The following is a 144,179-nucleotide window of genomic DNA, read 5'->3' on the forward strand; positions in this document are numbered from 1 at the left end:
CCATTGCAGCAGCACCTATACCTATCACGGTGGCCCTGAATAAAGCCTTTCTTACATGCTTTAACAAATATCATTGGATAATTTTTTGTTCAACACACACAACTCTCATAATAAATATACATTAGCCTAGACTCACCCAAGTTGGAAAAGTAGTGAGTATATTCAATGTTTTTTGTTTATAGTTAAGTTTTTTCTAGCCTAATAAATAAACTACTATTTATAACACATTTTATGGAGAGAATAACACATATGAAAAGAACTTACCTGCCCAGAGTTTTCTTTTATTTTTCTTCTCTTTATTTTAGACAGCACTGCATGTATTATGGAGATTGTCAATATTTAAGTAGCCAACGGGTCTCAATCACTGATCTTTTGTATGAAAGTCTCCACATCACCATGTGGGCTATAAATATGTTTCAAGATGAAATTGGCACAGTGGTGGCCTTTGATGTACTCTCTAAACAAGTGTGCATTTGGCACAACGAATCAGGCACTCTTCTAGACATTATGCCTAATGAATTTCATGGATAGGATCCTTTCCTTTAAATCTCCATCTAATTGTAGAATTGGGAGTACAAAAGCAAATATGATAAACACTTCAGTATATAAGGCAAAAGACACATTTCTGACCATGCTAGAATGTGTGTAAATATAAGTGTTTCCAAAGAGGAAAGCTTTTAAAATCTTCCTGACAAAAAAGGAATATGTCTAATCTGATTTCTGCTTCTTTTCAACCCTGTGGTCTTAATTTAGTGTTTTAGCTTTGTTTTCTCCCCAGTAAAATGGAGATAAGGATGCCTGTGCTTTCTGCCTGCCACACGGAATTGTTGTAAATATCAAGTATTTTTGTTGTAAATATCACGTATTATTGTTGTTGCTATTAGTAGTGGTAGTTGTAGTAGTGGATGTATCACTAATGTAACTTGGGGCAAGATATATTTTAAATAACTCCAAGCCTTTTAACAAGTTAATCCACTTCTTAATCAACAGATAGATCAGTGAAGAAGAAATGGACCAAAGGATAAGAGAGAGAGAAGTGTGAGGAAAATAAAAGATATATCAAAGATTGAACAGGCAAGTTCTGAATGCAATGCCAGATCAGAAGCCTGGAAAGGTTACAACATTTTTCTGTGCTATTCCATTTTCACTACAACTAACTTTTTTTCCAGTTCATCTCATTAAGATATTATCAGCAAAAATAATTTTCACTGGGTTTTTATAATGCTTGCAGTGTGTATGGGAGGGAATACGAGAGTTTTTTTTTTAAGTAGATAGGTAGAAAAGCCAGATATCACAAAGTACAGCATTTATAAACCACTCATCATATGGGGAGGGCATACACCTGGAAGCCAGAAACAATTGCATTTGACCCTGATAACTGAATAGGTTCTGTGCACCCAAACCTTACTCCTTCAAACAAAGTAACAAAAACGTGCTTCAGAGAAGATAAATTAGTCTCCAGAGAGGGGCAAAAGACACACTCCTCTGTAAGCTTTAAAATGTTAGTTATAAGAGGGAGAGATTCTTATCCCTGGAATTCCCCCAGGAGGAAAGGCACAGGAAGTAGAAAAGACTGGCACGACATGAGTGCAAGGAACATTTTCATTTCGGTGAGCATCTGCTGACAGATAGTAAATCCAGTGGTAACTCCCATACACTGTGGGTGTCTCTTTCTAGTAATCGAGAGAGCACCTTTTACTTCTTGGCATCATTGCCCTTCTTCGGTTTGAGCATGATGAGAGCTTTAAAAAGTACAAGAAAAACAAAAAGAAAAAAAAATGGGCTGTACAGAAAAAGAAAAGCTCTTTTTATCAAAACTATATTATTTTTATGCATATCTCACCCTTATGATTTTATATTTTCACAATGTTACATAGCATGTTTTATAAATACTCTGAAATTTCTTAGTCTGGATTTAGATGGAGATGCTATATGTGTACTGTTATTTTCAAAAGGGAGAATGGAAGAGCTTAAGCAGCAGTAGAGACGATAATGATGTGGCTTTGGCTGCCAAGGACTTGATGGACAAGTATTGCTTAGAGACAAATGTAATTGCTTGTTTCAACCTGCATGTATAAAAGGAGGTCATAGATGTTTTAGATTTACAGTTAGATTGAGGCTATTTCTGAAGAGCAAAACGACTACTTCTCTGTCAAATACATTTATCGTGTTTGTTTCTTAAACAGAATTTTGAATTCCACAAAACATGCATTTAATATAATGGGTTATATTGAAGCAATAAATTATGTTAAATATAGTGCACTAATATTAAAATGTTGATAAGAATGATTTAATTGCAAATACAAATATTTACTGTCAGGAGAGTTACAAAGTAATCTAACTATACAATAAGAGCAATGAGACTTGATACTGGATTATGTAATTTCCTATAACCAGAAATTGCCCCAAGTATATTTACCAGGAGTCCTCTTGGATCTCATCAAAAGGCATCCTTCCAATATGTACAATATTATTACATGGTTATGACCTGTCGAGGACTGTTCTAACTGCAATTTGATCCTGAGACACCTCTGAGGAAATCTCTCCATCTCAATTCCAGCATAACATAATTTTCCCATTCTGGTAAAGGTAGTTCAAGTTTATTGATTCTAGCAATTGAAATATGTGGCTTCAGAAAATTTGGGATAACAAAGGGTCATCAAGGTCACAACGTGTTTTATCAGTGGAAATTGCAGGTATACTGCAGAGATTTGCTGTCAGGGTTAATTTTTCTCACCGAATAGCCACATAGAATTATTTAAATATTTTACTTTGTCATCACCACGCTGCACAGAATCATTCAGAACTCACAACTGGCTCTATTTTTGGACATTTTCCAAAGCTCGAATACCATCACTGATAAATAACACTTTTTAACTAATCACACACTGTCAGGTCATGTGTCTGAACAATTTGCAGTGTAATTTTCTCACATTAGTCAAATTAAAATGTGGAAATGCATATACTTTTCTAGTCAGTTAACTTCATGAGAGGTGATATGTTAAAATTAATTATCTGCCATGTCATATTATTTTAAATTTGGATGAGTTTCTCATTTGACCCAAAGATTTGCAAACTTGTATAAATATAGGTGACGGACTAATGTATTCCATGCATTTTCATATATATTAAATGGAAAGTAATGTCTTCCACACCTTATACAAATTTGGTTGCGTATTAGTTGTGGGGATTTGAGGTGGGTCAGGTATAAAGATAACTAGGTCCAAGTAATACAGACACAACCCAGGGATTACTGGGGACATGGACTAGAAGAGTAGTGGAGGAATGGACGCAGTCTCCCAAACTCTGATGGCTCTACAGCCTAGGCTGGATATAGATGTTCTGTGTGCACCACAGAGATGCTTGCCTCAGCCAGCAACCTGGACATGTGCGGAAAAAGCTACTCCACATGTAATCCCTGCCTCCCCACCAGGTTTCCATGTCTTTAGGTTAGCCTAAGAGGGATGAGAACACTTAGTTTCTGTAAGCGACAAGAAATACATCAAGAAAACAGTCTTGCATGCCAGGAATGCTCACATCAAATAACTTTCTGTCCCTCTGCAGACTAGTCAGTCATGATGAGCCAGCTTTGAGCAAGTCAATAGGAAGTGCAAAGGAAGTGAACCTCCAGGCCACTCAGATCGGATTCCCATCAGCCCACCCCTTGGTGCTGGGGGTATCATTAAAAATTAGCTTCACAATTAGTTTTGTTTGCTGATACATCTTAACGGGTTCCACAGTACCTGTCTTGAGATTAGTGTAGTTTCCTAAGTGTAGTCTGTATGCTTGATAACCAGGAACACCATTTGAACAACATTAAGGAAGCTCCAAAAAACTGAATTAGTTGCGAAAGGATTTATTCTGCTTTCTGAAGAATTTGCCTTATTTTTCATCACAAAGATTGCTTTTTATAAAATATTTGGAGAAAAGAGATAATTATTTACTCTCAACCCACTCCCCTTTCATTTCCCAGGGTTGGGCTTGTATATGCCCTCAGGAATTTAAGTCTATCATGACCACCTGAGACCGAGGCAGTTGATTGGTCAGTTTTCTGAAGTAATAATTGCTTTTTGTGTTGTGGTTGTCATCCTAAGTGACCTCTGGGGGCAGATGAGGGTGGTCTGAAAACCAACGAAATTCAAGTATATGTTTGCTTCAGTTACCCTTATTATGAGCATGTGATCTATCAATCTCCTTAGAGCAAAACACCTACTGGACAAAACTTTTATCCATTTTCAGACATTGCAGATGACATATACACACATACAAAACAGAACTAATTTATTCTGAAAAGAAGTGAACTATGCAATCCCTTCTCAAATAAGGAAGAGAAAGACTCTGGAAAAGGAGTGGAGTATGGCAGGTGCTCAGCTAAGTTGGAGGAAGCCACACTGCCAGGTGTTAGAGTAGCTGATGAAGACAGCTAGCCAAAATGAGTAACAGTCAAGCATCCCAGCACTTACTTCCATAATACAAACAAGAAGTTAACCTGGAGAAATCACCATTTCTCCTGTTCTTTTTTGTTCCCCAGGAATAGCACCAGAGGTGGGTCAGGAGGAAAAGTTCAAGTGTGGGAATTATATCACTTTAAGTGTGAACTGTTGAACTCTTGACACATAATGACTTCACGATTCTATTCAAACCTCTGCACTAAAAGATGGCCAAACTCTAGAATGGCTTCTATAATGGCAGCATAAGGCTGTGTTCCTAAGATGACCACAGCCCTCCCCCTACTCTACATCCTTCTCTTACCCCTTATGATGTCTGCCTGAGAAATCTCAATTTTGCCAAATGAATTTACTATTTGTTCCATCAAAAACCTGCTGATAAGCAGATAGGCTGTGGAAAACCCTTCTGGAGCAGCTGCTTCAAAGGATTGTGCTCCTTTCAGGCTGCTATAACAAATACCATCCACCGTGTGGCTTTTAAGCAACAGAAATTTATTTCTCACCATGCTGGAGGCTGGAAGTCAGTGATCAGAGTGCCTGCGTAATCATGTTCTGTTGAGAGCCCTCTTCCAGGTTGCAGGCTGCTGTCTTTTCATTGTACTCTCAAATGGTGAAAGGAATAAGGAGGTTTTCAGGTGGTTATTTTATGCAGGTTGTAATTCCATTTATGAGGACTCTCTACCCTCATAACCTCATAACCTTCAAAGGCCCCACTTCCTAACACCATCTTAGTGGGAATGAGGTCTCAACAAATAAATTTTAGAAGTAGACAAATATTCACTCCATAGGCAACTCGTAATTATTCGTCATTTGTTTATCTTTTGCAATGGAGGTGAAGCTACCACTCTAAACTGTTTCCTCAAGGACACCAGAGCCACCTCCAAAATGCAAACATTCAGGGAGATAACTTGCTCTTTCTCCCAGTTTCTGTGGGAGGACAAGGACTAGCTCCTGTGGGCCCTTGCTTGGTGGTCACCCGTCATTATCCCTAGGTGACGAGATATCTCAGTAGAATTATCCCCCCAAAAAACAAAATTAAAACCCAAACATGGGACCAGGGTGAGTAAAACACAGATTACCTTGTGTTTCAAGTAACTTCAGAGGGAGTAACTGAAACACACTACTAGTGCCTCATGGTACTAGAAAAACTTTACTGGGGAAAGCTTACAAGCAGGATTGTAGCACAGTGTTTGCTTTGTCTTATTACTCTGCAGTCTTGTGTTGGGCATAGTTGTTCTTTATGTAGTTTCACTAAGATCACAACTGACAGAGTTTAGCTCTGTGTCCCTCTGCAGACTAATCAGTCTCTAATTGTAATCTCATCTCTAATTGTAATCATTGTGTGTGGAGGAAGGCAGGTGATTGAATCATGGCGTTGGTTTCCTCTATGATGTTCTTGTGATAGTGCATGAGTTATAATGAGATCTGATGATTTTGTAAGTGTGTGGAAGTTCCTCCTTCAATCCCTTCTCTTGCCTGCTGCCGTGTAAGACATTCCTGCTGCCATGATTGTAAGTTTCCTGAGTCCTCCTCAGCCATGAGGAGCTGTGACTCAATTAAACCTCTTTTCTTTAGAAATTACTCAGTCTTATGTATGTCTTTATAGCAGTGTGGAAATGGACTAATTCACCAGCTGAAATGAGTATGCTTGGATCAGCAGGAGTGAGAATACCTCAATAAAGAAAGCAGGCTCTGTTTCCACTCTATGTTGCTGTCTATAGCATAAGCCAAGAAGTCCTAGGTAACACCTAATTTTTTCCAAGAAATCAGAAAATATATAGAGGAATTCCTAGGCTCAGGAACATATTTAAGAATACATATAGTGAGTATCATGTCTATTCTCAGAGGGCCTGGAGAGCAGCTTTGCATGGAAGGAACACACAGATCAGTCAGAGGTGTTACCTCTGCAGAACAGTTAGTCTAGTGGAGCCATGTTTCTGCTCAGCTTCCATCCTGGCAAGAAAATCACGTTCCAGGCCATTACAATTGTATATGACTGTATTTTTTCCACATTTTTTACAGTATCTGGGAAAAAAGCTCGAGGTTTAAAAAATGATATATGTTGTTTGAGTTTTGATTTTAATAGGTTAGAAATAAGTTTCCTACTGTACTTGACCTCAGTTTGTGTGTTTATGTAAAAAAAAAAAAAAAAGAAAAAGAAAAAAAAAAAACAGGGCTCTTTCCATATTTCTTTTATTTATTTATTTATTTATACACTTTTTATTTACCAGTTCAAGGTCTTCTGCTATGTGTGAGTTTCCTTTGATGTTGGGGATAAATATGAATAAAACAAACATGTAGACACTGAGAATTTTAGAATAATGTGGGACTCAGTCCACAAGGAGGTAAGAACCACAAACTATATAGGGAAAAATAGACATAAATCAGACAAATAATTTCAACATTTTATTTCAGTAGAAATGCCTAGAGAATGAAGTTGAAAACCATGAAAGAGAGGGATGGACCTGCTTGAGGGAGGAGGAGGTGTCAACAAAGTCTTAAAAGAAAATGTGACCCTTAGAAAAAAATAATAAAGTAAACAAGCACCTCACTAATGGATGTGATTGAAGGTGAAATTTTAGGCTGAGGAGCAGAATGAATAAAGACTTGGAATTAAGAGAAAGCATATTGATGAGTTTAACGTACTTCATAGAATGCCTGGAGCACAGAGTGTGCAGAGAAGAGAGAGTTAGAGATGAGTTTAATGAAAACGCATGGCCTCCATCCTGCCTCGATAAAATATTTATCTTTGAATTTTATGTCATGGTCAGTTACTGGTAGATTTGACGCAAAGAGAGACCAAAATAGGATTGTATGTAGAAAGAACACATGGGCAAAATATGGAGGATATTTAAAGGAAAGTGAAATTAGCATTGGAGAGACCAAAAAGGAGATGACTCTACGAAACCAAATAGGTGACTCTTCCTTTGAATACCTTTCCGTTTTTATCACTTATTAACAATTTTTTACCTGTTTGTAATTTTACATTTAGTCACAGGCAAATTCGATTGTAATAAACAGAACTGAAGAGCCAGAGTTTGGCAGCAAGGTTAAGAAATACAAAAAAACTGACACAAACAAGCAAACATATAGATATACAAATAAATGGAAAGGTCAGAGTTAAAAAGAAAATATGCAAAGTGGCTTGGAGTTTTAAAAATTCAAAGGGAAATTCAGTCAATGAAAAGAAATTAGAGCCAAAAGGATTATGAGCAAATACTCTGAAGCTAAAGAACTCACCCTACATGAAACACTACACACTCACCATATTTATAACCTTCTCATCCTTTTATTACAGCAAACATTCAAATGAAACCATTAAAATCACTGCCACAGTTTGATTGCAAGACCTTATCAAATAATGGATTTGGCACTATTTATCTTCAAAGACTCAACATTCCTTCTAAAGCCCCGAGGCCTTGAATCTCCTCTGAAGCTATAGATCATCTTCACAGATATGACTTTGATCTGATGACCATCTTTGTGAGGAAACTTTCCTTTAACTAGTGTGTGTCCTAATTAAGACAGAGGTATCTGCTGCTATAGAAAAAAAAATCAAGCCATTTCTCGTAAGTAAGATTTCATCTGAAATATCTTCATGGTCAGTGGAACCTCAGACATCCAGGTGCATTACACCTGCACACTAATGTTTTGGCTCCCCCTGCAGGATATTAGGATGTCACAGAATTTACTTAGTGGCAGAGTCAAAGCTAGTTTCTTACAAGCAATATAAAGTTGAAAAGATGAAAGGAAACAACAAGAAAAATTAGGGGCTTCTGATTATATGATAGAATACCTGCCAGTGAACTTGACATCCCACAGTAAACAACTTTAAAGCTGGACAAGACATTTGAGTCTAATGTTATTAATCCAAAGGAAGGAGGCAACAGAACATTGATCACTGAGGAAAGGGAAAATTGGAAGGCAAGCTTCAAAATCTCCCTGGCTCCTTGTCTGATGAAAATATCCTTAAAAGTGGCAGAGAAATATGCAGTCTTAGCAGGACGTGGTGGTGCTACTGGACCCAAGAAATAAAAAGCAGAGTAGACCAGCAATCTTGGATCCATAGGGCAGGACACTGGAAAGGATGGAGTGTCAAACAGATGGTGAGGAGGAGGCAGAAATCTTTATAAGGGCTTCCTGTGATAAGCAGCTTGACTAAGAATGTGCAGAGCAAAAGGGCATGAGGCCTACAGTGAAGCAGTTTCAGCCAAATTGAGAACAAATAAATAGAAATAAGAGAAGTCAAACAGTGCTGGGGGACATTGGAGGTCTAGCTCAGGTAAAAGGGAGAGAGAGTTTGAAGCATCCCTTAATCTCAGGGCATTAAGTCAGAGAGGATGGAAATGCTTTGTGTTTAGAGTACAAACAATGCCGAAATAATATGTATTAAAATTAGAGACACCATTAGGTTAGAAGTAAAAGGATGTACTACACAAATAATAAGCATAACAAGCCCAGTGACTGTCTTATTATTATAAAAAATAGACTTACAAAAAGAATGAGTAAAGAAATAAAGACATATCAGAATAATAATAGAGGAACAATTATTATTATCTCATAATAAAAATAAAGGAACAATTAGAAAGACACAATTTTCTAAATATGTTTTCCTGTAAACATAGAACTTGAAAAATACATGAAATGAAACTAACAGATTTAAGAAATAGATAAATTCTTAAATTTGAAAACTTAACATTCTACCTTTGGTAATTAATAGAATATGTAGACAAAATATAGCATGCATATAAGAGATTGTAACAATGCTATCAACCTACTTGACCTCAGGAAGGTTTACAGAAAGATATGTCAAATACTTACAACTGTACAGGCTTTACAAACATACATAGAAAATTAAACATACTTTGGTTCATAAAACAAGGTTCTATACTTTCAAAATATAAAAAAAGGACTCTGTGTTTAGCCTGATTCAAACTGTATTAAATTGAAAATCAATAAAACAAGAAACAGACAATTCCCAAATATTTAAAATTATATGACACATTTTTTTTTCCCCCAGACTGGAGTGCAATGGCACAATCTTGGCTCACCGCAACCTCCGCCTCCTGGGTTCAAGCAATTCTCCTGCCTCAGCCTCCTGAGTAGCTGGGACTACAGGTGCGCACCACCATGCCCAGCTATTTTTTGTATTTTTAGTAGAGACGGGGTTTCACCTTGTTGACCAGGATGGTCTCGATGGCCTTTACCTTGTGATCCACCCACCTCGGCCTCCCAAAGTGCTGGGATTATAGGCGTGAGACACCGCGCCAGGCCTATGTTACACATTTCTAAGCAACCCAAAGGTCAAAGCAAACATCACCAAACTATTTTTAAAATATTGTAAAGTATAAGAAAAACTCAAAATATTTGAATATATAACATACTACCTAAGTTATTCATAGAAGCAAGATTATAGATTTAAATGCCTATAGTTTAATAAGAATAAATTTTGAAAACAATTACAGGAGCTCCTACCACAATGACCTGGAACCAATCCAAATGCCCATCTATTGTAGACTGGATAAGAAAAATGTGGCACATATACACCATGGAATACTATGCAGCCATAAAAAATGATGAGTTTGTGTCCTTCGTAGAGACATGGATGAATCTGGAATCCATCATTCTCAGCAAACTGACATAAGAACAGAAAATCAAACACCGTATGTTCTCACTCATAGGCAGGTGTTGAATAATGAGAACACATGGACAAAGTAAAGGGAGCATCACACACTGGGGTCTGTTGGGGGGGCAAGGGAGGGACAGCAGGGGGATGGGGAGGTCAGGGAAGGGTAACATGGGGATGAATGCCAGATGTAGGTGAGGAGGTATGAAGGCAGCAAACCACATTGCCATGTGTGTACCTATGCAACAATTCTGCATGATCTGCACCTGTACCACAGAGCCTAAAGTACAATAAAATAAATAAATAAATAAAATTTTTTGGAAAAACAAATTAAGTTTAAAATAGTGGGCAGAATGTAATCCCAGCACTTTGGGAGGCCGAGGTGGGTGGATCACGAGGTCAAGATATTGAGACCATCCTGGTCAACATGGTGAAACCCCGTCTCTACTAAAGATACACAAAATTAGCTGGGCATGGTGGCGCGTGCCTGTAATCCCAGCTACTCAGGAGGCCGAGGCAGGAGAATTGCCTGAGGCAGGAGAATTGCCTGAACCCAGGATGCGGAGGTTGCGGTGAGCCGAGATCGCGCCATTGCACTCCAGCCTGGGTAACAGAGTGAAACTCCGTCTCAAAAAAAAAAAAAAAAAAAAAAAAAAAAAAAAAAAAAAAAAAAAAAAAGTGGGCAGAAAATGATAAAAATAAAAACAGAAGTCAATAAAATAGAAAACAAGAATAGCAAAAACAAAAAATAAAGCAAAGTAAGGTAAGTCTGTCAAAGATTTAATAAAGATGATATACAGCAATATTCATAAAGAAATTTCTTTAAAGAGAAAATTATCAAAATAAGAAATAAAAATAAGGATATCACTATTAATCATTCAGATGTTAAAAGGATAAAGGAAAACTTTGTAATAACTTTGATTACTTGGATGAAATGGACATATTTCTTGAAAAACTCAACTCTACAAAGTTAAAGAAGAAATATAGAATCTAAGTTGACATATGTCTATTAAGAATACTGAATTAATGATCAAAACCATCTCAAATACATACATATATATTCCAAGCTGAGAGGTTTCAAGATGGACTTGTTTATAACATTTAACACTTGGAGTGCAGTGTAGAAAACTTACTTCTCTTTAGTTCCCTGTACTTTTACTACTTTTAAATAACATTATCTTTAGTATAGCATAGTGTTATGTTTTCTGTTTTAATAACAGAATAACAAGTTATACAACTCATGAGGAGAATAATACACTAAGTTCAACAGTGTCTCTCAGAAACTAAAAACCACAGAATGTGATCATATTTGGAAATTTAGTCTTTGCTGATAAAATTAATTTTAAGTAATGATGAGGTTATGTTGGTTTAGAGTGGGCTCTAATGTGATAATTGATCATTTTCAAAAGAGGAAAAAGCAGAAACACAGAGGCACAGACACAGAGAGAGTGCCATGAGGCTACAGAGGTGGAGACTGGAGTGACACCTACATGCCAAGGAATCCCAGGGTTTGCCAGCAACCACTAGGAAAGGCAAGAAAGGGTAAGTGAGAACATAGCACCGCTGACATTAATTCAGGGCTTCTAATTTCTTTCTGTGAGATAATACGTTTATGTTGTTTTAAGCCATCCATTCTATGGTACTTTATTACAGCAACCCTAACAAATAAATACAAAGTTTTGCACAGATAAGTATGATGCGGCTGTTAGAAATACCTAAAAATGCAGAAGTGGCTTTGGAATTGAAAAATACATAGAGGATACCAAAGTTTTGAGTTGCCTGACAGAAAACGCCTAGGAACTTCTGGCAGAAACATAGATGTTAAAAGTGATCTAGTAGAGACTCCGAAAGAAACGGGTATGGCTGTGGAGAATGTTCTTGCATCATAGAGAATGCAGATATTGTCATGAACAGATTGTTGGTAGAAATTTGAATGTCAAAGGTGCTTCTGGCGATACCTTAGAAAGCAATGAGGACTGTGTTATTGGTTATGGCAGAATCTACACTAAAAAGCGGCAGGAAATGTGGCCTAATTATGTACTGTTGTTGAGTAGAAAGTAGAACTTGTAAGTGATGAACTTAGATATTTAGGTGAGATTTCCTAGCAAAGTGTGGAAGGTTCAACATGGCTTCTCCTTGCTGTTTATAGTAAAATGTGAGAAGAAACAGATATGTTGAAGAAGGAACAGCCAAGCAAAAGGGAGCAAGCATTTGGTGACTTGAAAAATTCCCTACTTTTGCAGATGGCATGCTCCAGAGCCAGGACCCAAGGACAACCATTTGTTAAAAAGGCTAATCATGGGACTTGTGTTGCCAAGCACTATATTAACCTCAGTTGAACTGGCATCAGTTCAGAAATATTGAATCTTAAATTATTTTCCCACAAGTCTAAGTCCTTGATGTGCTCTTCATTTTCCTTCCAATGTTTTTCCTCTCCATTTTTCAGATAGTGTAAATTCTAATGATCTGTCCTCTAGTTTAATTATTCTATTCCCTGTTACCTCCACTGTTTTACTGAGCCCTTCCATCAAATCTTATTTCACTGTTATTATATATTTTTTATTTCTGTAGCTTCCGTTTGCTCTTTTTATATTGCCTACTTTTTTGCTATTTTTTTAAATTGGTTTCAAGAGACTGTCTAATTGTTAAAGTTTTTTTTTTTTTTAATTACTGCTGCTTTAAAATACTAGACTGATCATTCTAATACTGAATTAATTTCAACATTGGTGTCACGTGAATACTGTTCCCCCTTCAAGTTGTTATTTTCATGACTCTTGAGATGATGGGTGATTTTTTTTATGTCTTGAACATTTTGATTACGTTAGGAAATCAGGGTTCTAGTTAGTATTTTAATGTAATAGGTATTCACTCTGTTCAGGTTTACCACACAGGTTCTGGTCTAAATTGTTCAGCTGTGCATCCGGTGACCATGTAATTTTTGGTGGTCACTATTCATGGTGCTTGAGAGAACAGAAGGTGTTTACCAGGCTGAGCCATGGTGGGACAGTGAGTATCTTGCCTGGGAGAATGAAAAACACTTCCTAAGCAGGACCACTTATATGAGCAGATTCCCTTTGTGGGTGGCTACTGGATATTCATGCCATCTTTTCTAAACCATAGTTTTATATTAATATTTTTACAACAGCTTAAAAGGAAACAATACTAACATTTCACATTTTTTTCCCAAAAATAGAAGAGAAAGAAATGCTTCTTAACTTATTTTTATAAAGGCAGCATGATCCTAATAAAAAACACAACAAAGACATCTAAAAAATAAAAATCAATCCTTTAAACACAGTGGAGAAATCCTCAACAAAATACTAGCAAAGCAAACTGAAAAACATATGAAAAATTTAATACATTCTCACTAAGAAAGTTTTATTTCAGGAATTCAATTTTCAGCATTCTAATCAACCACTGCATTTAATACATTAGCAGAATTGAAAAAGAAAATATAGCATTGTTTCAGTGAATACAGAAAAAGAAAACATCACAAAGACACATACAGAATTGAAGATGAAAAGGATATAATGGGAATTATTTTAACAGTTGTCTTACATGCAACTGGTTATTGTTATTAAAAATATAATTATTGACTTTTTTAGAGATGTTTAAATATTTATATATTAGAATTAATAAAACAGATGCTGTTATCTAGTAGATTTGTAGTACTGACGTCATACTCTTTTAATTTCGCTTTTATTTGTAAAATCTGTATATCAAATGTTTCACTCATTGAAAGATTTTTAAATAATTAATACAAAGTCTGTGCAATGTTCTTAGTACAGAAAAAGCACTTGCTCAATAGTTAATGCTGTTATTTATTTCTATTCTTAATGTCAAATTTATGACAGGTGATTAGTTATATTTATAAAATAAATACAGGCATAAATAATTAACTGAACAAGTAATATAATTTAATTTTAACACCATTATTCTTTTTAAATCATTCAGTATAGTTTTAAAAACTTTAGAAAGTTTTTAACTCAGTTAAAATTTTGCAGAGATAATAACTATGTATTGAATCCAGGCATTGTACTATGTGCTGGGAATAAAGAAGCATTTCCTTCCTTTTCTTAAAGAAAACTTAATTGTCTAGTAGTGAAAAGTAATAGTAAAACAGAAAATATTAATAGCAAGTGGTAAATGATGTCCTAGAGTAAGGACATCTAAACTAGTCTGAGGTTCTTAAAATGACTTCTTGAAAGTGCTCTGAAAGGTGAAATCTGAAGTCAGGCAAGAAGGCTTCTCCAGCATTGACATTCTCCTGGGTCTCTGCATGTGAAAATGCTTTGAAGCAAAAGAAGGAATAAAAAATGCAAAGAATTAAATAGTACTTGGTTATTGATCGTGCATCTAAGGCAACAAAGCAGCAGCAAGGTATTTCCAAACAGGTCAAGGACAAGGAAGTAAATTGCTAAAGTTGCCAATGATCTAATCACTCCAAAGCATTAGCAACATTAGAGAAATATGGGCCAAAACGTGAACAGGGAATTCATGAATTATAAAATCTGTTCATTATTGAAGAAATGAGTAGCAAACTACTGATCTGGAAGTTCCAAGAATCTGAATATTCAGTTGGCTCTTGAACAACACAGGTTTGAATTACATAGGTCCTCTTATATGTGTATTTTTTCCACCTCTGACACCCCGATAGTGCAAAGATCAACATCTCCTCTTTATCTGCCCCCTCAGCGTACTCAATGTGAAGATGATGAGGACAAAGACCTTTATGATAATCACTTTCACTTAATAAATAGAAAATATTGTCTATTTCTTATGATTTTCTTAATAAAAATTTCTTTTTAGCTTACTTTATCATAAGAACACAGTATGTAATATATACAACATACAAAAAATGTTTTAATTGATACTTTATGTTATTGGTAAGGTTCCAGTCAGCAGTAGGCTATTAGTAGTTAAGTTTTCAAGGAATCAAAGTTACACATGAATTTTCAACTGTGTGGGGGTTTGGGTTCAGTGCTCCTAACCTCTACATTATTCAAGGATCAGCTTTATATATAATATATGATATTTCAAATTAAAAAGACATGCTATTTGATAATACTAAGTGTTAGCAAGGATACAGTGAAACAGTCACTTTTTCACAGTATGAAAATGGTGCAAATTAGTACAAACCTTATCTTGTACAACTTGATTATATCCATAAAAACGAAAAATACAACTAGACGTTAATTCAGGTTTTACTGAATATTCTATATTATGCAGTCTTATATTATTATTACAATAGGAATATTATATTTATGATATAGAAATATAGAGCTATATGCATGTAAGGATCACATATAAATAAGTCACTAGGAGATAATTAGGTAAATAATTACTATTACAATGTTTTGAAGATGGAATATTATATTATCATTCAGAATAAGTAATATAAAACTGTGTATCCCCATGTGGAAAGATTGTGAAGATACATGGTTTACCTGGAAAATGCCATATATATACATGTATATGTTATATGCTTGTTTTCATGTGGTTACACACACACACTGATGAGTATATTTCTCTGTATATATAATCAAATAAAAATACAAAATGAAGTTTTAAGACTGGCCACTTCTTAAGGAGCAAATCTGGTATCTTTGTGGTAAACATAAAACTTATTTTTAGTTTAAAGTATACTTTTTCAGTATGTTTATGCTTTACTCTTTTTAAGATAAATGATTTTAACAATGAAAAAGATGCTGCAGACATTAGGAAATGCAAGTATACTTCTGAATAGATCTGTTAACTGATTTTGACTTTCTATCCGAAATTGTATTTGACCTGATTAGAGTTGTGTCTTGAAAGAATATTTAAGAATTTGCTTACATTCAGACTATTTCCTGAAATTAATATTCAGCAAAAGATTTCATAGTATTTTGAGTCAAACATTATATAAAAAAATAAATATAATCATGTCTCTGAAAATTTATTTGGCCTCAAGATTATTTACTTACTTCCTAGAAATCTTGGAAAATAATGTTACTTGGATGGTTTTCATATTGCTTGTATTTAAAATAAGAACAATAATCCGACGTACTCTAAAATGTTACAAGTTTATCGTATAAACTACTGAGTTTTAAAACCACTTTCCAAAATGGACTACGTAGTTCAACTGAGCAGAGAAAGTCAAGCTGATATCTGGACCTCTTTATAATAGTTTTTTGAGCTATTACACACTTGGCACAATTGATAATATGGATACTAATATTATCTACAGGATATAGGAATCCATGCATTTTTTGTTCTAAGTTTATTCCATAGTTAGAATTTAAAAAAACCTTTGAATAATTTCAATTCTATGCAGAGTTGTACTAATTTTTGTAAAGAAGTCAAAGGATGTGCTATACAATTAGTTTATGTAATGCTAATTAAATAAATCATATTAGTTGTGAAAATTACACCACTAATGTTTGCGTTCAACTATAGAAAAAAATTATTTAATGTGCAAGGGAACCATGCCTCCCACGAATGACCCTGCCTTCTTTCCTCCACACTTCACTTTGGAACTCTGCTTCAGAGCACTCCTGAAGCCATGGATCTTTACTGCAGAACTGATTCTGAATGTCCCTTGGCCACAAGCTTATCCAGGCACAGGTGACAAATTACTGCTGCATGGGCACATGTAAACATTAAGGAGAAATAAACCAACAATTTTGGTTGGGAGGTCAACAGAAAAGCACAAAGGTATGGCTGATTTGTCATTCTTTAAGAGAGATATCAAAGGAATGTTATATAAATATTGCATTATTTGTCTAAAAGGATTTAAGAAAAAATAATGCCTTATTGTTAAATTCACAAACAGTGCTAACTAGACAAGAGAATGTCAGACAACATTCCAGGCACCTTCCCTATGTTTTTTTCTTAGTTTGTTTTATAGAAAGACCATAAGCATAAATAAAAATAGAGGATAATATAATCTCTTAGTGAGAATATTATAAGACATTTGCAGTTGTTTTGAAATGCCTGCCTTTGCAATGTAATTCTACAAAAGTCTACAAGCTTCAACAAGGTTGTTATGACTTTGTTTTGAGCCCTGGACTTGCTGACCTGAAACAGAACAAAGATGTAGAAATGACATTCACACCTCTTAATTGGTATCATTAAGAGAATTTTTTTTCATGCCAGAGGACAAGTGATAGACCTCCTTGAGATTACTATGCTCTTGGGAAACCTGAAACTGTCTTCTAATGAGAACGCAATGCTCATAGCTCTTAAAAAGGTACCAGTTAGCGTTTGCTATACAGAATTCTTTAAAATAGATATTTTTCTCTGAAAGGATTCTAAGTAATTCTGGTGACCCAGAAGGGGAAAAGAAAGAACTGTGTAAAATATTAAAATGGTTGATGCCATTTGAAGAGAGAATAGAATTTTGAAGAAGAAATTAAGATTGTGTGTGTGTGTCTGTGTGTGTGTGTGTGATATGTGCATGGGAATTGGAGAGAAGTTTAATGGAAATCTTGTTATTTATTGTAATGCATGTCACAGTGGAAACTGACATCCACTGCAAACTTGTCATGAAATTAGTAAGACGGTAAACATCAGGAATCCAAAGTTTATATTTTTATAAGAGTAATTCTTCAGTAATACATTTATGTAAAAACGGATTTATTATATCTGTAAGTATCTTAACAAGGTATTTAAAGGGATTTATTAAACCTGTTTAGTAGCTATTTGCTTGTGTCTGTGTGTGTGTGCATGTGCACACATGTATGTATTTAACACATAGAGTGAATCTCCTTACCCTTCACCAAGCAGTTACATTGTTTCAGAGGTATGTGTAGCAGCATTATACAAAGGGTTTGTCACCACTGTACTCTATATATAACTGAGGTTCCTCAGCTGGATTTTGTTCTTGCACTATACCACCACAGTGCCAATTCAGCATAACAAAAAATATGTCCCATTTTAAGGATCAGTGGAACTCTGCAGAATTAAAACCCCCTGATTCATATTGATTTTCCTCTTCTAAAGTCTCAATAACAAAGGGCACACTAAGGGCTTTCTCTGGATTTAATTTTCTTCATCTGCAAAATGAAACCACTTTAGATGCATGTTTGCTGAAGTCTGCTTTACCCTAGCCATCTATAATTACCACTAGTCTAGAGTTTAGAATAGAGTACATAAAGTAAAATAAAATATTTACTTAATCTGTACTTTATTATCTCCTCTGCATCTGTGAAGGTACATAAATAAAATTTTCCCTAAGTTTTCAATTCAAAAAATTAGATTTTTATGAAGACAGAAAAGATATAGTCCTACTAAAGTCAAAGCATTAACCAAGTTAAACTCTTAGCAGGAACTGAACTAGAACCACTCTTAAATGGCAAGATGATGCTCTTTTTTGCCTTCCCAGAAGCGTGTGTTATTCATACATTGCCCTAAATTTGAACACTTTCAAGCCCTGAGCTAGCCCTTTTATGTCTACTGCTAAATAGAGACTTGGAGAAAACTTGTATTCAGGGGAGCTATTGTCATCATCATCATGACATTTCAAATGTACAGAGTCCTCCTAAAATGTTTTATTTGACATTGGCTTTGTCATTGTATCAGAGAATTAAATAAAAACCTATAATCAGCCCAATCAACTCTGGTTTAGAATAAATGCATATTGTCTAAGAAATTATGAACCTGTTAAAATTAAACCCCAAATTCAGAATCAAAATATGGTTTTATTCTTCCAGTTCTCATTTGTTTTAAGGAAACAGAGTCAGACTCTGTCACCCAGGATAGAGGAAAGTGGCATGATCAAAGCTCACTGCAGCCTCAAACTCCTGGGCCCAAGTGATCCTCCTGCCTCGGCCTCCCAAGTAGCTAGACTACAGGTGCTCACGACAATGCCGGATTTTTTTTTTTTTTTGGCCAAGGCAGGGTCTCAATATATTGTTCAGGCTGGTCTTGAACTCCTGCGTTCAAGTGATTTGCCCACCCCAGCCTCCGAAAGCATAAATTGTTTGTAATACAGTGAACCTACTATTAGATGCATTGTGTACTAGAATAAGATCTTGCATAGATGCATAGGACATTCATCTCGGCCTCAACTGTTTTCCAGACCCTTGCAAGAGAATGACACATAAATCAATCATTAGAATACAAAAGTGCTACTCTTGAAACTTGCCTAGATGTTTATGGAGCAAAAAGACAGCACATAGTCCTGCCTAGAAAGAAAACTGAAGAAAGTGTCACTGTATGAGAATATTTTGATCTCAGTTTTAAAGGAAGGAAAAGCATGTATTGGGTGAGCAAATAGTGGAAGATGATTCCAGGAATAATCTTGTCAGGAATTCTATGTAGAATGGCTTCCCAGAGTGATATGATAAATTGATGGGAAATTAGTGTGGAAGGCCTTACAGAGGTCCTTAAATATCACTTAAAGGGGTTTGGACCTTCAAGGAGTAAAGGAGAATTTCAAGGAGTAAAGTGACATAGTTACATTTAGGTTTTATAAGTAGCCCGTAAACTATATGAATAAAGGCAAGACTGTTAGCAAGGATGCACTTTCAATAGTCTAATGCATGGTGAGAACTAAGCCAAAATAATGGCAGTGGGAATAAAGAAAATGTGACAAAATTGAGAAAAAATCTATTTTGGAGGTTTAATCAAATGGGTAACTGAATAATGAATTTCATGAATTTGAAGATGAAAACATTCTAAAAAAACTTCAGGTTTTTAATTTAGGTAAGTCATTATATCTGGATTTATACTAACTACATGTGTTTCCTATTGAGAGCCTATGATAATAAATCATTCTCTTTTTCATTTTACAAGTTAAAAATCCACTGTGATAATGACCCAGGAATCAGAAAGTTGGAAGTCAAATCTTATTTTTATTACCTGAGTAGTCTCACCATATCTGTAGGAAGACATTTCAAGACCATGAGTGGTTGTCTGAAACTGCAGATAGTACCAAATCCTGTATGTACTGTTTTCCCCTATATATATTTACCTACGATAATATTAAATTTATAAATTAAGCACTGTAAGGAATTAACGACATAATTAATAATTAAAATGTAACAATTATAACAATATGCTGTAATAAAAGTTATGTGCATGTGGTCTCACAATATTTTCTCATACTGTGTTTGTGTATTTTTGGGCTATGGTTGATCACAAGTAACTGAAACCATAGAAAGCAAAACTGAATATAAGGAAGGACAATTATAATTCAAATTCTAATTTAAATATGGGGCAATGAATTTGCTGACTAGTATCTCCTTGACTTAAACTGATCACCCACAAATCTTGTCACAGGTGCAGCCGGGCAACAAAGAGCTTCCTCTGCCTTCTCTCAAGCAAGTGCCTTACTGCACAGCACAATAACAGAGCAGAACACTCCTTCTCTATGGGCAAGCATGATTCTAAAATGAAGAAGTTTAATATTTGTTAAAATGTGCAATTACTTAGAGATATATTCCTTAATCTAAGTTTTATTTATTTCCTGCTGTAATAGACACTTTGCTCTAAGGTTGTTTTCGAGCCCAAAAAGGAATACACAAGAGAATACAAGGACAGGAGCGACAGAATTTTTACTAGTTATCCTGAACTTGGAGGAAGGTAGACAGCAGAGGTCTCCTAACATACCAGAATGAAAGCGACCAGGGAAACTTCTGGATCTTGGGATGGTTCATGCAAAGATTTTACCCCTACAAGTAAGGAGTGACCTGAAGTGTTTGCTCAATGAGGTCTGACCATTAGCTCCAATACAGGATGGAAATCCAATGTCTTCATCTGATTTTGAGTAATTCTAAAATTATTGTCTCTATATCCCAATAAATGAATATTCAAGTATCTAATTTTTACATTTAATTGAACATACTTATAAATCTTATTAACATAATGCTCCACAATGTATTCATTTTAATATCATAGTTGACCATATTTGACATTAAATTTAATCTTAAATTTCTCCATCCTCTAGAAATTATCGTGGCACTAGGAAAAAAATTTAGAAGAAAATATATTCTTATAACTTTGGATATATCACCATATTCAAATTCTCTGTAGATGGATCATGTTTAATTCTGAGGAAGATTATTTTGATGAGAAGAAAATGTCCAAATGAACTTTTCCGCAATTATTTTAAATCAAGAAAATAGATATTCTATTTACTGAAGAAAAGTTTTAATAAAAAACTATAGCTGTTATGGCATACATTAAAGTAGATAAGATTGAAATATATTTCTTCCCTTAATAGCCAAAACCAATAGTTCTGCTTCTCGTGTTAGTGATCCTTCATTTAATGTGGAAGAAATATGAAGATATTTTAAAATTTAAAATGTTTTCTGAATTATAATTTTGGAGATGTGACAAAAAAGGTGCTTCCAGCAATGCAAACAATAAATGTTCTAAAAATGTTTTTAAAAATGTAACCTTTACACTCTTTGGCAGATAACAGGTCCTGAGATTGCTTGAATATCCTATTCTCCACCTTCTACATCACAGCCCCATTATGTTGTGTTTTCTTTTTTGTTTTGCTGTGTTTATGAATAAGAGAATGAATATTCAAGATGAAGTTTATAACTTGAGCAATTATGTTTTCTAGACTCTATTTCTGATTTTTACAGTGTATGTTAAATTTTTCAACTACTGAGTCAAATATCCTAAGCTTTCTCAAAGAGGTTGTTAAAATATGACAACAAAACTAAACAACAAAACAGCTATCTCGGATGTCAAAGGCAAATGGCATTTTTTTTTATCAAAGTGGAAGAAAATTGTGCCTTTAAATTATTATAATACTAAATATTGCTATTGGTAAAATTTTGAGCTTTTGCAAGTAGGAGAAAACATTTTTATATACACTAGGTTTAGGATATGCTACCCCAAAATATGATACATGGGTATGTTGGATATTTTAAGCTGAATAAATTTGAGAAATGGCAGGTGCAGGAAGAATTTTCCTGCATTGCACAGAAGGTCATAAGAGCCTCATGTGAGAAACGTCCTCTTTACACCAGGAAAGAGGAGATCTTACCTATGAAGTTGGAAGGATACCAAGAAGAATCTGAACAAATAGGTGTAGCTAAGTTTGCACTAGTTCACTATACTTAGCTCATACCCTGTTGTCTTACTATTTTTTTTTTTTTTTTTTTTTTTTTTTTTTTTTTTGAGACGGAGTTTCGCTCTTGTTACCCAAGCTGGAGTGCAATGGCGCAATCTTGGCTCACTGTAATCTCCGCCTCCTGGGTTCAGTCAATTCTCCTGCCTCAGCCTCCTGAGCAGCTGGGATTACAGGCATGAACTACCATGCCCAGCTAATTTTTTGTATCTTAGTAGAGACGGGGTTTCACCATGTTGACCAGGATGGTCTCGATCTCTTGACCTCGTGATCCACCCGCCTGTGAATCCACTTTTTATCAAACTTATTATAACAGCACTCAGGTTTGACAGTTCCTTCTGATCTTCATTTCCTTATAAAGACCCCTATATCATGTAAAATTTGTATTAAATACATTTTCATGATTATCTATTGTTAATATGTGTGTGTTTTGTTACTGGGGATTCAGCTGCGAACCTAGAAGGATAGAAACAAAATAATTTTCCTCCTCTACAATATTTTCCAAGTTTTGCTCTAATCATGTTTTCTCTACTGAAGATTGTAAATTGGTGACAAAAAAAATAGCCTTGGGAGTATATACAGCCATGCATCGCTTAGTGATGGAATGGGTTCTGAGAAATAAGTGGTTTTGGTGATTTTGTCATTGTACAAGCATCACAGAATGTACTTAGTCACCTAGATAGTGTAGTTTACTACATACCCAGGTTATAAGGAATACCCTATTGCTCCTGGGCTACAAACCTCAACTACATGTTATTGTACTTAATATTGTAGGCAGTTGTAACACAATAGTAAGTATTTGTGCCTCTAAGTATAGAAAAGTTACAATAAAAATACCATCTTATACTGTCATATGCCATCCATTGTTGAACTGAAACATCATCTTTACATGGTACATGATTGCATGTATTTCCCAAAATAGTTATACTATATGTCATAATAAATTCTGATTATCAGTACTTGTAAAATGTAAATTTGATAGAAATATTTCCTGAGAATATATAATGTGATAGGCATGGCTCTAGGTATTTGAGACTTACCACTGAAAAGAAAACAAAGGTCTTTGAGGAATTCTTGAAGCTGAGAGTCCATAAGCATACATATAAGTATGTGGCACACAGAGGGATGAAAAGAGTGATAGGGAAAGGGGTAGGGAGGCAAAGAAAGAAGTTCTTTGGCCCTTGAAAGAATGGTTGGCATGTAGTGTGTGGTGGTGGTGGTGGTGGTGATGGGGTGTGTGGGGTGTGTGTGTGTGTGTGTGTGTGTTAGGGAGAAGTGATTGAGCTCATTGAGTGTGTAAGATTTGAATCAAGATCGGAATAAAATTAGAAATTAAATTTTTGGAGGCAGAACAGCTGGAACAAAGCTCTTATGTAGAGAAGGTGACTATAATATTTGAGGAATAGCAGGAAGGTCACTGTGACCAAAGTCAAGTGTGCAAGGGCAGGATTATAACAGATAAAGTCAAGCAGGTAACAGGGTGGGTTCCTGTAGAGAACTGACAATCACAATGAGGAGAGGACTATAGCTATTTACTGTGAGTAAAATAAAGAGCATTTACAAACTTTTGAACTGGTTTACATTAAAAAAAGTTCACTCTAACTGCTATAATGGAGCATAGATTTTAGGAGGACATGGGTAAATAATGGAAGATAAGTGAGGAAACTGCTGCAGACATCAGGTTGAAGAGTACAGTGGCTTGGGGTACGGGTCACCAAAGACAGAAATGGCCAGATACTAAGAACTGGGCCTGCATGATTTTCTAATGCAGGAATTTCTTACCTTCATATAGAAGCAGCTTTAAAGCATGAAACAGGATGCCAAAATAGTTAAAGTAATACACTCAAATATTTGTTAAATAACAAATTGCTATTATTTAACGTGTCCCTATATTATATTTTTATTTAAAATGCTAAGTAAAAATTCCTTTTAAGTAAATATAAAAACTATATGTGTAAATCAAAAAAAATTTAAATTATATTGATTATTTCAACATTGAAACATAATATAAGCAAAATAATTATTCATTATCCATTTCCATATATTGTAATCAGTTTTTAGCTGTATTTTTCTATAACACTATGTCTCCTGTATTTTGTAAAGCATACTTTTTAAAAAATTGTGTATTTTTACTTTTATTTTTCTATAATTATCTGTAATCTGGTTTAAATTATTATTCTTATATTTTAATAATTTTATCTTTAGTCCTAACATTCTGCATTTTTATAGTCAGTACATTTAATTGCATCTAATTGATTCTACTCTCTATGAGATAAAAAATTTCATTGAGAAATAATTCTGTAGAGACTTTGAGACACTTGATAAACTTAGAGAAAATTCTTCCAGAGGTTATTGCCTGTTCTAATTTTTTCATATTACAATATTAATATTTCAGTCAAAATATTGTTTTATGTGCTATCTTGCCTTTACTAATAGTATTATTTTTCAACAAAGTTTTTCAAGTTAAAGCTTATCAAATAATCTCTATTATTTGAAAACATTACAAAAAGGTATTAAAAATTATTGTCGATTTTATTTTATCCCAAACAGTACATGAATTAATCCAAATTAAGAAATCGAAATTGAAGACAAAGAGATTCTGGTCACAGACCAATATATTCTCTATTAGTTTGTTTTCATAGTTTCAGGTTTCTTGCTGCAATCTCTTTTTTTAGTGGCTGAATTATTTGAAAGTGGAAATTTTGTGGCATTGCACTTAGTGAACAGTTTGTTTAAAAATGTACAACTAATTTAGAAAAATAAAATGAAATTTAAATTAAATAACTCATTTGCAATAATGCTCAAAACCATTAATTGGACATTTGGGTTGATTTTAAAGTAATTCTTCAGATTTTCTAATGTCTGCTTTTAAATGAACATCAGAGAAAGAAAGCTATTTGCAATACTGAAGACTATTTTGCATTTAACATCAGCATTATAAAAAATTATAGCTCAGTACTATGTATGTCAATGTTTTTAGACTACATATACTTTGACAAGCACAGCTTTCATTTTGATTGGCAAAATATTGATGCTTGCTTGGGCAAAATATAAATTAGATGTTCATCATCCTCAATTTTAAGTTCATTTTTCTTGCACTGATTTCCCTTCCTTCCCCTCCCTCCCTCCCTCCCTCCCTCCCTCCCTCCCTCCCTCCCTTCCTTCCTTCCTTCCTTCCTTCCTCCTTTTTTTTTCCTGAAGTTTCACTCTTGTTACACAGGCTGGGGTGCAGAGGCATGATCTTGGCTCACTGCAACCTTCGCCTTCCAGGTTTGAGCGATTCTCCTGCCTCAGCCTCCCAAGTAGCTGGGATTACAGGCATGTGCTACCACCCTGGCTAATTTTCGTATTTTTAGTAGAGACAGGATTTCACCATGTTAGTCAGACTGGCCTCAGACTCCTGACCTCAGGTGATCCACCTGCCTCAGCTTCCCAAAGTGTTGAGATTACAGGTGTGAGTCACTGCACTAGGCCTCTTGCATTGATTTCTTAATCTAGTATATGTATTATTAATTCAAGAACTAATAATTTTATCTTCAATCCTAAAATTATAAAATTGTTTACAATTTACAATAACGTTCAATATGTCAGATGTTCATCTTTAATAGAATAAATTCTAAAGTTGTACTTCTACTCAATTGAATTTAAAAATGCCAATCTATTATTCAGTTTACTTAATTGATTTTCTATTTAAAGCACCTTATAATGCTGAAGAAGTCTTCATTTTACAGTTTGTGGGTTCTCCTGCTAAGGAAACTACCATATTAAGAGGTATTGCTTTATTTCTTTATATGCAAGAGGATACTAGAATTTAAAAATGATAAAATTAATTTAGATCTGTAATTTGATCTAAATGAAAATTCTTGCTTCACAGGATGATATGCAAAAGTATTTCCAGGGCTAGAATATCTGTTTAATTGTCCCTTTTGGGCACAAGTTTTTAAAAACACTGTCTTTAAAGTAGAAACTGGGGATAGACATATGATTTTTTTTCTGCTTTTATGTGGTTGATAGTGTCTCTGTAGCACCAAAGTTGGATGATAAACATGAATGAAGACACTATGCAGGCTAATTGTTTAGTACTGACTTTGCTAAGAAACAAATATAAGTTTCCACCCTGCTTGTACCTTAACTTTTTTTTTTTTTTTTTTTTTTTTTGAGATGGTGTCTTGCTCTGTCACCAGGCTGGAGTGTAGTGGCCCTATCTTGTCTCACTCCAACTCTGCCTCCCAAGTTCAAGTGGGAGGCAAGTTTTCTTGCCTCACCCTCCAAAGTAGCTGGGATTACAGGTGCACCCCACCACACTCAGCTAACTTTTGTATTTTTAGTAGAGACACAGTTTCACCACGTTGGGCAGGATGGTCTCGATCTACTGACCTGGTGATCAGCCCTCCTTGGCCTCCCAAAGTGCTAGGATTACAGGCTTGAGCCACCATGTCCAGCCTACTTTAACCTTCTGGAGGGCTAATTGCTGCCTAAGAATTTTCTTTTAAAACAAATTTTAGAAGCATTCCAAACAATAAAATAGTGAACTTTTAGAATATATAACTGAAAAAACAATAGTGTTTAAACTATTCTCTTTGCATTCCACAGGAATGCAAACGTTTTATGTACATATATTCTGCTTACTTAATATACATTTTTTTTTCTCCCCGGCCTTCATCAGGTAACAAGGGGAAGGTTTGCATAGCAGTAGCTAAACCATGGCAGATTGGCTTGGACAAGTGGCTAGGAAGGGTATCCTAGTAGCGTGATTTGACCCCCTACAACCAGAGCTTGGACGTCTTTTGCCATTTGTGAGTGAGAGCTGCTTGTCTTTCCACTGAGCATCTTGCATAGTGTGCTTGAAAGAGAAGTTTGCATTACTTTAAATTTGGAAAACTTTGAAAAAAGAGAGATAGATCATCACTACACAAATTTTAGATGTGATACACATTCAATTGATAAATCTGTTCATTGCACATACATCTCAATCACTAATGAAGATCTGGAAGAACTTGTAGTTCAACAAAACTCAGCATAACTAATTTTAACACAGCTATTAGGAGGCTTACTTCACGAAAAATGAAAAATGTTGTTCAGTAGCTCAATTGGAAAAGACGTTAGACAAACCTAGCATGCTCCAGTCAAAGCAGTTTGCATGGTCACACGAGGAATGAAAGGAAAAGAAGTCAAATTATTACTCTACTTAAAATAAAATTTATAAAAACACTGAAGTCAATGGGCTCTAAGAATAAAGCTAGACCATAATTCTGTCAAAAAGCCTTTCTTGATTAACTCGCTTGAGAAATAAACAATACTGAAACCAAGTAGCTTAACATCTGTGAGGCGAAGATAGAGATGAAGATGCTGGATGTCCTCTGGCCCAGCACATTGAACACTTTGTGAAGTTATAAAATAGATTTTCATGATTTCTTACACAATGGGAGGAAAAAACAAAAACAAAAGACCCAGAACAAAGAATCTGATAGGAAGCAGATGTCCTGAGAAACGTCCGCAAGGCAGATGGCAGCAATGTGTGAATAACAAACGGACCTATGGGATAGAAACAGCAAGACAAACATCATGTGGAAAAATTTACTGAACTATTTCACATTTTCTTAAAGAGAAGTCATGACTTGTGATTACCTACATAGCATACAGATATAATAACCTAAGGGAGGAAGAGAGAGAGAGAAAGAGAGACCTCTTGAAGGAACATAGAAACAAAATTCTATATTAGATGCTGTACAGATCAGTACGCATGACCAACTTTAGGATTTGATCTATGATCTATCTAAAGATGAGGTGGAATTTCTATATGTGTAATTCAATGTTATAAAAACTTATGTTGACAAGTATATTTTATATCCCCTTTCATTTGTTAACAAAACACATTGAGCATAAATATTCGCTATGGCCTGTGCCTCTACAGTATCACCTCCTTTCCCCACCCTGCCCACTAAGGTACAGTATCTCAGTATCTTCTGAATTTCATTTTTAAAATTTTCTATCTTGAAAAGTGAGATTTCGAATGAGGAATCTATTTTTTTTACTTAAAAGTTGAGAAAGACATCCACTAAAATAGCTTTAAGAAAAAAATCCACCTGCTTGAAAGAATAAGCCAAATCTATGTAAATATTGAAAACTGATTAGATCATAAATAGCTGGGCAATAAAACTTGGTGAGTAGACAAGGGAGAATGTTTAGAATAGCGGATTCACCATTTATCCTTACACATAGTATTCATGGAACATTTTATTTGTCTTGACACAAATATATTTGCCTTTGAAATTGTTTTACCAGTGTTTATGTAGACAAATCAGAAATTTTATAATTATTTAATAATCATAAGTCCCCTTTTAAATTTTAAAATCTTTTATATATTTTCATTATAACACCATTGCAATTATTTAATGTTTCAACTTTATCCAAAATGCCAGTAACTTCACTGTATAAAACTATAAAAGAGCATGATATCTGCATCATAAATGGAACGTTGGCATTTTGTATTAAAATGTCACCACACAGTTGTATAAATACTAAATTGCTCAGGACGAAGATTAAATCTTCATTGTATTGTGGCAGGTGGCAATGAAGTGATCATTCATCTGTACTTGCTTTCTTCAAATATTAGGATTGATGATCACAGAAAATATGATGTGCTAATTTTCAAGCTAATCGCCTAAAACTTACAATTCATTGAACAGAAAATATGTGACTTTTTTGCAATTCTTTTTTAGCTATCTTCATTATCTTTATTTTAAAGAAAGCATATTAAAAGGTCAGGATGACTACATGGTTCTAGACATTGTATAACTTGCTAGAAACCCTAATTTGCTGACACAGAATTAATTTTGTGCTCTATTTACAGGCAAAAACTACTAGCATAAATTTATATTTTCAACAGCTTTTAAAATTTGGCTATTTGCTTGAATAGTTTACAGGACTGGTCTACATTTTATTATATAATAATAAAATATTTAACAGTATGTCTCAATAAGTCATATGATATTCTAATAAGATATTCTGAGAAGTAGTGTCCCTATTATTTTGAAAATATTTTTATATGAGAATACTTCAGCTAAATATAAATTTTATTTACTTAATTATTAATATTAAAGAATAAACGGGTCTCATAACAGAAATTTCTGTAGAACAGGATTTATTTTCCTTTCAAAGGCTCAAGAATTATTTAGAAGCTTAGACAAAATTTAACTTCATTCTTATAAATTTGGCTAGGTACCTTCTTTACAGTTTTAAAAAATCAAGAGTTTTAAATATATTGCAAACAAGGACTAACAGTTCCATGAGCATAAGGACAGCGCTGGACGTCAGTTATTCCTTTTCATTTTATTGTATTAGTATAAACTTCATTTGGCTTTGACTAATGGCGACTTAGTAGTGACTTAAATAAAATTAAAGATTTTATTTAAGCAGAGTCAAAGTATGGCATTACCTCATGTATGTCAGCGTCTCTGGTTCCTGTTTTCTTTCTGATGTCCCATCCACTGAATGCAGCTTCCACCTCATGATGCAATACGTTTGTTCTTACTAATGCTGTAATTTCAGCATTCCAGCTAACAGAGAGAGGACAAACTTATGCCTTCTCTCTTCTTCAGATACTTCACAGAATTTATATTAAGTAATTTATATTAAGTGGTAATAATTACACTATTACCATTGATGTCTCCCAGATCACAAATAAGTCCACAGTCACACAACTAGATATGAGGAAGGCTGGGAAACATAAGCTTTATTTTGGTACCGAAGTGTGAAACAAAAATAAAAAGTTTTACTATATTGGAAATATTGAAAACATAAGTCATTAAAATGAAGTCATTTCTAGACAAATTCAAATGCCTAAAATAATGATATTAATAGAAATGTGTATACAGATATTAAACTCACACATTGAATAGGCCAGATTTGGTTTAATTTATATTCTTAATATCTTCTGTAATCTTTTTCTTATATGATTTGAATTGAATAAGGAAAACAATTTTCACATGAATTTAATGTTTAAGTGAAGTCTTAGTCTATTTTCCCTCAATTTATTTTTGTCTTGAAGTTTTTTTAATAAAATTAAATCATTAATACTTCAGAATAGGGTCATCTTTACTCATAAAGGGTTTAAACTACTACAGTGTGGTGATTCCAGTAATAAGCTAGGTGCTGTGTCTCATGCCTGTAATCCCAGCACTTTGGGAGGCCGAAATGGGAGGAATGCTTCAGGCCAGCATTTCACAGCCAGGCTTGGTAATATAGCAAAATCCTTTCCCTACAAATTTGTTTTATAAAAATTATCTAGGAGTGGTGGGCAAGCACCTGTGCTGCCATCTACTCAGAAGGCTGAGTGAAGGGGATCACTTGAGCACAGAAGTTTGAGGCTGATTGAGGAGGATCACTTGAGCACAGAAGTTTGAGGGGTCTATTATCGTGCTACTGCACTCCAAACATGAGCTACAGAAGAGAGACCCTGTTTCTAAACAAGTAGATAAACTAAAACTCTGGTTAATGTAATTGAATTTCTTAGAATAGTACTGTGGCAGACAAACCTTAAGGAAGCCCTATTATCCATACTTCTAATACTGAGTTCTTATGTAATCTCCTTTCCTCGAGTGTTTGTGGAACCTGCGAGTGGATTCCAACCAATAGAAGACACTAAAGTTAAAAGTAGGCATATAGTTATGTGTAGGTTATTATCTGATTACCCTAGTTACTTTATAGACAATTGCAATCTTCTTTTTACACCAAGACTGTCTTTCCCTTTTTGACTTTGAGGAAGTAAAAGGGAATGTTGGGACAGCCTACAGGGCAAGGAGATGAGGATGGCTTTTTGCTGCCAGCTAGCAACAAACTGAAACCCTCAGTCTAATTTTTATAAATTATCCATTCTAAGATATTTGGTTATAGCAGTGGAAACAGACTATAACAACCCAAGAATCAAGGGGCCTGCTGAAGCAATTAATATTGGAGTCTGAATGACTGTTGAACCAGGGTCTGCTATACCCAAATGCAGGAGAGGATGCATGTCTCAGCTCCAGATGGACAGCACATTTTCATTTCTTCCACCTTTTTGTTCTGCCTGGGACCTCAGTGGATTGGGTGATACCTCCCTACATTGGTGATAGTGGTCTTCTTTATTTAGTCTGCTAATTCAAATGTTAATCTCTTCTGAAAACATCCTCATGGACATACCCAGTAATCATGTTTTATCAACTCTCTGAGTATCCTTCAACCCAGTGAGATGGATACATAAAAACTATCGCATGCAGTAATAAATAATCCAGTAGAGAGGAAATAACTTTCAGAGAATTTGTGGGCAAATTGCTATATTGTCCTTGAATAGGTGAAAGTAGATGGGTTCTAAATGTATGAGTGAAGAGACGGCTCAGAGTAGAAATAAACTTACAAGTCATAAAGAAGGGTCAGATTATATAAGCAGACTATGCTAGCTGCATGGAGAGCACGTTGTAGCTTGGAAACTTCTGATGATCTTGAAGTAAAATTAGAATCATAACTGAAGATTGAGAGAGGGAAGGAGAGATTATAAGAGAGAGGAGGGGGTATGAAATCATCATTTGGAGAGCAAATTGGCTAAGTGATATGATAGCCAAGCAGGATTAAGGACACACTTCAGATTATCAATCATGAATTGAAAATGCCGGAAGTCAGTATATCTGTGTTTTTACTCTAACCGTTTACAGCTCTGCAGATGTAGTGGGTATTAGCGAGGGGGGATTATGTTTAATCTTATTAGAAATCGTTCTAGGTAAGTACAATAATAGGAAATTGAAACAAAGAAGTTCTTAATTTATATAATAATAATTGACCATAGAATTTAAGCTAGAAAAGAAGTTGTTGAATATATGACAAGGATAAAAAACTGTGAAAAGGTGGTGACATCAGTGGAAGATAGGTCCAAACGATTGTTAGAGTGTGAGCATTAGTAAGTAGGAGCTGGAAAAATAAGAAGTATTGGTCTGTGAGAGGGTTGTACAAAATTGAAGTAATGGAGATGTTTCAACTGTTGGTGATAGCATGTTTTTTGTAGGGTGATTTAAATGAAAGTTTGGGGTAGAGTGGGAAAAACACTTACTAAAAGAATGCAGCTTCAAGGCCAGAGGGTTGCAAAGGCCCCCTAAGTGGCTATTTACATTGCTGAGAATTGTGTCAAAGTATTTTTAGGAAAGAGTGAGAGTGAGGCAAGAACTAAAACCCTAAGGAAATGATGAAAGACATGAAGGTCCGTAAGTGTTTGTAACACTGAGTAATTGTGCTTGCATTAAAAAATGTTTTCTCAAAGTGTGACTTTCAATGGATTTTGCTAGAAATGCAAATGATTATGCTCAGCAATCTCTTTTAAAATGCCTTCCAGATGATTTTGACATATTCTATAATTAAACACAACTGACTATAATAATATAATATAATGGCATGAGATCTAAAACTGGTTAAGACTATAATGGCATGAGATCTATATGCCATTTACATAGCATTTATATATAATAAATGACATGAGTTCTAAAACTGAAGATTATAATATAATGGCATGAGATCTAAAACTGGGGATTTTAGGTACAATGAGGAAGAATGGTCTGGAAGTTACAAGTAAAAGCAAAGTTGAATCTATCCTTCTTCTGGGTCTGGTGGATGAAGCGATGGGACATAGCTCGTTTACCATGTTTTGGTTATTAGCTTACTAACCACTCATTATATACTAGAAAATATAATAGCTTTACAAGTATGATATAATTTAATCAAATAACTACTCTCTTTGATAGTACTATTGAAATCTCCATTTTACAAAGTAGGAAACTGACATAAAATTATGTTAAATCGGCCGGGCGCGGTGGCTCATGCCTATAATCCCAGCACTTTGGGAGGCCGAGGCGGGTGGATCACGAGGTCAAGAGATCGAGACCATTCTGGTCAACATGGTGAAACCCCGTCTCTAATAAAAATACAAAACATTAGCTGGGCACAGTGACGCGTGCCTGTAATCCCAGTTACTCAGGAGGCTGAGGCAGGAGAATTGCCTGAACCCAGGAGGCGGAGGTTGTGGTGAGCCGAGATCACGCCATTGCACTCCAGCCTGGGTCACAATAGCGAAACTCCGTCTCAAAAAAAAAAAAAAAAATTATGTTAAATGACATGCTCAAGATTACATAGCTAATACATTTTATTTCTTCCTCACATTTATATATTTTATAATCTAATCAAATATTTATTTTACCAGTCCTCCGCCTCAGGTTGTAGTAACTCATATATTTTACTACCATTTGAGACCTACACTGACTGGTTTGTATGTTCCTCATGAAGTCAAGTGGTCAATGTTAGAGCTGCCCTCATTCATCCTGTCTGATACTCTGGAAGACTCACTAGAACAGGAGAATTGAAAGGGCTCTTCTAACTTGCCTGGTCTAACTTTTCTCATTTATCTAAGGCTAGGAAAGTTAGTACTTGACAGACTAAATGTCAGCAGCAGAGTTTTATGAAAATCTCTGACCCCTATTAAAATTATTTTTTATTGTACACCCCACTTCTTCAGCTGAAGGATATTTAGACTAGACATTCATGCTATGATTTATTTCTTCTTGCTCAGGTTTGCTCTTAATCAATGGCTAAAAATGTAATTTCCCAGAAATGTGCCACCCCCAAATTCCATCCTACACACAGGTGCCAGAGTCATCCATCCAAAGTGTGCAACTGATCATATTACTTCTATAATTAAAAGTCCTTTAGAATCTCCTATTGCTTGCAGATGTGTGGAGTTTTTTTCTTTTAGTTTTAACACAGACGAAAGTAACAGAGTGCTATGTAATCTTGGAAACCAAGTTGTCTCTCTTTCTCCCTTTTTTCCTCTCCTTTTCCCTCTCCTTCCTCACTTCCTTTCCTTCCGTTTCCTTTCTTCCTTTCCTTTCCCTCCCCTTCCTTCCCCTCCCTTCCCCTCCCCCCCCTTCCCTTCCCATTGAGTCCAAGGAGCACTAACCCAAAAGCTATATAGGTTTGAATGTTGTAATAACCCTCATATATTTTACTACCTCATATATTTTCTTTTTCCCCCTCCCTCCCTCCCTCCCTCCCTTCCTTCCTTCCCTCCTTCCTTCCTTCCTTCCTTCCTTCCTTCCTTCCTTCCTTCCTTCCTTCCTTCCTTCCTTCTTTCCTTCTCTCTCTCCCTTCTTTCTTTCTCTCCCTCCCTCCCTCCCTCTCTTTCCTTCCTTCCTTCCTTCCTTCCTTCCTTCCTTCCTTCCTTCCTTCTTTCCCTCCCTTCCTTTCTCATTCCCTCCCTCCCTTCCTTACTCCCTCCTTTCCTTCTTGCCTTCCTCCCTTTCTTCATCTTTCTCTCTCTTTCTCTCCTTTTCTTCCCTTTTCTTTCCTCTCAGCCAGATTTCACTTTCCAGCTTCTCTTGCAGTTAGAAATGGCTGACTGCAACTTAACCATGAAAAGCCAAATAAATCAAGGTGTTCCTTCCAGTCCATGCTTGTTAAGGAAGAAGATTTGTCATTTTTATCCACTCTCTCTACTTTCTTTAGCTTGAAATCCTCACCTAGATGACCCTGGAAACGGTTTTGAAGGCTGTACTTCCTGAGTAACTTGGTAGAGCAGAGCACTTTTCCATCCCTTACTCTTGCGGGCACTGATCAGAAAAACCATTTTTGTAACTTATGTGAGTGAAAAATAAATATAATATTTGAACATATGGATATCTCAATGTTTACATTTTATGGCCACTTGTGCTACTTTAACTTACATTGTGCCCTAATTTATGGCTCCATGATGTTCTATGCACATTACACATTTTGTATTTAAATTACCTCTTTATGAATCTGTTTCAGCCATTAGACTGTGAAATCTTGATTAAAGGAATATGTCTAGATTTGTTTGTAAGTATCCACTGAGCAATACAGCGTAATTGTGGCACAAGATCTAAGGTTGAACCTACATGTTAAAGTGTTTTGCCTGCTTATATCAAATGGATCAGTGAAAACAGACTGTATATTTTAAAAAATTTTTGACTTTGAAATGGAAATTTCTTATACATTTGTGAAGAAAATAACTTCTAAAAACTTATGTAAAGCTTTTGGAAGTATTACTAGACTATAAATGCCTATTTGGGAAACACCATTGCTTTAAAAAACTATTAGAAATTATATGTTTTATTTTGTCATCTTAAAGGAAGCCTAGGATGATATGGATGTTTATACTTATATTTTTAAGTTGCAATTATGTTATCCACTTCTCTTGGTTTCGATTGGTGGTTAAAAGTATATTGACGGAGATGAATTAACCAACCTAGCAATTAGTGTACTGTAAGATGTCATTTGCTAAATGGGTGAGCAATCACATGGACAAACATTTTACACTGGAAAAATGATTTACTTACAGAAATCAATGGCTATGTCTTTTTCGGATCCAAGTGGTTTATGGAATATAAGCTCAACAAATTGGAAAAACATATTCACTACAGGGCATTGTGTCTTTCTTTAACAAAAGCAATACACAGCTTTTGTTAAAACAGGTTTTAACAAAAGAAACAGGTTTTGTTGAATTATATTTATATAAATTTTAAGTATAATAAAATTGAGAATTGCTAAGAGGAAATAGAAATGAATCTTTTTATAATTTGTTAATATCCTGCATTTTATTACTTTGACATTATCAAAATTCATAACTTTAACAATAGTAACTATCTTTCATGTAATAGATTGAGACACTTATTGCTATCTAATAGAATGCAGGAACCAGACTCCAGGTAGTTTGATTTCCATCATATTGACCCTAATACTAGTAGTTTTCAGTGGATATAATACTGCCAATAGGGAATAGCTTGCACATGTGTGATGTTTTTCTTGTTGTCACAGGATTGGAGAATACTACTGTCCTCTGTTTTGCTGGGGATAGGAAAGATAGAAGGCTGCTAGAACAGGCCTGCCTTTCATTCTACTCATGTTTAGATGGTGACTAGACATTCAGATAAATGAAATGCATATGTCTATTTATCTCTTTGAATATATTTAAAACAAACGTCAACATAAACTATTTTTTGAAGTTTCAAGTTATAAAGAATTTTCCTCAAATTAAAATTTACTTTAAATCAAGGGATGACTCCACATTTCATTAATAGTGTTTTACTATCCTGGAAACTCTTATCCTAAAGAGTAATATGCCACCTTTTTTATATAATTTATTCTTTATATTACAGCATTTTGCTGATTTTTCAAATGTATGTTTAGATAAGTTTAATATATATAGTTTTAATTTAGGATAGTAAACATATTTTATATTTAAATAAGAGTTTTCTATCTGTGTGGTAAAATCTATACACTGAAAATACTATACGATGATATGCTACTAAGCATCTCTTCCCAACTGCACATTTAGTGACATTCCATAGTAGCTTGAAATTGGATATGGTGGTTTTATTTACACTATAGTATTTGCAGATATATAAATCATTGCTCAACCTAGCCTATTTTTGAGCAATCACCAGCACACCATTCTCAGAAACCTAGTCTTGTCCATAAATAGACAACCAGGTTCAATAATTCCTCTATATTGTGCTAGTCATTAACTAGCAGTAAATACCATTACCTGTAAGTTAAAGTAGGTAATGACTATAATATCATACAAAATATTCTTGTTGTTAACTATAGAAAACTGATTTCTTGTTTATGTATTTTCAACATTTAGACATTATGCAGAAGTCCAAATATTTCACTTACTTATTGGGTGTATTTTACAACAAACTTTTCCAGGATTATTTAAGACACAACATTGCATAAAATTAAACTTCAATAGAAGAATTATAGATTTTTTCTGCTCATATGCTATGGTGAGAAAGTGATAATGACATGCACTTTGAAAATTATCATGCTAAAATGATCCTGTCCAGGCTATATAGTTCATAATTTTAGGTATCTATGTAATCAGTCCTTCACATGCTAGACTAGTTCCACATTTCTTTATGAGAAAAAAATAAAAGGCTTGCTCTGTCTGAAGGCACTTCTTCATTCAAACCCATACAGCTTTTGCATTAGCTCTCTTTGGACTCAATTCTGAGTGAGATGTTTCCCATCACTCATACATTATGGTCTCACTCTATGGCTAAGAGTACCTTCCCTCCAGGTTCTTATTAGAGAATACTATTAAAAATTGTCTTCTATCTAGCTTATTAAAAGCATTAATAAAAATTTAGATATGTTGTTAACAGATAAATTTTTGAAGTAGTGTATCCTTTTTACTAAAGGGAATTGTATTTTTTTTCACACCAAAAAGCAATTTCCTAAAACAACATGATCCAAAACAGCCTTATAGTTGATATGGTTGGCTGTGTCCCCACCCAAGTCTCATATTGAATTGCAGCTTCCATAATTCCCATGTACAAGGGGAGGGACATGATGGGAGGTAATTAAATCATGGGAGCAGGTTTTTTTCCATGTTGTTCTTGAAATAGTGAATGAGTCTCATGAGAGCTGGTGGTCTCTGCACAAGTTCTCTTGCCTGCCACCATGCAAGACATGACTTTGCTCTGCATTTGCCTTCTGCCATGATTGCAAAGCCTCCCCAGCCATGTGGAACTGTTAGTCAATTAAACCTCTTTCCTTTATAAATCACCCAGTCTCAGGTATGTCTTCATTAGCACTGTGAGCACAGACTAATAAAATAGTATATTTTTATGTCATCAAAAATCATATTAAAAAATAATGTAAAATGTATTCTTGAACTTGCACACCAACAGTTTTAATGACATTACTCAATATACTCCTCATTGTAAACATATGAAATTCAATGTGGTAATATTATTTGAGATATTTGTAATATATTCATTACTTGCTTTCCTTAAAGTATCTGTACTTCTTTCTTTTTACTGAATATAAAATGATTGTTTTCATTTCTCTTTGGCTTTTAGAAAGCTAAGATACAACTGGCTAGCTATGTGCAGAAAACAGAAACTGAACTTTTTCCTGACACCTGACACTAAAATTAACTCAAGATGGATTAAAGACTTAAACATAAGACCCAACACTGTAAAAACCCTAGAAGTAAACTTCGGCAAAAACCATTCAGGACATAGGCATAGGCAAGAACTTCATGACTAAAACATGCAAAGCATTGGCAACAAAAGCCAAAATAGACAAATGGGATCTAATTAAACTAAAGAGCTTCTGTACAGCAGAAGAAACAATTATAAGAGTGAACTGGCAACCAACAGAAAGGGAAAAAAATTTTGCAACCTACCCATTTGACACAGGGCTAATATCCAGAATCAATAAAGAACTAAAACAGATTTACAAGAAAAAAACAAACCATTCAAAAGAGGGTGAAGGACATGAACAATTTTCCAAAGAAGACCTGTATGAGGCCAAGAAACACATGAAAAAATGCTCATCATCACTGGAAATTAGAGAAATGCAAATCAAAACCACATTGAGATACCATCTCATGCCAGTTAGAATGGCGATCTTTAAAAAATCTGGAAACAACAGATGCTGGAGAGGATGTGGAGAAATAGGAACAATTTTCACTGTTGGTGGGAGTGGAAATTAGTTCAAAAAGGGAAGGGACAGTGCAGGGTAGGGAGGTTGGGGAGGGACCCAACATGGGGAGAAATGCCAGATATAGTTGATGGGGAAATGGAGGTAGCAAACCACATTGCCATGTATGTTCCTATGCAACAATCCTGCATGATCTGCACATGTACTCCAGAACGTAAAGTGCAATAAAAATATATATTAAAAAAGAAAGAAAGCTAAGATTCAAACTGAACATTAACTGAATCAACTATGTAATCTTTATTCTCATAGTTGTCTTTCCCTAATCTTTAACTTTATATATATATAAATATATATAACATATACACATATAATATATATTATATATTTACATATAATATATTATATATTTTATATTTATATATAATATATATTGTATATATGATATATTTTATATATCATATATAATATATATAGCATATGTAAAAATTATAATACAATTTTATAAATTAATAAAAATACAAATTTATATAACATATTATATATAATGTATATAATATGTATTTCTTTGCACTGATGTTTTATTTCTAGTCATAACCCTTTTTCCTCCTCTTTTGCAGTTACTTCTATTGATTTTAGTGTACAAAAGTCATGTGCAATGAGACAGTCTAAAAATAGGTAAAGTATACTTACAATTATATAAAGCTTTATTTTCATACTCCTACATTTTATACCAAAATGAAGTAAAAAAATTAAGAAAAAGGCAAATTTAATGACCATTTTAGTCTAATTTTGGCTCTCCATTGTTAGATCTCACTATATCTTGCTGGATCAGAATATCATAGAGATGGATAAAAAGTGGTAGTATAATTAACAATTTTCACCTTGCAAATGACATTAAAACAAAAAAAAAATGAATACATGTACACAAAATAGCTACTATGTAAAAAAATATATATGTATAAATACAATTTCATGATTAGAAATAGAGCTCTCTGAAGTACATTTCACAGATTAAGAAGGCATATAAAATACTTTTCATTCTTGACTAAACAATAAACTTACATGAGAATAATATATTGTCCATGACAATTGTGCAAGTGCATTCTGAATTCGTGCTACAAACTTTAAGAAGTGACTGGTCTTTTCTATCTTTTTTTCTATCATCTGAGATATCCTTTGGGACTATTCACTTAGGTGTTTTCCAGCTGCACAGTTAGTGTCGTTGCTGTTATTCTTTGGTTTAGCAGAAGCAAGACTTTATTTATGGCCCTAACTATTGCTACTCTAGAGTAGGGTAGTTTTACTGTGATATATTAGGGCAGTTTTTCATTTCTATATAAAAATATTCCTTCTATATGATAACACCTTGATCAAAAACTGGGCTTCAGCCACAGAAGGAAAATGAGAAGCAGCAATTAAAGTTGCTGAGGTGAAGAAAGAATTCAGTGTATGCTATATTAATAGTAAATCAGTGTAACACAAGGTAGTGTAACAAATGCATCTGATAATGTAATTTCTTTTCAAAAGACAGTTTAAAAAGATTAATGATTCACAGACATTCATCTTACAGTCCTGACTGAAGAATTTGATTTGCTTTGCCTATTCTCTTTATTTTGATAGTTTGCTGTATTTCTCTTTATAAAAAATGACACATTAATACTATTTCTACCTTGGATAGCTCATCATCTCAAATCTATTATTTTTATATGACTAGGGTTACAGAACAGCTGCTACTTGGCTGAGTGTTGTCAGGCTCATAAAGTGATATTTTCTTTTGGAGGAACTCTATTTGTAAATGCACTCAACACGCCTGAAAATCTTTATTTGGTGTTAGTAGATTGCTGCCCTGATGGTGCCATGTTTACAAAGGAAGTTTCTAATTGATGTGACATTTTCTTCAACAAAGATTTAATAACTTTTGCTGTATTGGTGAATTACTAGATTTATTTTACAACTTACATAGTAAAAGCTTTGATTTAGAAAATGCTTGTTTGTTATATTGTGGTACAGAGGACAGGAAACTTATTGAGCCTCTCTAGATCTATAAAATACACAATGTTTAATGTTAAAGAAGTTTCCATTATTTTCATGTAACCACAATTACACTTTGGCAGTTTGATGAGGCCACTGGAAGTCGTAACTTATTTATTTCAAAGAACGACAACTGCTTTAGCCAGAAAATACAATTTTTCCAGTAACAGATTTAAAATACATTTATTAAATTAATAAATATTAAATTGTATTGGCATATCATCCTGAACAAAAACAAAATAAATATAAGAAATGTTGTTAAAAAATAAAATGCTCTTAATTTTATTCAATCATTACACATACATTAAGCACCTTCTACAAATCAGATACTATTGTGAGCATTGAGAAAACACTTGATATTCAAAATAATATTAATATTTTTATAGCTAGATTATGTTTGTTGTGTGAGACAAATAAAATAAAAAGGGAATTGTGGATGATGTTTCAGGTAGTGAAAAGTGCTCCAAATTAAATGAGATAAGGACCTAAACAGTGACAATTTTGATGGGTCAGAAAAAAGTTCTAGTTCAAAGAAGATAGTAAGAGAATATCCCTCTGAAACTGAAATTTAAGCAGAAAATTGAAAGAGGTTGAGAAATAAAACAAATACCAGACAGCAAATTATTCTCTCTAAAGAGAATAGCATATTCAAAAACAAAGGAAGAGTGAATTTAGAGGGGTGTCACGACGGCTGAGGCATAGTGGAAAAGTGAGGGGGCGTTAAGACTCAGGTTCAAATACAAGTGTGCTGTGAAGTTGTTAAAGGTACGCTTCTAAACTTTTCTTAAAAATGTCACTAATGTGTAAAATATTTCAGATGAAATATGTTTTAGGGTGTAAGTTATATGTCTCAGCTCATTAAATTGTTAATATGACATTTAAAAAGTCGTCAAAACACATTTAATGCCCTTGACAAATGGTACTTAGAAGCTTTTTTAATGTGACATCTGAGTTGAGCATAAAAGTCATAACACTCTAAAATGCATAAAAACGATGGGCAGTGTTTTAAAACATCGTATGTTCTCCCTCATATGTGGGAGCTAAGCTACGAGGATGCAAAGGCATAAGAATGATACATTGGAATTTGGAGACTCAGGGAAAAGGCTGTAGGGTCACAAGGAATAAAAGGCTACACATTGGATACAATATACACTGCTTGGGTGCTGGTTAAACCAAAATTTCCAAAATGACCAATGAAGAACTTATTCATGCAACCATATACCACCTGTTCCCAAAATCCTATTGAAATAAAAAAAGAATTCAAAAATAAAAATAAAAATTTCAACTTTTATTTTAGATACAGGGGAGTACATGTTTGTTACCCCCACTTTTCAGCTGATATATCAGAGTTGTACATATTAATGGGGTGCAAGTGATATTTTCATACATGTATAGAATGTTTAAGGATAAAATTAGGGTAAATGGTATATCTATCACCTTAAAAATTTATCTTTTCTTTATTTTGGGACCATTACAATTTGTCTTCCTGCGTTTTTGATATATACTGTATATTTTTAGCAAATAAAATTTTCTTAATGTACTGTCACCTATTTGAACTTATTGCTCATATTTAACTGTATTGTTGTAACCATTAGCCAACTTCACTAATTCTCAACCTATCGCCTTCCGTTTCAAGTCTCTGGTTATCACCATTCTACTCTCTGCCTCTATGAGATGCATTTTATTAGCTCCCAGATAGGAGTAAAAATATGCAATATTTGTTGTCTGTGCTTATTTAACTTAACATAATCACCTTCAGTTTCACCATGCTTCTGCAAATGACAGGAATTTTTTCTTTTTACAGCTGAAGAGTTTTCTATTTTGTGTATATATTACATTTTCTTTACACATTCATTTGCTATTGGACACCTCGGTTGATATCAAACTTCAGTTATTGTGGATAGAGCTGCATCTGTCTTTTTCAAAACCCGTTTTCCTTTATTTTGGATACACACCCAAAAGTGAGATTGTTTAATAATTGGCAGTTGTATTTTTAGTATTTTCAGAATACTCCATATTTCTTTCCAATGTGGCTATACAAATGTACATTCCCACCAACACAGTATAAGGGTACCTCTTTCTCCACGTCCTTTCTAGCATTTTTTTTGTCTTTTTTGATAATAGTTACCCTAAATGGATGAGTTAATATCTCACTGTCGATTGGATTTGCATTTCCCTGGTGATTGGTGATGCTGACCTTTTTTTTTTTTTCATATGATGTTGATTATTTGCATGTCTTCTTTTAGGAAGAGTCTATTCAGTTCCTTTACTCATTTTAAAAATTTGATTACTTCAGGCTTTTCTTTTTTTGGCCATTGAATTGTTTGAGTTCCTTGTATATTCTGGTTACTAATTCCTTGTCAGGTGCATAGTATGCAAATACTTACTATCATTCTGTAAATTATCCTTGCACCGTGTTCTTTTCTTTGCTGTGTAGAAGCTTTTTAGCGTGATGTAACATTATATGTCTAATTTTGCTTTTGTTGACTGTGCTTTTGGGTTCTTGCTCAAGCATCTTTGCTCAGATCGATGTCTTGCAGCATTTCTCCATTGTTTTCATCTATAGTTTTACAGTTTTGGGTCTTACATTTAAGTCTTTAATCCATTCTGAGGTGATTTCTGCATATGGTGAAAGATGGGGATCTAGTTTCTTCCTTCTCTATATGAATAACCAGTTTTCCCACCCTTATTATTTCTATTGTGAATAGTGATGCAATGAGTACTGCAGGCATGTGTCTTTATGGTGGAACAATATGTATTCGCTTGATTCCTGGCTCAAAATTATAATTCTGTTTTATTTGAGGAATTGCCACGCTGCTTTACACAATAGCTGAACCAATTTACATTCCCTCCAGCACTGTGGAAGCATTTTCTTTTCTCCACAATGCCACCAGCATCTGTTATTTTTTGACTTTTTAGTAATAGCCATTCTGACCAGTGTGAGATGGTTTCTCATTGTGGTTTTAATTTCTATTTCTCTAATGATTAGTGATGTTGAAAATCTTTTTCGTATGCTTGTTGGCCATGTATATGTCTTCTTTTGAAAAGGGTCTTGTCATGTCCTTTGCCCACTTTTTTAATGGCATTATTTTTCGCTTATAAATTTACTTAAGTTCCTTATAATTTCTGGATATTAGACATTTATCATGAGCATAGTTTGAAAATATTTTCTCCTATTTTATAAGTTGCCTGCTTACCATGTTGATAGTTTCTTGTTGCTGTACAAAAGCCATTTAGTTTAATTAGGTCCCATTGTCAATTTTTGTTTTGGTTGCCATCACTTTTTGTGTCTTTGTCATGAAATCTTTTCCTGCACCTATGCCCTGAATGATATTGCCTCAGTTGTCTTCCAATGTTTTTAGAGTTTGGGGTTTCACACTTAAGATTTTAATCTAACCTGAGGTAGTTTTTCTATATGGCACAAGGAAGGGGTCCAGTTTCAATCTTCTGTATATAGCTAGCCAGTTATTCCAGCACCGTTTATTGAATAGAAAGTTATTTCCCCATTGCTTATTTTTATCAATGTTGTCTAAGATCAAATAGTTGTAGGTGTGTGGCATTATTTCTGGGTTCTCTATTTGTTTCATTTGTCTGTGTGTCAATTTTTATACCAGTTCTAGTCTATGCTGTTTTGGTTACTGTAGCCTTGTGGTATAGTGTGAAGTTGGGTAACATGATTCCTCTAGCTTTGATCTTTTGCTTACTATTGTGTTGGATATTCGGCTCTTTTTTGGTTTCATATGAATTTTAGAATAGTTTTTTTTCTAATTATATGAAGAATGTCAATGGTAGTTTGATAAGAATAGCACTGAATCTGTAGATTCCTTTGGACAATATGGCGATTTTAACAATATTGAGTCTTTCCATTAATGAACATGGAATGTTTTTCCATTCGTTTGTGTCATCCCTATTTTCTTTTAGCAGTGTTTTGTACTTCTCAATGAACAGGTCTTTCACCTCCTTGGTTAGCTATATTTCTGCATATTTTATTCCTTTGGGGGTCTATTGTGAATGGGATTGTGTTCCTGATTTGATACTCATGTTGTATGTTTTTTGGCATATAGGAATACTACTGATCTTCAGACATTGATTTTGCATTTGGAAACTTTGCTGATGTTTACCATATCAAGGAGCTCCTGGGAAGAGATTTTGGAGTTTTCTAGGTGTAGAATTATAACGTTTGTAGACAAGGATAGTTTGACTTCTTCTCATCCTATTTGAATGCCTTTATTTTTTTCTCTTGCCTGATTGTTCTTGCTAGGACTTGCAGTACTATGTGGTAAAAGCGGGCACCCTTGTGTTGTTCCAGTCTTCAAGGGGAATGCTTCCAGCTTTTACCTGTTTAGTATGATGACTGTGGGGTTTTCATAGATTGCTATTGTTCTTTTTTTATTTTTATTTTTGCAACAGAGACTCACACTGTCACCCAGGCTGGAGTGCAGTGGCATGATCTCGGCTCACTGCAACCTCCACCTCCCAGGTTCAAGCAATTCTCCTGCCTCAGCCTCCTGAGTAGCTGTTACTACAGGTACCTGCCAACATGCCCGGCTATGTTTTGTATTTTTAGTAAAGATGGGATTTCACTATGTTGGCCAGGCTGATCTTGAACTCCTGATCTTGTGATCTCCTACCCTGGCCTTTCAAAGTGCTGGCATTACAGACACAAGCCACCAGGCCCAGCTGCTCCTGTTATTTTCAATAATATTTTGAAGTATATTCTTTCAAAACCTAGTTTGTTGAGGATTTTTAACATGAAGGGATGTTGAATTTTATCAAAAGCCTTTTCTGCATCTATTTTTGTTTTTGGTTCTGTTTATGTGGTGAATTACATTTATTAATTTACATATGTTGAACCAACCTTGCATCCCAGGGATAAAGACTACAAGTAACATTTTCTAGAAGACAAGAGAGGAACATTTATTGTACAAGAGTTTCTTGAAATAATAATCCTTTGCAAGTGATAAATACTAGTTTCAAAAATGGATTCAAATCTGGAAATTAAATGAGTGATCATGATTTTCTCTTGAGGGAGCAGTAACAGATTCTGAGTGTCTTTGCTTGTATATGTTAAACGGTAATGTGTCATGTCAACGTCTATCATCCCCCAGAGCACCATAGTGTAGGAGTAATAGTGATGGAACATTTTGGAGCATGGCACCTTGCTTGTTACCCTGGCGTTGTTTCTCTTTGGAATATTATTCTAGCTATTCTCTGATAGCTAAGTGTAGACACCTTGCTTCTGCCACTGTGGAATCCTATCATCCTCACTGAAATGTGGAACCAAGGCCACAGCAAGTTTTTTTGTTTTGTTTTGTCTTTGACTTTTTGTTTTATTTTGCTTTTTTGAGACTGAGTCTCCCTCTGTTGCCCAGGCTGGACTGCAGTGGTGTGATCTCAGCTCACTGCAACCTCCACTTTCAAGGTTCAAGAGATTCTCCTGCCTTAGCCTCCTGAATAGCTGGGACTACAGGTGTGTGCCACCACGCCCAGCTAATTTTTTATTTTTATTTTTTAGTAGATATGGGGTTTCGCCATGTTAGTCAGGGTGGTCTCTATCTTCTGACCTTGTGATCTACCTACCTCAGCCTCCCAAAGTGCTGGGATCACAGGCATGAGCCATCGCACTTGGCCGACCACAGCAAGTGTTTCTACAGTCACTGCTAACGATAATGATGTCAGTGCTCTCTCCACTAGTGCAATATTTACTGCTTTTGTGTAAGCATGTATTCAGGGCCATACTGAAGAACATAGTCAGATGATGAGCTTTACAGTTTTGGTAAAAATTCTATTCTTTGAAGTTTTTTTCTTGAGTTTTCTTACACCTCCACTCAAACTCCCACAAGTCTGAAATTTATATAATTTCATATATAAAAGACCAATTATTGTTTCTAGGCATCATTTTACTGTCCTAAAGTATATTAGGATTAGTTCCAGGTGTAACTGTTTGCTGTTAAAACTTGACTCACAAGAAAATATTAAACATCCATAAACTAAATTTTACTCAGGCACAGACTTCACTTCCTTCCAGTCCAACAATTTCTTTTCCTTTTTTGTCTTTTTTTGAGATAGAGTCTCACTCTGTCACCAGGCTGGAGTGCAGTGGCACAATCTCAGCTCACTGCAACCTCTGCTTCCTGGGTTCAATCTATTCTGCCTCAGTGTCCTTAGTAGCTGGGACTACAGGCATGCACCACCATATCTGGCTAATTATTTTTGTATTTTCTTATCAGAGACAGGTTACTCCACTTTGGCCAGGATGGTCTTGATCTCCTGACCTTGTGATCCACTTGCCTTGACCTCCCAAAGTGCTGTGATTACAGACGTGAGCCACCACACCCGGCCCCAGTCCAACAATTTTAAGACTGACCCTCAAAAATATTTATCTTGTTTCTGCTGGTACATACTTGTCAGATCCTGTAACATTTTCCTGTGAATAAGCTACTTGCAGCAGAGAACATATTTTTCTTTGTGCTTGCTGAGATCTAACCCAGCTACTTGTCAGAGGACAATGGTTAGTACAGGGGTGAATCCAGAATATGGCAGGTATACTTTGTTTAAGATATGCAACAGGGAAGTGTGTCTAAGGCCCTCCAGGCAAGATGAGGCTTCTGTCTTTCAGCAGTGAGTTCTGTGTTGCTTGTGCCAGCCCAGAGAGTTTAAAGAAATCTGTAGATTCAAATGACTCATAGATACAGTTATCCAAATCTCTCCCTCCTTCCCTACCAGACCCTTGTTTCATTTTAGAAGATCTTTCAAATCTCTATTTTTTTTAAAAAATATATGTTTCTTTATCATTATGTTTAAATCTACAGCTTGATTTGTAGAACTCTGTTCTATGGCTGCCAAAGTTGAATATCTCATTAAACTCTGCCAGAGGCCTTTTGGCTTCCACGATATGCCTCGACTTGCCATTTGTCTCACAGAAGCCTTTTTATTTAAAACTTCCAAGGCTCACAGAAGCCAGTCAACCACTAAATCTTCATAATTACTATTTCCTACATTCTATTCAAGTGCTAAAAGTAGAGTATAACACAGTTGTTCCCTTTCTACTTGTGCCTCATCCCAGCCCTTCAAAATTATCATATCAGGCTCATTATACAATGGCATGCCCTGGGTTAATACCACGCTACTTTCCCTCAGCAATAAGATTTGTTACCAGCTAACAGGTGAATATCGCATACTGAGGGCTCCTGAGGCCACTCTGCTATAATTGACATTGTTTAGTAACTTCCGGAAAACAGAAAGTATCAATTACTTCTGTAGAATCTTTGTTCCAACAAGTGACTTTTTGAAATAGAAGTCTAAAGGTTATTTGGTGAGAGAAGTGTGTGCGATAGCCTTGAGAACTCAATGTTTTGTTGTCTTTCAAACACATCTCTTCTTCTTTCCTTTTTCTCTCAACTGTTATTAACCTGTTTACTGTCCCTAATTGTGTAATTGTACAGTCATCTTATTTGCATTATTTTTTCTTTCATGTATGATTCATAACTCATTCGTACAAATTATACATATTTTTCAGAATAAATGCCATATTCTGGAGAAGAGGCTTTATGAACTAATTTCTCACTAATATATAGTAAGATTATAGATCATGATTCATGTAACAAAACATAATTACAGTAACAATTATGTATATACTTACTCTTTATCCATGAAATTCCTGATTCCATACAATATATATCCATGAAATGTATTGTATGTAAGCTCAACATACTTAAATACTTACATAACATACTCGTATACTTATATTTCATGTTGTAATGAATGAAAGTATATCTCTTTTTAAATATTTGTATGTTGCTTACTTTTTAATAAAATATAAAGATCCACAATGGTTTTCTACGTTTTGTTTTGAGACTGAGTCTCATTTTGTTACCCAGGATGGAGTGCAATGGCATAATCTCAACTCACTGCCACCTCCAGCTCCCAAGTTCAAGTAATTCTCCAGCCTCAGCCTCCCCAGTAGCTGGGACTACAGGTGTGTGGTAATGCTCCCAGCTAATTTTTGTATTTTTAGTAGAGATGGGATTTCACTGTGCTGGCCAGGCTGACTACTTAAGTGATCCACCCGACTCAGCCTGCCAAAGTGCTGGGATTACAGGTATGAATCATCACCCTGACCTAGCTTCCTACATTTTATAACTTTAAAACAAAATAGCTGTATTCCATTATCTATGAATATTTTAAATAATTAAGGATATATTTCTGTTTTATTTAAACTCACTTTTACTCTACAACAAAAAAAACTACCACATCAATAAATTTTTATTTATCAATAGCAAACACCATGAATACTTATGAGAAACATTGAATGAAATAATATATAACTTGCCAAAATTCATCACTCACATGCTTTTGAATATCACATAAATACGAATCCATTAAGGTTACTACCATGTTGGTATTCTACCATTCATAATCTATAAGAAGGCAAATTTTTACAATTAAATACATATATTATGTTTTGACATATGTATTTATAAATATCTAAACTGAAAATAATGTGTAATAGATTTTCCTAAAATTGCTCTGATATCTAATGCATCTAGATGCATACCAAATTAAATTAACAAATAAATCTAACTTAAGCATGGGCTATTACATCAGTTTGTGAAAATTCAAATCTTTTAGAAAGGAAATTAGGCAGTGTTATAGAAGCCTCTTTTCTCAGCTTTATGTTTCCAGTTCAAGTTTAATTTAGCACATACTAATTAGAGGTGAAATTATGGGTGTTCCATTCTCTTGGAATAACATCAGAGTCAATCCAGTCCCTAGGATCTGAGTCCTTACAAATACAATGTCTGCAGTCACGCTGATCAGAAGAGACCATTCAGCTTGCCCTTGTCTGATCTGGCATTTTTGTAGAGGACACTTTCTTTCATAGACTCTGCTCTATTTGTTAAAAGTATAGTGAGGGAGTGTATGATGTCCCAAAGGTCATCAGATATCATTAGAGGTTCCAACAAGTTATAATTAACTTTGTGTTTAAAAAAGAGAATAAGAGGGTCACCAATAAAGCATTCTGGGAAGGCAGCCACGGCACTACCATGGGAGTCATGATGCCTAAAGGTAAATTGAGTAGGCAGGACTTGCAATGTATACTGATCAGAAGTGAGACAGCGATTAACATGGCAAGGGAGAAAGGAATTTCTAATAAGGTGAGCAGATGTCTTGGAAAGACTGGAACATTAGTCTTCAGTTTAATGGTTACAGCATGTATGCTTTCATAGACAAGATCGTCTTCTAGAATCAGTCCCTTATATATGCCAGGAACTAGTTTAAGCACAAGGGTCAATAAGGCAGCTGTGTTCCCTCTGCTCCACATGAAATTGAAAGGATAGTGAGAGTTAAAAACCATTAAAAATAGAAGTCTTATTGTTTAGTCTAGTCTTTTTTCAAGTTTTAAAAAAGACTAAATCTTTAAACAATCTCCCCCAAGGAGAGGATGTTTTATTTCATTTAAACCTTATATAGAAACAAATTACATTTTAGAAGATAATGACTTTTATTTTTGCAAAACTCTACTCAGATAATTTGAGTTCTCTTTACTCATTTTTTCTTTCCACAGGACTACTCTGGGCAGTAGCTCAACAAGAATTATTTTCATCTTTTCCAAGGAGGCAAAACAGAGCCAGTTGTCACTACTTGAAAAACACAGAGAAGTTAATGTTTGTACAGCCTTACATTTTTTTCTTCTTATTTATTTATTTATTTATTTATTTTTTGCTGTTTGAATAGTTGTTTTCTTTCTCTCTATTTCTCTACCATACCTTTTATCTGATCTCTGTGCTTGGGTTTTCAGCTATCACTTTATTCTCTCCTGATCTCTCAGTGTCTAAGCTGGTATATTATTGTCATGTAGGATAGGATAGGCTCTTTGTAATGCATGCATTCCTTTTTTTTTCATTTTAACAAGATGACCACACTGAATAGCAATATTTAAAGGCAAAAAAAAAAAAAGAAAACCTCTGGATTTGAGAATAATTATCATGAATATTTTGTGCATTGTCATTGAAAAAATCTATTTACTCAGAAGGTCAAAAATTCAAGGATAGTTTTACACAGTTCTGCACTAGAGGTAAGATCTCTTCTCTAATCTGAAGTTTTTATGCTACTCACAAATTGTAGCAAACTCCTCTGGAATATTCCCGTTTCATCTTTAAAACATTTTTTAAATAGAAAGTCTCAAATATATGCAAAAGTAGAAAAAATTTCCATGAACCCCAGTGTACATACCAGGCAAGCATTGATAATTCTCAGGACAAGGTTAATCTTGTTTCCTCTCAACCACATCCCCTCCTCCTTCATGGCACTATTTTGAAATTCCTGATATTAAATCAGACGTTCCATAAACATTTGACATTTTCAGTATCGACAACAAATGCTATTTAACCACAGATTGCCATTCTAGTTCTTACTATTTTATAATATAATTAATTTTAGTTACCTACAAATACAAAAGAAAGACCTTCTCCTAAATTAATAACAAATATGTCATGTAAAATAGCCATGTTATGCACTTGTTGAATGACAAACTTGTCCATAAGAGTCAGTCACTATCGTTTAATGATGAGTTCTCTCTGTGCCTGAACTTTTACATACCTTCTGATGCTTACAGCAGGACACACTATGTAATTCATATCAACATTTGGGGCATCATTCAAATAAGACAGGAATTTTAACATTATATAGCAAACTATCTCCTATTTTGACTGAATACAGAATCTGTAATTCAAATGGCAGGAAAATGAATAGAGTTTACAGCCAAGTTTACATAAAATAATTGTAGAAAACTCAAACCCACCCTATCAAAAAGTCAATGCTATTGTGAACTTTTCCCGCCTCTGGAGAACTATAATACCATTGTGTTGATTCTACTTATGACAAGTTGCTCACATGAATTTTCATTAGAGGGTTAAAATTTGTTTTACTTTCTGGAACATTAGCTTGAAATCAGGATTAAAAAGATACAAAGATTTTTATATGCAAATATAAAACAATTATGAAGAAACAAAATAAACAATATCTTGAGAAAATGCTAATAGAAACATAATAAAGAAAAAGCCCATAATGGATATGGTAGTGTGACTGAGGCGTGCCCTACATTCTCGTTTTGTCATATAATAGTCAGAGATTATCAGAAAACAAAAATAGATTCCCATTTTATTTTTTTTGTGAAGTAGTACAGTTCTTTCTGGAATAGTACATAATACTAATGACACAAAGACAAACATAAATATAAGATTACATTTTACATTCATTGTTTTAATATTGATCATGTTGTACATATAATTTCTAGATTATTTTCAAAATATATTAAAATCTTTAAAGAAAAATAAACCTCATAAAATTTCTGCTTATTCAGTTCTGTAGTATTTATACTGTAGTTTCCGGGGTTTCTAACCTTCCCTGAAGTTACTGCACCCTGAAGAGTTCACAAAACGCAGAAAAAACTGAACCATGGCAGAGGATCCTGGCATTAGGAATGCAAAGCACACTCAGGGAGTTAACTCAGCAGCTCTCTCACTGGAAGAAGAAGTCAATTAGCAACAAATTTCATATGTTTTTCCTCATGTACCTTTAAACCTTAGTGAGGTTAAAGAGTACTTTTAAATAGTGATATTTTCTACTAAGGAGTGAATAATTGTTTGGGTTTTTATACAAGTCTTTCTTAAAGAAAATAACTTAGCTTTCAGAAGGCACTATAATTTTCTTTTTTCTTTGTTTTGTTTTATTTTCATTAAATGTGTTGGAGCACAGAATGCAAAAGGCTAATAAAAAAATAAGAGAAAGGCTCAATATTATAGAGATGTGTAATTTTGACAGTTAATTGCAAGGTGGTATCATAAATTGAATCTACCTGCTCAAAAAAAAAAAAAAAACTAGAGAGAGAAAAGAAAACAACAAAACAAACAACAACGAAGCTATAAAATGACAATCCTGAGTAACTGAAGACGTTTGGATATAGGCCTTAAATTAGATAAGAATTCTGAAATAGCTCTAACTTTATGTGATGATTTTGTTGTGGTTATGTAGGAGAATTTATTTTCTTCCTTTTGAGAAACACTATAAAGTACTTGGGTTTAAAGTGTAATAATGTCTACAACTTACACTGATATACTAAGTCATACAGTAAAGAATGTATATGCAAAGGAGAGACATATATACATAGCAGACAGATGCAACTATCCTTGCAAATTTTCTATAAATTTGTAGTTCTTAAAATATAGAAAAAATTAAAATAGGTTTTGTTTGGCAACAACAAATGAATATTAATTAAGATAAATGAAATTGTTTAATGCCATACATTCATTCCATTTAATACCACACAGGAAAAAGTATGAGAAACATATTGCAGCCTAAAAAGACACACACATACATACATACACACAAAGAAATAAGCCTCACACAACAATAAAGCTGATCCAGAAAAGCTATGCACTATTTAGCACTGACTATATGGTTTCAATTGCATACATCTCTAAAATATACACAACAGTTGTGTTAGGACATGTCAATGTACTAGTAACTTTAAGATATAAAGATTGGTAGAAGCGAACAAAATGCCTATCTATTTATGAAAACTGAAGAATATTACTTTAACCTCTAAACTAATTATATTGTGAGTAAAGGCCAGTAATAGGGATTTTAATTAAGAAAGTCAGCAGGGACTTTGCAGAAATGACTAAAATAAGGAATATATAAAACAAACTTAAACCATGAACTTAGTATTCGTGAGCATATGAGCTAAATATTAGATAATTCTCAAATAAATTTTAGGAAGGCAGGGGCTTAAATTTGGAGATAATGCTGTGTCAGCCCATTCTCAATTGCTACAAAGAACTACCTGAGGCTGGGTAATTTATAAAGAAAAAGAGTTTAATTCACTCTTGCTCCTCAGGCTGTACAGGTAGCATGGCTGGGAGGCCTCAGGAATCTTACAATCATGATGGAAGGTGAAGGATAGGCAAGCAAAGCTTCACCTGTGGCAGAAGAGAGAGGGAGCAATGCAGGAAGAGCTACAAACTTTTAAACAACCAGATCTAGTGAGAACTCACTATCATGAGGACACCCAGGGGAAAATCTGCCGCCATGATCCAGTCACCTCCCAACGGGCTCTTCTTCCAACACTGAAGATCATAACTCAACATGAGACTTGGGTGGGGACACAGAGCCAAATGATATCAGATGCCTAGAAGAATAGAAGAAATAGAATCCATAGAGCTACACCACTAACATTTGCATCACAGTTACACATCTTCGTCCCCAGTATTGTTTTCCAACATACCTCAGCCTTCAACTCTTTAAATGTCATAAAATGTTTGCTAGGAAGTCTGTTTTTCGACACAGGTGTATTAGTTCATTTTCACACTGCTGATGAAGACATACTGGAGCCTGGGAGAAAAAGAGGTTTAATTGGACTTGCAGCTCCACATGGCTGGGGAGGCCTCAGAATCCTGGCAGGAGGCAAAAGGCACTTCCTGTATGGTGGCGGCAAGAAAAAATGAGAAAGAAGCAAAAGTGGAAACCACTGATAAACCCCTCAGATTTCATGAGACTTACTATTACGAGAATAGCAAGGGAAAGACCGGCCCTCAGGATTCAATTACCTCCTCCTGGGACACTCCTACAACACCTGGGAATTCTGAAATTGAAAAAACAATTCAAATTGAAATTTGGGTGAGGACATAGCTAAACCATATCAACATGGTAATTACTTCATTGCTCTTTAAATGTCTGTCAATGCTCTTTTAAGGAGTAGTTAAAGGGATTAGGTGGGGAAAGAGAAGAGAATGTTTATAAATGCTTTAGCATGATTTATCAATATGAAATGCTAAGAAATTATGCGATTGTCTAGACTATTATGGCATTTTAGTTCAATATAATGCAAGTTAGAAAAAAGTTATATTACCATTACAAAAATGGTGACCAGTCATATTCTGAGAAAACTCACCAAGGGTAAATGCCAAGATAGAATTGCAATGTCTATCTACTCCATATACATAGTTCTATGAGAATTAGGAGTGTGTAGCATTATCAGTATACAAGAGTGCTTATGTTTAATATTACTTGAAAATTTTCATTGATTAAACACTTCCGTACACATTTGATGAAGAACATAGGGAATTTCTATTACTTAGGTGTCTTTCATTTGTCCTGTTCTATAAGCTTATTCCTACTAGGGAGATTAGTTTTGCATGGTTTGGTTCACTTTCATAGTGGGAGCCATAAATCCATCAAAACTATAAAAGAGACTGATGGGCTCCTAATTAAAGCATGAATTTATGATAGAGACACATTTCTCAGGGCAATTCTTTACGGGGCAACAGAGTAAGCAATGCTTTTATGTTAAAATATATTAAGAAGTTGTAATATTTGTTTTAAAGCCATAAAATTAAGATATAAGGAATACATATGTAGTTACTATATTAACTATAGCAAACTGGTAGTAAAGACATGACATTTAGCATAAATAGTGGGACATTTAAACAAGTATTAAGAATGGCTTGTGTGTATCTATGCAACAATACTGCATGATCTGCACATGTACCCCAGAACCTAAAGTACAATTAAAAAAAAAAAAAAAAGAAAAAGAAAAAGAACAATAAAGAATAGAGAGAAAAAAAAAAAGAATGGTTTTGAGTTAAAAAGTTGGTGCAAAAATGATCCAAAATGATAAATCGGGGAGTATTCCTACTGACAGAAAACTGATGTTGACTTAGAGGTGGAGTGTCTTGATCAGTGAAGCTCTATGTTGAAAACAAAATACTTACTTGTTTTAAAAAGAGATGAGGTAGGCAATCCATGACAATATTTTAACTTCTTACTCTACCATTATTTTCACCATATATATTCTCAAAAAGCCTCTGTCCTAAATTCTAATATAATAATGAACAAAATAATAATAAATGGAAAGTAAAAAACTCAGTCTTGTGAAACTGTAAGTTAATTGTAACATCATTTAACCAAAATTAAATACCATGTCATAGATGTGTGGTTATTGAAAACTGCAGTACGTGAGGTGTTAATACAGATCCAGAAGAAAAGGAAAAATATCCACAGATACAGGTTTCGTTAAAAAATCTGATTTATGCTCCTTCAGTTTATTGGTAATACCTATAATCAAACCTCTCTGTACCCCCTACCAAAAATAAAAATTTAAAAAAGAGAGAAAAAAGTATAGTTAAAATGAGCATCAAAGACAATTATTCAACTTACCATTATTAAATACTTAGAAAAGAATATTCCGGAACCCAAACCATTTCCCAGCTCTGAAGCCACAGTGACATTTTTTGGTATTTGTTGCTTCAGCAAACCTAGATCTGAGTACCAATTTTTGTATTAATCCACTCAGCCTGCTAAAACAAAATGCTATAAACTAGGTGGCTTATAAACAACTGAAATTAATTTTTCTCAGTTCTGGAGCCTGGAAAATCCAAAATTATGGTGCAGGCAGATTTGCTATCTGGTTAGACCTGTTTCCCAGTTCAAAGAAAACCATCTCCTCATCCTGTCCTCAGAAGGTAGAAAGGACACAAGGCTCCCAAAGGAGATCCCTAGGGCCTCTTATATAAGGGCACTAATCTCATTCATGCCAGCCCCGCCATCATGACTTAATCAACTCCACACATCACCACTTCCAAATACCATCAACTTGGGGATTAGATTTCAACAACCAGTTTTGGGAGGGGGACATAAATATTCTTGCTATAGGAAGCATCAAAATGTAATTTTCCTAAATATGCATTTCTCAAAATTATTAGGATGCACAAGAATATTAGGATACAACTGAAATAATTGAAAGAAAAATTTTCAGATATTCTGGTATGTTATTATTTTATTTACCATGTTCTTTTTATTATACTGTATTCCTATTTGTTAATGAAGTACTATGTAATTTGAAAAATGTATTCAAACATGCATGTACATTTTAGTGTTCTATATTGGTAATGTTCTCTATTATTTTTACTTTTTTGTTTATTTATTGAGAAAGGGTCTCACTCTGTCACACAGGCTGGAAGTGCAGTGATGTGACGTCTGCTCACCACAACCTCTTCCTCTCAGTCTCAATTAACCCTCCCACCTTGGTCTCCTGACTAGCTGGGATCATAGGTTCATACCACCATACTTGGCTATTTTTTGTAGAGATGAGGTTTTACCATGTTGCCCAGGCTGATCTTGAACTTCTGGACTCAAGCAATCTGGCTGCCTTAGCCTCTCAAAGTGCTGGGATTCCAAGCATGAGCCACTATACCTAGTCTGTTTTCTATTTATTTTGAAGAAAAATGCATTGAGTGGCTTTTTAAATGATACCGTTTGAATGTTATTGACTAAGTCTGTAGAAGTTGTTTATATAGTAAGGACTTTAAAGTAAGTGTCAAGTTATTTGGGGAAAGAGTATAGTAGCATGATTAAAGAAAAGTGGAAAACAATGTGTTCTTATGCAAATTCAAAAATAGTAGAAATGAATTTATACAGAAACACAACACACATTTTCTTATTTTCTGTTTTTTATTCTTTTTTGCCATCATGTAAAAATAAACCAGGTTGATTATTTTCAGTTTTCATTAATTAAAACATAAGGTAATTGAGTCATCTCAAAAAATCCATTAGGGTCAGTGTTGAATGAATGTAAGTAATGTGAAATTCAATTGAAAGTAGTCTGAATTTCAGATACCAATTTAAATTAATTATCTGCTTATTTATTTTTCTGATGTGTAATAATTTGTTAGGTCTTCTGTTAATTAAAGGGCATAATAGGATATATGAAAATTTTATCTACACTTTACTGTGATCTAACCTATAAAGGCAAGACATATTACTGAAGCTAGTTGTATACTGAATGTCTAAGAAAGATCATCTACTAATTATTTGAGAGAAATGCATATGTTCAAAATGCCTTAAAAACGAAGGTGCATTGATTAAGTTTGACTCATAGTTTTTTGAAGACTGGAAATTGTATATATAAAAAAGACCAATTGAATTCATTAGTGGCAAAATCACTTATTTTATTTCTGTAAGTCTGACAAATAGAGCTTGTTGCAAAGTGAAATGTTACAGTTACATTATGTAGACAGATAAGTGAATCCTTTGCATATATTTTTATTTCTAAAATTGAACCTGAAAGAAATTTCTATTTTTATACTCTCAATGTATGGCATGGCCCAGAAATATTTTACCATTCAGAAAGATGATTTATTTGTCAGATATAATATTTAAATATTCTGTGCTAGGTCATACTAACAGTTCTTGTGGTAAATCACAAGTTAGTGCAATTGGTTCATGTCTGTTTTGAATGTGCAGTTAGTATTACTTAGCATTGAGTGCGTGTGCATGCATGTGGTCTGTATGTGTATGTATGTGGGGAGGAATGGACCCCTCTCCATAGAAGGAAATTATCATAATTCTTGATTGAATATACCTTCTCCTCAGTCTATGCATAATTTGCTTTTTTTTTTTTCTTATTTTAGTAACATAATAAGAACCTATTTTTCCCCCACCACAAACACACAAAGACTCACAAACTAAGGCATCAGGGCCTGGGAATGGAGTGGAGAGGATGTATATTCCCATTTTATCCATTTCATTTACTGTTTCCTCACATAAGACTATTATCTACAATTAGTATCTACAATACTAATAGGTGGCCGGGCGCGGGGGCTCATGCCTGTAATCCCAGCACTTTGGGAGGCCGAAGCGGGTGGATCACGAAGTCAAGAGATCGAGACCATCCTGGTCAACAAGGTGAAACCCGTCTCTACTAAAAATACAAAAAATCAGCTGAGCATGGTGGCTTGTGCCTGTAATCCCAGCTACTCAGGAGGCTGAGGCAGGAGAATTGCCTGAACTCAGGAGGCGGAGGTTGCGGTGAGCTGAGATTGCGCCATTGCACTCCAGCCTGGGTAACAAGAGCAAAACTCCGTCTCAAAAAAAAAAAAAAAAAAAAAAGACAATACTAATAATTATCTTTACTTTGCTTTTTTGAAAATATAATTTATAGCATTAACATTAAGTACATTTTTCTTCTTTAAATTATTTAAGCTTTCCAAAAGATGATTTTATACACACATAATGAAATTCAAACATTATTTTGCTATAATTTATTTATCTTAAATGACATATAGTATGGCCATACTTTAAACATACTGTAGTTTAGACATCTACAGTCCTCTTATAAGTATTTGTGTTTTTTTTTCACAGTTTACCAGTTCTGAACACCTCTCTTAGGCATTTTTATAACTGTTTCTTGATGAGAACTGATTTCTTTTGGAGATATATTTAATATTTCTTTAGAGATATGCTGAACCATGTTTTATGTGATTTTCTTATTTTATAAATTATTGCTGATTTGTTTCTATAATCAATATGTTAAATAGATGGACACATGATAAAAAGATAGACAGATATATAATAGATTGATAGACAGATAAAATAGAGTGATTATATTATTTTTTGCCTAAATTAATATAGCTCTGTGAGTGAAGGCTCTGTTTTCAAATGGTTTAGCCAAACAAATACAAACCTAGAATATTTTAAAATCAAAGAAACAATCATAAAACCTACCCACAACAAAACAAGCAAACAACAAAACTGGATCTATAGCTAAGTTAATTTAGAATTGTCTTTACCACATTTAGATAATGTACTTGAATATAAGCTTTCATAAGATGTAAACGTTTTCTAAAATTAGAATGATGATCATTCAAATTTCATTGGAGGAAATTGAGATTAAGTTATATAAAAGACAACCAGATCATTTATTCATTGATAGAAATTAAGTAGTAGTTTGACTTTTTTTTTCTTTTTTTTCTTTTGAGACAGCATCTTCCATTGTCATCCAGGCTGCAGTGCAGTGGCATGACCTCAGCTCATTGCAACCTCTGCCTTCCGGGTTGAAGCAATTCTGCCTCAGCCTCCAGAGTAGCTGGGATTACAGGCACCCACCACCACACCCAGCTAATTTTTATATTTTTAGTAGAGACAGGGTTTCATCATGTTGGCCAGGCTAGTCTCAAACTCCTGATCTCAGGTGATTCACCTGCCCTGGACTCCCAAAGTGCAGGGATTACAGGTGCAAGCCACTGCACCCAGCCTACTCTGACCATTTTTCAAGTCATTCATTCTTGCGATTTTTTTCTTTAAAAGAAGATTCCAAAACAGCATTTTTAATATAGAAAAACTATGTGAAAATATAAATAAAAAATTTTATTCTTACTCATGACTGTTGGTAGATTTCAATATAATCAAAAAAACAAAATCTTTGATTCTCTTTAATCATTTCTAAATTTTATGGTGTTAAATTCTTATCTGAATTGAAACATTAATGTCATTTTTAATAACATGAGTGTACATGCAGTTATCTTTTGTACTTTCTTCTAGAGATCATTAAGAATTCTCAGCTTTTAATTCTTAGTGTTGGATTTTCAGAAGAATGTCCTTGGGGGAAAGACATTTGTATTAATCTACAGCCTCTGTCACAAGTAATTTAATGGTGATGTCAGTGTACTTACAGTTATTCTTGACCAAATAACTACAACAGAATTTCACTATGATTGAACTATACAGAAAAGGCAATACAATTATTAGTTAGGGCTACAAAGGAAAAAATACAGTACTTCATAATTTTTACAAATGTGAAAATACGTTTTCACATAAAGTATTAAAAGTCTATGGAAAGAATAGGCAGACAGCTTCTTGCAAGGTTAATGTGAATTCCATCATAATGCTCTACTTTCTTCAAATGCCCTTGTTCTATCAACCTGATTTAGTCCCTGTCTATCTCTGTGTATCATGGAGACTTAGCTATATAGCTTTTATAATTATGAAAATAAGAGGCAGTATGTGAACTATATAAATCTAAAAAAGCAAATTGGTCAATCTCTGAATCCAATTCTTACCTTCGCCACTTTCATACAATGTGAGTTGAGCTAGTCACATGAACTCTCTATGACTCACTTTCTATGTATTACTATAATTTCAAAGGTGATTATACTAATTCTTACCCCACATGGTTTGGGAGTATAGTACAAATTATTTTGTGTAAATACATGAGTGTAATAGTAAATTTGGCTATACATGGATAACTGGCAAATAGCATTCACAGTGTGTCACATTTTAAGAATATTCAATGATTTATTTAATATTCACAATTGCACAGGCATTTGAGAGGAATAAAGAAGGTATGTAAGGTTTATAAGATGATGCAACTAGGTAGACCTAAGTTTCAAACAGTGAATCGGCCTTCAAAGTCAGTACTTTTAAACATTGCTCTACCAAGAACTGTAATAAAGTAAGTTCTGATGTTAATTTACACATTTTTCTCATTAAACTAATAACAGTAATATTAAATAATTAACTACGTACTCTTTAGCCAAGTTGGTTTATATTATAGCCAAGTTGATTTATATTAAGAATGTAAATGTGTTTGGTAAGGCAGAAATAGTTCTTGAAATCTAGCTGCCATTTTTAGTGTTAGGCAAATTTGTTTACTTTTTATTTTTATTTATTTTTATTATTTATTTATTGATACATAATAATTATACTTATTCATGGGGTATCTTTTGTTTATGTATTTATTTATTTTTATGAATACATAATAATTGTACATATCCATGGGGTACATGTGATGTTTTAATACATGCAATGTGTGATAATAAAATCAGGATATTTTGGATATCCATCATATCAAACATTTATTTTTTTATGTTGGGAACATTTGAAATCTTCTAGCTATTTTGAAATATACAACACATTTTTGTTAACTATAGTCATACTAATGTGCTGTTAAACACTAGAACATCTTCCTTCCAATTAAATATGTGTTTGTACCCCTTAACCAAACTGCTCTGTCACCAGACTGGAGTGCAGTGGAGCAATCTCCAGTCACTGCAACCTCTGCCTCCCAGGTTCAAGCAATTCCTCTGCCTCAGCCTCCCAAGTTGCTGGGACTACAGGCATGTGCCACTACCCCCGGCTATTTTTTTTCTATTTTAGTAAAGACGGGTTTTTCACCATGTTGGCCAGGATGATCTCAGTCTCCTGACCTTGTGATCCATCTGCCTGGGTCTCCCAAAGAGCTGGGATTTCAGGTGTGACTACTTTCATTTTTTAAAACATTTTTTACACACTAAAAAATTATTGATACATAACAATTGTATATATTCATGGGGTACATGTGATGTTTTAATACATGCAGTGTGTGATGGTCAAATCAGGGTATTTTGGATATCCCTCACATCAAAAAATTACTTTTTTTAAGTTGGAAACATTTGAACTCTAGGTATGTTGAGATACACAATACATTTTTGTTAACTAGTCACCCTACTGTGCTATTAAACACTAGAACATATTCTTTCTAGCTAACTATATGTTTGTACCCATTAACCAAACTGTTTTCATCCCTTGCCAACCAACCTTCCCAGCCTCTAGTAACTATCATTCTACTCTAAACCTCCATGAGATCAACTTTTTATCTTCCACATATGAGTGAGAACATGAGATGATATTTGTCTTTCTGACTTACTTCACCTAACAGTAACCTCTAGTTTTATCCATGTTTCTACAAATGACAGGATTTTATTTTTACCTATGGCCAGATAGTATTCCATCATGTGTATATACCATATTTTCTTTCTTTCTTTCTTTTTTTTTTTTTTTTTTTTTTCATAGATGAAGAGTTACAGCATTGACTCCTGAAAGGAAGGGAGAGGATGAAGTCTGGATTAGAGTTCAAATAGATTTGTGGAAATGAGAGAGAACATAATAACTGTTCTGGGCTTACTTTATTTTATTTTTTATTTCATTTATTTATTTTTTAATGAATTGGAGGTTTCAGTGGGATGGGAGAATCACAAGGAGTCAGATGTTCAGAGGAATGTATTGAGTAGAGGTGAGGAACTAGGATGTTGAAAAGTAAAAAAAGGAGATAAGGAGAGGAAGAAAGAGGAAGAAAGAGGGAGAGAGAACAGGAATATGGCTTCATTTTAAAATGGGTATTAATAATGGCCGATCAATATTTTGTGTATTTAAAACGGAGAACTCTATAAATACTTATTGGGTTTACTTGTTCCAGATCTGAGTTGAAGTCCTGGATATCCTTATTAATTTTCTGTCTCCTTGAGTCTAAATCTCGTTATGGGTCTTATGTATCTGGGTATTAAGATCTCTTATTGTTGCATTGATCCTTTTACCACTGTATCTTTGTTGCTTTGAAATCTATTTTATCAAATGTGAGAATTGCAACTCCTGCTTTTTGTTGATTTATTTATTTTTGCTCTCCATTTGGTTGGTAAATTTTTCTCCAAACCTTTGTTTTGAGTCTTTGTATATCTTTGAAAATACCATATTTTCTTTACCCATTTGTCCACTGAGGGACACTTATATTCATGCCATATATTTGCTGCTGTGAATAGTGCTGCAATAAATATGGGGGTGATACCCTGATACCCCTTTCTTTGAAAAAAAACACTCCATAGAGGACTGCTCAATCATATAGTAATAGCTCTATTTTCAGTTTTTTGAGAAACCTCTGTACTATTTTTATAATGACTATACTAAGATACATTCCCACTAATAATTTATAAGTATTCACTTTTAACTACATTCTCACTAGTATTTGTCATTTTTGGAATTTTTGATAATAGCTATTCTAACGAGAATGAGATAAAATATTATTGTGGTTTTCTTTTCATTTTTCTGATCAGTGACCATTTTAATTATTTTTCACTCGCTTTTTTTGGCCAGTTGTATTTTTTTTTTTTTTTTTTTTTGAGACGGAGTTTCACTCTTGTTGCCCAGGCTGGAGTGCAGTGGCGCGATCTCGGCTCACCACAACCTCCACTGCCTGGGTTCAGGCAATTCTCCTGCCTCAACCTCCCGAGTAGCTGGAATTACAGGCACGCACCACCATGCCCAGCTAATTTTTTTTTTTTTTTTTTTTTTTTTTTTGTATTTTTAGTAGAGACAGGGTTTCACCATGTTGACCAGGATGGTCTGGATCTTTTACCTCGTGATCCACCCGCCTCGGCCTCCCAAAGTGCTGGGATTACAGGCTTGAGCCACCGTGCCCGGCCCAGTTGTATTTCTTCTTTTGAGAAATGACAGTTCATGTCCTTTGCACACATTTTAATGGGGATATTTATTTTTGACGTTGAATTGTTTGACTTTCTTATGTATTTGAATATTAATTTCTTTGCAAATATTTGCTTCCATTCTGTATTTGAGTTTGTTCCTTTACTCTGCAGGTTGTTTTCTTTGTTGTATCAATATTTAGTATAATATAATCCCTGTTGTCTATTTTTTGTTTTGTTGACTGCGTTTTTGAAGTCTTAGCCATAAAATCTTTCTTCAGACCAATGTCCTGAAGCATTTTCTTCATGTGTACTTTGAATACCTTTATAGTTTTGCATATTATTTTCAAGTCTTTAATCCATTTGGAGTTAATTTTTTATATGTAGTAGGACATAGGGACCTAGATTTATTCTGCATATGGATATCCAGTTTTCCCAGAAACATTTATTGAAGATGGTGCACTGTCCCTGGTGTATTTTCTTGGTGCCTTTGTCAAAAATCAGTTGAATGTAAGTACGTAGATTTATTTCTTGGGTCTGTATTCTGTGTCAATGGTAGATATGTCTATTTTTATGCCTACACCATGCTGCTTTGGCTACTATAGCATTGTAATATACTTTAGAGTTAGATTGTGTGATGCCTTAATCTTTGTTCACTTTGCTCAATATTGCTTTGATTCTTTGAGGTCTTCATGGTTTTAATTTTAAATTCTGAGATTGTTTTTTCTATTTGTATGAAGAATGTTATTGGTATTTTGATACGGATTACATTGACTTTGTTGATCTGTTTGGGAAGTATGGTCATTTTAGCAATATTAATGTTTACCGTTCATAAATATGGGATGCCTTTTCCTTTATTTGTGTCTTTTAATTTCTTTTATCAATGTTTTTTAGTTTTCATTGAGGAGATATTTCACTTGGTTAAATTTATACCTAAATATTTTATTTTATTTTGTGGTAGCATTTGTAAGTGGAATTGTTTTTTTATTTCTTTTTCAGCTAGTTCATTATTGGTGTATAAAAACACTATTTATTTTTGAAAGTTGATTTGCTATCCTACAAGTTTGTTTAAATTGTTCATTACTACTAAGAGTTTTTAGTGGTAGCTTTAGAGTGCTTCTATATATAGATCATGCCAGCTGCAAAGAGGGAAAATTTTGTTTCCTCTTGTCCAGTTTGGATGCCTTTTAGTTTTTTCTCAGGTCTAATTGCTCTGCATAGTCCTTCAGTACTATGCTGAACAGGAGCGGTAAAAGTGGACTTCTTTGTTTTGTTCTTGTTCTGAGAAAAGGCTTTCAATTTTTCCTTATTCAATATGATATTAGCAGTGGGTTTGTCATATATGGCCTTCATTGAGTTGAAGTAAGTTTCTTCTGTACCTAGAGTTTTCAACATGAATGGGTGTTGAATTTTATCTAGTAATTTTTCTACATCCATTGATAAGATCATTAGGTTTTTGTCCTTCATTACATTTATGTGATTTAACACATTTATTAATTTGCCTGTGTTGAACTATGTTTATATCTTTGAGATAAATCTCACCTCATCATGTTTTATTATCTTTTTGATTTGTTGTTGGATTTGGTTTGTTCATATTTAGTCAAGGATTTTTTAAAATCTACTTTCACTGGGGATATTTGCCTGTAGTTTTCTTTCTTTGTGAATCTTTTCTTGTCTGGTTTGGGCATCAGGGTAATGTTGGCCTCACAGAATGACTTAAAAAGAATAACCTCCCTGAAAGGAGAACCGTTTCTGGGGGAGTGTAAAGTAGAATAACTCCTATGGAGAACAGTATGAAAGTTCCACAAAAAACTAAAAACAGCATTACCATATGATCCAGCAGTCCCACTGCTGGGTATATCCCCAAAAGAAAGGAAGTCAGTTTATCAAAGAGATATCTGTGCTCCCATGTTTATTGCAGTACTATTCAAAACAACAGCCAAGATTTGGAATCAACCTAAGAATTTATCAACAGATGAATGAAGAAAGAAATGTCATACATATGCACAATGGACTACTATTCAGCAATAAAAAAGACTGATATGCTGTCATTTGCAAGAAAATAGATGGAACTGTAGGACGTAATGTTAAGTGAAATAGGCCAGGCACAGAAAGACAAACTTTGCATGTTCTCACATAGTTGTGGGAGCTAAAAATAAAATAGTTGAACTCATGAAAATAGAGAGCAGAATGATGGTTACTCAGGAAAGATACTTTACAAAGACAAAGAGGGAAATTATATAATGGTAAAAGGCCTTAACAGGAAAATATCACAATTACAGGAAAATATCTATCTATCTATATATATATAATTTCCTGTAATATCACAATTACAGGAAAATATCACAATTACAGGAAAATATCTATATATATATCTATATCTATATATCTATATAATTTCCTGTAATATCACAATTTTATATATATAGTGATATTTTCCTGTAATTGTGATATTACAGGAAAATTTGGCAGCTCCAGTTTTTATATATATATATAAAACAATTATATTTTATATATTATAATTTGTATATATAATATATATAAAACAATTATAAATTATAAAAAAGATTATAAAACAATTACTACTAGGCATAAGAAATGAGATAAATGGCAGCACAATATTAGTGGGGGACTTCAATACTCCACTGACAGCACTAGACAGGTAATCAAGACAGATAGTTAACAAAGAAACAATGGACTTAAATTATACCCTAGAACAAATGGATTCACTACCCCCTCACTCCCTCTACTTCGCTACCCACTCCTACTAATCTTTCTATTCTCTAGTAACTTATACATAGGAATATCCCTTACAAAGGAGGTGAGAAACCTCTGCAAGAGAAACTACAAATCACTGCTGAAAGATGTCATAGATGACAAAGACAAATGCATACACATCCCATGCTCATTGACAGGTGGAACTGATATTGTAAAAATGACCATACTGCCAAATGCAATCTACAAATTCAATGAAATTCCCTTCAAAATACCACCATCATTTTCCCAGAACTAGAACTTTCTATCCTAATGTTCATATGGAATAAAAAAAAAAGCCCACAGAGCCAAAGCAAGATTAAGCAAAAAGAACAAATTTAAAGGCACCACATTACTTGACTTCAAACTATACTATAAGGCCATAGTCACCAAAACAGCATGGTACTGGCATAAAAATAGGCCCATAGAGCAATGGAACAGAATAGAGAACCCAGAAAGGAACCAAGTACTTACAGCCAACTGATCTTTGGCAAAGCAAAGAAAACATATGGTCTGGAGAAAGGACACCCTATTCAACCAATGGTGCTGAGATAATTGGCAGGCCACATATAGGAGAATGAAACTGGATCATTTATCACCTTACACTAAAATAAATTGAAGATGGATGAGAGACTTAAATCTAAGAACTGAAACTCTAAAAATGCTAGAAGATAACATCAGAAAAACCCTTTAAGACATTGGCTTAGGCAAAAACTTCATGACCAAAAACCTAACAGCAAATGCAAAAAAAAAGATAAACTGGTGGGCCTTAAACCAAAGTTCTTCTGCACAGCAAAAGGAACAGTCAGCAGAGTAAACAGGCAACCCACAAAGTGGGAGAAAATCTTCACAGTCTATACATCTGACCAAGAACTAACATCCAGAATCTATAAGAAACTCAAACCAACTAGCAAGAAAAAAAAAAAAAAAAAAATGATCTCATCAAAAAGTTGATTATGGGCCAGGCGCTGTGGCTCACGCCTATAATACCAGCACTTTGGGAGGCCGAGGCAGGTGGATCACGAGGTCAAGAGATTGAGACCGTCCTGGTCAGCAAGGTGAAACCCCGTCTCTACTAAAAATACAAAAATTAGCTGGGCATAGTGGTGCATGCCTGTAGTCCCAGCTACTCGGGAGGCTGAGGCAGGAGAATTGCTTGAACCTATGAGGCAGAGGTTGCAGTGAGCCAAGATCCTGCCATTGCACTACAGTCTGGGTAACAACAGCAAAGGTCCGTCTCAAAAAAAAAAAAAGTTGATTATGTACATGAGTAGACAGTTCTCAAAAGAAGATATACAAATGGCCAACAAACATGAAACGATTCTCAACATCACTAATTATTAGGGAAATGTAAAATAACTTTTAATTTTCTATAAAATGTTTTACTTTGTTTTATTCGGATTCTCTTTTCTTCCTTTGAAAATCTCTTATTTTTGTTGGTATTTCAATTTTATATAAACAATTACATATTTTTACAAAGAAATAACTAATATGAATTTTTTGCTTTCTAGTTAATGCTATATATTTAAATATGTTGAGATTTTATATTTCAAATATTATATTATTATTGATAACAGATGTCCAGACTGATAAAATGTAACAATTGTGAAAATATTTTATTATGTTTAATCTCCTCTGTGTAATTTGTGCAACATTAGAATTATTTGTAAAGGCAAAATTGAAAAGTGAAGAATCTCAAAATCCTGTTTTTGCAAGTTCTAATATAATTTTTAAAGCATTATTTTTTATTATTTGGACTTATACTAAGTTGGGAACTAAAATAACCTTAGGATGTATGTAGCACTGGCAATATTCCTTTTTTAGTAGCATTGAACGATGTTTTTGTCTTTGCAACTGGTTCATTAGTTATTCTTTTCACAACTCTGACAATTGCACTTACAGAACTTCAAAGGATCTTCTGTGATCACCTAATCAAACACTCAGAAAAAGTTCCTTGTAACTCTTCTGTGATGCGAGACTCTTTCTTAAGGGAGAAAAATGTATTAGCTAATTCTGTTTTTAAAGGCATTTACTGCTAGAGTACTTTTCTTCCATAGTCAATTTTCCGCTACTATTCTCTAATAATACACTTTCCACATTTCAGTTCACTATTAGAACTAGAAAATAGCTGAGAAAGATGATGCTACCACTTAGTAATTCCATATGTATGAGGAAGAAGCTATAACGATATCCAAATCTTTCTCTTTCGAGTACTAACTAGTACTAATATTTTTCCTAGTAGAACCCTTTTAAACTTTATTGCTCACTAGTGGCATGTTCCAAAGTATATTTGGAAACTGTAGTAATAAAATATACTGGACCTTTGAGAAATTTTTTGAAAAAATTTTGTTGTTGTTGTTTTAATTATATATGTTATATATAAATGCCAAAAGATGCATATATATATATGTATGCATTTTAAGTGAAATGATAAATTGAATTAATGAAATATATGCATGCATTTTTTTGGCAGTTCACTTAAAGAAAAAAAAAAAAAAAAAAAAAAAAAAAAAAAAAAACTAGGCCTTAGCACAATGGAAGCAATGAAAGCTACAAACCACACTCCTTAAGTCTGTAATATCTCCCAGAATGAAATTAAAGGTTAGAAATAAGGTTTGATATTAGCAACACCTCTGCTGGTCTTAATTAGAGGAAAACATTTCCTTCAGGCCTTGAGAATATATTGCGATTAAATTTAAAATGTATTTTTCCATATTGGCCCTAAAAACAGTGCTCAGGTTAGGGTGGCCTGCTTAGTATGTTGCTATATCTCACTGTAACTGACCCTGCATACCTCATGCTGTGTGGCTGCCTGATTCTTTTTCCCAAAACTCCTCAGCGATCTCAGCTAGAACCAATCTCTGCCCTAGCTAGACTCAGAATGTTTACCTGATACTTTCCTTCTATTATGCTACTTGAGATCTTGATCTTAACTGACCAAAAATCTGGCAGAAGACAGTAATAAGATGTGGAAAGATACAAAATAACTGCATGTAAAAAATAAATATGTTCAAAATGAATCAGAAATACCAAAAGATAAGCAAACTGGCAACTAAATGCCAGGGCTCAGGAGACCTGCCATGTAATCCATCTTTATTATCAACAACAATTTCACCAGAATTAGAAAGCCATCTCATTGACATTTTATTCCCCCTTAAGGTTATTGCTTCATATATAAGGATTTATTGGTACCTTGGAATACACAGGTACTTGTCTTACCAAGCTTATTACCCTGACTAATCTCAGTAGCACTGATCTGCTGCCACTCATACATCAGTCTGAATTCATGTATTGAAGGGTCAAGGGTCACACAAATACCAGATATAAAGGTAAAGCAAGAGTGTCAATGATTACATAAATGAGTTAGATAAAAAGTTACATGTCAGTAAAAAGGGAACTTGAAATTGTGAAACCCATTTCTTACAAAACAGACTACTATGCATTCTCCTAAGTTGTCATTAAAATCAGTCAGTAAAAATTAGTAAGTTTAAATAGAGTCTGCAACAGATAACTTACCCTAAAAAGCAATGTATGGGATCTAAGGACAATAATTCATGTTAAACTTTCATCTCTGATAATATACTTTATTTTCTATCCTAGATTTTCCAGAATTATATGAAATAATTCTTGGATCTAGATTTTAACCAAAAATAAAATATTGTCTATGGTTTTAAGGCTAGTTTATCCATAAACATCTATGTGTGTGTGTAGGATATGGTTGCTTATATAGGATAGATTAATATAGAAATATAAAGGTAGATTTCTAGACAATTAAAAACTGGTGGATAGATGACAATGCATGTTAGATCCCTAATACTAAACGCAAATATGTGATTATTAACAACATGGTCTCATAACAAAGAAATAGACAATCTTTTCTAATTTCATCCTATTTGCATAGGAGAATCAAGAAATCCAATAAAAAAATTTTGAAGGAGGACTTAAAATGTCTATTTATGGTTAGGTTATAGGAGATTATAGAAAACCATTCACAGAAACATTAAAAAAATCATAGAATTTTTAGAAATTATTTTTGTTTAAAATTATTATAAGAAGCTGTGGACACAAAGAAATCCATCATGGGAAAAGCCCTTCATAAGTGAACAAGAGACAGGAGACACTTTCATACCTAGGACTAATTGCTACAGTTGAAAAAAATAGCATATGGGAAAATAGCCATTTTTAAATCAACTCTGAGTTGGCATGTTAGATTTAAATCTGAAAGAACATCAAACACAAAGTTATTTCTCTTGTACAAGTAAATCTCTTTCATGGGAACTTTCTGCATACATAGAGGTTGAGGTTAGGAATAAAAAATGGAAAGGGATCTTGTTTTCTTATAGTTTAGCATAATCAGAGATTCAAAATCTTGATAACTCATGGGATCATAGTCTCTCGATCTTATTGTTTTGTAGCCAATTGTTTTATCATATGTCCTACAGTCTATGGATTTGGGCCATATTGAAAAAAAAATTAGAGAAGTGAAAAGTAACTGAGATAGAAATTACAATGCATTTCTGTAAAGTTACACTGCGTGTGCCTGCTTCTTCTGCCTTTGCTTTCACCTTCACCTCTTCCACCTTCGTCACCCTTGACACAACAGGACCAGCCCCTCCTTTTCTTCCTCCTTCTCAGCTTACTTAACTGGAAGATGACAAAAGTGAAGACCTTTACAATCATTCATTTCCATTTATATATTTTATATTTCTTGTAATTTTCTTAATAACATTTTCTTTTCTGTAGCTCACTGTATTATAAAATTACAGTGTATAATATATAGAGCTTATAAAATGTGTTAATTGACTTGTATCTGTAAGGCTTTTGGTCAACAGTAGGCTATTTGTGGTTAAGTTTTTAGGGAGGCAAAAGTTATACACGGATTTTCAATAGTGCAGAGCATCAATGCCCATAACCTCCACATTGTTCCAGGGCCAATTGTGCTTGCAAAGTCTCTATACATTTTTCATTGTTTCAAAGAATACTAAGAAAAGCAATAGGAAGACACAATTGAATAGAACAGGAAAGTGAAAACGTGAGAAATTTGTTGGGTGAAGAATGCAGAAGGGCCACTTCAGCCAAAGGTAAACAAGTGTGGAAAAGTACAATAATAAAATAAATTATGTAAAAGCAGATGGTGAGTAGTTTACCAGGACCATATTGTGGTAGTGCTGAGGTGTTGGGTAAAGCACAAAAGGAAAACTGAGAACTTGCTTGCGATCAAATCATGATAAAACTTTTATGCCATGGTAAGCTATTTGCAATTCAATCTAAGAACAATAGTAAATTAAAGAAGATATGTAATTATTATTGTGGCATATTTGGGGTTTATTTACAGGATGACTCCAGTAGGGCTGTGTGGAGCAGGTGTGCTAGATAATAAGATCTGTGAGTAGGGGTGAATGAAATGTAATACTGATTGTTAACAGGATTGCATAAAATTCTAATCTGGGATGGTGAAAAGTGCACTTAGTACAGTAGAGTTAGAGAAGAAAGTGCACATTTAGAAGAAAATCGACAGCAATTCAAGACTGCACAAAGAAATAATGAAAATAAATAAAATCAATGATGTCTACAAAGCCTTCAGTTTGAAGGTAATGGATTATACCATATATGTGTCACTGAATTTAAGATAAGAGCAAGATCCATGCAGGAGACATGAAGATTTTAGTTCAGGCCATATTTGATTTGTGTTACACGGGACATGCTAATGTAATGATGTCTGATGTTTTAATATATCTACTTGGATATTAGAAGGCCTAAAAATTTAGGTATAATCAGCAGAGTTGTATGGCTATATTGGGAAACATAATGACTAAGATCAGAGAAAAACTGACATTTTCCAGCAAAAAGAGGAGAGAATGTTAGAAAATGTTTTCAAATAATTCAATCACAGTATAACTTAAAGCAAATCGGTCATGATAATATATCTTAATAAATCAAGGGGCAAAAGGGTAGAGAAGCCAAGAATTGCAAACAACACTCATCCTCACTATGCTTTCATTTAGATTAGCATTTCCAAATGTTTTCAGTCATGAATATACTTAAGGGCAATATCTAAGCACAGGTAATCAAGAGATAATTATTTTTCTATTCAATATATCCATAAATAAAATATTCATGCATATTTTAGATAAAAATTACTTGAAAAGCCTTGGGAATATTTTCTGCTCTCTCTTTTGTAATTAAATATGCAAAACGTGTTTCTCTTGGTCTCTAGGATTCTTTACTCTTTGCCATTTTGTGACATTTTGAAAATAGTATACCAAATAGAAAAGGCATGATCTGCCCTTTAGAAAACAATGGCACAAAATGCTTATATTTTCAGGGCTGAACAAATGACTTGAAATGGATACAATCTGTTCTAACAGAAACCGATATATCATAAGTCACAAAACACTAACCTATTTGGTTTTGAAATGGTTCATTTTTTTACTGTTTAAAATAAATGCTATTTTCCACTAGACATGGTAACTTTTAGATGCAAAATTCTTATGTTAGCTGCCCATTACCTAGAGCTAACCTCTCTCTGTTTCAAAGAGTCAAAGCACATGACAAACCTCTCCAATAGAAAATAAACATTAACTAACATTTTCCTTTATTATTTAAAGGAAATTAATAAGCCAATGCTCATCCAGAAAACACAGAAATTCACAAAGGGCTTATTTGAATTTAGAGTAACAACTGGCTTTATTTTAACATTATTTCTCCTCTATGTAATGTAGCTCTGATGTAAGTCCTCCATTGGCTTACAAACTGCAATGTAACTGATTGTCTTATTAGGGTAAGATGTGACAATGTATGTAAAACACTCAGCTATACAAGTTATTTTTATTATTGTCTCACCTTCCACATTTTGGAAAGCAGTCAGCTTTCCAAATTACAGTGATATTTGATGTAGTCCCTCACCTTCTCAACTATAATGCTGAGACCATAATCCAATATATTTTGTGATGTTGTTATAACAATAAATTGTAGTTTTAGATACAAAACTACTTAGAATTTAAATTTATTCCATTCTTAACACACACACTATATATATATATATATTTTTTTTTTCATTTCCAAGTCCCTTGAAGTTATTTTGCATGTATCTAGGTTCTAGAGACAATGAAACTTAGTATTTGTGAAACACCTAATTATTTAATTTAAAATTGTACTTTGGTTTATCTAAACCATATTTTACTGTTCTAATTAAGGGCAGGTTTATGTAGAATTCCTATACTGGTTTCTCACTTCTTGAGGAAAAACTTATAATTCATACGTTATCAGCTCTTTGTCTCTCTTTGAGAGTATCTTGACTACACAAACAACTGTGACCTCTTCCTGTAGTGTAAATACCTGGCATGTAATTCCTGTATAATTGTTTTCTCTATGTTACATTTGTAACATGCTTAAATATGATTTTTCCTTCAGTTACATAATTTGAATTATATATAAATCTCTTTCCTAAACATATACCAGAATTGAAGACTGAGTTATATCTCCAAGATTTTCACAATTATGAAGTTTTATATTGTTTAATTGGACTTTAAGTGAAATGCTATCAATCCATACTTCGTAAATTTCTTCATTATTTGTATGTTAGCCATTCCTGAATAAATATGCTAATATTTTGATTGAATTCACTAAACTGGCATTAGTAATTAACATTGTGCAGGATTTTTTCCATTTACCCAATGTTTTCAGGTGAAGGAGTAAAAACTCAAAAACAGTTACTAAATATACTATATTCCACATAGAATGATAGACTAATTTGACTATCAATTTTATTGTACAAGTCAGTTGGTAAAGCATTATTGTCCTACCTAATTGATGGATATTGGGATAATAAATGGTTGGAATATTTGGATAATAGTTTATAAATAAGTGAAAAATTCAAGATATATTGTCATAACTCAATTTTCAAAAAGTAATACTGCAAGAAGTAATATTCTAATTATAGAATATTGCATCCTACTGATTTTTAAAAGCATACATTTTGTGAAATAAATGTTCACTTCTAAATGGAAATCTACTAATTTAAAATGCTATGTGAGCACTACCATTGAATGTTTTTCACAGTACAAACCAAGTAGCTTATTATGATTAACATTCTTAATTTATGTTTAATCAAGAAGACATGACCTGTGATTGCAATTGTTCACTTGAATCCAGAAAAGGGTTGAGATATATGATTTGGTAAAAGCTTACTCAAAACAAATTATAAAAAGTAACACTTATCTTATCAGAGAATATATACGTATTTATTATCAGAAAGAAAACACATCTCCCTCAGCCCATAACCACCCTCAGGATTGTTACATAAGCTTGGCTATTTCTTAATATTTAAGATGAACACATATCTCTTCACATTGGTTTTGAGATAAGAATGCAACTGACTTAAATCTTCATTGCTTTGCTCCTACCCCATCCCCAAGTTTGACATATATAATATGTACTTGTTTGTGAATTTTCAATAATGACCTGTTCTAGGAAGGGTAAATATACTAGTAATCATTCTAATGCAATCATATTCCCTCCACTCTGTAAATTATGTTTTTATATTTATTAATAGTTATGTTTTGCTCTATATCAATAGCTGTTTTCTGGGTATTGGTTATTATTTATGTAAATTTATTTAATTAAAGTTAATTTGCATTATCATGACTATATATATGTATATATATAAAATTCACTACATAGCAAAATTTAAATGTATACTACTCAACCTGTTGGATAAGCAACATGCTGTGTATTGTCTCAAAAATATTAAAAATCAGTTATTCTGGCATACTTACATAAGAACATATGTTTATATGCTTTTCTTGACATTTTCCCAAGTGCAGTTCTGAAATGAGAAATTTTTTTTGAGATGGAGTTTCACTCTTGTTACCCAGGCTGGACTGCAATGGCACGATCTCGGCTCACTGTAACCTCTGCCTCCTGGGTTCAGGCAAGAGAAATATTTTTAATTACTTGAAATATATTGTGTCAATAAAATGAAGAATGTGGTCATCTGTGTAATTTACTAAATTTTTGCTCATCCTATTTGTTAGGGAAGCATTTCTATTGAAATAACAAGCACCAAAGTCAAAGCAGTAGAGAATTTGTCAGCAATAACCCTTACATTGGATATATCTCTTGGTGCCTTGAAATATTTGACCATTCTCAACTTTTTCCCTTTCTACATATATTCCAATTCGGATTATAGTTACAAAAACTAACAGGGGTTAATTCTATTAGAATGTAGCCACCATAGATGCTCTACTTCATCTCTTTTGTGTTGTGTTCTCATGTAGATGTTGCTTAGGTACAAGAATGAGGTAAATAAAAAGGGGTTTGGTACATAAAAGGGAGCCAACCATATCTAAGCACATTAGTTTCTATCGTAGCATTTCCATAATTGATTAAAACCATTTGCACAGCACAGAGTTTTGCAAATGGTTTTAAAATTTTGAGAAGCAAACTGGACAATATCAGTTTGAATTTGACCATAGTTAAAATGCAGAAAAAATTTGTAACTAATTGAGTGATGAGTTTCCCATTTTTCTGGAAAACATAAATTGCCAAATATAAACTACTTGTTTCATAGTGCTGCCACTGTTTTTCAATGAATGTATATATTAATACAAGTTTTCAAAAACTTTGCCCAATATTTTAAACTAAATAAACTCTAGAATTAAAGAGGTTAAAATGTGCCTCCAATTCCATATAAAAATGCTGTCATTGGTCATAGGAAAGCAATGCCTACATGCTGTATGTCATATCTTTGAACAACTTTTACACAAACGTGTCCTTTGTCATCAAGTTGATCATGAAAATGGGAATTCTGAAGGAAGTTAAATAAGGATTTGACAGTTTAAAAAATGTCTCTTCCCAGATGGCTAGGTTATATAAAACACAATAAAAAACCCACCAAACAATACAAAACAGCAAGAAAACAAATGAAGCAAGAAAAATCAACTGTTCTGTTAATTACAGTATTCTGATAACTAGCTTCTCTAGTCTTCATGTGCAATTCCTGACTCATTATCTACCTGATGCTATTTGTGGGCTAAGTCAATTCTCAGTCTGCTTTCAATCCATGACAATATATGTACAGATATTTTTAATAAATAGTTGGAAGTGTGGGGTTTTTTGTCAATATAATGGAGTGATTTTATGGCTATAGAATCCAATAATTTTAAAAACTGGAGTCTGGGTTCTTATATTTATAGATTTTTCTTTTTTTTTTTAGTTTCTCATTTTTATAACATTGTACTCAAGTAATAGCCTATGTGGAATTGAAAATTAAGAATATTTGCTCTTCTTGATAATTTGAAAAGCGATGGTTTAGTCAGTGTTTTCAATAACTGTTAACTGAAAGACTAGATCACGACCTCAAACTTAACAGGACGCCAACCTATCAGAAAATAGGAGAAGTGTCTAGAAAACATTACAAGACTGCTGGTTTAATTCATTGATTCATCCTTTCAGTTTCTTCATTTTGTTTTCAGATAAGTTTTCTATTTAGCACACCTTAAATGAGATCTCCTCACCACCTATTAGGCAGATATGTATGAGGATATTCTTTAAAGAAATTTATATTTGATCATAATTTATGATCCTTTCTATTTCTCTTAATTTAGAGAGGGAGAGATCCAAGATGGCTGATCACTAACAGCTCGGGATTGTAGCTCCCAGTGAAAGTGCAGAGAACGAGAGGATGCCACACTTTCAGATGAATTTTTGTCACTCATGGACCAGAAGATTTCCAATGGAGGAGCCCCACGGGTCGCCAGCATGACTCTTGTGGCCGACGCAGCAGTTTTGCCAGTGCCTTGGCACGGCAGCTCTTCATGCAGAGTAAAGGGGACTGGTTCCCTTGCTGACCGGTGTTTGGAGCTCCGGGAAGGCAGAGCCACTTGTTGTGGACTCAAGAAGGAAGCCAGACCAGAGATTTCCGGGCAGAAGAGCACCATCAGTCTTATCGCTGCTATTTTGGCAGGTGCAGTGGGTTGCTTGAATCCCAGCAATGGGAATCAATAAATTGGACATCGACTCAGAAACCTAATTAGAAAGGCAGTAATTGTAAAGATGACAGATGGATAAATTTATAATAAAGGGAAAAAACCAGCCTAAGAAGGCCGAGCATACCCAAAATCAGAACCCCTCTCCCTCTACAGGAGATTGCAGTTCCTCATCAGCAACGGAACAAGCCCTGATGGAAAAGGACTGTGTTCCATTATCTGAAGTAGGCTTCAGAAGGTGGATGATAAGAAACTTCTGGGAGTTAAAAGAACTTGTTCTAACCCAATGTAAAGAAACTAAGAACTTTGAAAAAAAGGTTTGACAAAATGCTAAAAGGAATAGACAATATGGAGAGGAATATAAATAACTAATGCAGTTGAAAAATACAACATGAGAACTTACTGAAATATGCACAAGTTTGAATAGCTGAATTGATCAAGCAGAAGAAAGGATATCAGAGGTTGAAGACCAACTTAATGAAATAAAATGAGAAGACAAGAATAGAGAAAAAAGGATAAAAAGAAATGAGCAAAGTCTCCAAGAAATATGGGACTATGTGAAAAGACCTACTCTACGTTTGACTGGTGTACCTGAAGTCTCCAAGAAATATGGGACTGTGTGAAAAGACCTACTCTATGTTTTATTGGTGTACCTGAATGTGATGGAGAGAATGAATCCAAGCTAGAATATACTTTTCAGAATATTATCCAGGAAAATTTTCCTAATCTAGCAGAGCAGGACAATATTCAACCTCAGGTAATACAGAGAACACCACAAAGATATTCCTCAAGAAGAGCAACCCCAAGGCACATAATCGTTAGATTCACCAGGGTTGAAACGAAGAAGAAAATACTAAGGGCAGCCAGAGAGAAAGGTCAGGTTACCCACAAAGGGAAGCCTATTAGACTTACAGCAGATCTCTCAGTGGAAACCCCACAAGCCAGAAGAGACTGGGGGCCAATATTCAACATCCTTAAAGAACAAAACTTTCAGCCCAGAATTTCATATCCAGCCAAACTAAGGGTTACAATTGAAGGAAAAATTAAATCTTTTATGAACAAGCAAGTACTCTGAGATTTTATTACCACCAGGCCTGCTTTACAAGAACTTCTGAAAGAAGCATTACACAAAGAAAGGAACAACCAGTATTAGCCTTTCTAAAAACATACCAAAAAGTAAAGAGCATCAACATAAAGAAGAATTTACATCAACGAATGGATAAAATAGCCAGTTAACATCAAATGGCAGTAACCCTAAATTTAAATTGACTAAATCCCCCAATCAAAAGATACAGCCAAAACCTAACAGTATACTACATCCAGACCCATTTTATATCCAAAGATACACAAAGACTCAAAACAAAGGGTTGGAGAAAGATTTACTAACCAAATGGAGAGCAAATATAAATAAATAAACAAAAAGCAGGAGTTGCAATTCTCACATTTGATAAAATGGATTTCAAAGCAACAAAGATACAGTGGTAAAAGCATCAATGCAACAATAAGAGCTAATGATCCTAACACCCAGATACATAAGACCCATAAAGAGATTTAGACTCAATGAGACAGATAATTAATAAGGATATACAGGACTTGAACTCAGATCCGGAACAAGTAAACTTAATAAATATTTATAGAGCTCTCCACTTTAAATACACAAAATATACATTCTCCACTTTAAATACACAAAATATTGATTGGCCATTATTAATAACCATTTTTAGAATAAAGCAATATTCCTGTTCTCTTTCCCTCTTTTTCTTCCTCTTTCTTCCTCTCCTTCTCTCCTTTTTTCTTTCAAAAAAAAAAAAAAGAAATTTATATTTATAGGTTTCAAATATGTTTTTTCTTGGTCCTTGTAGTAGTCTATTGAAATGCTGCTGATAAAGACATACCTGAGACTGGGAAGAAAAAGAGGTTTTTCTTACAATTATCAATTATGCAGAACTTTCAATTCTGCATAGCTGGGAAGACCTCAGAATCATGGCAAGAGGAAAAAGACACTTCTTACATGGCAGCAGCAAGAGAACATGAGGAGAAGCAGAAGTGGAAACCCCTGATAAACTTATCAGATCCCATGAGACATATGTACTGTTGTGAAAATAGAATAGAAAATACCAGCATCCACGATTCAATTACCTACTCCTGGGTCCCTCTCACAACAGGTAGGAATTCTGGGATTTACAATTCAAGTTAAGATATCAGTGAGGACACAGCCAAAGTGTATCACTCTGCCCTTGGCTGCTCCAAATCTCATGTCTTCACATTTCAAAACCAATTATACCTTTCCAACAGTCTCCCAAAGTCTTAATTCATTTTAGCATTAACCCAAAAGTCCAAAATCCAAAATTTCATCTGAGACAAGGCAAGTCCCTTCTGCCTATGAGCCAGTAAAATCAAAAGCAAGTTTCTTTCTAGATACAACAGAGGTACAGATACTGAGTAAATACAGCCATTCCAAATGGGAAAGTTGGCCAAAACAAAGGTGTTACAGAACCCATGCAAGTCTGAAATCCAACGGGCAGTCAAATTTTAAAGCTCCAAAATGATCTTTGACTCCAGATCTCACATCCAAGTCATGCTGATGTAAGAGGTGGGTTCCCTTGGTCTTGGGCAGCTCCACCCCTGGGCTTTGCAGGGTATGGCCACCACCCTGGCTGCTTTCACAGGCTGGTGTTGTCTGTGGTTTTCCAGGCACACAATACAAGCTGTTGGTGGATCTACCATTCTGGGATCTGGAGGATGGTGGCCCTCTTCTCATAGCTCTACTAGACAGTACCCCAGTAAGGACTCCATGTGGGGGGCTCTGACCACACATTTTGCGTCCACACTGCCCTAGTGGAGGTTCTCCATGAGAGCTCTGCCCCTGTAGCAAACTTATGCCTGGGCATCCAGGCATTTCCATACATCTGAAATATAGAGGAGGTTCCCAAACCTCAAGTATTGACTTTTGTTTACCTGTGGGCTCAACACCACATGCAAGGTGCCAAGGCTTGAGGCTTCCACCGTCTGAAGCCACAGCCCAAACTCTGTGTTGACCCCTTTCAGTTATGGCTGGAGCAGTAGGGACACAGAGCACAAAGTCCCAAGGCTGCATATGGCATGGGGATTCTGGGTCCAGCCCATGAAACTACTTTTTTCTTCTAGTACCTCTGGGCTTGTGATGGGAGGGGCTGCCATGAAGGTCTCTGACATGGCCTGATGACATTTTCTCCACGGACTTGGAGATTAACATTAGGCTCCTTGCTACTTATGCAAATGTTTGTAGTCAGCTTTTCTTCCCCCAAAATGGGTTTTTCTTTTCTATAACACAGTGAGGCTGCAAATTTTTCAAATTGTTATGCTCTTCTTCCCTTATAAAACTGAATGCCTTTAACAGCACACAAATCATCTCTTGAATGCTTTGCTACTCAGAAAGTTTTTCTGCCAGATACACTAAATCATCTATCTCAAGTTCAAAGTTTCACAAATGTCTAGGGAGGGAGCAAAATGCCACCAGTCTCTTTGCTCAAATATAACAAGAGTCACCTTTGCTTTAGTTTCCAACAAATTCTTCATCTCCATCTGAGGCTAGCTCAACCTGGATTTTATTGTCCATATCACTATCAGCATTTTGGGCAAAGCCATTCAACAAGTCTCTAGGTGGTTCCAAACTTTCCTGCATTTTCCTGTCTTCTTCTGAGCCCTTTAAACTATTCTTATCTCTTCCTCTTACCCAGTTCCAAAGTTACTTCCACATTTTCAGGTATCTTTTCAGCAACACCCCACTCTACTGATATCAATTTATTGAATTAGTCCGTTTTCATGCTGCTGACAATGACATACCTGAGACTGCAAAGAAAAAGAGGTGTAATTGGATTTACTGTTCCTCATGACTGGGGAGGCCTCAGAATCATGGTGGGAAGTGAAAGACACTTCTTACATGGTAGTGGCAAGAGAAAAATAAGTAAGAAGCAAAAGCAGAAACCCCTGATAAACTCACTAGAAATCCTGGGACTTATTCACTCACAAAAGAATAACACAGGAAAGACTGGCCCTCATGATTCTATGTGCCTTCCTGAGTCCCTCCCACAACCTAATAATTCAGGGAGATAAAATCAAAGTTGAGATTTGGGTGGGGACACAGCCAAATCATATCTGTCTTCCACCTATTTCATGAGAATAGTTGATACACAAGTGACATTATACAGTCTATGTGTTATAATATTGCAGATAACACCACTGATATTGATCCTATTCTTATCATAATTCCACCATTAGTTTCAGTTTCTTTGCTCATATACTAATTAGAACAATGTGTACTTTCTTCAGTACCTATCAATGGATTACAGAATGCTTCCAACACATGTCATTACTGGGATCTTCTTGGTGAAATACAAACTCAGAAATTACTTTTAAAAAAAATGTGGATAATAAAAATGTACTCTAACATTTAAGTATTTCATTGTATTATATTCTAATGCTGAACCACTTAAAAAAATAAATTAATTAATTAATAAAGTGTGCTGGGATTACAGGCATGAGCCACCACATCTGGCCACTATTTATTTTTTATGTGACTTTTATGTAATATAAGTTGCTTTTGTGCTTGACCCCATAAAGCAAATCTTAAGTAAAATAATATGTTCTTTTCAGAGACCAAGGCTGGTGGATCACCTGAGCTCAGGAGTTCAAGAGCAACCTGGGCAACATGGTGAGACCGCAACTCTACAAAAAATAGAAAAATTAGTCATGGTGGCACACCACTGCAGTCCCAGCTCCTTGGTGGGCTGAGGTATAAAAATTGCTTGAACCTGGGAAGTAGAAGTTGCAGTGAGCTAAGATTGTACCACTGCATGCCAGCCTGGGAGAGGGAGTGAGACTCTATCTCAAAATTAAAAAAATAAATAAATAAAATAATAATGATTACAACTTTAACAGTGTACCTATTTTGTTCCTATTTTATTTTAAATCACACATTCAACACTTGAAAAGAAAAACAATTTTTTTTACACTTGCCTATATCTTTTTTGATGTAAGTATCCTTAAAAATCAGAGATTTTTTTTCTAATTAACAGACTTGATTTTTCGTATGTTATCAACAATAGACAATTTTACATGCTTTTAAAATTGAAAATAAGGAATATTCTAAATTTGTTGATCTATTGTCATTATTTACTGAGTTATATGATAGCAATGAAAAAACAGTTAAAAAATACAGGAATAATATAGTAGCTGCAGAATTCCAGCAAATTGACAAAATTTTTGAAAGTACAATTTTGGGAAAATATAAATTAGTAAAGTAAATTCCTTTATATGTTATGTATTGGGAATCCAGCCATAATCACATTTTCTATTTTTCTTATTCTGGGAAGAACTTCCTGCTCCATGAAAGCAGTAGAGGCAGAATTGTTGGAAGTTAAAGGGGACGAGAGGAAATCCCCCCTTTTTTCCCCTAAAACTGTGACACTTCTCTGAAGTTTTGACTTACGCATTTTTCTATATTTTAAGCATCATGGTTATATTATAAAGTTTATATTTTTTATCGAACACTAAGTCACAATAGAAAACTTGCATTAAACAACGTTTAGACTAACTGCTTTTTTAACCCTGTATTTACTTGCCCAGAGAACACTCGCTGGAAGCACTTTCGGCTTCAGCGTTTAGGTCCAGATAACTTTGTCACAATATCTCGGTTTTATTATTATTTTGAGATCGCTCTAGTTTATCGACTTTGGAAACAAAAGACATCATTCTATTTATAACATTCTGTTCTTAGTAGTGGTATTTCCATTTACAAAATATAGAAATTCTCCATTGCTGAAAATGTCAAATCCTAGAAAACGTAACTCCTTCGCGTGATGTTAACATCTTTCTAGAACAGCTGTTTGAGGAAGATTCATTTGATGAATCTGATTTTTCCAAAATAGATGATTCTCATGATTCAGATGATTTTGATGTTACTTCTGATTACAAATAACTACAAGAACAGTTTCTATATTCTACGTTCACATTGAAAATCAGTTAGAGTTGCTTCAGCCTCAAAGAGCATGTTTATGTAAAATTAAATAAGTGATGGCAGTGAGCTGCACTGTTTTTTTCCTAAACAGGAAAAGGGTTAAATCTTATATAATTTAAGTTTATTGGTGGTATCAACAGTACTGATAGTAGTAATTGTAATCATAAGATGGTGACACTAATTATTAAAAAGTTTTGGTAATAACAGCTAAGGATTATTAAGTGCTTACTCTGCGATTAGAATCGGGCTAAGCTCTTTGAATTTATAATCACTTATTAGCCAATCGCAATAGCTGAGAGGCATTATTATTTAAGTGAGACCCATAATATATTTTATGAGATATATTTAGAATTAACATGAATGAAGCTGGCAACACAAAAGAAGAGGCTCTGCACTGAGTAGATACTAACGGTTTGGTTAAGGCTGGGTGCTAAGAATACTTTGAGAAACAGAAACGTCAGGAAGATAATGAGTGGTAAAGCTAATTCGAATACAGATCTCATGATCACAGGTCAATGAGCTTAACTGTTCGGCACCTTTTCATTGGTTCTAATAAATGGTAGTATGGGCAGTGGCTAAGATTCTCAATTCTGGGGTCAGACTTTCTTGCTTTAAATTTTGTTTCTATCACAACTTTGTATTCACTAGGCTGATGTTGGATAATCTACTTAACTGATCTATACTTTTGTTTTTTCATATGTAAATTGGAGAGAATAACAGGAACTCCTTACTAAGATAGGTGTAAAGATGACATGTATTTATAGATATTATATATTTGAAAGTTTTCAAAGAGTGCCTTGCACGTAGTAAGCATTGAGTGTTTGCTATCATTTCTTAAGGCCAAATTCCGTATGGGGAAGGTTGAAAACTTTATAGTTTATATGATTCTTTGACACGTTTTTAAGCAGTTAGTTTTATTAGTTACATAATGATAATTATTTAGATATAGCTAACTAATATTATAAGACATTATATTTTCATTTTATCCTTGCAGAAATAATAATGATACCATCATTTCTTTTAATGCCATCATCAAATTAAGGTGGAATGCAAGTATAAATTTTTAAACGCTTTATCTAGATATTTATAACATGTTTTTATAACCAGATATTGATGTGAGATTTTAAAAGCATATATACTACTTGGTATAAGTGACTCTAAAAAGAGCAGTCATCAGTAGTTTTCAAATTATCAATTGTCATTGTGCAAAGTAAGGTATCCAGAAGAAAGAAGAGGAGATGGCATAGACATTCTCCACAAGCAACAGAACTGGCAGGATTACTATAAGTTTTACAACCCAAAGTGAGTATATTTCTAAAATCTTACATATGACTTACACATGAGTAAGAGAAAATGTGATGTTATAAGGTGGTAGCAGCTTTGCATTACTGTCCAAAGTAAACATTTTAAAATATATTGGGTAGATGTGCTCCATGGGGAATGGAATTCATAATTTTCTTTAGCAATCAACCAGTAAACCTGAGATTCTATGATTAGAACAGAGAGAATCTGCTGCAAATTTTTAGATACTTTCAGTAAAATATATTTATTTTATGAGGCATTTATAGAAATGATTTAGCCATTGATATGAGCTGAAAAATTTATATGTTGAAGTTCTGACACCTTCGGAACATGACCATGTTTTGAATTAGGTTCTGTACACAGGTAATAAAGTTAAAATAAGGCCTTTATAGTGGGCCCTAATCCAATATCACTGATGTTCTTGTGAAAAGAGGAAATTTGGACAGATGTATAGAGGGAAGACAGTGTGAAGACACAGAAAGAAGACAGCTACCTATAAGCCAAGGAATGAGGTGCGGTGGGACAAAACTTTTCCTCATGGTTCTCAGAAGAAACCAACCCGAAAATACCTTGGTGTGTCATTCCATGTGTGCTCCTATCAGAAAATATCTGAGACTGGGTAATTTATAAACAACATAAACTCATGTATCACAGCTGTGGAGGCTGAAAGTGTAAGATCATGGAATTGGCAGTGTCAGTGCCTGGTGAGGGCCTGATCTTTGCTCCAAGATGGCACCTTGCTATTGCAGCCTTCGGAGGAGAGAAACTCTGTGTCCTCATATGGCAGAAGGAACAAAAGTGGTGAACTCACTTTCTCAAGCCTTTTTAAGGGCATTACTCCTACCCATTAGGGGTCCGCTCTCATGGCTTAGTCACCTTCTAAATGCCCCACTTCGGAAATTTCAACATATAAGTGCTGAGGGAAATATTCAGATTACAGAATTTCACTTCTAGACCCTCAAATTTACGTCCTACTCACATGCAAAAACATATTTTATCCCAGTAGCCCACAAAATCTTAACTTGTTACAGCATCAACTCAAAAGTCTTACATCCAGCATCTCTAAATCAGATATAGATGAGACACAAGGTAAAAAATCATTTGCACACCTGCAATCCCAGCACTTTGCGAGGCCAAGGGGGGCAGATCACCTGAGGTCAGGAGTTCGAGATCATCCTGGCTAACATGATGAAACCCCGTCTCTACTAAAAACACAAAAAAATTAGCTGGGCATAGTGGTGAGTGCCTTTAATCCCAGCTACTCAAGATGCTGAGGCAGGAGAATTGCTTGAACCTGGGAGGCAGAGGTTGTAGTGAGCTGAGATCAGGCCACTGCACTCCAGCCTGGGATAGAGTTAGACTCCATCTCAAAAAAAAAAAAAAAAAAATCATTCTGAAGCAAAGTGAAACAGGCACAGGACAGATAGTTCCATTTTAAAGGGAAAAACAGGAAAGAAGGAGAGGTAATTGGTCAGAATTAAGTAGGCAACAACAAGGTAAACAGTATTAAACTTTGATACTTGAGAATGATTTTCTTTGACTCCAGGTCCCACCTTCCAGACACACTGGGGTGGGGTTGGGTCCACAAGGTTCCAGAAGACCCACCCTACGGCTTTGCCTGGTGGCACACATGATGCATCTTTCATGGGCTGCTGTTCAGTACATGTAACTCTCTTGGGCTAGAAGTGCATGTTGGTGACCCTACAGTTCTGGGATCTTGGGGATGGCACTGCTCCTGGAGCTCCACTACACATAGCTCTTGTGGGGCTTCTCTGCAGTGTCTCTGACTTGAAGGCTCTGCTGGGCATTGTCCTTGCAGGGACTCTACAGTGGCCATGAAACCAAGACTCCAATGGGTATCAAATTAGAGGAGGCTTCTGTGACAGCCCTATCCTGTGGCAGTTTTCCCCCTGGGTCCAGAGACTCTTCAAGGCACTCTTTGAAGTCTAGATGGAGATAGCCACATCTGCATAGTTTGTGTACTCTGTATGGCTACAAAGGTAGCACCACTTGGAAGCTGCCAAGATTTGCCACTTTTCCTTTTCATAGTAATAGCCTGAGCTACATTTTGGACTGCTTACACTACACCAGGGGTGGCCAAAGAACATTGCGCAGGAATGCATGAAGCGAACACTTGACATGGCCCTATGTAATGAACTCTGAGGGACCATAAGCTCCCTAGGGCTCTGTCTTGAAACTGTTCTGCCCTCAAGGCCCTGCCACTCGTCCTATGATGGAAGTGGCAGCATTAAGACATCTAAAATGCCTTCAGTGTCATTCTTTCGCTGTCTTGATAAATATAACCTGGCTTCCTTCTATACATACTAATCTTATTATCAAGACTAATTTGGCCACACTGTTGGTATTCTCTTATGAACATGCCCTTTTTCTTTTTACAAACTAGTCAAGCTGAGGATTTTATAACTCTTTATAGTCTACCTCCCTTTAGATTATACATTTCATCTTTAATTGGTTTCTCTCCTTTACTATTTTACTATAAGAAATAAAGAGAAGCCAAAGACCCTGATCACTGTGTTCAGATATTTCTTCTACCAACTATCCTAATTAATTGCTTGCAAGTTCTGCCTTCCACAACGTTTTAGGGTGTGGACACAATTCAGTCAAGTTATTTGCCACCTTATAGTAAAGAACAGCCTTTATTCAGTTTCTAATACCTTGTTTCTCATTTATTTCTAAGACTTCAGCAGAATTTCCTTTGCCGTCCACATTTCTACCAATATTCTGATCATAACCACTTAGGTAATCTTGAGGATGATTGAAACTCTGTCTAGAATTCTGTCCTTCTAAGCACACAATAAAACAGCACTTAACACTTCATTTATGGCAATATAGGCTTTTTCTAACACTCACCTTCAAATTCTTCAAACCTCTACCTATTAGCCAGTTCCAAAATTGCTTTCATATTCATAATGTCAACATCCCACATCTGGTTCCAATTTATGTCTTAGTACATTTGTGTGAGTATAACGAACACCCTAGATTGGGTGACCAATAAAAAATACTGAAATTGGAACGACTATTGTGGGCTCAAAGATGGAAATGTGGGATATGGCTTTGTGCCTAATTTCTTTTTTTTTTTTTTTAATTTATGATATCTAAGGGTACCATTGAAGATGCCAACAGTACCTGTTTTCCTGCAAATATTATTATCTTGGACAGTTCCAAGCTGAGTTTTCCCAGGACATTTTATTCTTACAGGAATGGCCCAGATGCAAGATATTGTGATTAAACAAGTGTAAAGTGAATTTTATTCCCTTAAATAATTCATCAAATTGAGATAACTAATAATCAAATAAATTATACTACATCATTATAAATGCAAACATATTTAGACTGTGTTCTAGTATCACAAAGATAGGTAGAGGGTGAGAAATTCAAGCACAGAAGTGACAAGTCATTGGCTACTTTCGGTTGTGACGCAGATGGGCCATTTGCTATAATTAAAGTAGAGGTGTGTAAGAACTGCTTTTTCTTTATTGTCTGGCTTCCTGTGGAGAACTTTTGCCATTGTTCCAATTTAATTTGAACTCTTCAGAGAAGTCGTTATTTCCAAAGTCACCAACTGGGTGGTGCTAAAAGAAACATTACGTTATTCTTTTATGCATGATGCAAATCTCTATTGTACAGTATGAGTTTTTATAGCCTTGGATATAAATGACTGATTAATTAGATATCACAAATTACATACTTTAAGCTGCTGTTGGTTTGAATGGCTAACAAAAGGAAACTACACCATGCACATCAGGAAGATCAGAATAATTCAAATCTCCATCATTAACCCTGTCATTCTTCTTTATTCCTTTGGCCATTGTAAGTTGACCTGCAGCAAAAATAAAGTAAGGTTAGGGCTAGAGGTGATAGAGGTTGGTTTGCACATTGAAAAGAAATAAAGAAAGTGATGTTTTTATTTTTTTCCATTTTGACCTTGGTAATTTGAATTTTCTTATAATCATGAAATGCTTATTACTGAAGTTATTTAATAAAATTTGCTAGTGCATGTCTGACCCCTGAGTTTCTCATTGAAACAAAAGTTTTAAGATCTTTCTAGATTACATAAAATTTCTCAAGAATGCAAGTATGAAATTATCAAGGGAAATGCATTTCTATTCCTGAATGCAACTGAAAACTCAGGTAGATATAGGTCTGAAACTTACATGGTAGCTAACATACAATTATTTTTGTAAATTACTGACTCATGAATAATATGAAAATTGTAATTACAAAATAAAAATGTCAGATACAATATTTCATATATATATTTATATTAGCTAGTATCAGTCACTAAGATATCTTACCTTTGGAAACATTGGCTTTAGTAAGGAAATATTTGTGTGTGCAGTTGTAAACAAATATGTATATTTATATCATTTTGATATATTTATATGCATTTTGATATTAAATATTATTATTTTTTGTTCAGGGAAAAGAAAAGGTCTTTGTCATTTATTTATTTTAAAAATGGAGGTTTTTGCATAATGTTACATTAGTACATTGAATATGTAGGTGTACATTTTTGCAATATATTCACTATATTTTACAATAATGTCTACAGAGTTCATAAAACACAGCTACGGTAAAGTAGATCAATTTTTATTTTATTTTTTTGCCAATTAGTTTCAGCTTATGAGGTTGCTCAGGTTAGCCTTGAACTGATGACCTTGCCTTCGCAAGCGCCATGACCTCCGGCGGGAGACACTTTGGACCCCAGATCAAAATTATTTCATAAAAAAATCTATCGTGTACTTGAGTATAACATTTATAAAGAAAATTGGAACTCTTTCTTATAATCCAGGTCAATGCTGAGCTTACTTTGGAACTATGAAGTGAAACGTTAATTTACTTAAATTATTTGTGTGAAAGCATAAAATATTTTAAGTATTGGTTTGGTAAACTATTCAAAGAATTGATGCCAAAAGGTAATACTGATTGCACTTATAAGATAATTGATCATTTTTTTTCATCACTTGGTCCACTAAATTTAAGACCAACCAACCAGCTTCATTATGCTCCTTGGTTCTCTACATATGGTCAAAGGTATTATGTATAGAGTCACTAACCTTCTCACCTCTTACCAATGGTGAATTGGGAGTATCAAATTTATTTTGCATAACCCTCTAAACAGTTCATACCAAGGACTATCAGTGTTGTCTATACTATTAGAAGTAGAGTTCTTAGCATTTTGGGGTCTAATCATATTAATCAGCCAACTCCAGAAACCCCAAAACCAATGAAAGAACACCATCCTGAATATCTTAATATTCTGTTCCTCTAGAACCACTCCTGGTACCCAAATCTGTATTAATCAAGGTTCTCTAGAGAGATAGAACTAATTGTGTGTGTGTGTGTGTATAACTGTACATATACTAATACTGTATATATATATATGTTTATTAAATATTAACTTACACAATCACAAAATCACACAATAGACTGTCTGTAAGCTGAGGAGTATGCAGAGTTAGACTGAGTCTGTCAGCTGAGGAGTATGCAGAGTTAGACTGAGTCCCAAAACTGAAGAACTTGGAGTCCAATGTTCGAGGGAAGGAAGTATCCAGCACAGGAGAAAAATGTAGGTTAGGAGGTTATGCCAGTCTCTCCTTCTCACATTTTTCTGCCTGCTTTATGTTCACTGGCAGCTGATTAGGTCGTGCCAACCAGATGAAGGGTGGCTTTTCCCTCCCCACACCAACTCAAATGTTAATTTCTTTTGGCAATACCCTCACAGACACAACCAGAATTAACACTTTCTATCCTTCAATCCAGTCAAGTTGACACTCAGTATTAACCACATCACATATATATTTTGGAAGCTAATAATTTTCCCAAAGGTATCACTTTCTTTTATTTAAATTTCTATTTTTTTTAATAAAATAACAACATTAACAACGATAAAGATAACACAAAACTATAATACACTAAGATACTCTGGAACAAATACAAAGTAGACAGATATTAAGCACAAAATTATTTTGTGACAGGCTAGGTTTTTATTAAGACTTTATGCCTACTTTGTATCTATTCTATAAAGATCTTTTTATGTCTTTATTTGTATTTTCATATTTATAGCTTAGTCAATTGTTTCATGATCTGGCCTGTGTGTGTGTGTGTGTGTGTGTGTGTGTGTGTGTGTGTGTAACTTTAGAAGTCTGTTATGTCATTGTATAAATTAACTGCCTAACAAATAATCATTACAATCTATACTCATTGTAGTGAGTATAACTTTGGATTTTTTAGAATAAGTTTTTGTAATATATATCTCACTAAATGATAAAATGTCAGAGAAAAATTAGAAACAAAAGTACATGAAAATTCCTGAGAGTAGGCACTATTCTAGGGAACGTAAGAAGTATTGTTTCCCTGAATTCAAAATAAAATGATGTCTCTAATGTAGGATAATATGATAGAAAGAGTAGTGGGCTGAATGCAAATGATAACATTTAGTATTCTCTGTGGTAGAAAAAGGGATTAGGGAATATTTCGTTCATCTTACAATTATTTAATCTCATTATCTGTACAATAAAAGATTTGAACAAGATCTTCTCTAGGGTCTATTCTAATCACATACTTTTGTAATTTTAATGAACAACAATTTTAAAATAAATCAAAGTTTGTTTCTAATGAATGTTATTTCGAGTTTCATTGAATAGTTTAAATGAACAATATTGCATTGGAAGGATCCCAGAAGACTTCAATAACAAAAAAAGGTTGAGGAAAACACCATTGTAAGAGAGTAGAACATTTTTTTCTTCTCATTTATTACTAAAAATCTTTCATTCCTATTTCCCATTTGATCTGATTTTATACAGGTCATTATAAATGTCTGTTTGCTTCATTGTTTTAATTTTCCCAGTATTATATAAAAGTAACAAAAAAGTCAATAAATTGGGCAGTTCTATAATATGTATTTTGGTAATTCGGAATCTAACTGCATGCATAATTGTTTCTGAAAATAATATTGGTTGAAATGATAAGAATTCCGACAATCTAGAAAGTATTTGATCTGATTTAATTTAGAGATATAGCTTTTTTGCAAGTTGTTACATTGGAGGGGGCAGTTTCTGGGTAAAAGATTATTAAAAGGAAAACAGGCAAAATCTGTAGTGTTAAATAATTTTGTGGATGAAAATATAAAACTCCCAGAAAATGTGAGTAAAACTCAACCGTGAATCATATACGTTTTATATGCGTGTGTGTGCACGTATATATAGCCATGCTCTAAATCTCTGTTGTAAATTAAGAACACATGTGTCTTTTGAATGCATACATTGTTTCATTGTGCTTAAATAGTGAAACACAGAGGGCAGCTGTTTTAATTTATCCTTTATCATCAACACCAGATAGATTAGGACTTTTCTTTGCTTATAAGAAAACACTACATCATTCTCATTATTTCTATGAATTCCATGAGGTTTATGTTTTCATGCACACTTTAGAGTTTAACATTTTAATTTCCAAAATCCAAGATAGTTATTGATATTATCATATGGCTATGACGCAGACATTGTACTTCTTGGGTTTTTTAAATACAGAAGTGTAGCTGAGATCATTTCTCTGATTTCCCCTGAAAACAAGAACACAATAATCAAGAATGAGGAAAGAACAAAAGAAAGGACGAGAAATAAACCAAAGAAAGAGGCCAATTAAATTCTATGAGAAATGTGGGGTTTTATACTTCATAATAGAAGTGAAAAGATCTTAAAAGAGAACAAAATTTCAAGAAATGTGAAATAACTGCGATATTAACTCACTTGCAAGCAATTTAGCTTGCCACACTCTTAATTGCATGCTGCTAGAAGACAACATTTTTTTGGTTCAGTGAAACAAAATTTATTACTCATGGCACAGAACACAGCATGATATTCATGTTTGTTTAGATTCTACTTGCCCCACAAGTCTCTCTGGGCGATGTAGAGGAGCAGGGTATTCCAGCTGGATGGTACACGTGGTGGCTTTAAGCCCCAGTTGAGAAAGCCCAAGATTAAGAAAGACCAACTGCTAGGAAATCAGCTCAATCTTTGCAACAGATGAAAACTGTATCTTTCTTAACCTAGACAACAGTCAGATCAGCCCTCTGCTCTGGAATTAGGCATTTCGTTACACAAGTAATCTCAAAAAGATAGTCCAGAACAAAAGTTGTCAATGAGTGTACTCAAAAAAAAAAGAAAGAAAGAAAAGAAAAGAAATGAGAGAGAACTATGAGCGATAGTTTCCTGATTGTCTCATTTAATTTTAGTTTTATAAAATGGTCTTGGGTTCATGCTTTCTGTTCCTTATTCCTTTCTTTTTCTTTCATAGTCTGCTTTATTCTATTCTCCAAGTGGCTTTTATTTCTAATGCTAAGAAGTTCAACGAATCTTTCTTTTAGTGGCTTGTATTAAATAATATTCTGAAAAACTTACATTCTGCTCCATGGAATAAATTAATATTTTTAATTAAAATGATTGTACAGTCTTAGGGCAAAATTAAATTCCTAGGTAACAGGAAACTATTTTTCCATATAACTTCAATAATTATTTGCCAAAGGTAGATATCACGCATTTTGTATTTATTTGTTTCATTTCAAGGAATGACAAATACATCTATAGATATAATTATGTTAAGGTTATGCAGCACAAATAATTTCATATGTAAATTAATGTCATAGGCCTTCAGATACAGAAAAAGAAATAACTGTTGCTAGTTTATAAACCCAAGATTCAAGTGAGTTCTTAGTTTTCGAAAATTATTTACCTGTATTGGTAGGTTAAATAAATTTTAAACAAAATGGAGGGGTTTGTACATTAGCCTGGGTATTTCAAACATAGAGAGAACAGGTCAAAATTGACTAAATAACAGAGAAGAAGAACTTCCTGAGCAATTAGAGTAACTGGCATGAGGAAGTAGACATGTATAAAAGAATATTAAAAAGAGAAAAAAAACTTAAAAATATATAAGTAAAATATAAATGGAACTTAATAAGTCAAATCAAATGTAAGCTTGAAAATCTTCATTGAAACAGTATGACACAATGTGACAAAGCAAATTTTTAATCAAAGTGGTATAATCCATAAACACAAATACATGTATATTTGTGTTTATATACAAATACATCATATGTGTTTATAAATACAAATAATTTGTATTTATATATTTATATTATATAACATATATATATATATATACATATACAGAAAGAGGGAGAGAGAGAAATTTTGGTTTCTGAATTGGGTAGCTGCCTTACAAGGAAATAATTATATATATGAAGAGAAAAATAAGAAAGAGAAGAAATAAACACATTATTTTGCTCTCTGTAATTTAAAATATTTAGTAATTATTTTGAGATAATCGGCATATCAGAACCATGTTAGTAATAATATAAATATTTTAGTTCTCTTTTGATACAATGTCTGGCACATCCCTACATTTCAAATATTTAAATCATTTAAGGATATAAATATATTTTAAATCTAATTATATAATAAATATCTGAATCACCTTTAAGTAATTTACTATTTCTTTCATTCATGTAAAGGATTCAGTAACATGCTTGCTGGAAAAACCTTTTAATACAAATTATAGGGAGTAGTCATGGGTATAATGGCTACATTCCAATGCTTCTGAATGGCACTTTGTTTAAGATAAATATTGTCTGTAAACTACTAAAAACCATATGAGAATTTACTGGTAAATCACAATTTCTGTACCCATAACTTGGTCATGTTAGTGACAAGCTCTATGATCCTGGGCAAGATTGTTCCTCGTTTTCTTTTTAGACCTTTATAGTGAGTCTATTGGTGAACACGATGCCTATGTTATATTTGGGTTTCTAAATTCTATGATAATAACAGAATTCTGCTCTCTCCAGCAAACCTTGCTTAACAATCCATTTTAATCCTGTCTTCACGTGGAGTGTTCACTTCTGCAACATCAAGAGAAAGTCTCCCATTCCTAACTTTTGATTGAATGGATGAGTCAAATTTAACCAATAAAACAAAGCAGGCAGGGTTGCTATGTTTTACATGAAAAACGTCTGAACATGTTAGGGTTATAGTCAACAGTTCATTTTCATAATTTTTTAAAAGAAAAATATAAGCAAAGAAATGACAGAGAATTGGATGATTTATAAAGATGAATTAACCATGAAATCACAGAAAAGAGATAAACTAAAATAGCTAAATATACAATTATTCCGGGTTTCCTGGGAACTTTAACAATTTTGTTTTCAGATCTACTTTATTTTATTTTTTTCTTCATCTGTTTTTAGTCACGTTTTACATTTTGTAGATATTTTCTGAGGTATCTAAAAGATTCTCAAGATTGGGAAATATAAATCTATCTCTGCAAGATGTGAAGTCTTGCCAAATTAAAAAAAATATTCAACCAAATATACATTTGAAGATATAATACTACATAATGCAAATCTGAGGCGACACTATTTATGAACAATGTAATACAAACAAACAAAAGAGACATTTTAACTCATAATGGCAATAAGAGAGTTTTAAGACATAAGGGATATTAATAAATGACCCACTAATATCAAGTAGTATTTTCCTTAGATTTAAGAGATTTATCAAATATTCAGCTAATATACACAATTCTAAAGCTATTGCTGAAGAAACTAAGATAAGGGAGAATTGAATGTTATTACTGAAAGATTCAATATCTGCAATTTTATTCAGCTTCACTTCCTCTAATAGACTTGAATGTCTAAAATCTACACCCCTACTTTGAATTAAAGAGCTCAAGAAATTTTAAATACAAGAAAACTGTCCATCAAAACTGCAGTTTTTGAATGAAAAAGTTTTACAAGAAAATCAATGTTGAAAATTTTACTTAAGGCTTTGAAAAGTAAGTGAATTTGCAATCACATAGCAATACTAACAAGATAATTTAAAAAAATGCCAATTGAGTTTTAAGAATCACCAAAAATTAAGATTTAAAGAAACTTTTAGAGACAGTTTTATTTCATACTATGTATTTTGTAAGGAAAATAATTTTGACTTATAACTTTTTTTTTCCATTCTTAGAAGCTAGAACTTTAAAGAATATAATTAGTAACTAATGATGACATTTTCTTGAAAAGTACAATAAAAGTAGTATTAGCTCTTTTCCAAAAAAGGAGCACCTTTGGTCAAATTGGGATATAGAACTTTTTATTTCTTGAAAAATATATATTGAAGCATTCTAACTGAGAAAATATATTAATTATATTTTACTTTCTAAAACATTTTTCTCAAATAATTTTCTATTATTAAGCTCTCACTTATAAATTAGAACATGTGATATTCAGTTTTCTGTTCCTGTGTTCATTTGCTAACTATAATGACCTCTAGCTCCATGCATGTTCCTGCAAAGAACATTAGCTCACCTCTTTTTTTATGGCTGCATAATATTGTGTAATGCATATCTACCACATTTTCTTTATCTAGTTTATCATTGATAGGCATGTAGTTGATTCCATATCTTTACTATTGTGAACAGTGGTGCAGTGAACATTTATTTGCATGTGTCATTATAATAGAATAATTTATATTCCTTCAGGTATGTACCCAATAATGGGATTGCTGGGTCAAGGTGTATTTATGTCTTTTCTACATGGACACATAGAAGGAAATGACATTGAGGCCTTTTAGCGGGTGAAGGGTGGGAGGAATAAGAGGATCAGAAAAAATAACTAATGGGTACTAGACTTTATACCTGGGTGATGAAATAATCTGTACAACAAATTCCCATGACACAAATTTACCTATGTAACAAACCTGCACTTGTACCTCTGAACTTAAAAGTTAAAAAATAAAATAACTAAGAAAAATAAAAATAGTAAATTTCTCTTATTTTCTTCATGTAGTTTAAAATAAGGTCTTTCACTCAAAGATGGTAAAGTTAACATATGTTCTCCTTAATACTTTCTGAATTCCCAACAACAAAAAATACATTAAAAAGATCTAAAACGGAGGAAAGCATACCATTGACAAGAACGAGGGGAACAGTAGAAAAATGACAGATTATTTTTTCTTGAAAGTTGAAAAGCAAATACATTACTGATAACTGAGAAAGCAGAGATAAATACAAATGGGAAGATCAGATGTCATCTCTGCACCTTGAAAAATCTAGGATAAGCTCAGGTTCTTACGACATCAACTGCCCTCAAAGTTGCTGCAAGGTTTGATAAGGGAGAATGCTTTGAAAGACACAAATAGGCTGCTAGACAATTACCCACCATAGGTACTTAAGGAAATCGGGCACAGCTGAGATGGGACTACCAAAGGGAAAGTAGAAAGATTAAAAGAGAATGTGTTACTTCAATGATGCAGCCATTGTTCCACCCTATTCTCCTACTTTAAATCTAGGGTGCAAACGTTCAAACTTTTGCCATCTAGAAAGATGAATGACAGTTGTTTAAATGAAGAAAATAATAAGACCAAAGAAAGGCATCTTAATGGCATTTGTTTGTGATCAAGGGAAAACTCAATAATGCTACACCCTAAATTGAAGACCCTTTGATTAGCTTTCCTACACAAAGGCATAGTAGTCTCTTTCCCTGTCTTACTCATCAGCATGACATGCCCGCTGAGACAGCTTAAAATTAGAGAAAATTATATATTACAAAATAAAAATAAAATCAAACTAAATGAAAAATGAATTGCAGTAGGTAGTCCAAACAAGAAGCAGGAAATATTTTTTTAAACTAAATATTTACATAGGGATAAAAGAAGATAAAACACCTACATATCTAAAATAGTATGCCATTAAAAACAAACAAACAAATAAAAACAAAACCAAAATAGTCGATTTAGGTGAAAAGGTAAATATGCTATATATAGTATTTCAGAAGTAGACATCTGGAATGGTATTTTTTTTCTTTCTAAAATAGACATTACTGCCTTCCTCCATAACTCAATACAATCTAACAGTTATATGTAGAAGAAGCAGAACATACCGAAAGCTTAATACATTCTAGGGAAGAAATTCACCCACTGTTCTCTTTTAAATTATGCACACATATCAGACGTTTAGTTTGCTTAGGACTGATTTCTTTAAGAAATAGCATAATATGCTTGCTTAGGTGTATAATTCCAATAAAAAATTCAAATATTCAAAGAACCTAAATTAAAAGAAGAAATATTAATTTCCTTTTAAAATATTTAAGTGCTTAAAATATTACAATACTTTAGGTTTATAATCTGAAAAAAATATAATAATATGTTAATAGAACTATATATGCATATTTAATCACATAATTCTAAAGCAGATAGTCTAAACTCAGAATAGTAATTATATTTTAGAACAGGTCTAAATTTTAGTATAATATGTATACTTTTGAAATTTGTTTCTAAACATTTTTAGCATAATATGTAATTCTTCAAAATTAAATTTTGGAACCATTAGTTCTGGTTTTATTAAGAATAAGCTAGAATGCCATGAACTCAAAAATGGAAAACAACAAATTAAATAACAATCACAATAATACCATGGGATTTAAAAATTTACAAAAGATCAAACTAAGCAAATGAATTAGATATTTAAGTAGTTTTATTTGGTTGAAGTTATGAAAAATTACATAAAAAACAAGTACAAATAGTGTGATTTATTTTGCTAAAGAAAATAATGGGAACTCCGAGTTGTTTATTTAAATTTTGCACTCAAACATAATGAAAGTATATAGCATAAACTAACTGAAAAGTATCTTGACTTTAACACACTAACGTTGATATATTTAAAATTAGTAAGGGCTTTTAGCCATATTAACAAACAACATAGCCAGTTGACATTTATGCAAGCAGCTCTTTTCTCTTTCTAGTAACAACTTAAAGCTGTCTTTTTGGAAAACACCATACAATTTAATTATTATTGAACAGTCAGAGGATTAGTTAGTAGAGAATATAAATCGGCAGTTTTATTAGAGCATGAAATTAAATACCTCATATAGAAGATGAAATCCTCAAGAGTTTAAAGACGGTGCTATTGACATATCAGTTCATTCTAATATAAGTGATTAGTAGTTGCATTTATATAAATGGTTGGAAGGGTCTGGTAGTATTAAGTGCACACACCAAAAAATTATATTACAATTTTTAAATGTCCTAAGCTTATATTCATTTAACAGCTCAATTACATATTATCTTTCACATAAAACACCCAGGATGAATTTCCATAACTGAGGGAAATGAGGAATTGAGATGATTATCCCAATAATTTAGACTCAAAAATCACACTTGGGGTTCCAAAGAACTGGAAAGCAGGAACAATTTATACTTTGAATCAAAGAAGAAACATTTCTTTGAATCAAAGAAGTAATATTCTATGATAGTTTCTTAACTAATATAACAAAGTCTTTTGGCTCTTATGGTTTATTTATTTATTTATTTATTTAGAAACCTGAGGAGGGGAAAAGAGAAAAATAATCTTAGGGGCAGACAGGACCAGGGGATGGGCAACTAATAAGTGTCCTATGTATTCCTATGCTGAACTGAAAACTCTGTTATCCTTTCTATTCTAAAATAGTCTAATAATATGTGGCTCAGCAAGACATCAGGGTTTCTACAAAAGACCTACAACATAATTTCTAGTAAATTAAGAAACAAACTCTAAGATCTCGATGTTGGAATTCATATGGGGTGGCTGGCAAAATATTGGGGAAACATTAGGGAACGTTATGATTAGCCTCAAACCTTTTGGAAAGCTGAAAGGTTTTATTGGGACAGGCTAAAAGATAGAGACGATAAGAAACTTTCCCAGTTAGGTCTGTTTACCCCACATACCTTTGTCTCTACTCTGTTTACTCATGCAAACTTTTTGCTGGATGTCCCTCTCATGGGGAAATCAAAGGGGTAGTGTTTACTCTGGGCCCAGGAACCTAAAGCTTTTATCATTCGTAAAACCACTCCTTTATCATTCGTAAAACCACTGTTTTAACCATGTTAATTTTCCACAGCATGCTGACTTAGAACCTCTGTTGTGAAATCTTTACTGAGTAAATGTGAGGATTGGACAGGGGTTCTTGGTGCATTGGCAGCAGTTTTCCTTGGAAAGCAGCCAATGACCATCTCTAGCCCACTTGAATCACTGAACCAGGTGTGAGAGTGCATTCATTCATCCATCACTGAGTCTGGGTCTGCAGGACAGACCTCTGCAGGTGGTGATCAATGTCTCATCTCTACATTGGAAGAGAATAAATCTGGCCTATACATTACATTAGAGTTTCGGTATCTCAACTCAGTTCTTATAAGATGATAACACATTTCAGGTTGCATACTTGAAAGTAACTTTTTTTTTCCAGTCTCCTTTAATATTATAGTCTTGGCATTCATAAGCAGGACACTTTGCTACTTCCAAATTGTGGAATTGGGGAACAGAAGAAGAGAGAGATGGAAAAAAAGAAGAAGAAATTTAAAACTGAAGATTTTACATATTTAGATAATTTGCTGCTAAGACAATCTAAAACTTTTGTATTATTTGAATAGCTTTTCAATAATTGATATATAAAGATGAGCTCACAGATCCTCAACTTGACTGACATATTTGAGTATATTGTTTCAAAACATCTAATGAAATTATTCTTTTTCAGTAGTGGATAATAAGTTTTATAAGACTTCTTTTTTTGACGTTTGTCTAAATATTTCAGATATGATTCTCAAATACCAAGAATCACTAAAACTTTAGAGGTAACAATTAAAGAAGCCAATTAAAACTAGCCTCCATAGACATGTTAAGGGCATCAAGTACCAATCTATGTCTTCATAGGACACAAAAGAGACAAACAAAAGTGACTTTGATGTAGGCTTTGATTGCCAAATCTCAAGTTTTAGAGAAAGAACCTGGTTACTTGTTATGAACTGAATGTTTGTAACCTGCCTCCACAAACATTCCCTTACAAAGTTCATATGTTGAAATTGAAGTCCATGAAGAACAATGTTTGAAGGTGAGGCCTTTGAGGGGTAGTTAGGCCACAAGGGTGAAGCCCTTATGAATGGGATTAGTGCCTTAATAAGAAGCCATAGAGCTATCTCTAGCTCTTTCTGCTGATTGAAAATGCAATACAAACTAATAGTCAGCAAAGCATGGTAGCTAACACGTGTAATCCCAGCACTTTGGGATGCCAAGGCAGGCGAATCATATGAGATCAGGAGATTGAGACCAGCCGGGCCAATATGGAGAAACCCCAATCTCTACTAAAAATATTTAAAAATTAGTCAGGTGCAGTGGTGGGTGCCTGTAATCCCAGCTTCTGTATTGGGGAGGCTAAGGTAGGAGACTCGCTTGAACCTTGGAGGCGGAGGTTGCAGTGAACGGAGATCACACCACTGCACTCCAGCCTGGGTGAAAGAGTGAGACCCGGTCTCAAAAAATAAGAAAAGAAAAAAAAAATAGTAGCCTGAAAACCTGAGAAAGCTCCTCACAGAATCTGTTTAGGATTGTACTCATCTCCAACCTCCAAGACTGCAAGAAATAAGTTTTTATTGTTGATAAGCCACCTGGCCTATAGTATATTTTTATCATTGTAGCGTTTTAACAAAATCACATACCTCATTTCCATTATTTTAAATACTTTTCTCAAATATTTAAAACAATTATTTGCCTAACTTTGCATTAGACTGGGTGGACAATCTGTTCTATTCACGTATTATATGAGCAATGTATAGCCTTTCATCTTTATATAAAATTTAACACAAATTCAAGCTTATTTTATTTATTTTCCTTATTTATGGCTAATAGTTTCAGACATTAAGAAATATCATTGGTCAATACCGAACGTCGGAAATGTTGAAATGAGTAAGATTGACAAATCCTAGTTGAAAGCAATCTAGAAAACTAAACATGTTTTGTACAACACTGTTTCTCCATTTTAATTGTCTCAACTTTCTGGATGAGTCTGCTATTGCCAAGCAATTCAAATGTTCATAATATAACATGAATAATGTTAAATGACTCACTGCACACTCATTTAAATGCAGCAGGATATTTTTCATGATTTTGTTTATTCCTTTATTATGAAGACTAGTAAAACAAAATAAAAATCCAACTATTATAGAGGTTTCATATAAGCCAAAGTTCATCATCATAAAATGATAGAATAAACATTTTAGTCACCAAAAATTCACTTAAGAAATATCTTCTATGGTTTTTATGGTTTTAGGTCTTCTGTTTAAATCTCTAATCCATCTTGAGTTAATTTTTGTATAAGGTAATAAATTACCTTATACATAAGGTAAAGAAGGGATCCAGTTTCAGTTTTCTGCATACGGCTAGGCTTTTTTCCCCAAAATTATTTATTGACTATGGACTCCTTTTCCTATTGCTTGTTTTTGTCATGTTTATCAAAGATCAAATGGTTATAGATGTGTGATGTTATTTCTGAGTCCTCTGTTCGCTTACACATAGGCATAGGCAAAGACTTCACAACTAAAACATAAAAAGCAATTAACAAAAGCAAAAATTGACAACTGGAATCTGACTAAACTGAAGAGCTTCTGTACCACAAAATAACTATCATCAGAATGAACAGGCAACCTACAGAATGGGAGAAAATTTGTGTAATCTATCCATCTCACAATGGGCTAATATCCAGAATCTACAAGGAACTTAAATAAATTTACAAAATAAAAGCAATATCATCAAAAAGTGAGCAAAGGATATAAACAGACACTTCTCAAAAGAAGACATTTACATGGCCAAAAAACATGTAAAAAAGGTCATCAACACTGGTCATTACAGAAATGTGAACTGAAAGCACAATGAGATACCATCTCACGCCAGTTAGAATGGTGATCATTAAAAAATCAGGAAACAACAGATGCTGGAGAGGATGTGGAGAAACACCAATACTTTTACATTGTTGGTGGGAGTGTAAATTATACAAAATTTAGCCCAAACTGTGGAAGACAGTGTGGAGATTCCTGAAGGATACAGAACCAGAAATAGCATTACTGTGACCCAGCAATCCCATTACTGGCTATATACCCAGAGGATAATAAATCATTCTACTACATAGATGCATGAACACATATGTTTACTGCAGCACTATTCACAATAGCAAAGACTTGGAACCAAGAAAAATGCCCATCAATGATAGACTGGATAAAGAAAATGTGGCACATACACACCATGGAATGCTATGCAGCCATAAAAATCAATGAATTCATGTCCTTTGCAAGGACATCGATGAAGCTGGAAACCATCATTCTCAGCAAACCAACACAAGAACAGAAAACCAAACCCTGCAGGTTCTCACTCATAAGTGGGAGGTGAACAATGGGAACATATGGGCACAGGGAGGTGAATATCATACACCAGGGTCTGTTGGGGGGTGGGGAGAAAGGGGAGGCATAGCATTAGGAGAAATACTTCATGTAGTTTGTGTTTGAGGATGCAACAAACCACCTAAGCACACATATACCTAAGTAACAAACTTGCACATTCTGCATATGTATCCCAGAACTTAAAGTACCATAAGGTTTTAAAAAGTAATGATAATCTAATTTGTGGCATTTCTGAAAAATTAAATTCTAAATTGTAAGAACAATTTGGTTTACAGTGTCCTCGATTACAGTATGTTCTACCAATGTAAAAGTATTTACTGAAAACTTTGAATAACACATACGTCTGAAAATGGTAGATCTTTTCATGCAGTGTACAAATTGAGTCATTGTCAACTTAGTGTTTACTTTTCCCAAGCAAAGTAAAAATTTATTGCTGGAAGAAATGAAAAACATGGATCCACAATCCTTTCTGTGTCTCACATTGGATACTCAATGTATTTTCACACAGAAGGGCAAACATCATGATCGAATTAAGTGATCGCCTAAGACATTTCTCCCAAATATTTACAGATACTTTTAAATGTAATTTTTAAATAATGGTAAAAGGTTAAAGTGAAGACATCATTCAAAGATGAGAACAACAGTGTAGAAGATCAGTTAGGGAAGGGCAGGTTTATGTAAAGCAAGTGAAGGTTGGGGATGAATCGGGGGAAAGCACGCCAAACAGGAAGACAAGTTCTCAAGCAAGTCTGAGGATTTCACTTGTAGCTTGGCTTTCAGGCCTTCAGTTGTCTTTGGCTTAGACATGGGGTTGCACCAGAGACCCTCCCCTATCTACCTGGGCAATTGGCTGCCTCTTGCCACTCTCACTCACATTGATGAAATGCATTAGGAAAACATCAAAAGAAACAATAACAAGTGTATAACTACCTATATATAAAAAAGAAAATGTAATAATAAAGAATGTTAAGGTCAATTTTACACATATTCTGCATTAACTGGTATAAAATAGGATGGTGGTCTAGTGCCATTTTTACTGCTTTCCCAGTTAGGGAAGATTAAACACACTTGGGAACATAAATATTTAAAATAGGTATAACATACATAGTCAAAGACCAAACTTTTGTTTCACAATAATATTGGCAAGAAAATTAAACGAAAACAAACAAACGAAAAAAGAAAATTGAAAACCACAGCAAAAAAATGGGGGGTGAATTATCACTTTAAGACTATTTAAAACCACTTTATTGCAGTAACAGTTTTTCCTATGTACCTACTGAAAAATATAATAAATTATACTGGAATCACCTAAGATATCAAATTGGTTAAATATAACATTTAAATTGTATTTCTATAACCCAGCAATTTTATATTTTATGTGAATAGGTGATAATGGAGGGGGAGCATTTTCAATAATAATGTATTTACACTTTTCCAGGTAAGTGTCAATGCTGATTTTTGGTGCTAAACACATCACACACAGATTCACAGTAATGAACGTAGCAAGCATGTTAATATTTCCTTCTCAAGCGATATATTTTTGTGAGCTGTGTTCGAAGTGAATGTTATGTTTTGTTAAATAAGGAAAATTACATTTGTAGCTTATTTATTTCTAGAATGTGTTCTTGGCTTATCTTTAGAAACTCAAAATAGCTAAGACTTGAATACTACCTGAGTGATGGGATCATTCATATACCAAATCTGAACAACACAAAATTCGCCCATGTATTGAACCAGAACATGTACACTCTAAACCTAAGAAGAAAGTTGAAAAAAAATAAACAAAATAAAATTAAAATTAAATAACAAAACAAACAAAAATATCTAGTACTTGCTTGGAATTATCTCGGTATGGGAACTCTAGAACATGAGTGAAGAAGACTGCCTTATTGCAACAAGTTGCTTATTCAAAATCTGATTCCTTTTTGTTCTTTAGGGTGGATGCTTTATGATGAGTACTCTGGAAACAGAAAATAATACAGAATGTGGGTCTTAAAGTATTTATCAGGATCCACACCTGTGGAAAGAATGGGAAGAAACAGAACAGGCAAATAGAGAATGTAAGCTATGACAGATGTGCAGCCAATTTAGCAAAGAGCATGGCTTGAGAACTGTCCTCCGTAAAACAAAACTGGCTGGACCTTTTTCTTCTCTACCTAGATCATCCCCTGAGAAGGTTAAGAGCTTGAACAAGCGAGCTGTCTGCAACTCTAGAAGATCCTGAAGTGTCTGATGACCGGGACAACTCCCCACATTTTCCCTTGCAAGAGAAAAAGCACCCGACCACCATGTGTACCACAGCATAACCCTTAGACAGATCATCTCTAATCCCACACAGACATTCAACAGGTGAATCTACTGCGAAAATGATGGAGCACTCTTCCTGAGAGACACTTAGAATAAGGAAATTGGTGAAACTTTGCTTATCTGGTATAGTGGCCTTCACCCTGATTTGTATGGTGCTTGAGCCTCCCGGGTCACTATGTACCCAAAGGAAGGTAAGAAAAGCAAAACTCATCTGTGCACACACGTGCCAGCAAAGTGATGTGGGTATTTGCTGTGGACTCACTCGAAGCTGTTGTGTGGGGAGGGAGTGGGCAGGCTGGTGTGTGGCCATGGCAGCTGTGCTTCTGGAGCTGTTCCCCACTATCATGCAAAGTCTGCCAGCACAGAAGCTCTGATGCAGGCCCCCGGATATCTGAGGCTTCCTGCAAGCAGGCACTGCCAGGCTCTCGCCCTGGGAGAGGACAGCAAACCAAGGGGTGTGCATTTTGGGCCAACCTTGTCTAACGGGCAAGACCACCCTGCGGAGTTCAGGTCCAACTGTTTCCAGAGAATTAAAGTCTCCTATGTGGGAGCATGTCAAGCCAAGGGGGATGATGGTCCCTGGCCATACTTCACTACAATTGTTCTTGCACCAAACTTTCTGGGTTCTCCATCAGCTGGCTTGCTGACCCCACCGCTTCTCTAAACAGACCTCCCTGCCAACCCGAGTGTCCACAACCGTTGAGGGGCCTCCTGCAGTTGGGATTCCAGAGGTCCATGGTTAGAGCATGTCGCCCTTGCAAGTTCAACTCACCCATTCCCTGAGAGTCACTGGGGACCAGGAACAAGTCCCAGTCCCGGTGTATGGTAGCCCTGTGTAAGGTTCCTCCCATTTCAGCCCAGTTTATTTCTGTGTCTTCTCTCGACCACTCCTGATGCCTTCCGCCTGACACTGTGGAAAGAGTGCACCAGTAACCTCAGTCCCTTGCTGGCAGCATTTCCACCTGGCCATGTCTTGTCAGCCATCTTGCCCCAAGCTAAGAGTGTTAAGCAGAGAAAGAAAACGGGAATAGAAAATGAATTTCATAAGGATTGAAATAAAACGTATGACTGTAATTTTTCAAAATATTGTTTAAAAATCCAAAGGCATGTGTAACTTATAGAATTCTTATAATTAAATGACAACTTTGACATTGGCTATAGATACAAGTTTAACTCGATATAAAAATCAAGTTTATTTCTATATGGTGGCAATAATATTTGGAAAGTGAAATTTTAGAAGAAAGATACCATTTATAAATGTATCACGGGATTAGAATTGAACCTAATGAGATGGATATCTACAGAGAAAACTATACATTATATAAAGTCCATAAATAAATGAAGTAGTATAGAGTTTATGAGTTGAAGACATTGCAAATAGAGCAATTGTTTTGAACAGAATCCTGGATTCAATACAATCACACCAAATGCAAGCAGTACTTATGGTGAACATTGACCAACACATTCTAAAATTTGCAAGAAATGAGAAATGGTCAGAAAGACATTTTAAAAGAACAAAATGGAGAATCTATTCTACTAGAACACATGGCTTATTATATACTACACTAAATATAGAAATGTGATATTAGCACAATGGCAAATTTTAAAATGAAACAGAATAGAATCTCTAGAAACAGAGAGGTATAATTGAAACTAATTTATAGCAAAGCAGACCAATGAGTACAGCGCCATTTTAAAAATAAAGAGTTGTGGGTCAGTAGGGTAATGGCAGCCATACCTCCCCTTAATTGTCAGGGTTAATTACTCTTGACAACATGCTGGCTCTTTTTATTGCCTGTTCATCTTTGGCAGGGCAGTGCGTAACAGTATTTATGGATCCCAGTCATATCTTCTTTTCTGTAAAGTGACTCTTTTGTTTTAAAAAATGGTATTGATTGATCACTAGATCACATTTCAAACATTCATCACATCCTTGGATATTCATGCTGACAATGCCTTGCCCAGAAGAAAGAAATATTCATGTTGTAATAATGAGAAATCAACTTTCCTTCCAGACTGAGAATGTTGCATGTACCAGATGTTTATGAAGTAGCTGGAAATTCTCCTTGAAAAAATTATGCTATGTCAGGGGCCTCTTGTTCCTTAGATATGTGGTATTCTGCAGCAGCATTAACTAGATTAGCTTTTGTGGGTGGGAGGTTACGCTGTTAAGCCATGGACATTCTCTATCTCGGATATTGTGTCCACTCTGTATATGTAGTTTGTGCCTGCTATGGTGTAGCCAATGACAGAACCTGGATAATAGAAACTGCTCAAATCATTGCTTCTGTGTGGCTTTTTAGGGACTGATTCTTCGATGAGGAATCCTCTCTGGTAAACTTAAAATGCAACACAAATATCTGCACAATTCATTCCAAGTCACATAGATACACTCACATGTTTCTTCCACAGGCATCTTTTCATGTTTTGACTAATCATATGTGCTGTTTCTCATTACCTATAGGTTAATTCATTCTTACCTTAGCATACTTCTATTTCTGCGTAAGTTGAATAATCAGACATGCTGCTTGACACTACTTTTTGGGGAGATTACCCCAGATAATAGACATGCAGCAGAGATACAGGAGGTTCATTGGAGAGTCATCATAACAATAACTCTCAGAGAGTGAAGGAAGCAGAACTGGAAGAACAGAAATGTTGAACTAAGATGCAGTCACAAAGACAACACAGAAATACTTGAAATTGTCATGAAAGCTTAGAATTTCCCAGAATAAGAAAATGGCCTGGAATTTTTAATTCCATATAGATAACTAAATGAGATGCAGACTGCCCCCAAGAGGGACTATGAAATGAAAGCAAACTTCCTGTGTAGACCGCATTTTTCTGTGAACTGTTAGCACTAAACACTTCTAGTACCCGGGAAAAGGGTGCCTTTATGCTGGAGGAAGAATATGAGCAGTACAACAGAGCATGGACTTTGGGAAGAACGTTGGTGTAAATGGAGATAATATGAAAGGTCACCATGTAAGTGGGAAGAGTTTTGAAGACTGCTGACTTTTTGAAATATTCTTTTTTAATAATTTACTCAAGAAATGAATGTAAAAGCACTTTGGACATTATAAGCATCACACCAATATAAAGGGACTATTATTATTAAAAGAAAACCTTCAAGGCAATATCTGTCTTTATTTAGCTGATGTACTACTGAAAAGAAGCTCTTGTCAGCAGGCATGTGAGTCAGTTAAATAATTTAAAGCTTAGCTATAGTGGCTAATACAAATGCAAGAAAGAGCAAGTATCATCTTTGCCTACTTAAACTTGTCAATCTACTTTAAAGATTTCTATGAAACTGGGTATAACTAAACTTTTTTGGTTCTTAATGAAATGTGACAGCAATCAGGAAAGATTCTTTTTTCAAATTTAGGGCATCTTTTAATACTATGGTACATTGTTACAATTAATAAACTAAACCAGATGGATGCATTATGAATGGAAATCTCTTCTTTATTAAGATTGCTTAGTTTTTACCCACTGCCATTTTTATGTTCCACAATATCATTCAGAACACCATATTATACTTAATCGTCATGTTTCTTAACCTCCTTTTGGCCATGACACTTTCTCAGACTTGTTTTTTATGACCTTGACAGTTTTGAGCACTACTGGTCAATTATTTTAAATAATGTCCCTCAATGACAAATTTTCTGATTTTTTAAATCATAATTGTCCTTGGAGTTATGTGTTTTCAGCAGGGAAATAGCAGAGGCAAAGTGTCATTGTCGAATTATCATATCAAGAGTACATGTCAGCAACATAACTTATCACTGTTCAATGTTTATAATTAACCATCTGACTGAGGTGTTGACAATCAAGTATAATGATATTTGACAATGTTTTCTGAGCTTTAAAGATACTTACACACAACCATATGACCTTATTTGGCATAACACTTAACTTTTGAAGGTCTTAGATATTCTTCAGTTAAGTGGGAATAAAGATGCCTGCCTTCCAAGATTTTTATATAATACACAACATAAATAATAAATTAATAACCACTTGGTATCAATAGAACTTACCAAAAAATGTAGCATATTACATTCACTAACAGACATTATTGAGTAGTTGGTGGGTAAAATTCACCTTTGTATTAGCTTTGAGTAATTATGCAAACAAAACAGACATGTTGTCCAACTTAAAAATTTTATGTTTAAACGGAAAGATAGAGTATGCATATAAATCATAATAGTATAAGCAAAGGAAGAAAACACAAGTTTGTTTATGAATTTTTCTCTAAAACTATAAATCAAGAAGCATGTGATATATTAGAAAGCAATGTTGAGTACCTCATTTAATCTGCTCACACACCCTGTGAAAAAGGAGAGGTGTTTTTTTTTTTTTTTAATTTAATTTTTCAGGAGAAAAACACAGAAGTCTTTAGAAGAAATGTTTTAGCTTTGGGGTAAAATATATCTAAAATCATGACAAATTTTAATGTGTTTTTCCAATTTCAATCTGACATTGAAAAGTCTTTCTTATTAGATCATCACCATCAGGTGAACTTTCAATTTATTTTCTAAAGAACAGTTGGAGGAAAGACATGGTTGAAAAGCAAAATGTTTTCAAAGGTCATGAAAAGGGGATGCTGACAAAAATAAACAGGACGTTCTCCTAGGGACGGCCTTACATGATAATTTAATTTCGTAAAACACTCAGATGAAAAAAGAGATCTTTTACTTTGTTTTTTTGCCTGCAGAGACTGGTAAGCCAAGCTCTTCCGGTAAACAACGAAGCATAAAAAATAATTTAACATATTAGAACCTACTCTTTAGTCCTAAGTTTTGGCAACTTATTTTTCTATTAACTTACGAGCCCTTTAAATCTAGCTACTTCAGCACTGAAGCTTATGCAATATTATAAATATTCAGTCTTTGTTGAAAGTTTGAATACCTGCCTGAAATTATAAGCTATTTAAGTAAATAGATAAAGAGACAACCAAATATGCTGGAACAAAAGAACAGAAAGACAATTAACTGTAATAGATAATTTGTATCTATTATGTTAAAGCACATGATTATTAAAAAAGCTGACTGGCATTAAGAGAGATATAATTTATATTAAAAATCTTACTTTGTGTTTACTAGATAATATAATATTTCTAAAAGTTAATTTTATGCACATATAATTTGGAAAGGTATTGGTTTATGTTCTCCGTTATGCATGATAATCTACAATGGATAAAAAGATGATATCACATTTGAACATTACATCTGAATTTCTGCCCTTTCCAAGGCATGGATTTAATTGTCTCTTTGACACAGAGTGGAGAGACTCATATGTAGGCATTTTTAGTTAACAAAGTAATTTCTAAATTTAACTGCTGGTACATCAGAGAATATTTCAATTTCTGAAAAGTCTGAACACATTGACTGGCTATCATCTCCCTTATATTTTTGTTAAACTAGTCTATGTGCTGAAGTACAAGAAAAGAGCAAAGCGATGAAAGAAAAATCAGTTTTCAGCTGGTTTCCTCTCTACTTTTTTGTATTTTACATTATTTCTTTTTATTTTATATTATACAACATAATTACTTTGAGGGATGTATGTACAGAAAGTATGTTTCTGGGAAAAAGAATATCCATAACTGTGTACCCATTAATAATAGATTTAAAGAGAGATAGAACAATAATGAATATACTTTGGTTTACCCATTGGATATCAGTAGAGTAGAAGAGTCAGAAAATAGCATTACAGTAAGGAGAAATATTGGTACTATTTTTCAAGGATTTGAAGTGATACATAAATATGGCTTCTAGTACATAAGATAGTGGTCCAAGCCATTCTGTTTTGTAGGTGCATCTAGTTGAAACCCAATTTGTTTTGTTTTCTATTTTATCAACTGTAATGTTTACAGCACATATATTTAATATGATTAAAGTACGGTTGACTTTACATTGACCAGTGTGCTGTTTGTTTTTCATTCTTACCCAGGAGGAACCTGGTATGCATTTCTGTAGCTCTTTTCTTGCCTGTTTCTTTCCACAGCTATGCCTTGTAATTTCCTGTAGTCTCAGCCTCCCTAACCTCTGATATATTTTTTTCTCCTACTGGAAATCTGCTAGACTCAATTTAGGTTTTCTTCCCAAGCCAATATTCTGGAAGATGTCTCCAGGCAGAAATATGGGGCAGGTGTGTTGACAAACCTGTGCTGACAAATATTTGGAATATAAAACCTTACTGGTTGGTATGTAAAATATAACACTTTCGGCAACTGTTTATTTATTTTCTGAAAGTTACACACTTAGTGTATAATGTTGTCCTTCCATTCCAAAAAAAAAAAAAAGACAACATATTTACACACAAAAACTTACTTTCACATATTTATAGGATTTTTACTTTTCATTAATTTCAAACTGAAACCAACCCATATGCCCATCCGCATGTATGTGGATGAACCCAACTTTTTATATTTGTACAGTGTAATTCTACTCAGCAATACGAAGAAACAAAATACTGGTAAATACACAACATGAATAAATCTAGGGTATTTTGCTATGTGCATGTAGGCAGACACAAAGTAACATATATAGCAAATATTACATTTAGTAAAATTTAATAAAATGCAAGCAAATCATAAGTGGTTACATAGGTCCAAACTCAGTGGGAGGAATCAACTAGCAAGAAGCACAATGAACCTTTAGGCGGTTATGACAACATTCTGTATCCTAATTATGTCCTTGACTTTATGGATAAATACATCTGTCACAACTCCTCAAAATGTGCGCTTTACATAGATGAAATTCATTAAATTTTATTTAATAAAACAAAGTGTGAGGAATAAAACACCCGGATCAAGTTAAAGTATTATTTAACCCATTGCTTCAATCTAGAAGTATTTTTTTATCATGTTAACATGTTATGAGACCTTTTATAATAGGATTTTGCATATCACAGAGACATTATTTTATCTTTCACCAGCATAATGCAATCATAAGAGTGAGGGAAATTATGTACTTATTTCTATAAAAGCTTCTTAAAAGTCATCTTACAATATTAACAGCAAAAATCAAACATATACTATAAATGTAATGAATAAATGTCAAACAAAAAAATTAAGATTTGACAGCAATTTATTCTCAATAGTTCAAGAAAAAATGCTATTTGTACTGTCATTTTTTTCGGTACACTTGAAATTATTTACATGTTAAATGAGAACTATAAAGAGAATATATAATCAATCATAGAAATAAAAATGTTAATTTGTATGATATTATACTATTACCATTGAGATTTTTGTTTTGTGAACACATAAAGCAAAATACTGTCATTATGTTTGTCAGAAAAAGTGTAGATACTGCATATAAGACAAGAGAAATGTCTTTTTTTTTATGGAAACCAAAAAATAAACCACAATTATTTTAAAACAATAGTCTAAATAACACTGAACTACCATTCTAACTATCAATATTATTCTAAAGATGTAATTTACAAAAGATGAAAAATTTGTGCAATTTCTTTAGGAGTTTGAAAAACATTTACTGTGTTATTTCAGTTGCCTTTGTTATTTTGTCTCTTCTAATTTAAATAGTCAGTTCTTACTTAAAAACTACTAACTCTTGGTTGCTTTCTTCCCATATGCTGTACAACATATCTCATAGAAAATATCCTTAATAGATATTAGAGATAGATATGATTCTGTCACATGATAAATACTACTTGTTGAAAAAAATTCATTGAATTTTTATTTACAATGTTCTTTTTTCTTTTATATATTGTTATTATACTTTAAGTTCTGGGGTACATGTGCAAAATGTGCCGATTTGTTACATGGGTAGGTATACATGTGCCATGGTGACTTGTTGCATCCATCACCCCATTATCTACATTAAGTATTTCTCCTAATACTACCCTCCCCCAGCCCCCAACCCCTACAGGCCACAGTGTGTGATGTTCTTCTCTTTGTGACCATGTGTTCTCATTGTTCAACACCCACTTATGAGTGAGAATATGCAGTATTTGGTTTTCTGTTCTTGTATCAGTTTGCTGAGAATGAGGGTTCACAGTTTCATCCATGTCCTTGCAACAGACATGAACTCATCCTTTTTTATGGCTGTCTAGTATTCCATGGTGTATATGTGTATTTTCTTTTTCCAGTCTATCACTGATGGACATTTGGGTTTGTTCCAAGTCTTTGCTATTGTAAACAGTGCCGAAATGAACACACATGTGCATGGGTAATTATAATAGAATGATTTATAATCCTTTGGGTATATACCCAGTAATAGGATTGCTGGATCAAATGGTATTTCCGGTTCTAGATCCTTGAGGAATTGCCACACTGTCTTCTACAATGGTTGAACCAATTTACACTCCCACCAACAGTGTAAAATTGTTCCTATTTCTCCTCATCCTCTCCAGCATCTGTTGTTTCCAGACATTTTAATGATCGCCAATCTAACTGGCATGAGATGGTATCTCATTGCGGTTTTGATTTGCATTTCTCTAATGGCCAGCGGTGATGAGCTTTTTTTTAATATGTTTGTAGTCTGAATAAATGTCTTTTTTTGAGAAGTGTGTGTTCATATCTTTTGCCCACTTTTTGATGGGGTTGTTTTTTCCTTGTAAATTTGTTTAAGTTCTTTGTAGATTCTGGATATTAGCATTTTTAAGGGTACCTTTTTCATAAATGTTTTCTTCTGACTTTTTCTCATACCTTAAAAATCTATTGTATATCTCTATCTATGCACATACACGCATATATATGTGTGTGTATGTGTGTGGTATGCACATTAAAATTACTGACTTGTTATGAACTACGTATTTATGTCCTCCCAAAACTCATATGTTGAAGTCTAATCTCCAATGCTATGGTGTTTACAGACGAGGACTTTGGGATATGATTAAGATTATATGAGGTCATGAAGGTGGTGCTGTCATAAATAAGATTTGTGCCTTTTAAGAGTCATGAGAGAGCTTGTTTCCCCTCTTTACTCTTTGCCATGTGAAGATACGATGAGAAGTCTGCATCCTGCTGACTTCTGACTGGTGGAAGAGAGCACTCACCAAAACCTGGCCATCCCTGATTTTTTATTTTGAAGATCCAGAAATGTGATACATATATTTATAATTTTTATAAGCCATACATTCTATTTTACTTTATTATAGCAGCTGGAACTTACACAAAAACATGTCTTTAACTAAAAGACTTGACTGTTAAGAAGGAGACTTGTGGAATGTGAATATTGTTTTATTGGCTTGTCAAATGTGAATAATAACTAATTTGAAAGCTTGTGATGAATAGAAAAAACAACATATGCAAAATTGAGTCAATAAACTGTAATTTTCAATATTTAGGTTACTACAAATGGAGAGGAAAAGACTCTAACTTACTTTACACTTCAATTCTATTAATTATAGTATTAATTAGAGGATCATTGTAGCTATACCCCAAGCTGGGTAAAGGTAATACAAACTCACAATTTTGGAACTGATTCAACCAACAAGCTAACAGAGTGGAGACAGAAGGCTAAAAAGCCAACTCTGTGGTTGGACTGGCACTCTCTGTTCTGCAATTTCTTCCAACAGTCCCATGTTTCTTTCTCCATTTATATATTTTTGTAATAGCATGAATCAATGTAATCACTCCATTTAAATAAAAACATTTTTTTTTTTTTAAGACGGAGTTTAGCTCTTGTTACCCAGGCTGGAGTGCAATGGCGCTATCTCGGCTCATCGCAACCTCTGCCTCCTGGGTTCAAGCAATTTTCCTGCCTCAGCCTCCCGAGTAGCTGGGACTACAGGCTGTGCCACCATGCCCAGCTAAGTTTTGCATTTTTAGTAGAAACAGGGTTTCACCATGTTGACCAGGATGATCTCTATCTCTTGACCTAGTCAGCCTCGGCCTCCCCAAGTGCCGGGATTATAGGCGTGAGCCAACGCCCCTGGCCTAATAAAAACATCTTTTTCAAGCACCATCAATTTTTGACATAATTATTAAAGTATATGTGTGAAAGAAAACTAAAAACATTGTTAAATAATAAAAATATAATTGAATATTAAAATATTCTACAGTCATACAGTTAAAGAATAGGGATAAGTCAGAGAAGAAAAATTCCTCCACCAGATTTCTTAATTCATCCTAAATTTCATTGATTTAGGATTGTTGATACCTAAATTTCAATTTACTTAAAATTTACTTCAAAATTTAAGAGAGAGTAACATTTGCAGTTTTAGCAATTCACGATCTTATTAACTACTTTAAAAAATTCGTTATTTTAGGCCGGGTGCGGTGGCTCACACCTGTAATCCCAGCACTTTAGGAGGCCAAGATGGGCAGATCACTTGAGGTCAGGAATTTGAAGCTATCCTGGCCAACATGGCGAAACCTCTTTTCTACTAAAAACAAAAAAGTTAGCCAGGTGTGGTGGGAGCCTGTAATCCCAGCTACTGGAGAGGCTGAGGCAGAAGAATTGCTTGAACTGGAGAGGAAGAAGTTGCAGTGAGCCGAGATCACACAATTGCACACCAGCCTGGGGGACACAGGAAGACTCTGTCTCACACACACAAATAAATAAATAAATAAGAAAAAACAATTAGTTATTTTATATTTATAAAAGCAAACAAGGAAATAAGAATAAATGAGAAAGTGGCTTTAGCCATGAGAAAGTGGTTAAACGATCTTTAAAGATTTAAAACATTCGTCGAATCTATGATTTTCCAATTTAATACATGTTTTAAGTGGTTATTAATTATAGCACATGATATTTGAAGATTGTGACATATAAATATTTTACTGTCACAAAATGAAATTTATGTCTTAAAAACAATACTGAAAATTATCTCCTTGGCACTTAAAAACCGAGATTCTGGATATGCAGCTGATGAGGATTAATGTAAAATGCACTAATGTGTAGTGCTGAGGACTTCAGAATGCTTTTATCAAGAGGTCCAAACAAATGCAGTGGGTCTTAATGTTAAATCAGTGGAATTATTCATGAACCAACTCATCCTCTGACTTACTGACACTCACCAAACTGTTGGCCTTAACCCCTAGTAAACCTATCTTTGAAATGAGAGGTTTACAAAGGAAGATAAATAGATAGATAGACAGATAGATAGATACACACACACATATAGCAGATATATATATATATATATATATATATATAGAGAGAGAGAGAGAGAGAGAGAGAGAGAGAAAGAGAGAGAGAGAAATCATACTTTTTACATATACAGTGAAATATATTTCTATTTTACATGTATATATACTTTTAACATACATATGTGAAATAAATATATTTCTATTTTACATGTATATACATTCTACATAAATATGTATTTAATGAATTTAGATTTTTGATTACATAGAGCAAAAATATAATATTTATTGAGTAAATATATTTACTGCACTTCTCATCTTTGGTACATCTCATAAATTTTGTTAGTTTCATATAAATTAATTGCTGAAAGTGTTTGTTTTGGAAGTTGATCAAATATGGAGGTAACTCAATTTTATTCTTATTTTTGACCACTGACTCTTTTAGGATGCCTATCTGTCTTTTCCTTCTAACCCAAATACGATATTTAGTTACTTTCCTTGCCTAGGGACTCATTCTAAACAAACATATGAATAAATCTACAAAGAAAAGATAAAATATGTGTTATAACATGCAAAGTGATTCTTGATTTGTTATTATGACAATAAAAAAATAAATTTCCTTTTAATATCCAGTCATTAATTATCTGATACCAAGAAACAGATTTCAGACAAAATTCTAGTTTTTCAATAGATTCAATTGTAACTGACTAATTAGAGAATAAAGAACAGGGTAATGAAATATATCACTATAAATGGCAGGCAACTCTAGGGCTCCAAAATATAGTTGCAGATTATGCTTAATTTGTAAGTGTTTTTTTAGAAAAGGAATGTTGGTTATTGCTGCAATGATAGCATCAAATGTTTGGCACAACTCATGACAAAATGTCTTTTTTATGAACAAATTAGAAGAGATTAAACAGCAACCACCAAATAAAAAAAATAAAACCCACAGGTTACTGAATCTCTCTGTTCATATACAATTTTAGGCCAAAAATAAAAATGACTCTCTTCTAGTAGATAAACATCAAATTAGTTAATAGTTTATTTTCCATATTAGTAACAATAAGATTATGCCCATGAAATTATCACCGCCATCAAAGCTGTAAACATATCAATGATCTTTCATACCTATTAATAATATTAACACTTTCCTTTGTGTGTAGAATGACCACTTAAAACAAGAAAACTTAATTTTCTTTTACTATGAAGAAGCTTTGTAGCTTGACACAATTACACTTGTTTATTTTTCTTTTCTTGCCAGTGATTTTGGAGTCATATTTGTCTTAGCAAATTGTAAGTATACTATACAGCATTGTTAGGCACAGGTTCTATGCTCTATAATAAATCTCTAGAAAACGCATGTCTTGTATAACTGAAAGATTTTAAACACTGACAGTCACCTTCGCAATTCTGTCTTCCACTTCCTCTGGCAACAGTATTGTATTCTGCTTCTATAAATTTGATTATGTTAGATTCAACCAATAAGTGAGATCATACAGCATTTGTCTGAATTTGGCATATATATATATATATATAGAGTCATGAACACATTTTTTTTAATCATGCTTCTAGGAATTAGACATGCATAATTGATTAAAACAGATTAAAATGTTCAAAATGTTTTCCCTTTGGGATATTGCATTCCAATATATATACTTACAGGGATAAACACATTTTAAAAATCTGCAACTAATCATTCTAATTATAGCATTCTTCCCTGCAAAAAGAAAAATGGTGAAGTGGTTTTGTTTAGTTTGCTTTATTTTATTTGAATGCTTCTGAAAGCATTAACTTTTCTGTCCTATGTTATTGTAAAGAACAGAAAATAGATCAAATAAACTATATCAACAATATGTTTCAGGACAAAAAAAAATTTGCATTACAACACATTATTATTTTAAGGCATAGCTCTCATGCAAGTATAATTATAACAAATTTTAATTTCACATATTGAGTGTGTTTCTAGAAAATTGGAAATAACTAAACCATGCTATATTAAATAATTAAATACTCTACATAATGATCAGAAAATTAAAAATCTCAAATATTCTAATTAAAAATATATATTTTCTCTAAAGGTTAAATACCTTTCAAAATTCCTTTACTAATATTGTTTAACTCATCTAACAGCCATGACACATTAAAAGTAGACATTTAAGAATACCTTCAGACAAATGAAAATGGAAAAAACATACCAAAAGTTAATGAATATATCAAATTCAGCTCTAAAAGGGAAGTTTATAGTAATAAATACTTGCAATAAAGAAATAAATGGAAACATTTCAAATAAATAACCTCAATTTACACCTCATGGAATTAGAAAAAGAGAAAGACAAATTAAGCTCAGAGTTAACAGAATGAAAAAACTAATAGAAATATGACCAGAAAATAACTGAAACAGGGACTTAAAAAAATAGAAATAAAGGGTATTCAAATAGGAAAGGTGGAAGCCAAATTGTCTCTATTTGCAGACGACATGATAGTATACCTAGAAGACCCCATCACCTCAGCCCAAAAACTCCTGAAACTGATAAGCAACTTCAGCAAAGTCTCAGGATATAAAATCAATGTGCAAAAATCACAAGCATTCGTCTACACCAATAACAGACTTAAAGAAAGCAAAATCAAGAACGAACTGCCATTCACAATTGCTACAAAAAGAATAAAATATCTTGGAATACAACTCACAAGGAACGTAAGGGACCTCTTCAAGGAGAACTACAAACCACTGCTCAACGAAATCAGAGAGAACACAAACAGATGGAGAAACATTCCATGTTCATGGTTAGGAAGAATTAACATCATGAAAATGGCATACTGCCCAAAGTAATTTACAGAATCAACGCTATCCCCATCAAGCTACCATTGACTTTCTTCACAGAACTGAAAAAAACCACCATGAACTTCATATGGAACCAAAAGAGAGCCCGCATAGCCAAGTCAATTCTAAGCAAAAAGAACACAGCGGGGGGCATCACACTACCGGATTTCAAACTATACTACAAGGCTACAGTAATCAAAACAGCATGGTACTGGTACCAAAACAGAGATATAGACCAATGGAACAAAACAGAGGCACCGGAGGCAACACAACATATCTACAACTATACAATCTTTGATAAACCTGACAAAAACAAGCAAGGGGGAAAGGATTCCCTGTTTAATAAATGGTGTTGGGAAAACTGGCTAGCCATGTGCAGAAAGCAGAAACTGGACCCCTTCCTGACACCTTACACTAAAATTAACTCCAGTTGGATTAAAGACTTAAACATAAGACCTGGCACCATAAAAACCCTAGAAGGAAATCTAGGCAAAACTATCCAGGACATAGGAGTAGGCAAGGACTTCATGAACAAAACACCAAAAGCATTGGCAACAAAAGCCAAAATAGACAAATGGGACCTAATCAAACTCCACAGCTTCTGCACGGCAAAAGAAACAGTCACTAGAGTGGATCGGCAACCAACAGAATGGGAAAAAATGTTTGCAGTTTACCCATCTGACAAAGGGCTGATATCCAGAATTTACAAAGAACTCAAACGGATTTACAGGAAAAAAACAAGCCCATTCAAAAGTGGGCAAAGGATATGAACAGATACTTTACGAAAGAAGACATATATGAGGCCAACAATCATATGAAAAAATGCTCATTGTCACTGGTCATCAGAGAGATGCAAATCAAAACCACATTGAGATACCATCTCACGCCAGTTAGAATGGCGATCATTAAAACATCTGGAGACAACAGATGCTGGAGAGGATGTGGAGAAAAAGGAACACTTTTACACTGTTGGTGGGAGTGTAAATTAGTTCAACCATTGTGGAAGACAGTGTGGCGATTCCTCAAGGCCTTAGAAATAGAAATTCCATTTGACCCAGCAATCCCATTACTGGGTATATATCCAAAAGACTATAAATCGTTCTACTATAAGGACACATGTACACGAATGTTCATTGCAGCACTGTTTACAATAGCAAAGACCTGGAATCAACCCAAATGCCCATTGATAATAGACTGGATTGGAAAAATGTGGCACATATACACCATGGAATATTATGCAGCAATCAGAAATGATGAGTTTGTGTCATTTGTAGGGACATGGATGAATCTGGAGAACGTCATCCTCAGCAAACTGACACAAGAACAGAAAATGAAACACCGCATATTCTCACTCATAGGTGGGTGATGAAAAATGAGAACACATGGACACAGAAAGGGGAGTACTAAACAGTGGGGTCTATGGGGGGGAAAAAGGGAGGGCCAGTGGGAGGGGGCGGTGGGGAGGGATAGCCTGGGGAGAAATGCCAAATGTGGGTGAAGGGTAGAAGGAAAGAAAAGCACACTGCCATGTGTGTTCCTACGCAACTGTCTTACATGCTCTGCTCATGTACCCTAAAACCTAAAATCCAATAAATAATTAAAAAAAAATAAAATAGAAAAGATCAATGAATGATCTTTTCATTTAAAATCAACTGAGAGTTAATTTTCCAGAAAGACAAAGTTAATAAACAATTAGCTAGACAAAGAAAAAAGAGAGAGGATTCAAATAAATAAAACATAAATGAAAGAGGAGACATTAAAACTGGTATCACAGAAATACAAAGGATCTACAGAAACACAAATTCCCTTTGAATGGCTGTTACTAACACCAGTAGCCCAAGAAGTTAATTACCTAGAAGAATGGAATAAATTTCTAGAAACATACAACCTACTAAGACCAAACGATGAAAAAATAGAAACCTGGAAACACTTATACTGATTAAGGATAGTAAATTCGTAATAAAAAATCTCCTAGGTCAGTAGTGGTGGCTCGCGTCTGTAATCCCAGCATTCTGGGAGGCAGAGGCCAGAGGATCACAAGATCAGGAGTTCAAGACAAGCCTGGCCAATATGGTGAAACCCCATCTCTACTAAAAGTACAAAAATTAGTTGCATGTTGTGGCACACACCTGTAATCCCAGCTACTGGGGAGGCTGAGGCAGAAGCGTCACTTGAACAAGGGAGAAAGAGGTTGCAGTAAACTGAAATCAGGTCACTGCACTCCACCCTGAGCAACAGAGCAAGATTCGGTTACACTGGGGTAATTGCAGTTAGAAGGAATAAATTCTAGTGTTCAATAGCGCAATAAGGTGACTATAGTTAACAATAATTTATTGTGTTTTATTTATTTATTTTTCTTTAACCTTTATTTTAAGTTCAGGGGTACATATGGAGGGTGTACAGTTTTGCTACATAAGTAAATGTGTGCCATGGTGGTTTGCTGCACAGATGAAAATAGCTGGGGCAAGAAATTTGAAATGTTTCCAACAAAAAACAAAGATAAACATTTGAGGTGATGAATCTGCTAAATACCCTGAATTGATCATTACACACTGTATACATATATTAAATTATCATATATACCACATAAATATGTATAATTATGTATTCATCAAACATGAAAAAATATATATTGTCACAAAACATATTAAAAACGGGCTTTATTTGCCCAAATATATTATTTAAAATGTGAATAAATAAATTAATTAAATAAATTAAATTAATTGGTTAAATAAATAAATTAATTAAATGTAAATATATTATTTTAAGTGTGAATAACAGAAAATAAAAAGCAAATTTGCAACCTAAATCTACTTTTGGTACATTTCATGCTAAACTCTAATAGAATTTCAATGCCTTCATATAGATAAAGAAAAAGAAATGAAATCTATGCTTGGGAAATTGATAGATGGATTATTAATTCAGAATGAAAACAAAAACAGATCTGCTTAGATGATGAAGCAGAAGATGCTATGGAACTGCTGGGATAATGGGTAATGGTTCTAATTTTAGTTAGACTGTTCCTGATACCAGTTCGATTGGACCTAAAACCCATCTCACATCTCTCTATCCTTCCTATCAGTACACCACAGGCAGCTTACCTCAGAAATATCAGACATTTTAACAAATACCAGACATTTCTTTTTAGTTGCTGATTACTGAAAACTGCTCTAGAAAACTGTGTATTATTCAACCTTTAGGACTAGGTTATTATAGCACAGGAATTAACCACAAAATATTGGTGAAGTTTTGCAAAAATAAACTGCAAGGTATAGCACTACGTGCATAAAATATTTTAAATTTTTATGCCATTTAAAGGCCAAGAAGGAGCTGAAAGTCACCTTTTGTTACTAATATTCCACAATGTGGCAAAAGCTATGAATCAAGACAGGAGCAAAAATTCAGCTAAATGTTAGAAAGAGTTTCTGCTACCTCTTTTAGGGTCATTATCTTTACTTTCATGATATAATGCCTGAAATAAGCTCCATCAGGATGAGTAGAACTTCTGACTCCCTAGTAAAATTCCAGTACCTAGTAGAGTTTCTCACTTAATTTTCCTCTGAATTCTCTGGCAGATAATTCTTTCATGTTGACATTTTCTTCTATATGTCACATCTGAATATTGGAATTCCTTCTGAGTCTTCTTTTCTCTTTCCCATTAGTAATTAATACATTTCCATGACTTTAAATTCTATGTAAACATGGATATTTTCATATTTACATTTGGGTATTTTACAGCAATCTTAAGTTTAGCACTCTCAAATCAAATTCTCTAATCAGCTACTCTGCCTAGGCCCCCCAAAGTGAAACCACATTCCCCCTATTACAGATCAAATAGCATCTTTACATATCTTGTCAACTGTATTCCTGGTTCCTTACAACTGTTGTATATGTCATCTATAGATATCCTTAAAACATTAACCGGGTTATTCTGCTACCGTGAATATATATCATTAAACTTTCCATTGACTTCAAATAAACTCCAACCTCCTCACTATGATCTAGAGCTATGTTAGATCTGAGCCCTTTATACCTTTCCAAATATGCACTGCTCCACTGTCCTTCGGTCTCATGACATTTTAAAGCCAGCAGCCTTCTTTTACTTTCTAAAACACACTGAGAGCTATCCTGGTCAGAGTTTTTCACCTGTGCTTTTTCTTTTGCCTAGAATACTTTCCACAGGTCTTCACCATGCTGATTTGTTTACCCTTCAGGTTCACAGTTAAATATTACCATGTCAGAGAAATTTCCGTTTAAATTGCCCCAATTCAAAAGTCACCATTATACTTTATCTTTGTAATCTATGAGAGTGTTTAAGGAACTTACTACAGTTTATTGTCTGCCTTCCTGACTATAAGCTCCACCAGGATGAGTAGTACTGCTGACTCCCTAGTAAAGTGACAGTAACTAGCACAGTTTCTCACACATGGTTATGGACATAACAAATGTCTGAAAAATTCTCACAGTTGTTGTGGACATTTGTTAATTTTTAACTTTTGCTACTGGGGACATTCGTTAATTTTTAACTTTTGTTAAATATTATCCAAACCCAAATCTTTAATAATATATTCACTTCTTATTTGTTTCTTTCCTTTCTCTTCTTTTTTCCTCTCTCTCTCCTTCCCTCCCTCCCTCCCTCCCTCCCTGCCTCTCCTTCCTTCCTTCCTTCCTTCCTTCCTTCCTTCCTTCCTTCCTTCCTTCCTTCCTTCCTTCCTTCCTTCCTTCCTTCCTTCTTTCCTTCCTTCTTTCCTTTCTCTTTCTCTCCCTGTCTCTCTCTTCCTTTCTTTTCCTTCCTTTCTTTCTCTCTCTTTCTTTCCTTCTTTCTTTCAAAACTACCTCTGTTCTATTAGATAATGTCTCAAGGGACTGTTAATCTTTATACATAGAAAGAAGCATATGCTTGGGAGGCCGAGGCAGGTGGATCACGAGGTCAACAGATCGAGACCATCCTGGTCAACATGGTGAAACCCCGTCTCTACTAAAAATTACAAAAAATTAGCTGGGCACGGTGGCGCGTGCCTGTAATCCCAGCTACTCAGGAGGCTGAGGCAGGAGAATCGCCTGAACCCAGGAGACGGAGGTTGTGGTGAGCCGAGATCGCGCCATTGCACTCCAGCCTGGGTAACAAGAGCGAAACTCCGTCTCAAAAAAAAAAAAAAAGAAGCATATGCTTTATACATAGAAGCATTATACATAGAAAGGAACAACCAGTATGAGCCTTTCTAAAAATATACCAAAAAGTAAAAAGTAAAGAGCATCAACATAAAGAAGAATTTACATCAATGAATGGATAAAATAGCCAGTTAACATCAAATGGCAGTAACCCTAAATTTAAATCGACTAAATCCCCCAATGAAAAGATACAGCCAAAACCTAACAGTATATCCAAAGATACACAAAGACTCAAAACAAAGAGTTGGAGAAAAATTTACCAACCAAATGGAGAGCAAAAATAAATAAGTAAATAAACAAAAAGCAGAAGTTGCAATTCTCACATTTGATAAAATAGATTTCAAAGCAACAAAGATACAGTGGTAAAAGGATCAATGCAACAATAAGAGATCTTAATACCCAGATACATAAGACCCATAACGAGATTTAGACTCAACGAGACAGAAAATTAATAAGGATATCCAGGACTTCAACCCAGATCCGGAACAAGTAAACTCAATAAATATTTATAGAGTTCTCCATTTTAAATACACAAAATATTGATCAGCCATTATTAATACCCATTTTTAGAATGAAGTAATATTCCTGTTCTCTCTCCCCGTTTTTCTTCCTCTTTCTTCCTCTCCTTCTCTCCTTTTTTTACTTTTCAACATCCTAGTTCCTCACCTGTACTCAATACATTCCTCTGAACACCTGATTCCTTGTGATTCTCCTGTCCCACTGAAACCTCCAATCCATAAAAAAAGGGGGGGACTGCTAATCTGATGATCATTACTCCTGTCACCAAGGGGTAGACACATAACAGAAGTTAGAGTAATCAAACTCTCCCTTTCTGGCATTTATATCTTCAGCAAAATGAAAAACAGAAAATAAATGTATTCACTTTCCTTGGAAACATTCTTATGAAATTGCTTAGTACTTCCTCCTTCATAGGCTACTGTAATTACCCTGGTGTCTCTTCACATCTTAGTGGTTTTATCCTTTGAATTTTTTGATTATCGCACTGCACCACATTTACCTTCCTTTGTGGATTTTATTAACCAGATCAGTTGAGATGATACTTCCTTATAATAGAAAATCCAATGAAAATGCCTTTCCGTGAAAGAAACATTTATTGTCTCACTTTAAATACAGTTCTGAGACAGTGAAGCTCCAGATTTAGTTTAGTGGCTCATTGCTACCAAAAAAGAGAAAAGTATTTTCTATCTTTCTCTTGTACCATCCTCATGTTATTTAGCTCTCCTTAATATCACAAGATATAAGTAGCAACAACAGATATCATACTTCATGAAAAAATTGCAAGAATAAAATATAAAATATTTTTTTTTAAATCAAGAAAATCTTTCTCCAAATTCCCATCACTACAATAATTGAATTTCTTTCACATTGTATTGGCCAATATTGGGTTATTCATTCTTTCTGTCTTAGTATGTCTTATGATGCTAACAGAATGCCACAGATTGAATGATTATAATGAAAATACAATTATTTTTCACAGTTCTAGAGGCTGGCACATCCAAGAGCATGGCTGCAGCATTTGGAGAGGGCCTGCAGGATGCATCATAGCATGGCAGAGGAACAAGCAAGCCAAGCCCCTCCTTTTTATTAGAAACCCATTCCTGTGATAATTAACTCCCCTCTATCAATAACAGTATTAACCCATTTACAAGGGTAGAGCCCTCCTGACCTAATCACTGGTTAAAGGTTCTGCTTTTTAATATAGCTACAATGGCAATTCAATTTCAACATGAACATTGGAATGTACATTCAAGCCATAGCAATTTCTATGTCAGTTAATTCATGAAGAAATAACTAATTTGATTTACTTAAAATAACCAAACTATAGTTCAACAGACTTGTTCATTTGCCTTAAGAAAGAATGTGAAGAGATGAAAAATAAACTTTTTGAAAACAAATCTTTCCATAAATTTTAAAACACAGATCTTTTCAAAGGTTTTATAACTCAATCAACATAAATGGAAAGTCTCAGTTTACCAGGGGTAAAATCATTGAATGGTAGTACATAATATTGAAATACCATGGATAAGCCAGGTGATATAATTACTAGTTCCAGTTTTTAAATCAAATACATGACATTTGATGAGTTATTTAATCCTTTGGTTGTTTCAGTGTTCTGATTTGGAAAATAAGATGGCACTAGAAATTTTGTCAGTAACCTTTCACTTATAACAATCTCTAAATATAGAGCTTGTTCTCTGTACTAAACCAGTACTCGTCCTTGTATTGGTCCATTCATGATTTTTAAATTGATCTTCTTGTTTGTTCTGCCTTGGCTCTCAATATTAAATTCAATTAAAATTTTTAAATCCTTGTGTCCCTTCAGAGCCATAGATTACACGGCTACTTATTTCAGGTCATTCTTTTTATAATTGAAAAAAAAAAAAAAACTATATATAGCAAAAGGAGCCAAGTAGATAAAAGGGCTTTATCAACACACAGCTACTGTAAAATTAGTGTTTAGAGAGCAGAAAATCTAAAAACTACTGCTATGCTAATCCTAGAGAAGATTTCTTTATTCTGAAAGGCAAACTATGTTGCTCTTATTTATTCCCTACTTAATAAAAAGATGTTTTTAGCAACCTTGAAAGATGAATCAATAGAAAAAAATGCATGTTATTTATTTACAAGGATACTTCTCTATGAATTGCCTTTCAGGAAGCTTTCTATAATTATTCAAATAGACTTCATTCTCTGACTATGTCTCACACCTGATTTGAAGTCTTGCTACAGATGTTTAAAATTAAAGATTGAGGTTTATCCCTATTTTGATTAATACAATCATTGTTAAATAGTTTGAACTATGTTGCACAATTTTATGAGTTAGGACATGAGTAGTTAAATAATAGTTAAGTAAAATAGTTAAAATTATTTGGTACTTTTCAGAATTAATAATTTTTGCTTTGCTTTATCTTAATATAAAAGCCTTTTGAAATTGTGTTCAAATTTGTTGCAAGGTTCAATTCTAAATCCAAATAATCACCCTCAAGGTTTTGATTAGTAAATTTAAAAATGTATCAAAAAATAAGTAACTAACTATACTTCTAGAGGTTTACAATTAATTAAGAAAGAAAACTGAAAATGGGATTTCAAAAAGTAACTACTGATTGATCAATCATCTTGAGCAGAGAAGGGGATAAAGAAAAGACACCAAGGAATATTTTGGGGATTCTTGTCATTATTAGATGTGGCGAGTTATGCAAACTGATTATATGCATGCAATCGGGGTTTCAATGAAAAACAGAAGATTTGACAGGTTAATTTATAAAAATCACTAATGCTTTTAACTTCATCAGCATTCGTGGCTTAAACATCACAACAGCCTTATGAGTTAATGTTGCTCTGAGGGATAAGGTTACCTGTCCGGTGAATAAATAATGAAACAAAAATTTGCACCAATTTTGCCTGAATCTCATGCCTACTCAACCTTTAATTGATCCATTAAACTGTTTCATGGGAACATTAAGAAGGCAAAAGAGTAGAATTCTTGAAAGAGGAAGGCATTTGTAAAATATTTGTGTAGTACTGCATTATCAACTCTCTTGGGCTTCCATGTCACCCCTTGAGTTTAACTTGTCATAGTTATCAAGAAAGATTCAAGTTGTCATAATTATGTTGGAGAAGTAAAGAATCATATTGTAGAATAAGTGAAATGTGATGTCCTAAAAGTCAACCAAAGAGTACATTTATTTAAAAAGTCATTAAAAATTGACATAGACAAATATTGAACTAGATGATCACTGAAAATGTACTGTTGGTTGAGTAATTAGAAGATCATTGATTAGTTTCAACATAGCTTTTAGAGATAGTGGAGCCATAAATCTAACTTAAAGTTTTATGAAATAATTAAAGGGAAAATCTAGAAATAGAATAAAACCTACTTTAAATGAAAGTATGTCAATTGTTTGAATTATTAGTATTTGTCAAAGAAAGAATAATTGCAAATTGAATAACACAAGATACACAAGAGATCAAATAGGATTAAGAAGGACATAGGAATAGTGTGTAGGTATAAGGAGATTCTTGAGGAGTATGGATGATACAATTCCACTGTGAATATAGAAAAAAATATAACTGATAGAAATAAAAAAAAATGAGAAGAAAGACAATTGAAAAAATTATATAAGATGAAACCAGCCTTCACATAAAATTGTTGTACGGTCATTAGTCACTTGAGGGAGAAAGGAGTGTGAGTGTATTTTGAACAGTACAGAGGTCTGAAATATTTATGTGGAGCAGTCAAGAGCCAACAAATTAAAGAACAACATTTTTAAGCAGTTTTAGCAATCAACTCGATGTATGGACTTATCAGGGTCTCAAAAAATAATGCTAGATTTCTCTTCATTTCATTGTAAACTGTTGAAATTTACCTCTATAAAATTGTAGAGAAAAAAGTAATATACAATGTTCTTAAGACTCAGATGGGCAGTCCCCACTAGAGAGCTTAACACAAAGATGTTTCTAGATGGCAAATGAAGCTTTTGTTCCATTTATCCTGCTGATCGAAAAATGAATACATTGATACAGGTTTTAAAGGCAGTCATTTTTATCCCAATATATTTCACTTGCCTTGATTCACACTGAACCCTTCCATATGTCCCAGAAGCTCCAGTCAACATGAACTACTTGAGATGGTCTAAAATGCTCCATATTACCAAACATTTGCTCCTGCCATTCACATCATCTAAAAGCATCTTCCTACACAATACACCTATGAAACAGTAATTAATCTTTCAAGAACTACCTTAGACAAGCCTCTTTTATTGAAGCTTTGTTGATTTACTTACGAGATATAATTTCTCTTTTGTATATTTACTTCACTTTTTCTTCATTTATGGTAATTGTCATTCTAAACCCTGAGGTTTGGTGACATATGGCTCTCTCTATTCCTCTCCATCTCCTAACCTATTTCATGTTGCTAAATACATGAACAATGAAATATCTTGATCACCTCTGAATCCTGAATAAGTAATTTCTGAATTAGTGTCTCTACATAACGAAACAGTCTTCTAATTGAGCTAATAACACTAATTTGTTTCTCATTTATACTCTGTCCCTCGAACATTTTATTCTGCTTACTCATTTGATTTCTTAATGAATATGTTAAACATGAGAAAATATGCATGTTCTATGGTCATAATGCCTTTTTTCCAAATGCTAATAAAATTTGTTTAAATGTTCTTATCAACTTTTTAATGGGTCTTCCATAAGTTTTCAATTTAGGTAACCAAGTTTTAATTAGAATTAAAAGTATTTTACATATATTTTCTGAAGTACCTTTTATTTAACAAATATTAAAGTAAAACTATTAAAAATGGGTTATGCACGAAAAGCTTAGCATGTATATAATAACTTTCCAGATGTTTTTTAAAGTAGATTTAAAAGGTTGCTACATAACATGAAAAAAAATTACCATCTAAAATCTAACAATGATGGAGCAAGTTTTGAAATCAATAATCTGCAGTCTCCCATGATAACAATGTCATATGTTTAGTTACCTCTTAAGGTTACCCAAAAGGTATTTGATGAACTTCTCAAAATCAAATACATAACTGTATTTGCATGTTTGTTCTTCAAAGAATCAAGAGGTAAACATTAGAATATGATTTTTACACATTTCTAAAACTTCTTAACAAAAATTTTTACTAATGTTTTTTTAAGTTATGAACACCTAAGAATATTTTTTTTTCTGGTTTGGAACATCATATTATAAACATGTTCATATATTCAAAGTTAGAATTGTGTTATCATGTTATACTTTTTCACCATTTTTAAAAAAGAAATACTGTCATTTATATGTGGCTATGGCAATATTTTATTCTGTTTTCTGACAGTCATTTTTCCATAACTCTCACTTGGCTTGTTTGTATAGAAAGCACAAGAAAATATTAGAACATCTTAGAGGCAAATTATATTCCATAACAATTTCAGATCTTTGCTTCTAAAGGGCCTAAAATATTTGAAAGAATATGCCATGTTTTATGAGAAAGCTTTATTTTTATTACTGAATCTCCCTTTATTTTATTTCTAAGGGTTTGTAAAACTTTTAATTTATACTTCATTGTTTATTAGTAGGTTACCTTATCAGCAATGCTCAGATCTTAACGTTGGCAGTATCCTTCTTTAGCATTGATAGTAAGACACGAATAATTGCTTGATCAACCTGTACAGCAAGCATGCTTTTCATATGCTCCCTGAGCCTTTCTGATCAAAGAAAAGACAATCTGTAAATCATGAGTAGGAATTAAATACATACTTATTATGTAGTGAGGCTCCACTGGAAAGTAAAAGATAACTCACCAGTTTTTTGTCATTGTGGCCTGAGTGGAAAATAATTAGTTGAAACAAAAGACTTACATTTATGCTTCCTTTGTCTATTTTTGTCCATTAAAGCTTACTTTCATTATTCAAATAGACCTAAAAACACACACAGAGGGATTTTAGTGAGGAGAAAAATGAGGTAAAACAGTGCTCCGTAAATATCAAAATGAAATTAAATGGTATCTTATTATAAACACACAAGGTAACAATAGAGGATGTACTTTCCATTATTTAATTAAATAGTTAAAGGTTTAACAACATCTGAAAGTTTTATATTTCCTAAAAGGCCTAGTAAACTTGGTAATCAAGGATCCACTATATGGATTCTAGTTTTTTATAACCTCTTCCATTCTGGGGACTTCTTTTCCCACACATATCTATTGTACAGTCTTAGAAAGTAATAGGCTTATACTCAGACATTTTTGATGGATTATTTCCCTTATAATAATGACAGAGCAGTAGTTTCTTATATCAGTATTTGTGGAATCATCAGGTCATTAATTTATTCATTCATTTCTTTGATAAATGCTTACTTTAGAACAGGCACTAGGATAAGCCTTAGGAAGTGTGCAGAGATGAACAAAGCCTGTGAAGTAATCAGGGTTCTTTTCACTATATCAATATTTACTCCACTAGAAGTAAGAAAGGGGGTTTGAGAAAAGAGTGAGAACAGGGTTCAAGTCAAATATTTTTCACTGAGTGACTCTGAGGAACCCTCTGGCTATCCTTGCTATTTGATTTGTAACTTGTTTAAATTCTACTGAAAACTTAAAATTCAGTAAACGCAGTTCCTAAACTATACAGAAATCATTTTGAAATGTGTAGTTTTCTATTACATACAGTTATTACAAGACATTTTTTTTTTTTTTTTTTTTTTTTTTTTTTGAGACGGAGTTTCGCTCTTGTTACCCAGGCTGGAGTGCAATGGCCCATCTTGGCTCACCGCAACCTCCGCCTCCCGGGTTCAGGCAATTCTCCTGCCTCAGTCTCCTGAGTAGCTGGGATTACAGGCACGTGCCACCATGCCCAGCTAATTTTTTGTACTTTTAGTAGAGACGGGGTTTCACCATGTTGACCAGGATGGGCTCGATCTGTTGACCTCGTGATCCACCCGCCTCGGCCTCCCAAAGTGCTGGGATTACAGGCGTGAGACACCGCGCCCGGCCCAGAAGTTTTTACAGATAATAAAAATACCTAATGTAGGTGATGGGCGATGGATGCAGCAAAGAACCATGGCATGTGTATACTTATGAAACAATCTTGCAAGATCTGCAAATGTATTCCAGAACTTAAAGTATAATTAAAAAAGAAAAGAGAGAGAGAGAGAGAGAGAGAGAGAGAAAGATACTTTTGTTAGAAAAAAAAAAAAGGCAAAGTAGAAAGTTGTTTTAAAAAATTAAGAAAATATAATTTTCTGTATTTTTTATATTCCAGGTCAGTTACTATGTAAAATGAAAATGCAGCAATGTTGCTCTCCTAAAGAGTTGAAAGTACACATTTGAAAGTATGATAAATTTGTTGCCCATGTATAAACAATTGCTTTCAACAAACTGGAAATCTGAAATAGCACGTGGCTCCAACTAAATAATTCCAATGTACTCATTCCTGGTATACTGAAACAGAAAAAAAAGAAAAAAAGAAAAAAAAAAAAAGAAACCTGAAAACCAAAAAATGCCAAACAAATACCAAGCAAACAAATGATTCAAATTTTGGTAGGAAAATATTTTTTAATCTAGGTTTTATTTATAATGCAGTTATAGATAATACAAAATGGATGATTTTCACCTCCCAGCCAAGGCTAAACATACAGTAGTAAAGACTGATTTTATCTGAAAACTAATTAGAAGGGACCTCATCAAAATCATCCTTGCCTTTGTTTTTTTTTTAATCTCTGAGCTGATAGTTACCCTTTAATCAAGTTGACAATACTAGAGGCTGTAATGAAGATGAAAGTGACACATTTTTTAATTTTTAATGTTACTTTTTTCTTTTAATTTTATAATTAGACAGGTTTTATCTCTGAAAGTGATAAATTTGCTTTGTATCTCAGGAGCTAATAAAGACTTTAGGAAATAATATTATCATGATTTATATACATTTTCTAGGAGTTTACATGAGAGAATAATATTCATATTTAATATAAAAATAAAATTTAATATCAAAGTGATATATATGTACATTTCAAATAACAAAAGAAAAAATTAAATAAGGGTTAGTTAAATATAAAGTACATTTATAGCTTCTTTTAATTATTCTCTCTTTCATTGGACAAATACTAAGCACCTATTATGTTTTATGTATCTTTTTTGTAAGTCATACCTATGAGTATAACTTACTCATAGGTGTAAGTTTTTGTAAGTTATACCTATGAGTAATGAGACAAAATCACACATCTTTTATAAGTCTGACATTCTGTGGAACTGAGACAAATATTAAACAAACAAATAGGTCCTAAGACTTACAGAAAATTTAAATAGAGTGAGGTGATAGACTCATGGTGGATACTTGTTTTTAATTTTCCTTTTTTTTTTTTTGAAACAGAGTCTTGCTCTGCTGCTAGGCCAGAGTGCAGTGGTGCGATCTCTGCTCACTGCAACCTCTGCCTCCTGGGTTCAAGCGATTCTCCGGTTTCAGCTTTCTGAGTAGCTGGGATTACTGGCACACACCACCACACCCAGCTATTTTTTGTTTTTAGTAGAGACGGGGTTTTACCATGTTGGCCAGGATGGTCTAGATCTCTTGACATTGTGATCTGCCCACCTTAGCCTCCCAAAGTGCTGGGATTACAGATGTGACCACTGCTCCTGGCCCCATGGTGGATACTTTTAATTAGCAATTGAACAAGCTGTCATGAACATCTTAAAGGTAAGAAGAAAAGATGTAGTGGAAGGCTATGCATTCTGCAGATTTAAAACAACTAACTACTGATACCAGATTGGCTGCTTAGTTTCCAACAGATTCCCCCTCCTCCCAGAGCCTTCCTTGGGCTTTCCTGTTCAGTTGGGGGGACTGATGGCTGTGTTAAAGAAAAAACTTTTCTTCCCTGGAGCCACAAAGGGGCGTGGTTTCAAAGGCCGGAGTTTCCCAGCTGCACACCCTCCATCCAGAAAACAGAGGGGTTTCAAATGCAAAGTTCTCTAACTAGGTTTCCCAAGGAGCGTGGTTTTAAGGGGCGTGGTTTCAAAGGCCGGAGTTTCCCAGCTGCACACCCTCCATCCGGGAACCAGAGGGATTTCAAATGTAAAGTTCTTTGTCTAGGTTTCCCAGCCACTGCCTGGGCCCAGACGCTGTTTTTGGCTTGAAAGGCTGGGCGTGGCTTGCATAGGTGACTTCCACCTCAGCCATCCCAGCCCAGAAGGGCTGCCTTCACAACCCCATGCAGGCCCCACGGAGCTATGCTCTCCGCCAGCCCGGCCTTGCCTTGGGGGCTGTGCGTGGCCCCACCCAGGCCCCACTGCCTGGGTTCCCAGATGGAGGGTGTGGAGCCTGGAAACTAATGCCTTTGAAAACACGCCCCTCATGGACCTGGAAAGAGAACATTTTCTTTGACACAATCCCGCAATATCATTGGTTAATAAGGTTTTCAGGAAAAAAGCAAGCCAGTAAGGTAGTTTTGTAACTTAATTTTCAGGTTGTTTACAATTAAAGTTAGTGTACAAATAAAGACACCAATACATATCGATTTCTTTTGAATTTCAGTCACTTTGTCATTCTGAATAAGCTGTGGACTTGGTAATTTATTTTCAGTAAAACTAAGAAAGTCATAACAAATTCATAAACAAATGCTCTTCTAAAGATAGATCGATAGTGCTATAAAATTGCTAGATTAGCCAGAGATCCCAGTGAGTTAGTGAGATTTCCAATACTGTGACTTGCTTGGCATTAAGATAAAGATATGTTCAAATTGTTATAAAAACCCAGAACAGGCTGGGCGCGGTGGCTCACGCCTGTAATCCCAGCACTTTGGGAGGCCGAGGCGGGTGGATCACGAGGTCAAGAGATCGAGCCCATCCTGGTCAACACGGTGAAACCCTGTCTTTACTAAAAGTACAAAAATTAGCTGGGCATGGTGGTGCATGCCTGTAGTCCCAGCTACTCGGGAGGCTGAGGCAGGAGAATTGCCTGAACCCAGGAGGCGGAGGTTGCGGTGAGCCAAGATCGTGCCACTGCACTCCAGCCTGGGTAACAAGAGCGAAACTCCTTCTAAAAAAAAAACGGAAAACAAAAATAGAAACAGAAACAACAACAACAACAACCCAGAAGGGTGATGATCTCAAATTGAGAAAAGCAATAATAGATTTCCGGATTGAGTGACATGTACGGTGAATTCTAAAGAATGAAAGCCACGTAGAAAATTTTAAAAGATGAAAAGTGCACTTTAGAGAGCAGGAAAGGCTTGTCCCAGAAACTAGATGTAAAGCAGAGTTTGTGGGTCTAAGTCGAGGGAAATTTCTTAATGTAAGGTGAACGCAATTGGATAAATGAGGTTACAGCATTCACTGACCTGATCATGAAGAGTTTGTGTGCCATGGTTCATTTTATGTCTTCTCTATCTGTATTTTTTCTATTTTGAACTTGATTTAATCTTCTCAGATTTTAAAGGCGCCAGTGGAGAAAAGTATGGGTATATCATTCCAAATACGTTGTTCCTCCTCTTCCACTTGCTCATTGTGCAATCCTGACAGTCATTACCCTATCCAAGGTTCTGATACTTTACCTGTTAAGTGAACACATTTATATATGTATATATTTGCCAACAATACAGAAAAAATACTTAATTGAAGTATGAGAAAGCACTCTACAGAAAGCCAAATGATGCATAGGCTTAAGTGAGTATTAATATTTCTGCTAATTTTTAAAATTAAATAATTATATATTTTTGACAAACCAGAAACATCAATTGGAATAAATGAGACGAAAAGCAAGGAACAAGTTTTTGAATCTTTTAAAATGGCATGTCATATAGTATTTGTGTTTCCTAAAATTTTTATAAAAGTTAAAGAGTATTTTAGGACAACTTTTGTTATTGTACATTGCCTGTTGTCAAGGTAATCGGTTCCTTGGGATTTCTGGTAGAAAGGATCTCTCCAAATCACAGTCAGACTCTCCATAGGTGTACGTCATGTAACCACTTGCTACATTATAGATCTGTTTATTGATGCTGTTCTACAAAATAACTGGTATTGTTTAACATTTAAATAGTTATTGTTTAATGTTAAATTGTGTGACTTTTGCATGGCAGTAAAGATATGCTCAAATTGCTGTAAAAAGCCAGAATAAGGGTGATAATTCCAAACTGGGAAAGGCAATAATATATTTTCAGATTGAGTGACATATAAGTTGAGTTTTAAAGAATAAGAGTCATATAGAAAATCTGAACAGAAGAAAAAGTCATGAGATAATTTTTAAATGGTTTAATTTTGTGCATAGGAAAGTAAATAGATTTAGGTTCCTATGATAAAGGCATGCCTGCGATCACATAATAAATATACTTTAATACAAAGCTATATTTAATGTAAGTAGACAGAATACAAAAGAAAGCCTAAAAAAGTAATGCTGTGATAGATGATAGTCACAAACTTTACATAACTTGATTCATTTTAAATTCAGGAAACCCAGTAATAAATTACCAAGAAAGATAATTCCTGGCAATTATTTGGAATCATAGACATATACTTTTCTCCACTGACACCTTTAACATTTGAAGAAATTGGCTAGGCGCAGTGAACACCTGTAATCTCAGCACACTGGGAGGCCAAGGTGAGCAGATCACAAGGTCAAGAGATTGAGACCATCCGGGCCAACATGGTAAAACTTTGTCTCTACTAACAATCTGAAAATTAGCTGGACATGGTGGTGTGCACATGTAGTCCCAGTTATACTCAAGAGGCTGAGGCAGGAGAATTAGTTGAACCCAGGAGGTGGAGTTTACAGTGAGCTGAGCTCATGCAGTTCAGCCAGGGCAACAAGAGTGAGACTCTGTTTCAAAAAGAAAAAGAAAGAAAGAAAGAGAAATAAAGAAAAAGAAAGAAAGAGCAAAAGAGAGAGGGAGGGAGGGAGGGAAGGAGAAAAAGAAAGAGAAAGAATGAAAGAAAGAGAAAAAAAGAACAAAGGAAAGAGAAATAAAGAAAGAAGAAAAGACAGAAGGAAGGAAGGATGAAAGGAAGAAAGGAAGGAGACAGAGAGAAAGAGAGGAAGGAAGGAAGGAAAGAAGGAAGGAAGGAAGGATAGAAGGAAGGAAGGAAGGAGGAAAGGAAAGTGAGTACTATGGCACAGAAAAGGCTTCATGATATGGTCACTGAATGATGCAAACTCATTTGTCTCAATCAATTCCAGTTTTGCAATGAACTATTCACTACTCCTTTAGACCCACAAAATTGGCTTGATTTTACATTTAGTTTTTGGCTCAAGTCCTTCCTGCTCTCTGATATGAACTTTTTCTTTGTTAAACAATAAATACACTTGGAAATTTGCGCTTTCAATAACCAGATGTATTTTTAAAGTTTTAGAAGAAATCTGTTATTGGGTGGAAATTAGTAAGTAAACAACCACCTTCTCAAGGCAGTATTAAAATAGTTTTTAAATTAATTGCAAATAAGTAAAAGGTATGTTCTTATTAAAAGGTGGGATCTGCTTCCTGACGACTTTAATCTGGAAGAGCTTATGTATGCCCTGATCAACAGAGTATAACAGAATGGGTGTTTTGTGATTTCTGAGGTTAAATCATTTCACTTCCATCTGCTTTTCTTTAGTCTTTGAACTTCAGAATCCTGATCCTTTATATAATTAGCATAACTACCATGAGATCACCATGCTGATTAAGCACTGTCCCATTGGACTTTTCAAATTCACCATTTGTGTAATAATGTGGAAAATATATCAATGTGTAAATATTTGTAAATTATCAGTAAACATGTTTTTCACAAGAATAATTAACCATCATGAAAATTAACAATGCTTTTACTGCAAGAAAAAAGTTTAAAAATTATAGGTGGTCCTTTCATCCTTATGTGGAAGCCTACAAAGAGGTAGAAAAGAAAACATGAGACTGGCTTTATGTATAAATTTTACTGAGAGCTTTGAACAGCATATTCTCTGCCAATGTATATTAATTTTGTAAAAATTGATACAGCTCATTATGGATATTTTGAACAGCATCCATGGTTTTGAAATCAAACTAAAGTCACATTTACAAGATAAAACTAACATGAGTAGTCATAAGTCTAAAAAGATGACTTTCTATCAGTTAATTGAAGAAGAAATTCCATTTTAGTCTAATTTATATCTTGGCCACTTTTATTGACTACTTAAGAAAAATGAAATACTTACTTTAATAATTGTAATGTAGAGGATGTTTTACAAACTGTTAATTTTTCCTGGCTTAAATAATATAAATGAATAAATAATCTCAAGTCTAGTTCTAATAAATTCTCTTTGGCATGATTTTGAGTAAGTTTATTATCAATGAACTTATCATTAGTGTTTCATTGATGTCTTAGAGAAAGCACACGCCATGGAAAATCCCCTGAGATTTTACAGTGAACCTCTTTGCCTTTTAATTTTAATCATCTACTGCTTTATCTGAGCCTTAGTTCCACATCAGTGTTGATAAAATAATTGGGTTACAGTAAATTATCTTGAAAAGTCTTTTCCAGATTAGTAAAATTATTCTAAGAATGGCTTTTTGATCTATTTTGATCTGAACCATTTTTTGGAGAATATCCTATTCAAACTATTTTTCTGATGATCACTATACTAAAAGTACACATTTTCTTTTTGATATTCTGCCTTTCCATATTAAAAATTATATCATGTAATTTAAATATTTTATATTCAGGACAATATCTAAACAATATAAATGAGCCAGAACTAAGAATGTAACCCCCAAAATGGTTCATCTTGTCCACTGCTCAGATAAAGCCAATTTATCAAAACAGGAGAACTACAATAGAGAAAGAGTTTAATATATGTAGAGCCAGCTAAATGGAAAACCAGAGTTTTATTATTACTCTGTTAACCTCTCTGAAAATTTGGAGGCTACAGTTTTTCAAGGGAACTTTGGTGGGCAGTGGGCTAGGTTATGGGGGTTGCTATTTGGTTGGGGATGCAATGACAGGAGTGTGAAAAATTGTCCTGATTTGCTGAGCCAGCCTCTGGATACATGCCACAGAGGAGTCCCTGGTCCAGGTGGGGCCATCGGGTCACCAGAAATGCAAAAGCCTAAAAAGATATCTCAAATGGACAATCTTAGATTCTACAATAGTGATGTTATTTACAGAAGTAATTGGAGAAGTTACAAATTTTGTGACCTCCATAATAATGGCTGCTAATCATTTAACTATATCTACATCTTAGCAGAATTCAGGACCCTCTCATCTTTCTAACCTGGTGGTCTTTCATTAGTTTCACAAAAATGGTTTAGTTTTGGAAAGGATTATTATCATCTAAACTATAAACTAAATTTCTCTTAAAGTTAGCTTGACCCACACACAGAAATAACCAAGGGTAGTTTGGAGGTTAAGGCAAGTTGGACTTGGTTAGAATATACCTGTTTCACTGTCATAATTTCCTCACTGTTATAATTTTTCCAAAGGTAGTTTCTATAAGACTGCACAAATCAATGTTTTATGATCAAAATGTTCAGCCACTTTAAGCACATGGACATACATCAGTGGCTTTCAGCTTTTTCTCCATTTTAACTGAGCCAAACCAATTTTCTTATCAGGGTGGCAAAATGACTAGAGCATTTGTTATGCTGTGTGGTTTAAAAAATAATATGTTGGTTTCTTACTTAGAATAAGGTATTATAAATGAATTTTTTGTCTCATTTTCCAAAAAATTAAATAATTCTCTTCATTTGAGATTAAAGAAATTGATGTATTTTTAAATGTACTTAATAGATATCATTATCATTAAGGGGAATAAGGTTCACAATACCCCATGGAAAGCTGATTTACTCATATTCATGTGCTTACTCAAGAGGCAAAATAAATATATAAGCATTAAGTGTGTGGCACTACTTCAAGAGAAGTAAAGAAATGCAGAGAAAAAAATAATTCAAGAAGATGACTTAAGATTTATAATGGCCTATGTATTTTCCCTGGCTATCATTTCTGAATTTAGGTTTTTAATGAATAAAATAATTTTAAATGAAAATAGGACCCATGCCTCAATGTAGCTACTACATGATTTTTAGGTGTAAAGCCCATCTCCACAGTCATCTTTGAATATTTACCTTGGCCATATTTCACATTAATTAAAGGACTTACAAGCACATAAAATCTTGCTATTTTAATTCCTTCAACACGATCACTTGTGAAGGCTGGGTATTTTTGTATTCAAAGATTTTCAATTTTCATTCATAGGAATGGGGTGATAAATCTATCTAATAAAGGGCAGCTGCTTAGAGTTTTCTTTATGTAGAGTAACAGAAGAAGATCACCAGTTATAACCTGTATGTCCCAGGGGGCTGCCACTAGCCCATTCTTGACCTGTTTGATTACAAACCAGAAAGGGCACCTGTATGAGCAGGACAAACTTGCAGGAAGCCATAGCTTGATGTGCATAGTGTGGGCTGAATTCCTGTCCCTAACGACCCCCTTATTTGGATCCTTTCTCTATAAATAAATTTGAAACCTATAAAATATTTCTTGGTATAATAATAGCTATGCAATTTTCACAGAATAGGTTCAGAGGCCAAGTCTGCTATTTACCTACTTGGTAACTTAGCCTCTGCACCTCTGAAGTTCTGTAAAATATTACGAAGTTTCATAATTGCAATAAAACTTAATGGTAATTTTTAAGACAGATTCTAACTGGATGACTGAATATAAAGTTATGCACATACATTAGGATTCATTAATGGTATAGATTATTATTATAACACTTGTACAACTATAATATCAAATGGAGAAAATTACAACTTATTCTGTAAACTAAATAAATTTAAAATTAATTAAATTCATAAGCCTTGCCATCGTAAAGATATTAGAAGTTAGAATACTCTAATAACAATTAGAATCAGCTAGAAATTTAGAGCTAAGCTACATGTGATATTGTCTTGATTAAGAAAAAACTGTTCATTACCAAATCAACTAAACATTTAATTATGTGTACTTATATTCTAAGAAAGCAAAAGAAAAAATGTACCTAAAATCTTGTAAAGACAAAATTTTTAAAAACACTATTTTTAAAAGTATACTGTAACCAGTTTGATTTTTTATGTTTCTCCTTCATATCACTAAAATAGTAGAACTGCGAACCTATCCTGAACACTTTACTCATACTCCACCCTGAAGTAAGCTACAGTTTTTAATAATTCAGCAATTAAGTCATGGAAACTTGCATTTAAAATGCCAAAAAGCTAAGGAGGCTATATTCCGTATATGTGATGGCATATCATCAGAGATGACTAACAATGACCTTAAAATGTTTACTCATGTCAAAGAGATGAAGATGTTAGGCTGATATCTCCAAGCACGGGTTTCCTTGGTCATTGTATTAGTGTTATACCTGAAAATGTAGTTCTTCATTCATGCAAGATGCATCGTTTTACCAGGATTTCACCAGTCACATAGTGTATATCTTATTTCCTCTTTCTTAATATGCATTTTTTGTTCTCAATTTCACACTTCTGATATGGTGGTTTACCTCATAATCATTGCTTACCTTTTGCTGGGATTTTCTCCAAAAGCTTTTATAAACCTACTGGTGCAGTTTAAAATCCAGGAAGTAATATGCTGTTTGTCTCCTCCTTCTCCCAGAACTTTATTCGCAACATGAATGTTTGTGCAAAGGGAATCCAGCATGGATGCATTACTCAGTGTACTCATGTAACAAACTTGCACTTGTATTCCCTATATATAAAATAAAGATTGAAATTATTTTCAAAAATTAGCAAAGGGTATTCTGGAAAATGGAGAGTAAAGGATATATAAGTATTAATTGGGGGAAGTTAGGCTGCAAATTTATGCCTGTACATGTAATCACGGCATATAAAGGAAACCACATATACTCGGCCCTGCTGTGCATTTATTTGTCACATCAAATCTGGAAAGGCATGAACCTACAGAGATGTCAGTGTCTCTTAAAGACATGACACCGGTCATTATGTCAAAGGCCAATTCATGTACTGTTACTTGAGGTGGCTTTCTTTCCATCATTTTTACCTTAAACAGAGCAGTTAACTGGGGGAAAACTGTACATTCCCAGCACAAAGCAGGTAACAGGTTTTCCAGAGACACTAGTGAGCAGGTGAGACCTGATTTTGTTTCTAATTTTGGTTTCACCACCATTCATCGCATGCTTATGATCTAAGAGCTTTATACTCAAGTCTTCCTAGCAAAATTACAAAGTAGATGTTATTTTTCCCATTCTACAAAGGATCACCCGAGGCCCAGAGAAAGGAAGTAACTTGCTCACAACTGCAAAAACAGAAAGAAACAAATTGATCAATATAATAAAAGAGCCACAAAATGATAAATATCATAAAATAATATTTAACATTTCAGGTAACTGGGGAAATTATAGACTTTATAGACTTATTAGTAGAAATTTTAATACAATTATAGAAAATAAATTTTTTATACAGAAAATAAATTACATTGATTATCCTTGGGGAAAATAAACTAAATTGGTTTTCCTGCCTCATAGTGTACACAATTGATTTTTAAAGCGTGGTGTCTAGTCCAGAGCGTCAATGCAAACTAGGCACATGTTAGAATATACTATCTTGGGCCCAACCTCAGAATGGCTGAATCACAAACACTGACAGTTGGGCCAGCAATGCATGTTATAATGAGCTATCCTCGAGATACAGGTGCACAACTGGATGTGAGAACAACCTTTGTAACCACAAGTCTAACACTCGTGAATCAAACAATTAGAAGTAAAAAAAAGATATCTAAATATTTTCAAAGAGTGTATTAGGTACTTTTCTGATGTTGAGATCTGAGTAAATTTTTTTTTTTTAATTTTTTATTGGATTATAGGTTTTGGGGTACATGAGCAGAGCATGCAAGACAGTTGCGTAGGTACACACATGGCAGTGTGCTTTGCTTTTCTTCTCCCCTTCACCCACATTTGGCATTTCTCCCCAGGCTATCCCTCCCCACCTCCCCCTCCCACTGGCGCTCCCCTTTTCCCCCCAATAGACCCCAGTGTTTAGTACTCCCCTTTCTGTGTCCATGTGTTCTCATTTTTCATCACCCACCTATGAGTGAGAATATGCGGTGTTTCATTTTCTGTTCTTGTGTCAGTTTGCTGAGGATGATGTTTTCCAGATTCATCCATGTCCCTACAAACGACACGAACTCATCATTTCTGATTGCTGCATAATATTCCATGGTGTATATGTGCCACATTTTTCCAATCCAGTCTATTATCAATGGGCATTTGGGTTGATTCCAGGTCTTTGCTATTGTAAACAGTGCTGCAATGAACATTCGTGTACATGTGTCCTTATAGTAGAACGATTTATAGTCTTTTGGATATATACCCAGTAATGGGATTGCTGGGTCAAATGGAATTTCTATTTCTAAGGCCTTGAGGAATCGCCACACTGTCTTCCACAATGGTTGAACTAATTTACACTCCCACCAACAGTGTAAAAGTGTTCCTTTTTCTCCACATCCTCTCCAGCATCTGTTGTCTCCAGATTTTTTAATGATCGCCATTCTAACTGGCGTGAGATGGTATCTCAATGTGGTTTTGATTTGCATCTCTCTGATGACCAGTGACGATGAGCATTTTTTCATATGATTGTTGGCCTCATATATGTCTTCTTTCGTAAAGTATCTGTTCATATCCTTTGACCACTTTTGAATGGGCTTGTTTGTTTTTTTCCTGTAAATCTGCTTGAGTTGTTTGTAAATTCTGGATATCAGCCCTTTGTCAGATGGGTAGACTGCGAAAATTTTTTCCCATTCTGTTGGTTGCCGATCCACTCTAGTGACTGTTTCTTTTGCCGTGCAGAAGCTGTGGAGTTTCATTAGGTCCCATTTGTCTATTTTGGCTTTTGTTGCCAATGCTCTTGGTGTTTTGTTCATGAAGTCCTTGCCTACTCCTATGTCCTGGATAGTTTTGCCTAGATTTCCTTCTAGGGTTTTTATGGTGCCAGGTCTTATGTTTAAGTCTTTAATCCATCTGGAGTTAATTTTAGAGATCTGAGTAAATTTTTTAAACAAGAGTTTCTTAACACAAATTCTGTTAACCATAAAATTAAAGAATAACAAAGTTTACCACATGGAAACTAAGAATTTATTTTATGAAAAGAAAGTAAAACACGACTAAACTTTGAAAAGATTTCCCATATTTTACAAAAAGCTAACGTTTAGCATATATAAGGAACTTCTATAAATCAATATGAAAAACACAAGCAAGGCAAGAGATGAATGGGGAAAAGATATAGCAGCAAAAAACTAAAAATAAAATAAAGAAAACATATGTTGAGTAAACGTAA

This window comes from Callithrix jacchus, chromosome 21 (genome assembly GCF_049354715.1).
Source record: "Callithrix jacchus isolate 240 chromosome 21, calJac240_pri, whole genome shotgun sequence".
Lineage (NCBI taxonomy): Eukaryota > Metazoa > Chordata > Mammalia > Primates > Cebidae > Callithrix > Callithrix jacchus.